We start from the raw sequence: 144,179 nt of genomic DNA, 5'->3' as shown, positions 1-144,179 counted from the left end.
ACCCTTGCATAATGGCATGGTGCTGAAAAATCGACAAAAAAACAAAACTTGCAGACAAATATATTTCTGACATTTTCCTGATTAGCTGAGTTCGATTGGAGTTAAAACATGTTTGCAGAACACTGAAACGATCACAATGCACACCAACAACTGCATCAGATGAAACACTTTTCTCGTCTCAAGTCAGGACTAGTGATTCACATAAGCATGCTCAGTTTTTAAAACCACAACATATTGAATAGAACATTTTATAGGCCTAGGTCTTTGCATTTCCCTCGGCTGGCTGGTTTACTTTGTGTCCTGTGAGTGTGACGTCCACGACATTTGCAGTGTTACGTGCTTCTTGAAGGATTGCATAGACATTTTCTCATACTTGCATTCATCTTATTGTAGCAACTCCAAGCTAATCGTGTGTGCTGTTTTAAAAGGAGACATGGACATGCCTTAATTGAATCCAAAAGGGTTGCTGTTGAAATAATTCTGTGCAATATCTCTTGATAAGCAGGAAAGTCAAGAGGTTGCTGGACCTACCTAACTTCCTGTTTCAAAAAACCTTTGCTCTATGCTGCTTGCCACCCCTGTCATATTCTGTCTCCCACACCAAAACCATCAGAAGATGATGATACAGCCTTATCTGTCTGACCAATAAAGTCATGATTGGTAAACTTGACTTCTCAGGCAACTCCCTAACTATGCTTACCCTGCTTGCCCCACCAGGATGCCACAGCTCTGAATCGCATTCTCATTTTTAAATCAATGACTCATTCTCCTTTAATGCTGTACATTTTCCTCTGACAACAGGGTAATTCACATTGTGCTTAATGCCATTCTATCCTCAGCTCTGATCACTAGCTAGCATAATGGCTCAGTGAGTTAAATGTGTGGTGAATCCATTTTAGTTCCCCCTGGGACGCAGGAGTGAGCTTAGCCTGTGCTGTGCAGGCCTGTGAACCCGTCACCTAGTGACCCTTTACCTACTTGTTACTCTATTTTATTTAATTAATTTTATCATTTCATTTAGCTTTCGCCATGTGCTTGCATTTTATAATAAAAGTTTTGATTTTTATTATCAGTGCCATTTTGTAAAGGTGTCATTATCGGTGCCAGTGATACAAGTAGGTATACTCATCATGTCCCTGTCTCACTTATGTGTGATAGGAACATAATGTGCATTTGTTAGGGACTGTTTATGCAATTGCCAACACAAGTCTTCCACATTATCCGTTGTTTAGGAACATACCTGCATCAGGGATCCTACATGATCTGTATAAATACAACTCACACAGACAAGGTCATTAGAGGGGTTCTTTCCAGATGCCATCTATGCTGCATGTGAGCTCAGCCTTTGTGTCACCACAGAGTCTGACCTAGCGACCTCATTCCAAGGTAACAAGGGCTGGGGGTGGTGACATAGACATGGTACTGCCAGATTAGGTTTATCATACCTAGTTCTCACTAGGGTAGAGATTATGGGCCATATGTACAAACACTTTTTCCCATAGACACAGAATGGGTAAAAATCTTTGCTACATCTGGCCCTATGTTTCTAGGTTAATGTAAGATGGAGGGGGTTTTAATACTCGCAACTCTCATATTCACAATTCTGCTTCTATTAGTGTTCATTATCCTAATCATTGCAGTACATACATTTTATCGTAGATTGCAGTTTGTTCAGGAAATATATTGAAAACTCCCCTGCATCTCCTTCATTGCCTATGTGTGACTGAGACTGATTGCTAGCGAGAGAAAAGGGTATCTTCCGTTCCACGATGACATCTCTGAGAGGTCTCATCTGTAGTCCAAGTGTAAGGCTGCCATAAATCACCTTTGCTTTCTGAGTGCTGGTGAGGTACTGCTTGTGAGCCCGGGGGGTTGGACTGACAGTTGCGACTTGTTGTAGAAGGGACTCAGTCACCTACAAACAAAAGTGCTGTCATACCTAAACCAGAAGTCTCACATAGGAGCAAGAGTTCCACTACAAAGTGCTTCTGCTAATCACTCCTCAGGTCAGTAAATAGAGAACTATAAATTGGAAAACTATTGGACTGATGTACGTAGCTTTTTTCTTGTCACAAAGAACCCGATTCACAGTATTGGGGCATTTGCGACAAGAAAAAAGCATTTTGGTATGTACAAACCCTATTTTGCGATTCGGTAATCTAGTTACCGAATCCAAAATATGTTTCCTAGTCGCTATTTAGAGGGGGTGTGCTGAGGGCGTCCCTTCCAAATAGGGGGTCGCAGTGGTATGTAAGATTGTTTTGCGACCGTGAATGCGGAACAACTTCAAGTTGGTATTAACCCATTCGCAAATGGTCCCCTTTTGTGAATGGGGGTGCCAACATTTTTTCAGAACAGGCAGTGGTCCCTACTTTTTCATTTTTTTTTTGTAATGCATCCCATATTCTTTTGAGGAAAACAGGCTGCATAAAATAAAAAATAAAATAAAAAAAACTGCTTTGTTTATAAAGCAGTCACAGACACAGTGGTCTGCTGTCCCTAGCAAGGCACCATCCCTGTAAGTACAGCCATTCCCAATGAGGTCGCAAATTGCGACCTAGCTCTTGAATATTAATAACGTAGGTCATTTGTGACCCCATTGGGAATATGTGTATATATATATATATATTTTTTTTTTTGCATCTATATAAATATACATATATATATATACATATACATATATATATATATATATATATGGAGAAAGATTGTCCTGAATAGCGTGCTACGGCGCACTTTTTTTCTTCGGTGGTGCCGGTTTTCGGTAGGACGACCGTGTTATATAAAATGAATTCTCTTTCTGTTAAAAAAGAAAAAAACGCACTCTGTCATTGTGCCTTATTTGATTTACTTTATTCCATTAGTGAGATTACGGCAGAGCAATTGACAGGAATCCCCTGACGTGTTTCGGTCACACCGGACCTTGTTCACAGGTGTTTCCTGTGCATTGGTTTGGCTCTTAAATAAACAAAATGAACTTTACAAAAAACACACAATCCTCAAAAAAGTCATCATAAACTGCCCATTAGCATCTCAAAATATGTATAAACTAAATTTAGTAAAACAAAACCCTTTACCAAATGCTATTAGCATATCAAAACTTTTTCACATTTTACTGGAATAGTTTTCTCCTTATTCCTACTGTTGCATTGGCTTCTGGTAGATGTAGTTTGTTAATTCTTCTCAAGCAGAAAGATTTTATAAAACAGAAAGATTTTATAAAACACAGTTAAAGGTGTATTATCACATTTAAAAAAGAGGGCCTTATATTTCAAATAATTTTCAAATCATTTTCAATTTCATTTTAAACCTACATAGGCACATTAAGTTAAACCACAAATATATATTTACATTCAACCTCCCCTAAGTGCTACACCTCTACCATTCATATTTTGGTATTTGTGTGTCCGAAAACAGGAAACACCTGTGAACAAGGTCCGGTGTGACCGAAACGCGTCAGGGGATTCCTGTCAATTGCTCTGCCGTAATCTCACTAATGGAATAAAGTAAATCAAATAAGGCACAACAACGGAGTGTGTTTTTTTCTTTTTTAACAGAAAGAGAATTCATTTTATATATATCTACATATATATATATATATATATATATATATATATATATATATATACAAAAAAGAAGAGAGAACTCTGGATAGTTCCCAGGTTTAGGTGGAGAGCAGCTCCAGTAAGGAGCATCCTGCAACACCAGCGACACTCTAGATTTGCTTACCTCAAATGTGTCTGTTTAGCTAGCAAAGTTTTTAAGCATAGGATCAGCACAGTGCTATTCACGCTGGGTGGTCAGGATGAGTGGTAGTCTGTGAATACAGTGCAGTATAATATTTGCTGAAGGCTGCATTTATGACAGACTGGGACCTGACCTCATCAACCCTGTTGGGATGGAGTATCACTGCTGTGGGACTGTGCAATGCACTCACCATAACAGCCACACCAACAGCCTTGCAACTCTTTCAGCCTCACCATGATGCCTAGTTAAGTAGTCCCTGTAGTCCAGCAATCCAAGGCCGGACAAACATTCTATGTGTCTCTGGCATGAAGCACCGAGAACTGCAGCCCTGTCAGGATGGACTGGCAAGTCAGTTTCGAGTCACAGCATATCAGTTTCAGTGTGTGGAATATCCATGTGTAAGGTCTGCCTCACCCCCCACATGGTGGCCATACATTTCCACCTAGTCAGCCCTTTGAAGCCCTCCAACTCCACCAGTCTAGACTGGGTTGATCCCTCATTATCTGTGAAGTACCCAATGATTTGCGTACCAACAGTGTCTCAGAAGTGCACCTCATGGAGTGCCTCTTGCTTATTCCTCCACTTGGGTTTCTTGGCCCTACTCCTGCCCCACTGCAATCTCATTTTATAGGGGTTGTAGTCCAAGACAGTGTGAGCCAGATAATCCAACAGTGCACTATTACAGAGAAACAAGCCCAGACATGTATGCAGCTGGTGCACCTGAGAATGAAAGGAATATTCCCTGGGTGATGGGTTACTCACCCGCCATATGGCCTGCACCTGCATATCATGCATCCAGCACTGTAAGAAGTGAGAAGCTGCCACACAAGCCACTTCGGCTAGTGGTGTTGTTGAGCGATCCATGGCCGTATCCATGACGACCTCTCATATGCAGGTGCCAATGGGTCATGGAACAGCAATAAGCTCATGCACTCAAGGAAGCTGGACAGGTCTATGTTAGGTGCACAGTAGGATGATATACTCAAAGAGTTGCCCTTTAGCCACCCCTCAAAGATGACATAGGGACCCTCCGGGTCCACTTTGCTAGCAGTCACTTGTATGGGGATCACTGGTACCAGCAATACAAGCATGCCCTTTCAATATGTAGAATAGCTAGTGCTGAATATCTGACCCACACCTCCTGCATAATTTTGCGAATTCCAACACAGTGAGGTGTGTCTCTTGGATGCATGCAGTATGACTATGGTGGTGCTCAAGGTAGATGTACACAGCACAACACTTGTGGTGTGTGGCTATGCCCTGTATGTTCCACATCAAAATGTCATATCTGGGTATCAGTGTGGTTGTGTTGTCAGACATGGATGTGCTGTGATGTGCAGGCACCCAGGGACCCCCAACACCCCACTGGGTCGAGTTCAATTCCCCTCAGCAGCACAGTATAACAGTACCAGCCCTGTGTGCGCCTCGCTAATCCTTGGCTAGTAGAGAGGGCAGTATTGGGAAGGAGAGCTCTGAGTGCTGCATTATAGACAAAGTAAACTATATTAAACAAAACCCATAGTAAACCCCCTCCCCGACTTGTCACATCACATTTCTCTTGCCATGTAACATGTGAAAACTCATGAAAAGGTAAACCTCTATAAAGAAGGTAGTCTCATCTCCTTCAGGGAGCGAGGGTGGCACTGTCCTAGTTCACCAGGAAGGCCTTGGAACAACGAAGTAGACCACAGACTGACTCAAAGCACTTCCATCCAACAGCACCATTGTCAAGGCCCAAGTTACCCCATGAAAAAGAAAAAAAACAGAAGATCAAGGTGCCCCCGGATCATTAATCAAAGGATATCATCTGCAAGTCTGGGAATGAGAGTCAACCCAATACTCTGAGAGACATTAAATGTGTGCATGCCAGTATCTGAGCAAAAGTGTTGCTGCTATGTTGGACCACTCAGTCATCACCTGTGCCTACTCCTGTGCTGCCTGCTTCAACGTGGGGTGACCTGTAAGGTCACCTAGAGCTTTGTCTCCCCCAGGCACCCCACATACCCCAACGTATCCTGTCATCATGATCCATGGGAAGTGGAACGCCCTTCTCTGTAGCCAAGCCCATTTTTCCTTTGGAGTTTGAAAGAAGTGAGCTATGGCTCCATCGGCCATGTGAAGTCTGACTACAATGACCAAAGTATTCCTTATGCCCAGGATGTGCAGCTGGCAGTTCACCACCATATAGAAGGTGCAGCGTTGTTGGACCTTTGCCATGTAGTCGGGAAAATCTGTTATGGCAGCTCCAGCTTAGGGGCAGATTTATGGAAAGTGGTGCTGCACCGGGCGGACAGCACACCATGGCATAGGGTAGGGAGCAATAGCATAATTTTTCAATATGCTATTGATGTACTCTGTAGGACTAATGCCAAAGTATTGGTGCTACTCCTGCAGAGTACATAGGGGCCCATTTAAAATAATGGAAGCCCACTTTTAATGCCTGCTCTGAGCAGGCGTTAAAAGTGCTGTAAAAAATGGCACAAGGAAATCTCACAGATTTCCTTATGGCATTTTTTCACCCCCCCAACAGGGAAACGCCGCCTTTGCATACATTATGCCTGGCGCAGGCATAACGTAGAGCAAAGGGTTACAGAGTGGCACAATGCATGACATTAATGTGGCACAAGGTGTTGCTAGGGGACTACACATATGCCCCTTACTGCCATGGACCCTTGGTTCTGAAGAGCTAAAGAATGAGATCCTAGTCCCTGTAGTTTAGGAACCTGACAATCCCCGGCTGGGGCCAGACCTGCATGGAGGTGGGTGCCCCAGATAGCATGTGATGTGGTGCATGCTTTCTTTAGAGAAGAACTTGGGGAGGCAACCCTCCAGCACTGTATCTGTCAGCCAGTTCTCCAGAAACAGTTTCATATTGGGGCCTTGTAATGCTCAGGAAAACCTAAGAGCTAGATATTGTTGCACCATGAGCTGATCTCCTCATCTTCAGCTCCGGATTGCAATTGTGACACTTCTATTAAAAAAAGGTGAAGCTGCAATAGTATCTCCTGCACATTGAAGTGAGGCACAACTCTGCCTCATCCACTTACCACATCAGCTTTTTGTGGTCCATCTGGAGGAGGTTCACCTCTGTGTTGACCGCATCTATTTTGGTCTCCAGAGAAGCCCTTCTGTCTTGGTCTGCTTGACGGATCTTCTCTAATCGTCCTTAATATTTGCCTGGGTGGTTTCCAATGTACTCAGCTGGCCGCTGTCCAAAGGTGTTGGCCGCACCAGGAGGTGCCCAGGGTAGGGGAGGGGGGTGCTTGCCCTGCTTTGGCTTAACCATTGTTGAGGTACAAGGTTGCACTGCCAAGCAAGGCCACAATCCTGTCTGTAGCACCTCCCTACTCCTCACATATAAGTAGGTCCAGTGGGTGGCAGGCTCCAATGTCACTCCCAGGCACTAAGGGTAAGGGGTATTGTGTGACTGCACAAGTCCAGTGCAGCAACACTCCAGGTGGCACCACACACCACTGAGAGGCAACATCTGCCACCCAGTAGGCCCAGTGCAGATATAGATCAAGAACACCATTCTGCAGGATAACAGCTGGGTGAGCAGTGGAGGGTCCCAACAGCTACAATATACAGGGCCAGGCCTCACACATAGCCTGAGCCACAAGGAATACCGATATTGGGCCCAATCACCTCATCTCCATCTTACCCACTCTCAGGCCTGTAGAGTGCAGAACCAAAGCACTCCGAGATGGGGGGCACCATCAGTAAAGGATAGAGGGAGAGGCTAGACCCCACGCAGCCACTATGGAGCTCCTCTCCACACCATGCAGATCCAGTTGGGGTACGGCACAGCTAGGGGAACAGCATTCTGTTTCAACCTGCCAGAATCAGGCCATCAAGGTCCAGGCCACAATCATTCTGCTGCTATCAGTGGCTGCGGCCACTCTGCATGCCGATTCCAGGACAGTAGCAGCTTAAGGCCGACATCATGCCCCATCTCTCTCCAGCTTTCTGGGCCAGTGAAAGGCACTGTCAGTGGTCCCAGCCGTGTCATACAGAGCTGATGAACATAATTGTGACCGGGGCCTGCTCCCACACTAGTACTTTCCAGTGGTCCTATCATCGAAGGGCCACAGCAGGTTCCCCACGTACCACCTGGCCACCTCTGTTCCTCGTCTCCATGGCACCCAACCAGGTGTTTTCTGGGTTGTGGCCCAACTCGTGGTCAGGGCCGTCTCAGTGCAGTTGGCCACTCAGTTTAGGGTGTCCCCTGGCCAGGATCACCCAAGTCATGGGCCGCACCCCCCTGGCCTTACCTGCTCCACACCCGACAGCACAATGGACACTCGGGTGGAATGAGTGCCATACAAATTATGTAGGATTCAGCCCTGGGATTCACAGGGAACTCATCAGGCTACAACCACTCGAGTGACCATCTTGGACATGCCCGACAATGCCCTTACTCTGGTAGTGGTCACTTAGGTCAATAAGATCACTTCCACTTGCTTTGTAGCTTTGAAAGGATTGAAGAAGATATCTTGTTTACTTCCTATTTACTGCCACAAACTGGTATTCCAAGCACTTTCAAGGCTGCACTATTGCAACATATAAACATCCCTAAAAAACAAAATTGCATCCTTCCATCCAAAAAAAGACAGTTGTGCGCAAAGGAAATAGTGCTAAATGCAGAATTACTCTTCTATCATAATTCTGCATAATCTTGCTGAGTTTTTAGGTAATTCCATGTGATTACATTACACAGAATTACAAAAGATATGCATTGTGCTCACTCCTTCCTGTCTCCCTGTGGAGAAAATAATTATATTTGAAACTTTCTAACTCACACATTGAATGGTTACCAAACATACTCAATCTTAGTTCCAGGTAAGCTTTCAAAGCTACATTCCCAACCAACTCCTTTTCTCTGTCTCAGATCACAATTTTGTGAATCTTCATTTCAGGAAAGTGAGATCAGATGGTTGTGCTTTTTGGCTGTTGTCCGCTAAGCATTGGAACACTCTTCTCCATTCTCTTAAGGTCACACTCAACCATTTTTAGTAAAGGACATCTTTAAATATTATTTTATTTGAGTAAACTTCTCTCATGTTGATTCATTGTGTTTTTTGGTCCAATTAATGTTTTCAGTACAGGGATGCCATTTGGGTAACAGATGCAATTGTAGTCACATTACATAAAGCAGGCTGTCTAGCACTTCCTGTACCCCATAGAACTGTGAGTACATAAAAGCCTATTTCAGCAAAAAGTTAATGGATCCAATTTACATTTTCCACTAAGTCTACTTGTGTCACCTCAGAAAACTGTGTCAGAATCCTTCTTCACATTTACTGTTTGGATCGTGCCTGCCCTTTTCATGTCAAGTCCCTCAGAAGAAGAACTTTGAAATGTTGCCCTTTGATGGTGGGAGGATCTTGGAGCACAGGTATTTATGGACTTGGTCTACCAGAGATAGGGGTGACCCCCTCCAGAAGCCTCAGTGGCATAAACACTTTCATAGTGCCTAAACAGACGTCGTCTAAAAGCAGCCCTAAAGGAGAAAAAAGCCTGAAGGCAAAAACACCTAAAAAGTTGTAGCGAGATTCCACAATGACTAGACAGGAAGAAGAAAGAACTGCAAGGGCTCAACTGAAACCTTATTACTCGGAGAACTCTGGAATGGGAAAAGACCAGCAGGAGTGAGATGGTACACCAGCAAGAGCAAGGAAATGCACCAGCAATGAGTGAAGAAGTGTTGAGATGCAAGGAGGAAAATAAATGCCCCCATTTATACTCTACAATGGGTAATTACCTCACATAAATGTTGCAGCCATATTGGTTCAGAATTTTCAAAGATAAAAATTATAGGACAGTAACCATCTTGTATTGGGCTGCTTTAATTCCTAGTTTCCTTCCAGGAGGATTGTGGGTGTGCTTAGGAAAAAGAAGAAGGCGCCAATGACGTTCTCTAGTCTGGCCACAGGGAGCAGATCGCAGGTGGCTACATCAGCAGGTCAGCTGCCTCAAAGTAAGGCTCTTAGTAATGTGTGGCAGCCCACCAGAGCCCTTGCAGCCCTGCTGACTGCTAAATTGTGTGTCTCGCTTTCCTAAGCTGGATGCAGAAGAGACTGTTGGGGAGTGTCTGCAGTCCATTGAACAACAACATGTCCCCCTCCCGAAACTCAAGTACTTCTTTTGGTTACAGGTTGGACAGGAAATTATATAGCTTTCACTCTCCCCTTGGAAAAAAGTCCACCAGAAAGAATAAAGTATGGGTTTGAGGACCTCAAGTTGTAAACCCTTGGTAGGTCTGAATAAAGCCTTGTTCTCAACCCCTTGGGTGCCTGGTACGAAGTGATCTCATGCTCGGCCACGGGTCCCGTGTGCAGAGGACGGACCAGCTTGACCTGCACCCGGACCGGGGGGAGCGCTAGCACTCCCCCCTGTGGGCCTCTCACTCACACACCCCCATCAGGGATGGAAGGGGAAAAGCTTCCCCTTCACCCCAGACCCCCGCCCCCCTCAGTGACATCTGATGATATCAGCACGCAGTCATGTGCTGACCTCATCAGATGTCGCCTCCTTTCATGCTGGAAGCTCAGATTCCAGTGCGATCGGAATAGAAATGCCAAGCATTTCTCTTCCAATCGGAAGGTGGGGGCAGGCAGAGGCATGAAAGGAAAGGAAAGGCCTTTCCTTTGGGCTGCAGAAATGCCCACTAGACACCAGGGATTTTTATTTTTATTTTTTTTATTTTTTTATTTATGCACAAGGAGAGCACAAGGGCCACTCCCCAGGAGGGCAATTTATTACTAGGCCTTTTCTGCCCCGGTGCAGATCAGCCTATTTTAATTAGGCTGATCTGCCCCTAGTGCGGGCAGAAGCCACTAAACACCAGGGATATTTGTTTTCCTGTTTTTTAAATGTGGGGAGCGACCCTACACACGAGGGTCGCACACCTTGGGGCAAATTATTTTTAGCCCATTTCTGCCTCCCTTGTGGACAGACGGCCTATTTTTAGTAGCCCAATCTGCCCCAGGGGAGGCAGAAACCATTAGACGCCAGGTATTTTTTTTTTATGTCAGTTTCATGCAAGGGAAGCGTCCCCTTAGGCAAGGGTCGCTCCACTGACGGGCAAATTTATTTTAGGCCATTTCGGCCCCCCTTGAGGGCATATCAGCCTATTTTAATTAGGTCCATCAGCCCCCAAGAGGGGCAGAAACCACTAGGCACCAGGGATTTTTTTTTTTTTTACAGATGGCAGCGACCCCTTAGGCAAGGGTTGCTGTCCTGGGGGACAAATTTATTTCAGGCCATTCATGCCCCACTTGGGGGCAGATCAGCCTATTTCTATTAGACTGATCTGCCCCGCGGGGGGCAGAAACCACTTGGGCACCAGGGATTGGTGTGTGTGTGTTGTTTGGGGGGGCAGCTCCTTGGGCAAGGGTCGCTCCCCATGGGGGCACATTACTGTTGGCCATTTCTACCCCCCTTGGGTGCAGACCAGCATATTTTTGGAAGGCCTATCTTCCCCCAAAAGGGGCAGAAAGACCAGCAGAGACCAGGAAATATTTTTTTTAAAAACAAAAAGAGGGCAGGGGTATGGCCGTACCTCTTCCCCAAACAAATGTGGACAAAGTTGTTCTGCCCACCGGAGGGCAGATGGGGCAATTACCCCCGATCCACTCCCCAGGGGGCAGAAAACCAACTAGATGCCAGGGAATTAAAAAACAAATAGTGGCTACCAATCAATATGGGCATGGTTATGCCCCCACCCCAACTAAAGGGGTAACAGTCTTTCAGCTCTCCCTTCACTCACTAAAAGATCTTACCCAAACGGCAAGCAACTGGACATTTGATTATTTTGGGATTTGGTTTCACATTTGGACCAAGAGAGCTTGTCTAACTCTCAAAATCGTCCCACTAGGAATGGTGAGGGCTACACTTTTTGGACTTGGGGACGCTTCCATGTAGAAAAATCTATGAGACCTAGGCACATCTGAAAACTAAACATTTGGATGAGTCCAGGGTGGTGTGCTTCACATGCACCACGCACCATTTTCCTACCCGCAATGCCCTGCAAACCTCCAGCTTTGCTTGAAATCACACATTTTCCCCACATTTTAGTGATGGAACCTTCCAGAATCTGCAGGAATCCACAAAATTCCTACCACCCAGCATTGTCGCATCTATACCGATAAAAATTCTGCCCTGCTTGTCGGCCTAAAAACTGTCTTTTTCCAAACTGCCGTTTTGAACCTGCTTTGGTTACCCTTCAATTTTGACATATTTTTGTCTCTTCCCTGTAACAGACATTTGGCCACCTACACAAGTGAGGTATTATTTTATCTGGAGACTGAGGGGAACATTGAGTGGTAGGAAATTTGACCCAGTGCGGTGATCCCACACAGAAATGTGGAAAAAATTAGATTTTTTTTTAGCTAAATTTGAGGTTTGCTGAGGCTTCTGGGTAGGAAAACACTGAGGGGAGCCACACAAGTTACACCTTCCTAGACTCCCTCGGGAGTCTAGTTTCCAGAAATGTCTGGGTTTGGTAGATTTCCCTGTATAGCTGCTGAGGCGAGGACCAAAAACACAGGTGCCCCCCCTGCAAAAACAGGTAGTTTTGTAATTGATAATTTTGATGTGTCTAGGTAGTGTTTTGGGGCATTTCCTGTCACAGGGACTAGGCCTACCCACACAATGGGGTATCATTTTTGTTGGGAGATGTGGAGGAATGCTGAGCAGAAGGACGTTTGTGGCTACCCTCAGGTTCCAGAACTTTGCAGCACCAAAATATGAGGAAAAAGTGTTTTTTTGCCAAATTTTGAGGTTTGCTAAGGATTCTAGGTAACAGAACCTGGAGAGAGCGCCACTAGTTACCTCATCCTGGGTTCCTCGAAGTGTCTAGTTTTCAGAAATGTCCAGGTTTGCCTAGGTTTTCCTAGGTGCCGGATGAGCTAGAGGCCAAAATCCAAAGTTAGGCACTTTGCAAAAAACATCAGTTTGCTTTGGGAAAATGTGATGTATCCACGTTGTGTTTTGGGGCATTTCCTGTCGCAGGCACTAGGCCTATCCACACAAGTGAGGTACCATTTTTATTGAGAGACTTGGGGGAATTTTGGGTGGAAGGAAATTTGTGGCTCCTCTTAGATTCCAGAACTTTCAATCACCTAAATGTGAGGAAAAAGTTTTTTTTTTTAACAAACTTTGAGGTTTGCTAAGGATTCTGGGTAACAGAACCTGGTGAGGGGGCCACACGTTACCACATCCTGGGTTCTCCCAGATGTCTAGTTTTCAGAAATGTCCAGGTTTGCTAGGTTTTCCTGGGTGGCAGATGAGCTAGAGGCCAAAAGCCGAAGCTATGCACTTTGCAAAAAACAGGCCAGTTTTCTTTGGGAAAATGTGATGAGTCCACATTGTGTTTTGGGGCATTTTCTGTTGTGGGCACTAGACCTACCCACACAAGTGAGTCACCATTTTTATCAGGAGACTTGGGGGAATGCTGGGTGGAAGGAAATGTGTGGCTCCTTTCAGATTCCAGAACTTTCGATCACTGAAATGTGAGGAAAAAGTGTTTTTTTGCCACATTTTGAGGTTTGCAAAGGATTCTGGGTAACAGAACCTGGTGAGAGCCCCACAAGTCACCCCATTCTGGATTCCACTAGGTGTCTAGTTTTAAAAAATGCACAGGTTTGGTAGGTTTCCCTAGGTGCCGCAGAGCTAGAGGACAAAATCCACACCTGGGGACTTTCCAAATAACACGTCAGATTTCAATGCAAAAATGTGATGTGTCCATGTTGCATTTCCTGTTGCGGGCATTAGGCCTACCCACGCAAGTGAGGTACCATTTTTATCCAGAGACTTGGAGGAACACAGAATAGAAGAACAAATGTTATTGCCCCTTGTCTTTCTCTACATGTTTTCCTGTTTGAGAAATGCCCTGTAATTCACATGCTAGTATGGGTACCCCAGAATTCAGAGGTGTTCAAATACCCACTGCTTCTCAACACCTTATCTTGTTCCCATTTTGGAACTACAAAGGTTTCCTTGATACCTATTTTTCACTCTTTATATTTCACCAATTGACTTGCTGAATACCCTGTATACAATGAAAACCCATTGCAAGGTGCAGCTCCTTTATTGGCTCTGGGTGCCTAGCGTTCTTGGTGAACCTACAAGCCCCATATATCCCCGCAACCAGAAGAGACATTACTGTATATAGCTTTTGAAAATGTGACATCGCAGGAAACAATTACAGAGTAAAATGTGGAGAGAAATGGCTGTTTTTTTCACCCTAATTTGAATTTTTTTTATTTTTATTTCAGCTGTTATTTTCTGTAGGAAAACATTGTAGGAGCTACACAAATGACCCCTTTCTGAATTCAGAATTTTATCTACTTTTCAGAAATGTGTAGCTGTCTGGGATCCAGCATTGGTCTCATACCCTTTTCTGTTGCTAACTGGAAGGAGGCTAAAAGCACAAAAATAGTAAAAATGGGGTTTGTCCCAGTAAGATGCCAAAATTGTGTTGAATAATGTGGTTTTCTAATTCAAGTCTGCCTGTTCCTGAAAGCTGGGAAGGTGGTGATTTTAACACTGCAAACCCTTTGCTGATGCCATTTCCAGGAGAAAAAACGCAAGCCTTCTTCTGCAGTTCTTTTTCCCTTTTTAAAAAAAACAAACAACTAAAGTTTTGGTGTATTTTGGCAAATTTCTTGGTCTCCTCTAGGGGAACCCACAAACTCGGGGTACCTCTAGAATCCCTAGGATGTTTGGAAAAAAAGGATGCAAATTTCGCATGGGTAGCTTATGTGGACAAAAAGTTATGAGGCCTAAGCGTGAACTGCCCCAAATAGGCAAAAAAAGCGCCTGGCACCGGAAGGGGGAAAGTCCTGGCAGTGAAGGGGTTAAATCAGAGTTTGTCTTGTCTTCAGATCTGGCCTTGAATATATTCCCATTGTTCTTTTGGAACTGTGGAATAATTTGACAAGAGGCAAACAAAGAAAGATTGAGTTGCTCCTATGTGATGGTTGGAGTCTCGGGATATTTGCAGGATAGGACATCTGCCAGAACATTCTGCACACCAGATATATAGGTGATGGTGAAATCATAATGATGTCAGGAAGCTGGCATGGTTGAAGGAAACTGTCACCATTTACTAAACTCAAACAGTGCTAAAAATGTAAATACATTTATCTGAGAATGCAAGCCTTGGAATAATAAGGAAGGTGTAAAAGGCATGGTTGCAGGAAAATTGAGACATGGGAAGTAGATTCAGTGAGAGACAGTCTCTGGGCTGCCAATATATGTGCATTATTTTTTTTTTAAGTATGCCTCAAAAGAAATTGACAGCCTCAAAAATAATTAGTAACTCTGTTCTGGTTTTCTTGATTGCTCATTGATAACATGTTGTGACAGCTTAGGGAGTTAAATTACAGCGGGTGTGCTCTACCTGCATGCCTCTTATACTTAAAACTTATCAAAGGCATCTGTGTGCACATATCTGAATCCTAAACTAACTTAGAAGGGCAATGTGCCTATAGCAAAACTTGTCACATAACCTCTAGTTATACTTAACCATTTTTTAATAAATATTAAACTATGAGATGTAAGTTCCAACAGCCTATTTTGTTATCACAAATTGAGGTAATGAGCCCACTATAAAGGTGTTCTTGTAACCTGTATCTCATGAATGAATCCTTGCAGAGTTTAGCTCATATTTTCTTTTTGCGTTGAGAACATTATTTTCACTAAGATGGGCAGTGATCAGTGTATATTATTCAGTTCCCAAACAATACATGTTGTATATTACATTGAGTTGAGAGTATTAGTGCAATTTCACTGATTGACACGTAGCTTTTAAAAATAAACTAAGCCCAAGAAAGTAAAGCACTTTCCTAGTTTATCACTTTTCCAACTTCTGTGATGGTGCAAGGGGTATATTTATTTCTATTGGTGGACTGCTGAATTGTATTGACAGGTATGAGTGTCCTGCAGAGCTATAGTTGACACATCCTCCCAGCTAAAAGATAACTCAGGCTAACGGAATTACTTATTTTTCTGTATGTGAGCTAGTTCGTGCTGAGTGCTAAGGGGAGGCAGGCCCTGTCTACGACGATGGATGATGGGGGAGGGGCTGGGCAGATGGGCCAGGACCTGCAAAGTAAGGCCACTTGCCCACCCAACGCCCATTCAGAACTGCAAAACCAGCTTTCGTTCATTTATTAGTAATGACTCACTTGATCCAACAGCCAACTAGCCATGCTTGACTGGGGCATACAAGAAACGTCAGCAAGGATGGAAGCTGTTATCAAGTATAAATAAACAGCATGGATGTCGTCTGACAATAACACCACAGTAAGGGAATTCATGCTCCCTTCAAAAGTAAAGAGTTGAAAATAGTCTTATGATAGAATAACTCTAGAAAGGATTTTACTTTCCCCAGATGTGTGAGAAAATGTGCTTAAAATTAGGATATATATGTTAAGTGTTAATACGCATGAAATTCATGTGTGTTTAGATGGCCATGTTTGCTACAATAGTGCCTTCTGCAGGGATCTCTGCGTAACCAATAAAGCAGCTACAGCCCCATCCGATATATTATAGCATTTCGTTTCACCAAGCTTGATAAAATAAGCGCCACTAGGTTGAAAAATAGGAACGCTTGTTACACAGTGTGCTACATAATGGTAATGTGTGCCTTAGCCAAGTCCCACATAAAACATTTTTATAATTACTTAAACAAAACAAAGACGCTTCAATATAAGTAACTGCTGTATGCTAAAATACATTAAAAGGTACACATATTAAAAGTTCTGAAACACGTCACTTGAAGTGCTTTAAAAAAAGAAAAGATGTGGCATTCTGAAATATTCCCGAATTATGCAGGAAGACATTGTCTAATATTAAGAATTAGGTAAGCCTTTTGTATAGCTTTCTTATTTTTTCAAAAGCTCCTTAACTGATTACTTCAGAAAAGTTGAGGTGTATACTTTACCCGTTGTACCTTTAACCCGTGCAATAAACTTTATATTAAACGAGTGACTCATCAGAACTATTTAGAATGCAGTATGATGATGTCGAGTCTGGCTACATAGGCATACATGTTTGTTTAGAATAGGTCACTGAAAGATTGTTTTTTACTGAATGAATAAAGATTCATGAATGATCATTTCTCTTAACACATGTTAAATTTAATCCTACAAATGTGATGCTGTGCAGCGATTTTAAAAATATATGTTTGTTTTGTGACTATACATTCATTGGTCTAAATGTACATTCTTTGGAACCATTGACATCAGTACGTCCAGACGCACTTCAATGATTCACATGTACATTTGCAGATTAAATCTAAAATTATTTGTTCAAATGTACATTCAGTAAGTGACTCTACATTTGATTAGGCTGTTTTGTGTGCTCCATGTAATCAATGTACAAGATTCTTCAAGCAATGCTAATTTCATTATTATCAGACAGAAATAGAACTGGTATTGATCATTGCACCATGAAGTAGTCCCCACTAGGACCCTGATTTATACTTTTTGGTGAAAAACTGCACCAACTCAGTTTTGCACCAAAAAGTTTAGCACCGGCTTGCACCATTTCTGTGCACCAGCCGGCACCATATTTATGGAATGGTAAAAGCCGGTGCAAATGGTAGGCTAGCAGCAAAAAAATGACTTTATTCGAGTTGGGCTGGCAGTATGGAAGAAGGGTTTTGTGCACCAAAAAATGACGTTAGGCAGCTTAGAGTAAAAAAAATGACTCTAACCTGCCTAGAGTCATTTTCTGACACAAAACCACCCAAACCACCTAACTCCTGTCTAAGAAAAGACAGAGGTCATGCCCACCACCCCAGTGGCCAGCCCGGATGACCAGGGCATGACCAATGCACCCAGTACCATGTAGGGGGTGCCATTTCAGGGCCCCCAATGGCACTTTAAAAAATAAAATGCTTACCTGTACTTACCTGGGATGGGTCCCCCATCCTCCGCTGTCCCACTGGTGTGGGTGGGGGTGTCCCTGGGGTTTGGGGAGGGCACCTGTGGGCTTATTGCATGGTGTTCCACCATGGAAATAAGTCCACAGGTCCCCTAACGCCTGCCCTGACCCAGGCGTTAAGAAATGGGCAAAGCAAGCTTTGCAGGATTTTTTGACCCCTACTCCCTCCCATAACCATTTTTGCACGAGAGTATAAATATGGGGTTAAGGCAATGGAGTCATTTTTGGCACGGGAATGCCTACCTTGCATCTCATTAATGCAAGGTAGGTTTCCACTTCCAAAAAATGACTTTAACACCATAAATTTGGCGCTAAACGATCTAGCACCAAAGTATAAATATGGAGTTAGCTTTGCACCAAATTAGAGTAAAAAAAAAATGAGGCTAATGCGGTGCAAACAGAGTATAAATATGCCCCTTAATGTTTTACTGACACTATTATAATGAAAGTGGACGTTATCAGCAAAGAAATCACAGATGAACATAATTATGTCTTCTCCTATAAAACTAGATGTAGCAAGGGTCTCTGTTATTTAAGAAAAATGATGGGCTCTTCTAGAAGAGTGAAAGAGTACAGTGGTATGGGGTGAGTCGATACATTCTTCTTCTGTCAAGGCAACACCATGCAAAGTGTGGCAATTCACAACCTTGCATTGGCAGGTCTGGCTAGGGTTCGAGTTCGACTCGACAAAGACCCACCCAACTTGGGATTCTCCACTTTTGGGAGATTTCAACAGCTTTAGAGGGGTTTTAGGTTCCAACTTGTACAAAAAATGTTAGTCTCTATTGACGTAATAGTAAGAGAAATCAGGGCTTTTTCAAGATTTTGTTGCTTTTGCTTGGGTTGTGATTCCTCTTCGATTTATTTCATCAGTCAAGGGTTACATTTTTGCAGGTGTAGGCCCTGTCTTCAAAAAGGTGCAGGGTGATTGTTCAAATGACCAATTCCTTTTCTTGCCGATTTGACATCAATGTATCCATTTGACCACATGTCTGCATTGCATATATTGTCATATGTATAACTGTGACTTCTCTAATTACCCATTTTTGGGCGTATCTGTAAAGAGCATCCTGTGGCCCCTCTGGCTAGGTTAGTGCTGTCTAGTTGCTTACGTGTATATAATTATAGTTTGTGCACCTATCTGTCACACATCCTCTATGACATTGGTAGGCGCGGATCCCAAAACCAGATTTAAGTACGAGTCTGGTCACTTATACACAGTAGCAAAACACTTCCAAATAGGATCTCAAAAACTACCACTCCCTGCCAGCTTGCACTGTCCCATAGTTTTGCAAGCAACCCACCTGAAAATGAAGAAGAAGGACGTGCTATGGGAATGCTGCCACTGAATATTTTGCAAAACTCAGTGCATATCATTAAAGATGTTTTTTTTTCTCAAATAGTAGCGGTCGTTTTTACCAATTATTAAGGCAGATGTTGGCCAAGCATACTGTATGTGCATATGTTTTGTGAAAGTCGATGCAAATAGTTTTGAAAAAAAACTGTGTTTTTACATGATCTATGAGGAAACGAAGGATAGACTAGCGGTGAAAAACCGCCCACTTCATAAAAAATCCATGACAAAAGTTCACCTAATTTCTTTGTGTGAGTACTTGCATGAACCAGTATGGTATGCGAAATTAGGTTTATTCAAATTTCAGAAGTTTAACCAATACCAGATTTTGAGTTTCCCATCGAACGTGTGACGCGATATTATGGTCCAAATACAATGGTATTTCGCAAGTTTGCGCTGCTTTTGCGTAGAAAAATGACGCAAATGCGGCACTTAAAAAGCATAAATATGGTCCCATGTGTGTGGATCGGCAACAGTGTATTATGATTTAATAAGTTTGTCCTGCCGCAAATTACTCGTCTGACAAACCGGAAGTCCTAGGGCAGGGCTTCTTGAACAGATGTCTGCATGTACAGTGTCAGATATCCCGTAAACCTTATTTTTGGCCTCGCCCATGCATGACCGACTCATGTTTCCTTATGAACCACTCTCCTCCTCTTCCCCCCACCCAACGATAAAAAATCTTGTAGCTGGGCCTGGAGCGGAGGGGGCGGGCGAGGAGGAAAAGAGGAAGCCTCCAATCCGCCGCTCAGGCTGCCAATGTGATTGGCACACACTGTGCAGACGTACCACTGCATACAGCTCATAGTCGGCACACTGCACTTGATAATAGTGAGAACATTCCCTTGGCCCGGCATTGTATCTGCACTCGCATAATACTTACTCCCGGAAACAGAATCCAGGTGATTTTCGCCTCAGACCAACACTGCCCTTAACCCAGCATCCATGAAAGTCCTGTCTTCATCAAAAGTCATGATGCAATCTATGTCTTCTGGCAATATGATAAGTAACCATAATGTTGATAACGCGTCCAGCCCTTATAAATTACCTGTACCTGGACACGTTGGAGGTCGGTGAATCTTTTAACCAAGTCGGGCTCTCCTCATCCTAGAATAGTCGGGTCACTCAGATCAATAATCAATAACTATTGCAATCGGTAATCAATACTCAATTAATAGATCATTATAGCACATCAGAGATCAATATCAGTTGGTATTTTGGCGCACCATGACCTTTCAGTCATGAATAATCACACCAGTTTATTAAAAGTTAGTGAATTTATTTCCCTATATTAACAAAGCTAACACGATGTATATAAGTCTCAAAACCAAATGATATATGTAGATGAACATTGCTAGCTGTCCATAGCGGCGGAAGAAACGCAATCTACGCAAAATCTGAATAATGATACACTCAGTTATGGCAATGCAAATCACTAATATGACTAACTGTATTTGACTAATTTCATACATTGGTCAGCATAACAAGATTTCCAATTAACATGGTGCTTCAAATGAATACCTCAACTAACCTCTAATTAGCATTGGCATGTGGGATTTCATGCAAAACGAATTTAGTCAACACAAATTTGGAAACTTCTAACTTGGGCCCTATCAAAATAGCAGTTGGTACCTAAAAGGAAAGACACAATGCATAATACATTTATCCTTTCATAGTTACCAAATACAAACAGCATTCAAGAAAAGACTTCGTCCCTCAGGTACCGGTTGGATCAGCATGGGGCAGATTTCAAAGGGGCAAAATTAAGGGCAAGCTTCCTTGCAGCGGCAAGAAGAATGGGGCAAAGTTAATTCATGGGCAAGACGGGGCAAATCAAAGTTAAAGTCTCTAGGGTGAGAATTCTTAAAGTCTCTTTCTCTCCGATAGAGAGAAGGGCATCAGGGTGTCGTCCAAAATGGAGTCTGGCATCTGGCTTCAAATTGGCATCAAGGAAAATGGCTGACTTTTCTTTGTCCAGTGGGTTTAAGTAAGAAACATTCCAAATTCTGCAGGGTCTTCCATTGGAGGGTTCATAGGTTGGCTTCAAATTGTCCAATGAAAATTGTCTTTTTACTAGCTCTCATTTATGCATACATTGTCCTTGGAGCCTTGGAACACAAGTTGTAATATGGTTTGCCAATTATTTTACTATCTGTACCTTCATTGTCCGCACCTGCAGACTGACCTTGTATCAAAGGGGATGAAACCGGCCTAGTACGAAACCTTGGAGATAAGTGTATTAGTCATCTCTGCTGGAAAAATACAACTTCAAGCAAGAATATATGTTTCAGTAGTTCAAGGAAAAAGCCTTAGAATTTGAGACCAGGCAACTAGGCCAAAGCCTCTACTAAATTTAAGCTAAGCAAACAGTTTCAAATAAGAAATCATGGCCTACATTTGCAATTATGACGGATTACTACAATTTTCAATTCTTCATGATTAATAAAGCTCGTTTACAATGATGGCGAACTACCCCGAGGGCACAATTTCCCTCGTACATTATTTTCTTTTCTAAAATCACACTACATTATATGCTTTTGATTACATGATATGTATGAATATATGTTGGACCCTCTTTTCTGCATCATCAATCCCTCCTCTGATGACTAATTATGTCATCACATCACATCTACCCACAAATTTTATTCCATTAAAATTCTGTATAGTAATTTGGCACTTCAGTTAATTCCCTTTTTCTTTTAATCCCTTTAGATTTTTCTCTATACATTTCTACCATTTTTGCTTGTTCTTTCTCTTCTCTTCTCCTTTTGCATCTTGTTTTCAATATTTTGGTACCTTTCCATATTCCCCAAGAGCCTAATAAACAAATTAATATTATTAATATTCCCTTTATTATTTTTAGTAACAATCCGTTCCAAACGTTGCTGAGCCAATTTCCCACAGAAGCAAATCCTTTTCCAACTTTCTCCCAAACTCCTGGTTCTTTCAATTCCTTTAAATCTATACTTTCATTAGTTAAATTTGTAAGCATCGTTCTAAATTTTCCACTGCTGTCCGGTATATATGTACAACAGTGACGTGTACCAAGCATTTTGCAAACGGCGCCATCCTTTGCTAAAAGAATATCTAAGGCAAGCCGATTTTGAAGAGTCATAGCTCTTTCTGCAGCGAGTTCAGCATCCATCAGGATTATAGCTCCTGAAAATTTTGTCAGCATGTTATCCACAATAGTAGACAACTTTCGTATTTTGATTGAATTCAATATGACTCCCACTGAAGGAATCAATGCTCCAAATATATCTCCTACCACACCAGAAGCTGTCTCTCTCTTCTGAACATGATGTGATTCAGACAGCTTTGGAAATTTTGTTAAGTCATCCAGTTGGTATATCTTTGGGAACACTATTCCCAAATAACATCTCCCATACCATCCTTTAGGAAGACGATAATAGGCGTTAAGTCCACAAATATAATATATTCCAGGAATAACTGGATCTTGTCCATTCAGCATGAACGTCCACTTAGGTTGAAACAAAAACGTATGTTTGCATTCACTCGTTCCCACAAAAACTGTGTCATAGTATGATTTATGTCTATGTATACAAAATCTCCCTACGTGCAATGTATCTGAAGCTATTTTCCCTTGTGTCTTTATTGCGGCAAAAGCATAGTTATCTACAGATGTCCTTTTGTGTAATTCCCTTTCTAATTCCTCCTTCATTTCTTTCCTCCTATCGTCAGTGCGGTCTAAAAAGTTTATCTCTACTGGTGAAAGCAAGCATGTAAGGTTCTCTCTAAGTGCGTGAGCTATGTGAAAAGGTGACAACGGCTCAAAGAATTCCCTGATTCATTTGAAATAATAATCTCTAGCTATTTTACTCAGGTACTCAATTATGGGGACATATGCAAATGTAACATCATAATTAGAGTAAAAATAATGAAAGTACTGTTGACCATAAAATCTGGACGTTATTATACTACATGTAATTCCGTAAGTAAGAGGCATGCTATGATACGTCACCCCTTCCACTACTGAGGTAGGTATTTGTGTGCACACGTAACAATCTTTCGCATCCATTGTCTCAACATACTCAACAAACGATAGAAAACGTTAGACGAAAGTTCCTTTTTATCATGTAAATGTCTCTCATCTTGCTCGAGTCTCTTCAAAGCTGTTAGTTCAGTAATAATAGTAGGTTTGGAAGTAGAAGCATCATTCGTCTCACTCTCGTTTTTTCCATGCATTCCAAGAACTATCGCTACAATTATTAGTACGCATGCGGTTATTAGACCTATACACATGTATTTACAACACTTCATTTTACGTCCCTGTGTAGTGTATCCTGTCATGATCTGTATAGAATCAGAAAGTTGAAGAGCCCTTATCAAAGCGGGTTTGCAAATTTTTACAAAGCTGAACGAGTTCAATGTTCACACAGTTTTCTTTAGCAGCTTAGTCTCTTATCGGTTAGCAGCGTTGTCTCAAAATCGGTTTAAAGTCAATCAAGTTAGCAATGTCTTAGCCGGTTGAAAGGTCAATCAGGTTATCAATGTCTCTATTCGATAAAGTTCATGGAGTTTTACTCCTCAAGTACCAAAGTGAAGCTCTGCCTCTTCGTTCTCGAGACTGAGGGATACGAATTTGTCTGACCAATCGTTAGTGGCTAAGTATGCCCACTCCGGACCAGAATATCTTTTGCTCGGTATTCTTTTTCTTTTCAATTTTGCATCTCTCTTTGACTCTCTCTCGCTGGTACTTTCTTCCTTGGCCAAGTCCTTTTCTTCACTTGGTGCTGTTATTGCGACAGACACTTCTTTTCTTTTCTCTTTCACCTTTGGCCCTTCACTTTCGTTTAATGCTTCTCTGATCCTTAATTTCACTGGCGATATGCTTTGTCTCCGTTTCGCACTGTTTCCACTTGATGGACCTGCAATCTCTTCTGAAGGAATTTGAACCGCTTCGCTCTGTCCTGCCTTGTCTTCTCCCTCTGGGAAGTCAATCAGGTCTTCCTTTCCTTTTCCTGTATCATCTGCTTCTGGGAAAGCCCTCCTCTGATCAGACTCTCCTGCTCCTTCACTTGTCTCGAGCTCTTTGTCACTGTTACCCGCTTCAGGCTCTTTGTTACCTTCAGGACCTTCGTCACTTTCTGAGGCTCCTCCTTGGTCTTCCCCAAATGAATCGGTTGCTTCGTCCTCAGAAAATATTTCTCCTTCTTCTATTTCTACCTGTTCGCTTCTGGTTCCTCTTCGCTCTGTCTCGGCGCTTGGCACTTTGTTATTAGACACTGGTGATTTCAGCGCTTCAACTTCCTCGTCTGTGGGACACAACACCCTCTTTGTGTGACTGGCGTGAATCCAGTTGGGAACTCCCGCACACTTCACAGCGTTGGTAGTTGTCAGAATCACTTGGAAAGTTCCTTTCCAACAGGGTTCCAAACACGACTTCCTCACATGCTTCTTTATCACGACCCAGTCACCTTCTTTCAGGGCGTGTCCTGGACCTTGGATCGGTGGCAAGGTGGTTGCCTCCACCTGGTGAGAGAAAGAGCGGACCACATCAGCTAGACCTTTGCAGTAGTCTTACACCATATCATCTGTAATATTCAAAAGAGCATTTGCAGGAACTGCTGGAAGTCTCATGGCTCTGCCCATGAGGATCTCGTGCGGGGACCGTCCAGTCTTTCTGTCAGGGGTGTTTCTCATTGACATTAGCACCAAAGGCAATGCGTCAGGCCATTTCAAGTTTGTTGATGCACATATTTTCGCCATCCTTGATTTCAATGTGCCATTCATTTGCTCCACTAGACCTGATGCTTCAGGGCGGTAGCTACAATGCAACTTTTGCTCAATGTTCAGCGCTGTACAAAGTAATTTTATTACTTCGTTATTGAAGTGACTTCCCCTATCTGATTCTAAGGAGATCGGAAATCCGAAACGTGGTATTAGCTCTCTCAAGAGTAGTTTTGCAACTGTGAGATTGTGATTTCTGCGTGTAGGGTATGCTTCAATCCAGTGACTAAAAATGCACACAACCACCAACACATACTTCAAGCCTCCATGCACAGGCATCTCAATAAAGTCCATTTGCATCCTGCTGAAGGGACCCCCTGCTCTTCCAATGTGGCTCAAATTTACTACGGTTCCCTTCCCTGCGTTCATCTATTGGCAAATGACGCAACGATGGCAAACTGCTTCAGCAACTTGACGGAATGTGGGGTTAAACCAATCAGTTTTAGATAGTCTAATCATGGCATCCCTCCCAAGATGAGCTTGTCCATGATAGAATCTGGCTAACTGTGTCAAAAGACTGTTTGGCAGAACAAATTTCCCTTCACTTGAAACCCATAATTCGTCTAGTCTCTTTACACATTGTGATTTGGTCCATGAGAGTTTCTCATCCTCACTGATATCATTCTGTAAGGATTTCAATTCATCCATTGTATCTACAACCTTTAGAGCAAAGATTTCACTTGGTTCAAGTTCTGGCTCATTTATCGAGTTCCATTCATCCCTGAGCAATATACAGTTCAATGCGCAAAACCTTGCGACTTGATCCGCATATCCATTTCCCAGAGAAACATAGGCCCTAATTCTGAGTCTGACGGGCGGCGGAGGCCGCCCGCCAGACTTCCCCCCTCCGAAATACCGCTCCACGGTCGAAAGACCGCGGAGGGTATTCCGAGTTTTCCCCTGGGCTGGCGGGCGGTCTTCGCAAGACCGCCCGCCAGCCCAGGGGAAAACTCCCTTCCCACGATGACGCCGGCTCGTAATAGAGCCGGCGGAGTGGGAAGGTGCGACGGGTGCAGTTGCACCCGTCGCGTATTTCAGTGTCTGCTTTGCAGACACTGAAATACTTTTAGGGGCCCTCTTACGGGGGCCCCTGCCGTGCCCATGCCATAGGCATGGGCACGGCAGGGGCCCCCAGGGGCCCCGTGACTCCCCCTCCCGCCATCCGGTTCCCGGCGGGAGAACCGCCAGGAACTGGATGGCGGGAGGGGGAGTCGGAATCCTCCATGGCTGCGGAGCGCGCTCCGCAGCCATGGAGGATTCCTACGAGCGGCGGAAAGTCAGCGGGAGACCGCTGGCTTTCCGCATCTGACCGCGGCTAAACCGCCGCGGTCAGAATGCTCGTAGGAGCACCGCCAGCCTGTTGGCGGTGCTCCCGTGGTCGGTGGCTTTGTCCCTTCGAGTGTGCACTACATTTTACCACTGCTACTTCTCCTGGTAATTGGATGGCATGTAACAATTCTCTTATTCTTTCACCATTTTTCACTGGTGATCCTGAAGAGGTCATGAAGCCTCTCTGTGACCACAATTGTCCAAAGTCATGCACTATTCCGAATCCGTACTGGCTGTCAGTGTAAATGGTAACTTTCATTAATGCGGAAAGTTGGCAAGCTCTAGTAAGGGCTACCAATTCTGCTACTTGTGCAGAGTAAACTCCTTGAAGCCAAGATGTTTCCAGAACACCTGTTACCGTACATACAGCGTATCCTGCCTTCAATATTCCCAGTGCATCTCTTAAACATGAGCCATCAACAAAAATAACTTGATCGTTTTCTTCCAATCGGGTATCTTTGATATCAGGTCTTGGTTTGGTGCAAAATTCAGTCACCTGAAGACAGTCGTGCTCGATGTCTTCAGCGTTCTCAATTTCGGCATTTTCACTGGGAAACAAGGTTGCTGGATTCAACGTAGTGCACCGTTTCAGCTGCACGTTAGGTGATCCCAGAATTATTGTTTCATACCTTGTGAGTCTAGCACCAGTCATGTGCTGTGTTCGGGAACGTGTCAAAAGTATCTTGACTGAGTGAGGGACCATGACTGTTAAAGGGTGTCCCATCACTATTCCTTCACTCTGAGTGAGGCTGATACCAACTGCGGCTACGGCAGGCAAACACCCTGGCAGTGCTGCTGCGACCGGATCCAAAGTAGCTGAAAAATATGCTACTGGTCTGTTTACGCCGCCATGGGCTTGGGTCAAGACAGACAAGGAACATGCATCACGTTCATGACAAAACAATGTGAAAGGCTTTGTGTAATCAGGCATACCTAAAGCTGGAGCCCTGCACATGCATTCTTTCAATTCAATAAAAGCATCCATCTCATCTACTTTCAGCTCTGTTTCATCCAGCGCATCCTTCTGGGTCAGTTTCAGTAAAGGTTTTGCTAGGGGTGAGAAATTGGGAATCCACTGGCGACAGTAGCTCACCATTCCCAAAAACTTCCTCACCTCCCTCCTCGTCTTTGGGGGACTCATTTGAAGTACACTTGTTATTCTTTCCTTCATAATTCTTCGTGACCCTTTCTCTATTTGGTGACCCAAATATTTCTCTTTCTTCTGGCAGAACTGTAATTTTGAAGGGGACACCTTGTGTCCATTCCTTCCCAAATGGTTCAATAGAGCAATGGTGTCAGCTGTACAGTCACTTTCTGTCTTGGATGCGATCAGCAAATCATCAATGTACTGCACTACGGTTGACTCAAATGGTAACTCTAATGATTCCAAATCTTTCTTTAGAATCTGATTGAAACTTGATGGTGAATCCGAAAACCCTTGAGGAATTCGACACCAACTGTAGACTCTGTCTAAGAATTTGAAACAAAAGAGAAATTGGCTGTCCTCATGAAGGGGCACAGAAAAGAATGCTTGCGACAAGTCGATAACTGAGAACCACTCAGCATCACAGGGGACTTGAAACATTATCACAGCTGGATTCGGTACTACGGGATAACATTTGATTATTATGTCATTTATTTTCCTCAAATCCTGAACAATTCGGACCTTTCCACTCGGTTTTATTGGTCCCATGATTGGTGAATTACATGGACTGCTTAACACTTCTTTCAGTACTCCCTGCTTTACAAACTCATCAATGAGTTGGGCGACTTTCATGAGGGTGTCTTGTGCCATATGGTACTGTGGGGTCTGGGGAAAGGTTACATTGGGTTTTACCGTCACTTTCACTGGTTCCACTCCTTTGACCAATCCTACTTCTTTCCCTGTCATATCCCACACTTCCTTTCCGACTGTTTCCTGTAACTCAGCAGGAATATCTGCTTCAGTTAGCATTGGATAAAGAGTAATCAGAGGATACTCCTCATCGACAGTTTCCACTTCGTCCCCTCCTACACTGTCCTCTTCTTCCCCATCACTGTTTGTCTGAATTTTGATTCCATCATTTGAACCCATAATCGAACATCCCAATTTGCACAATAGGTCTCTCCCTAATAGTGATATCGGTCTTGAATCACACACCACAAATTTATGTTACCCTTGATAGTTACCAATTCTGACTTGAACTTGATCTGTTATTGGGTTCGTCAGGTACCTGTTTGCTACTCCCACTACTTGAACTGTTCTCCCTGAAAGTGGCAAATTTGGTACTTCAATGCTCCTGACAGTGGAACATGTAGCTCCTCTGTCAACCAAGAATGAAACGCGATGACCCATAACTCTTCCCTCCACATACGGACCCTTTTGATCAACTTCCAAAGATGCTGCAAGCATACAATTTCCTTCCTCTTCTGAACTTTCACTCTCCCATGCATCGTTTATTCCATTCTCACTATGTAAGGGGAATTGGTGCACTGCGTCACTTTGATTCATTCCTTGACCTGTTGAGGAAGCATTGCTTGCTGCTGATTCATTGGGGCTAACGGTATTTGCATTTGCTGATTAGGTACCATAGGAAACTGCTGTTGCATTGGCTGCAATTGTGCCATTTGCACACGGGGCATTTGCACCTGTTGCGGTTGCATGGGTTGTAAACCCTGCATCTGGTTTATATTGTTTTGAAAATTTGGATTCGGACCTCTCAGTTTCGGTCCTCTCATAGTCTGGAATGCATTGACATCATTGTTTTGCTGACCTACACCTTCCTGCACCATAATTGGGCATTCCCGTTTCCAATGCCCGACGATTCCGCTTGTGTGACATGGCATCACCTTCTTCATTGCCTGTATACCATTTGGAATCATAATGGTATTCAAATCAGGACCATTATTCACAAAACCTCCTCGGCCTCTGCCTCTGCCTCTCATCTGCGGCTGAAACATAGCATTTCCCTGCTGCTGCTGCTGCGGCATCTGTTGTTGAAACCCTTGCAAACCTGTCTGAGCTGCTCTAAGCTGCATCACCATCACCTTTTCTTTCAACCTTTTCTGCTTTGTCTCAATCTCATCACTGCAGTATTTTGCATAATTCAACACTTCATCGATCGACTTTGACTGCCAACAAATCAACTGCGTTTTAATCATCTGGCTGATTTCGGGTCTCAACCCTTCCACAAACCTGAACACAAAATGGAGCATGTCCTTTGCCTCAATCGTTTCCGTGCCAGTGTAAATTTTAAACGCTCTCAACAACCTCTCATAATACGCATGTATTGACTCTTTAACCTCTTGGGCGGTCCTGTCAATCCTCTGCCAATCCACATTTTTCGACGCAACCTTGGTTTTCAAGTGCTCGATCACCTTGTGGTACAAACTCATTACCGTAGGTGATGGCGCACCTGTGTCCCTATCTCTCTCTGGTTCACTCGTCGGCCAACCTACAGCCCTTTTACAATCTTCCCACAAATCTGCCGGAACCACAATTTCAAATAAAGTATTCAGGTCTTCCCAGAGACATTTCGCAAGTTTCACAAATCTATCTGTTTGTTGATACCACTCAATCGGCTTCTCTCTCAATTTGGGAAAGTCATCCGTAAAGGATTGAATATCGCACCTGTGCCATGGTACATGTACAAGTTTTCCCCCTGCTGTCTCTCTCATTGGTAACATAGTTATCAGAGCATCATTCTGTTGTTTTTTCTCATTCCGCTCTGGAGTATTTTCCTTCTTTTTGTCCTTTTTCTTAACCCACCTGCTTTCCCACTTGTCTAAACATCTCCAGACCTGTGCACTCTGCAGTATCTCTTTAAGGTGTGTTTTCATCCCTGCGGATCTCATGTGTTCAAAATCTTTTGTCTCAAAGTCTAACCTGTAACTCCTGTTCAGGTGTTTAGTCTTACTTATATCGATCTCGTTTCTGTCTGCAATTTCTTGTAACTTCTTATGTATGCTGCTTACTTCTTTTGTAATCCTAGGGCACATGTATCTTAGTTCTTCCTCTGTGTATGATTCTAATCTGTTCAAACCCATTGTTCCCTCTACCAGTTCATCTGCCTCCATACCCAACCTTATTTTATTCAGGTATTCTTCTCCCTTCCCGCTGGATGTACTCTGTGGGGAGTTCAGGCTGTTGAACCATTGTGTTAACTGTTGCGCGTTCAGTCCTATCAGTGTAGCAGTTACATCAACTGCTACTGAGGGTTTCTGTAATGTTTCAGTCTCTGAGGTTAACGGTACTAATAGTGGTGGATGTGACCTTACCACGGTCGACGGAGCACAAATTGGAATTGGACCGAATTCCGACAAGGACCCAGATCCATTTGGCAGTGCCGCTATTGGAGTTGTTTCTGGAGTGGTCTCTATTCATCTTCTCCCTGTCCCACTCTGTGTCATTACTACCCCTTGTTCGCATACGCTTGGGTCTCCTTGTATGTACAGTGGTACTGGTGGACCTACAGAAATAGGCAGAGATATCGCGTCTGGATTCTGTCTGTTCCCCGAATTCTGTGGCATGTTAATCCCCACATTATGGTTCATTATTGCTGGCATACCTAACTGGCTCTCTGTCACTCAAGTATACTTCGGCCCTTCTTGTGCCTGCTTTTGAGGCATCAAAAACTGTGTTGATTTGGCTTGAATCAATGTCGGTCTCTGATAGTTTTGTCCTCCCTGCGCCATTGAATCAGAAGTCATTCCCATGTTATGCTCATCACAGCAGTGCCTTTGAACCTGTGGCTGATAATTATCAGCAGGTTTCAATTTTGGCACGTCTGGGTATATTCTCTAAATCTGTGGTATTTGTGGTGAGAAAGGCATGTCGGAGCTGCTCGGCCTCTGAGATATTCTCAAATTTGGTGTTACATTACCCTGTATTGGTTCTGGAGGGGCAGTACTAATGCTTGAGCCTTTTTCGCTTTCCACATATGGTGGCGGGCGATCATTCAGCAATTGTATAATGAACTCCTCATCATCTGACTCGTCTCCCCTTTTCAAGTTTCTATTGTTCTCTCTATCTCTAGACTGACTCCTGTTTGTCTTATAGGTGGCTTTCCTTCCTTCCGCCTCCGCTTCATCGGTAATTGCTGGAAACAATTTAATCCCCTGCAATACGTCTGATCTCCAAACCTTTTGTGTGCTGTCCCATCTAGCATCCGCTAGAGTCTTTTCTACTTTTCTTATTCTGCTCTCAAACTTCTTTTGTTGTTGGTTTCTAGCTATTAGCTCCCAAATTGCTAGTGCCTCAAACTGTGCTGGTCTTGGAGGTACTTTCATGTCGTATAGCGCAAATCTCAGATTTTCTAAAACCCTTAGATTAAACGACCCGTGGATAGGGAACGCTACACTTCAATGCTTCTCTGTTAATTTGCACCATTGTTTTAACCAAAGACATGCTGCTACACCCTTTTGTTCAATGACAATGTAAGCTGGTGTACCCTCAGGCGGTGTTTCTTCTCCTACTTTTGCTTTAATATAAACATCTCTCCTCATGGCACTCTTAAATGCTTTGAAAAATTTCATCTTCCCGTCTTTTGTTTTTCTAAAATATGTAATCAATAAGTGACTTTAATTCCCGGAATACTCTTCGCTTGCCTTTCCCCTACCAGTTGCGCTTCACGGACTGTGTCCAATCCGTGCGCGACCCTTCTCACCAAGCGACCTATCCCAGCGCGGCTCCTAGTGACGTCACACTCACACACTGCGGCTGACAAAGTCCAGCGGCTTGTCCGCTTTTCGTTCGTCTTCACTCACAAACTAATTTCTGCAATATAACGCGAGCACTAACCAAAAGAATAAAACAGATCTGTTGGTTTATTACAGGAAAGGTAATACAATCGCTTCAGAAACCTTAGGGATTTTTCACTAGCCTCTGCAGTTATTCCATCTTTCTCGGTTTCCCGCTTTCGCAAGCAAAATTTGACCCGCAAACTTTACTCTCAACTGATCAATGAACTATTCTAGTGCACTTTAGAATTCGTCAAATCTCAAAGTCGAAATTTTCTTTCATTCCACAGAATTCATACCGACTTGTTGACCACGCCCGATCAACCTATTAACCGACCAGATCACAACATCAAACAAGTGTCTCATACACTTTTCAACATACTCCGGAGTCTCTTGACCTCGCAGGGCCCGTCTCAACATCAACAACCACGTGGACAATTTTTCTGCACAAAGCGCTACACACATGTGAAGTTCGAAGACTTCCCCACTCTCACACTTTTGGAGTCCTAAAATCCTCACAAACTTCTCAATTAATCTGCGTCAATAAGCTGTGCAAGCGCGAAACCCTAACTTCACTCATACCATCACTAGAACCGCCGAAACCATTCTCACACCTCCATGTTCTCCATTCGCAAGCTCCGAGATTCCGGGAAAGTCATTGGGGACTTAGGGCATCATCATCTCTTCAACTTGTTTCATAAAGAAAATTCTAACTTAACTCTGTCTATTGCTCGGATGGGGTCCCAAAGGGCTAAACCATTCTCTGCTACCATCTACTGATAACGTGTCCAGCCCTTATAAATTACCTGTACCTGGACACGTTGGAGGTCGGTGAATCTTTTAACCAAGTCGGGCTCTCCTCATCCTAGAATAGTCGGGTCACTCAGATCAATAATCAATAACTATTGCAATCGGTAATCAATACTCAATTAATAGATCATTATAGCACATCAGAAATCAATAACAGTTGGTATTTCAGCGCACCATGACCTTTCAGTCATGAATAATCACACCAGTTTATTAAAAGTTAGTGAATTTATTTCCCTATATTAACAAAGCTAACACGATATATATAAGTCTCAAAACCAAATGATATATGTAGATGAACATTGCTAGCTGTCCATAGCGGCGGAAGAAACGCAATCTATGCAAAATCTGAATAATGATACACTCAGTTATGGCAATGCAAATCACTAATATGACTAAGTGTATTTGACTAATTTCATACATTGGTCAGCATAACAAGATTTCAAATTAACGTGGTGCGTCGAATGAATACCTCAACTAACCTCTAATTAGCATTGGCATGTGGGATTTCATTCAAAACGAATTTAGTCAACACAAATTTGGAAACTTCTAACTTGGGCCCTATCAAAATAGCAGTTGGTACCTAAAAGGAAAAACACAATGCATAATACATTTATCCTTTCATATTTACCAAATACAAACAGCATTCAAGAAAAGACTTTGTCCCTCAGGTACTGGTTGGATCATCATGGGGCAGATTTCAAAGGGGCAAAATTAAGGCAAGCTTCCTTGCAGCGGCAAGAAGAATGGGGCAAAGTTACTTCATGGGCAAGACGGGGCAAATCAAAGTTAAAGTCTCTAGGGTGAGAATTCTTAAAGTCTCTTTCTCTCCGATAGAGAGAAGGGCATCAGGGTGTCGTCCAAAATGGAGTCTGGCATCTGGCTTCAAATTGGCATCAAGGAAAATGGCTGACTTCTCTTTGCCCAGTAGGTTTAAGTAAGAAACATTCCAAATTCTGCAGGGTCTTCCATTGGAGGGTTCATAGGTTGGCTTCAAATTGTCCAATGAAAATTGTCTTTTTACTAGCTCTCATTTATGCATACATTGTCCTTGGAGCCTTGGAACACAAGTTGTAACATGGTTTGCCAATTATTTTACTATCTGTACCTTCATTGTCTGCACCTGCAGACTGACCTTGTATCAAAGGGGATGAAACCGGCCTAGTACAAAACCTTGGAGATAAGTGTATTAGTCATCTCTGCTGGAAAAATACAACTTCAAGCAAGAATATATGTTTCATTAGTTCAAGGACAAAGCCACGCAGTTAGAATTTGAGACCAGGTAACTAGGCCAAAGCCTCTACTAAATTTAAGCTAAGCAAACAGTTTCAAATAAGAAATCATGGCCTACATTTGCAATTATGACGGATTACTACAATTTTCAATTCTTCATGATTAATAAAGCTCGTTTACAATGATGGCGAACTTCCCCGAGGGCACAATTTCCCTCGTACATTATTTTCTTTACTAAAATCACACTACATTATATGCTTTTGATTTCATGATATGTATGAATATATGTTGGACCCTCTTTTCTGCGTCATCAATGTCGAAGATTCAGTGGTTTGTCAATGTCACTGAACCCTGAAAATATGAATTATTGGTTTTGAAACTACTACTGGGCGTGCAGGAGCAATAGCAATCCTTTCTTCAGAACTTTGACATCCCACGTTTTGCATGCTTTGGCATTATATATGAGCACATGCTATTCTACAGGGCAGAGCAGACTTGCTTGGAAGTCCTTGCCAGCCTGAGTATTGTGCCGACAATTACAGTGGATTGAGCGCCAATAGCAAATATCTATATGTTATCTGTAAATTACTGGTTTTAATTCCAGCAATGTGAACTCAGACTTTCATCTTTTTGAGGTCGATAAAATGATTAACATTGGCTTTGAATATAACAGCAGGTGGCAAACATGGGGAAAGAGAATTCCATTTGTGACGTGCCCTGTATAACAGGTTAATATCTATTCACATTAAACTCAGGCAGACTCGAGACCACTTTACACACTTTGAGCTGCAAATGCTGCAATCGAGGTGCTGCTTTCTTAACTCCCCCTTTAAAGGCATTCTTCTCATAGCCACTGTTCTCTGATACTATTAGGCTGTTGAAGGATCCCTTCACGGTTGCATTAATGTGTTATCACAGCGTAAGCTGATCCCTATCCTGTTTCAATCGCCTTCCGCCTGAAAAAGCTGTTCACTGAATTGATGAAGGCTGTTCTCGTGGGCACAGCTGGCATTTTGCTTCCAACTCAGCTAGCTTACATGTTTACATGAAAAGTGAGAAGAGGTTGTAATGATTTTTGTTCAAATGCGTTCTGACACGTAGATAAATCCACAGGGTTACTTTTCCTCGCGTTGCCGACAATCAGGGCCGAAAATGGAACCACAAGTAGCCCTGGCAAATTTTGTCAGACCAGCCCTCATGCATCAGGTAGCGAGAGCAGCGAGGGGGCATGGCCATTGCAAAGGGGAGTTTGGGAGGTACCCCCTCAGGTAATTTACGGGAAGAAAAAAAACATGGTGTGTTTTTCAACACATTTAATTATAGCAGCCTGTCCAATCGTTTAAAGGATGTACGGAGATTGGAGACATGTCTGCATGGCTCAATAACTGAATGAATAAATAGTAGGATGGGCGAGTAGTGGGTGGCTGAATTAATTCGTGAATGGATCACAACGAATAAAGAACCTTATCTACACAGAGCAAATGGCCTCAATACACTGAGCAAAGATCAGTGCTATGGTTTTCATTTTAGATTCTGTACTAAAGCATAATCCTCCTCAAAGACTATTAACATCAATCCGTGAAATAATGCATAGCCTGAATGTATTTAACATAGTGCATTGATTTAGTGATCAAAGAATGGAACACTTAGGGCCTGATTACAAATCAGAAGGTTTTTTCCGAACCTTGTGTAAACTCCTGTTTACATATGGGTCGGAAATATGAGTTAAATGGTATTTAAAACATCATATAATTATTGGATGTGTTAAATACCTCAATCTTCATTATATTGTGGCTGGTCATACCTGCCAAAGTTTAACAGGGGAAAACCACATGGTATTTACCATATCATGCATATTTTGGTGGGTGATTCACCAAAATCAGCATATTATTCCCCAGAAATTTGTAATAATTATAATTTATCATACCTGTTAAATAATAATCCCATGGAATCATTATTTACCATGTTCAATAAATAGAACCTGTAGTTGTAATCAGGGCGTAGCCTTTGGTAAACTTTGGTATAAAACAGGCATAAGATAGAATTATCCTTGTAGCAGCAAAATTGATCAACATGAAAAAAGGAATCAATCTTGGCTTCCGCTTGACCACATTGTGTGGTCCTAGGTGAATATTTTTCCACTGTGCTTCCTTTTCCCTCATCACCTCATGAGAGCACCTTGAAATATACCAGTTCAGAGTGTGTGCTGAACAAGAACAAAAGACTGTAATGTTACTGAATCAACAGTAATCTATGAACACGCTGGTAGTGTACCCACCTTCCAGCCCCAAGACGCACTGTTCTATGACCCAAAGGTCATTGATTGTTTAATCCTCATTAATCAGGACATACTCAGTCATCTTCCAACACCATTTCTTTATGAACATTCTTTAATAATGATGCCCATCTATATCTTTCTATGAACTTCTGTAATAACATCTAAGTCTTGGGAGTATCATCCTATCCACCAAATCAATCCAATTTATATCAACTGGCGATTTCTAATACCCAATGCATTTTCAACTATGTGAACTTTTATCGGGGGCGCTACAACAAAACAACATAGATTTGTATACGTATAGCATGATGAAAAACACTGCTCATTCAAAAACTAAACAAAGAATGCTTTGAATGTCTCTGCATCCAAGACTATTGTTACATCCATGCACACTGATAATGCTACTAAGTTATCTCAGTATTACTCCAAGAAATAATTTGTGGTTGTTAACCATGCACACTGATAATGCTACTGAGATGCCACTGTGCTACCTTGCCTATACTCCTCCACTAAGTGATGCATGATGGTTGGCCTTTGAAGTGCTCAACCCTCCATGCACTCCAAAGAAACAAAAGCCAAAAAAGACAGCAAAAAAAGTTAACTTATGCACCATGTTAGTTTTGTGCAAAACCATAATAAACAAAACATTCTCCAGAGCAGGATTGTCAGTGATATAAGTGTTCAAGAATTTTATTAAGATAAGGAATTCCAAAAGAGGTCCACTTAACAAATGACAGCATTTTAGAAAGGGAAACTACAACAATGCATATACGTGATAAATAACAAATAACTGCAGTTTTAAAATGGAAAAAAACAACAATAAATATACATTATAAATCAGCAAGCAAAAATAAATATCCTCCAACACTTTCATAAACTGCAATTTAAAAAGACAAGAGTTTTAAAAGTAATTGGAAAGTTGATAGGTATAACTACAGAACACTTCATGACGTTGAAACACTGCAGACTTAAAAAGTGACATTGTGCATAGTGCAGTATGAAGTATACAAAGAATACAGATTCAAAATCCAGAATTAAAGGAGAGAGCAAGGCCCGTAGCATCTAAACAACAGAGACGTGAAGAATGGGGGACATGTGTTGTTCAATATCCAGTACTGACCATAAACAAAGATGTCATACATAGTGCAACATATGATGTGCAAATAGACAAGTTTAAAGTCTTATAAACACATCAGTAAAACATAACCATACTTAACTAACAATCACCCGCCGAACATCAAGAAAATGGGATTATACAGCTCAAACCAGTAAAGATAAACCCATAATCACTAATCAGTGTTTGGAAAATTTTTGAGGAGTTGATAGATTTTATTGCAGAACTTTCTATTGGTTCGGTTCATTGCCGAATTGCGGGCCTCTCAAGTAGTGCATACGTTATATTTAAGAAACTGAGGCCTTAGAAAGTGACAAAGTGCACTCTGTAACAAACGCAACAAGCATTTTTTTAGTGCACAACACTGACCTTAGAGAAGGATGACACACATAAAGCGACAAAAGCTGATCAAATATTGAAAGTTTAGAGTCTTATGGATACGCAATAGAACATATCACTACTTAAATAAAATCCACTGGCCCAACAAGTGAACACAGCAAGTTAATGATGCACCTAGGGTCACTAATACATGTTTAAAAAAACATTTAAAAAATTGATAGAATTATTACAGAATGTTTCATTAGGTGGACCCATTACATACTTGCATGCCTCCAAAGCAGTGCATATTTTTTGGTTTGAGAAACAAAGGCCTTAAAAAGTTGCAGTGTGCATTCCATAGCATAGGAGAAACAAAAAGTACATGATTAAGGTCTTCAATATATAGTTGACAAAGCGTGCACGTTCTTTCATCTTTCATGGCTTTATCTGAGATTCCAGTAATGATAGGGAGGGGAAGAAAATCCATTCTCAATAAAAGTGTCACACTTCTGACCTCTTGAGGCAAATTCCTGATTCTCAGTCAAAAAAAGTCTTTAGCATGTTCAAAGGACCTATAGAAGGTGGACTTTTCCTTTTGAAGAGAGAATATTTCACACTTCAAAGCTGCCCACAGGGTTCCCTCCTCTCCACACAGGGGAGAGTTTCCCCACCTGAGCACAGCGGCTAAAGACAAAGAGTAAGAAGACAATAAACTAACTCTAACTTGAGAGAATGAGGGGCTCCTAGAGTATTCAAATTACATATCTGATGAAAAGTTGGTCTTTCAATATCATCAAAGGAGTCACAAATTCTCATATCCAATGCTTCACTGGTACAGCAAAGTGAAGAGGGAGTTTTAACCCTGTAAACTGAAAGGATCTGCCCAAAATGAAGCCTCCCGTAAGTGTTATTTAATCTGCTAAGGGCGTTTGCCTGAGACAGTACCCAGCTTGAACAAAGTGTTATATGATCATTATCCCACCCACTTTTGGAGAAAAGCTTACCAAGATAAAGCTATGTGTCATCTATTTCTAATTTGTCTGTGACCAGGTACCAATTAAAATTTCACTTAGTTCTTATAACATTCTTACATAAAATCAAGATTTTACTTGTAGATATATTTTTTTTCAGGAAATGAACTCCTGCGTACTTCATTAATGCAGTAAGGCACCATTGTAAGCCAATAGGAGTTAAATCCATAATGACAACATCATTGGCATATAGTAGGGAACTAATGGGCATTGTACCAATTCTTGGAGGATCCCCCTTTGCCAAACTGAGGTTACCAGGGAGGTAATGGATACAAAAAGGGAAAACAACAGGGAGGGCAACAGACAACCCTGCTTCAGACCATTTTGCATTTTAACCTTTCAAGTCGGGCCCTGTGTCCCTCCATTCAAAATGTGAAAGTTTGCCAACTATCAGAATGCATTTTATTTGCTAAGCCTTACTGAATGGCGTGGAACACATAAAGAGAAGAGCTTCCACCATAGCATTTGACAATCTACAACTGTCAAAAACTATGGAGAAGTAAATGAACCCTGTGTATACAGGCATACTCTGAGTCAGTGAAATAATAATCACTGGAATAATATACTCATGCACAGATGGGAAAATATTCTGTGCTAGTGGTCACGTTACAAACTTATAAACACTGAAACATAATGACAAATCAAGCATGAACTTACTATCACCATAGTCAGTGAAATGTGCATGTTAGTTCACTTAATCAACATTTCAAGGTCCTGTGCTCCTGCACGTACAGCTGTATTCATAATTTTGCAATCGCAAACAGCCCAATCGGGCCATTCGTGACTGAAAAAAAAGCATTTTGGTATGCATGAATTCCAATTTGTGATTTGGTAACATGTTACCGAATCGCAATTTGGAACTGCGACTACATACCAATTGGGTATTAGGAAGTAGCATGTTAAGGGTGTCCTTTCCTAATATCAAACCACAGCTGTATGTAGGAATGTTTTGTTACTGAAATGCGGTCGCAAAAACATTATTTTACCACCTACTTCAAGTAGGTGGTAACCCATTCGCAAATGGGAAGGGGTCCACAAGGGACCCCTTCCCCTTTGTGAATGGTAGCAATATCTATTTTTAAGAGCAGGCAATGGTCCCACAGACCACTGCCCACTCTTGAGAAATGAAAAAAAACCTTTCATTTTTCTTTTTTAAATGCATCCCATTTTCCTTTAAGGAGAAGGGGCTGCCTTTAAAAAAAAAGATTGCTTTATTTAAAAGCAATCACAAACATGGTAGTCTGCTGACTTAAACTGGCCACCATCCCTGTGATTTTTGTGTTTCCTAAAAGGTTGTAAAGTGTAACCTTCCTCATAAATAAAAATGAGTTACGTCAATTTGCGACCCATTAGGAAACACAAAGGGCCACATGTACCAACTTTCACATTTGCGACCAGCAAATTGCGAGTCACAAATCCAAATGTTGGTTGGTGTCCCTGACACCATCTGCGATTCTCAAGGGGGTCGCAAATGCCCACCTCATGAGTAATCATGAGGTGGGTCGCAATTTGCGACCCCCTTGCGAATGGCGGCCCTCACAGGGATGGTGGCCAGCTGCGGACAGCAGACCACCATGTCTGTGACTGCTTTTCAATAAAGCATTTTTTTTTTTGTTGTAGGCAGCCCGCTTTCCTTAAAGGAAAACGAGATGCATTACAAAAACGAAAAATGAAACGTTTTCGTTAATTTTTCCAGAGCAGGCAGTGGTCCGTGGGACTACTGCCTGCTCTGAAAAAATGTTTACAGTGCTGTTCACAATGGGGAAGGTTCCCTTTTGCGAATGGATTACCACCCATTTGAAATGGGTGCAAAATGCGATTGGTTTGGGACCGCGCTTGTGGTCACAAACCAGTCCTACATTGCACTGCGACTCGCAATTAGGAAGGGAACACCCCTTCCTAATTGCGAGTCACAAACCCGTTTTGCAATTCGGTAACCAGGTTACCGAATCACAAAACGGGGTTTGTGCATTGCGATGTGCTTTTTGCACTTCGCAAACAGCGAAATTCGCTGTTTGCGACGTGCAAAAAGCTTACTACAAGTGGCCCAAAATGAAGCTCATTGAGTTTCATAAATTTGAATAGCGATTACCTAATTGTGATTCCCTGAGAAGCACAATTAGGTAATCACAATTTGAAGTAATGATACATATGCCCATATGTCTTTTTATCCAAAAGAATTCAGATTGCAAACGTTTTTTGTGGATGTCCAGCCCCAGTTTGGTTTTACAACTTCCAAAACTTTAAACCACAATTGTGTGATGTTGTGATCTGCCTCAGCCCAACTGGAAGCTACACTCAAATTTATCATTTTGTTGCAGATATTACTCTTGTGTTCAGTAATCCGAAATGTATTCTTTCTCTCTGTCTTCCCAATGTAAACCATTCCACACAGGCATTTTTAAGCATCTAACACATTCTTAGTGTTGCAATCGGCAGAATATTTCAATCTAATGATGTTTCCATTTTAAAGATGTACCACTGTGTCTCCCAACATCACATTATAGCATTGAACACAGTTCAAACATTTCTGCCTGCCCCAAAATATTCCCTCTTCCTCCTCAAGAATAAGATCTATTTGATGTTTCTAGATCTACTGTGTGCAAACAATGGTTTCTCTACAAATAATCCTTGGAAATCTGGTTCACTTTGTAAAATTTCCCACCTCTTAATGGAATGAAGATTGCAAGTGACTGCAATGCAATTGGCAGAAGTCATCAACATAGAAAATAGAGAAAACGAGGCACTCAGGGTCATTAAAACCATGAAAAATTGACTCTGTGTTCAGCTGACCCTCTCTGAAAACTTCGACACGTGCTAAATGAACTGACATTTTCTGGGACAGATGGTGAAGAATCAGGATTGTGGCTACAAATCTTAGGAGCCCTACTCATTTCACCCCAATATGATGAAAGGCAGGAGCCATAAAATGCCGCTAGACAGGTGGCTGATGCATCAACAGCATGCTGTGGCTTCTAGTGCACTCTTGCACACTGGTGACTCAATCAGCAGGATTGAAATATATAACAAGAAAAATGAATTTCATTTGGCAGCTGGAAAGCTCCAGGACTGGGTCTAGGCGTTGCATCCGTGTTATGTTAGCACCCGAACCCTTGTATTTTAACTGCACCTGCCAAGCCCTGTCATGAACACCCAAAGGTATACTTCAACTGCTCCAAAGAGTAGCTCAGAAAAATGACTGTACTTAAGGAAGGGTTGTGTCACTTAAAACATAGCAATGACAGCCAAAGAAAGACGTCACATCAATCATGCTCAACAGGTGGGATCACATTTCGACTTTGCTATTCATCTAAATGCTTTAAGAGGAGTGAACGTAAGGAACTGTAATATAAAAATAACTTTGAACTATTAAACAGAATGGAATCCTATTAGAGACAGTACATTCTTTTCTTAGAAATCTGAAGAAAGTTTGGCCTGATGTACTTTTTATATTCACAAACAAATTAAATGCAGTTTGTACACTGACTGGGTTACTATGAGACCTATGTTGTAATAAGTTATATCACAAATTGCCCATTTACAGAGGATTGCTGCGAAACCTCCATCCTGGTGAACATTAATTAGGCATGTTAAAGTTATTCACCCCCTATGATGCACATGCTGGTAAAGAGGACTGTAACGGAAAGCAAATTGCATCTCTGCTTTCGCTATCTTAAAGGGCTGCATTAAAAAAAAATAAACCCGATGACAATTAAAGAAAAAGGAGTTGCTTTAAAAAAAAACTGTATCTCATTTGGGAACAGTTTGGTGGAGCAGGCATAGGTGCTCAGGGCCACTACCTGCTCCCCTTAAGGCTGTTGACACAATTCCTAAAGGGGAAACTGATGGAAACTGACCCACAAAAACAGCTTTGCCTTCGCAAATTAAACAAAACCTCCATTGAAAAGTTGATATCTGAAAAGGGTTTGTGATCACAAATGTGGTCAGAACCCATTGACACGTTTCACTGTGAATTACTAAATGGAAGGGAATGTCTGTCTTATGCCCTCTACTATTTGTAAATCTTAATGGATAGCAAAAGCCCTTCTATGAGTTAGGAAAATGTTTCCAACTCATAATTTTGCATAAGCTATGACTTTGGTGTGGCTTTACAAGGGGTGCTTTTTCACCCACAGGTGATGCAGGTGAACTTGGTTCAATGTAGCAATGATGAATATGAAAGACATGTTATTGTAGCCCTGCAAAACATTACTCTATATGTAATTGAAATCAGGGTATTGCTTTCCCATACAGGAAACAAGGTCTCGTCTCTGGGGTAACATTAACAAACTCTATTTTGTTATTCACAGTATCACTCACACCGTAATAAAAAGAATGAACATTTTTAAGTAAAAGTATTTATTACTACAAGAATAATCTGTTTCTCTGTATGTCTAAGACATCTACACAGAATGTTATAAAAACAGCAAAAAGGCAGAATAAAATGAACATTTCTAACATGGTCAAAGGGCATCTTGAACCTAACAACCTAATGCCTACTTTTATGACCTATACTAAGAGAGCATGGAAGGCAGAGCATCTTGCTGGCTAGAGCTTATTAAGTGGAAGAGACACCTTGCATACCTTGTTGACAGCAAAGGATGTCTTTATCAGCGGAGGAGTGAAGGCAGTTTTTCCCATGAAGGACAAACACATACTGCTGTAGGGGTCTTGTCCTACTTCGGGGGTCAGCTTTACCAGATTCAGGCTTCAAGCGAGGTGTAGCATCTATGAAGTATGAAGGGACTAATTATGAGTTTGGGAGGCCATGGACCACTAAACTCATGGTTGAATCACTGCAATCCTGGTGGCCCGACATCCGGTTTACGATCCTGACAGTTGGACTGCCGCGAGACCGATGCCTCCGTTGGGATCAGGGATCCTGGTGGATTGACAGCAGTCAAAGTCGTGGTCAGCCATGGCAATGCTAAGTACGGCACCATCATGCTGATTCGGACTTCCCTCTGCACCAGACTTTTCATGGCAGGCTCCCTGCAATGAAAAGGTTTATGGAAAGGCAGTGTTGTGGGGTGTAGTGGGGCCCCTGCACTGCCCACGACATGTCATGCTATTGCAGTCAGTGCGCATTCCTAAGGTGCTGTGTGCAACAAAATTGGGCTCGGCTTCCTAAGGGAGCAGTGGCCTATGCCCAGACACTATTTCCACTGGGCTGACCAGCAGGAGCATCGTAATACGATGTTTCCACTGCTCAGCCTGGTGGAACCATCATAATACAGTGATGGTCAGGCCGCCAGCTTGATTGCCACCTCATCATCGCCGTACTTGAGTTGTGGTAATTAAACCGCCCGACTCCTAATCAGGCCCAAAGTACACTGACAGTAGGTGAGGCCATCTCTGGCAGAATATTGTGGTTTAATCTGGGTGAAGGACCTCTCCTGACATGTGGTTAAATGGTAGACCTTATATACTAAGGGCCAGATTTAAGAAAAGTGGTGCTGCAATCGAAGATATGGTGCTCCATGGCAGTAGTTAGGGAACTAGCTTCCCAGGATTAAGGTAAAAAAAATTGACTCTAATCCTGCAAAGCACATTGAGGTCCATTGTGAACACTGGTGTGACTACCTTTAGCCCCTGCTCTTAGCAGGCGTTAAAGTGTTGATAAAAATGAAGCAAAGAAATCTCTTTGATTTCTTTGCACCATTTTTTTAGTCACCCTAACAGGGGAATGCCCCCCTTGCATATATTATGCCTGGCACAGACATAATGTGGTGCAAGGAGTTACAAAGTGGCAGAATGCATGCATTGTGCCTCTTTGCAAATCTAGCACAGTATTTTTTGGCCATATAATGCCACATTAGCGTAAAAAGACTAACGCTAATGTGTCATTAGATAACAATAAGCCCTCTTAACTCTGGGCCTAAATCTCATCAGAAATTGGAATTTCTCAGCTAAATTCAGGAATGTCTGACATTGATTATATACATCAAGGTGTGTGTCACAGACATTTTCTTCTGAACAGATATGGTAAAAGGACATCAGTACAGGCTACATTATTGTGGTTATTTGCCTGTAAGTGTTCTTTTTTAACCTTGACATGGTGGAGAGGAAGCATTTGACCCAGAAAAATGTTGCATCAAGTTGTGTATCAGTGTCTTCAATTGGATTACTTGACACTTTCAAAATTTTTAGAAAGATAAGGCCAGACGGCTATTGGCAGACATGACAATGATTCTTCATAAATCGGAAAACATGGCACCCTTCATTGCTTAGGAGTTAAAAGATTGTGATCTCCATAACCCAAGGTGGAGTCAAGGCCTACATAAACTATTTGTATTTGTTAATCTAAGGTTTTGTGACCTCAAAGGAGTTTTGGACACCAGGCCTAATAGCTGCACATATTATTTTCATTCTCTTCTATATATCCCCCTTACAAGATCTTGCACAACACAATCAGTGGGGACATAAATTCAGAGTAAGCTTAACCAGAGACGTAAGCACTGATGTGATTATTTTTTTCATAACAGGTCCACTGGGCTTCAAATAATTAATCCAGCATATAGTATTGAATATAGTTGTAATTAAATCGTGTGTACCACAAAATCTGGCATTAGTGGTGTGGATACTTACAATCAATGAAGAATATTCAAGGTAATTAGTAACAAAGTCAAAATATTGGTGGAATAACTATAGTAAAGCTTTGAATGATTACAATATTTATGTTGTTTTTTTTGTTTTTTTTTGCAACAATATTATTGAAAGATTTAAATATCTGTGACTTTAATATCATGTTTTTATTTTTTTACCTTAATAATTTCTAATTGAGATGATGCTGGGATCTATCTGGGTTTTGGTCGGGAATGTTTAAAAAAGTTAGTTTTTTGATATTTTATGTTAATTAAATGTTTAATATCAATTTTACAGTTAGTGAGAATAAGTATGTATATATATATGTATAATGATGAACATGATGATGATGATTATTATTATTATAATTGTTAGCAAAATACTATTTTTATCTTTGAGAAATATTATTAATTTTTTTAGCATCTGTTTACTATTATTAATACAATTGTAATGTTAATTAATTTGAATTTTGAAAATGATTGAAATTAAAATATACTAAAATCATTATATGATTTAGTAATTTTAGAAAAAAATATTTTATTATTTGTAAATTAGCAAAAATATTTTTTTAGAACAATATAATTCTATATTTATTATAGGTTATGTAGAAGTTTAAAAAATATTGTCATTGTTTAATTAATCTTTGTTTAGTTAATACAATTATATTATTTTTTCAACATTTGTAATTTAAATTGCATATTTTGAAAGAATATTTACAAAATAAATTTATCTCAATTATTTAAAATATATTTAATATAATAAATGTAATTTTATTTAATTAAAACATTTAGGGGGTCATTACAACCTCGGCGGTCTTTTAACAAGACCGCTGAGGGACCACCGTGCGGAAGACCGCCAGTAGTGGCGGTTTGCCGCTCGGCGTATTCTGACTGTTGGCTGCCCTCCGTCGTTTTTCCGAAGGAGAGCCGCCAACAGCCATACTGGCGGGCGGCGGGGAAATGGAGGTTGCTCCACCTCCACCGCCACGCCAACAGAACACCGCCCAGCGAATCACGTCCTGTCATTAAGCACAGCGGTGTTCTGTTGGTGGTGTGGTGTCGGCGGAGCTGCCCCCATGGCTCCCGTCCCCTCCCGGAGGATCAACAGAACAGGTAAGTCGATCGTCCGTTAGGGGAGGTGGGTGTTGTGTGTTGTGTGGGTGCATGGGGGTGTGCGTGTGTGTATGTAGAGGGGGTGTGTGAGTGCGTGCATGCTTGCAGGGGTGTTGCGTGTTTTGGGAATGAGTGCGTGTATGTCTGTAGGTATGTCTGTATGGATGTGTGCATGTATGTTTGAATGTGGGTGTGCGTATCTGACTGTGTGTGTGGATGTTGGCATGTATGTTGGTGTGTGTGCGTGTATGTGTATTGGTGGTGCCTGCGTGCGTGTCGGGTGCGTATGTGTAAGGTAATGTCGGGGTCGGGTGGGGAGGGGGGTCCTGCCACCTTTGGGGGGTGGCAGGGGTGGTGGGGGGTGTAGGCGAGGGAGTCGGGGTGGGGGTAGGGGAGACCCCTATCAGTGCCAGGGAAAGAATTCCCTGGCACTGATAGTGCTTACAGCCATGGATTTCATGGCGGTTCCTACCACTGGAAATCCACGGCGGTAAGCCGGGTCTAAATACCGGCGGCGGTATTGTGACGGCCGCCGGGCTGGAGACCCAAGTCTCCAGCCCAGTGGTCGTCCCCGCCCTGGCGGGCGGAATGGAGAAGCGGCGGATGACCATGGCGGTAACCGCCATGCTCATAATTCTAAAAAAAAAAATGACCGCTAGCCTGTTGGCGGTCTTACCGCCGCTTTAACACCGTCCGCCAGGGTTGTAATGACCCCCTTAATATTTTGAAATTATACTATTGATATTATTTTACACTATAGTTTCATTTGACCTATTTTTGTTAAATCTAAAGTCATTTTTCAAACTTAAAATGATTGTAATTTACATTTTTATTTAAGATTTTGTTTTACTTTTAATATGTGTTTTGTTAATTACATTAAACATCAATATATTTGCTATTGTATAAGAATAGGATTGATAATGCTTTGGTAGTCAATATTTTGATCTCAGTATTTGGGTCAGTCACTATTTTAATTGTCTATATTCAAGACTGTGATCACAATACTTTGGCTTTGCATTGCCTTGCTGTGGGTCACTTACCAAACATTTCCATTGCAGATGATATCTGATTTGGTTTTATGCCAGTGTGTGGCCTGCGAAGGAATATGTCAGTTTCGATGCGTGGTGAGGTTTTTTAGTGGGTGAAGCTAATCAAGTGTCTCAAATTGCTTACCTGTGGTCTCACCTGGTATTAGTGTTGAACAGGTGATGGTATACCCAATGGGAGAACATTCTGTTGGATGGGTTAATAGCCTTATAATTTTATATTCGGACTGTGTTGGGTGTATGTATGACTTGTTTCTTAATGTGCATATGCGAAGTAATGTGTGGTAAGTCTCAGAAGTCAATGCTATTTTGAACCCTTCTGAAGCCAACTGTTTGGAAAGTCTGTAAAGCATTGTCTATTTAAAGAATGTTTTCTTTTTAGGACATTTTTAGGTTTTTCCTGCACAGCTTTTGTCGTGTGCTTGGGAAGCGTCTTGAATTCGGAAAAAAAATCTTAAAAGGGACTTAGAACCCACTTTACTTACCTGAACTCACCATTTGTATGTTTCAACATCACTCTAATTTACGTACTTCTGATTGGACAGTACGTATTCTGCTTTCACTTCCTGCTCCGCTTTGCTGTCTATGCCGTCATGTGGGGCCTGGATCAAGTATAGCTTCTGGTCACTGGCCAGTGCATACTGGCCAGTGTCCTTCCACTGACCACATGCTTTCCAAGATACTTTTCTTTTTACTTTTACAAATGCAGGGTCAGGAATGCACATGTCTGCAGTCTGTCTGCTCAAGCATGTTATTACTCTTTTTTTTATTTGTCAAGCCATGTTTGTTTGACGCGTGTGCACACTGGTAATTATAGTCAGCTAGGTTTCCTTTCAGCAGATTATGCTCATAGCAGTTCTATTACGTTTGCTGCCTCAATTGATGGAACTTATAGTTTAGTTCTAAAGCAGGGCATGCTTGGAGGTTTATCTGAGTGTCACTCACTGCATCGAATGCTGTAACTTGTAGTTGTTTTCTTACTGCAAGTCATGCTAATAGCTGTAGTGATCTAAGTGACTCTCACTGCATTGAAAGCTGGAACTTACAGCTTTTTCTTAGCTCAGGAGAATCCTTTGTTTGTAATTCTCTGAATGTTTCTTTCCCCAGGGAATACTAGAATCTGTAGTTCTTTTACTGCAGGGTATACTGGTATATTTAGCTCTTTAGATCGTACTTATAACCATATGTGCTCATATTTTTAGATCGCTGAATGTCCCGTGCTGCAGAGAATGCTGGAATTGGTAGTTTTGTCTTACTTTGGGGTATGCTAGTATCTATAGTTCAGAGGCTCCCTTTGGAAAATGTGATTTTTTCTCAATTGACTTGTTTTGTTTTGTTGCCTTGTTGTGTTCAAGTGCAGTGCCCCACAGACATCTGCCTTTCAACTAGGGCTCCAAGGTACAACCGGTGTTCCGCACCCTTGCCTGCTGATAGTGATAAGACAAAGGCCTGTTTATCTTCTCTTTCTTGGAAAGCATGCCTAGGCTTCTGTGACTGAAGCTTCTAACTGCAGCCGCACAGTGCTTTTGCATAGGGTACAGGCCTGGTAATGGGGATTATGCCCCCCTCTTCCACCTGTTTTTATAGGCAGAGACATTTTGATATTATGAGGGGGTTCTCATTTCTCAGAAGATTTCATGCAGAGTCCATGATGATCTGCCTCAATGTAGACAAGTCACAATCCTTATGTTTTGAACACTTATTCATGTTTGCAATTTTTTTTTAATTTGGGACTGTTTTAAAAATCACACTTTACTTTTGCATAATGTCTGCTTCTATGATACATTAAGGGGCTGATTACGAGTTTGGTGGCTGGAAAAACCTCACCGCCAAACTTCTGATGAGGAGACCGCAACTGTGCTGACAGTTTCCGCACCGACTCCATTACAAGTTTTCCACTGGGCTGACAGGTGGAAACCAAGGTTTCCAAGGAAAACGTGCAGTGGTACTGTATTCAGCTACACATGGAGCCGAGTCCAATGCCATTGCACATGGGGATCCCTTAACACTCTCAGAATTTGCACTGTCTACTAAGCAGACAGTGTGCATTCCAGCAGTGCTGGGGAGAGGAACCCCCAACACTTGTTCTCCGCCAGCCTTTTATGGCCGTTGAAACTCCATGAAAAGGCTGGTGGAGAACATGGCTGTAATCAGCATGGCCGCACTGACTCAGTGCCGCCATGTCTGATTACAACCAGGTTGGGATAAAAGATCCTTCTGGAGAAGGCAGTCCTTTGGCGATCCGACTACCAGGGTCGTAATGTGGCGGTTGGACTTATAGGGTCCTAAGTTTGTTAAGCTATCTTACATGCCTTGTACATCAGTGTTACCCAACTCCTGGCATAAAATCTTGGGCTGGCTGCAGCCTCTCTGTACATCAACTTACCTCCTGGTTGTGTGTTTTAAACATTGAGATGGCTTTATTTTGCTTCTGATATTTTGCCACTTACCTCATTCTTCCATCAGTGTGATTGTTGTCCCTTGAGTTCAGTCACAGTTGTCAGTCACTGTCTTCCAGTCGTAGGTATTCAGACTTTGTTTTGTGGGATTTTTCCTGGGAAGGAGCTCCAGGGGCAGAATGAGTGTTCTTGTGCTCTTGCTCCTCACTAAAGTGCTTGTCATCAATGCATTTTCTAATCAGTGCCATCCATTTTTAGGTTTCACCTACAGCGCGTATGAATCAGTGAAAGCTATTGTTTAAAAAAAGCTTAATAACGGGCTTACAGCCCATCGACAACTAACCAATGCTTACCATTAGTGGGCTCCCACGTCACGCTTGTTTCCTTGCTTCTTAATGGTCACACCTCTTGCCTCCTGATGACTGCTCAAATCCTTGGCCTTTCTTCCTGGGCTTACTGTCCCTGCCATGAATCATGTACCTATCAAGGCTTCCTGTTTGTGGCCAGTGTCCTTCCACTGTCTGTGTTGCTCCAGGTACTTTTTAACTTTTTGACATGCACTCTGTGCGTACAGTTTCCCCACACCCACCCTCTCCCATGACACACTTGTATTGCTTCACCCCTGCCCTTCTCCTACTGTTTGCTAATTTCCCCACCCCTCCATCTTCCTCCCACTGTCTTTATCGTTCCACACCCCACCATCTTTCTGCTGTCTTTTTCGTTCCACATCCCTGTAATCCTTCTGCTGTCCATTTAATTCCCCACATCCCTTCCTACGTCCTCGTGTTGCCTGACTGCCCTGCCCTCTTCCGGCTGTCTGTTTCATTCCTCACCCCCTCCCTCATGTTGCTTGAACCCCATGCTGTTTTTACACATATTGCACAGCACCCCGGGCTGCTGTGCAACATATCTTAGAAAAAGAAAAGCGCTATGATGAAGTCTACAGTGGCCATGTCATACCAGTATTTGTTTGCCTAAGCCATGTTGCACAGCAGCGCGAAGCGCTGCGCAACATGTCTAAAAAAAACTCACAAAGCTAATAGGTCTTGCATAGGTGAAACCTATTGGCTTTGCCTATGCTTGTTGTTAATGTTGAGGGCTTTCGTGGCTCAGTGACAACAATCTAATCTGTGATGTGCTAGGTTTGTGTTCTGCAATAAGTGTTCTGTTAGACTAACCTGTGGAGCATCACAGGGAAATATTTTGATTGTCTTAACAACCAAAAGTAAATAGAGTCACTTACTGGAACTAAGTAAACAGAATAACAAACAATTGTTACATTAATATTTGACTTTAAATGATAAAAAAAAGCCAAAGAAATCTGAGATGCGGGACCAACCTAAAGCTTAGGAGAGTGGTAGCCCTATAAAGGCTTAAGTAAGAGGCTTCTGATATTAGAGACCATCTTTTTCTCTAAGTAGAATTCCAGGCAAAGGATGTTCATTTAGGGTTTGGTAATTGGGTAAATCACTATAAACTGATAGTTTACAAAGCCAGCCAAACATACCACCCCCTCCACTTCCTCGTCTAGATGGGATAAATCACATCCTCAATGGAGCATAAACCTTAATTTTGTGGAAAGGAATATGTGCCACTTATTACAACCTTATCCCATAAATACAGGGAATTAACAGGCCCGTGGTAACCTACAATGTATGTGACCCCTACCAGGAGAAACATTCCACAATCTATCCCAAGTTAGAATTTGACACACTATAATTGGCATGCTCGATTCTTAAGCACACAGTAAGGAAAACGCCTCAATTAGTACTTAAAACATATCATCCCTTTTTCCATTGAATAACATCCAGTAGAGGAAGTGGAGTGGAATGTAAAGTTTGAAAGTTATAGCTGTTTGGTGCAAGTTTCACAAGCTTTTCCTTTCTTGCCACATGGATGCAAGTGCTGTTATGAGTAGCCAAAAATAAAAATACAGTTGAACCTGAATAACCTTAAAAGTGTCTTAAACACGAGGACGAAGGGTGGTCATTCTTGCTGTTCCCGGGGCCTGCAAGATGAAAAGCTTCTGCCACTGCAAAAAATGGGCTTGAAAGTTACGTGTAATCTTGCATAATTTACAGTCTTTGGGTTATGCATATTATTTTGCTTTTCCCCTACTTTTCACATCTGCATATATTTTACTTCTGGGAGACACGTTTGATCAGCCATTTCCAGTGTAACTCGTGTTAATTTGATAATGAGCCACAACTACACGTACTGTTCTAGCAACACTTACTGAATGGCTTCAGAAACTGTGTGAGCAAGTATCTTGTTTAACTGTGGTATGCAAGGGCCTACTTTGCAAACACTTTTCACATACACAACTGTTGAGTATTATAAATATCTAAAAATACATCACTGTCACAAAACTGTGTAGTGTATATAGAAAAATACGCAATTTCTTGTTGAGTATTCATAAATTATGATTTAATAGTAACTTTGGGCTAGATGTACCAAAACTTGGGTTTGCGACTCGCAAATTGTGAGCCTCAGCGACTCGCAATTTGCGAGACGCAAACCCATATGCAGGATGGTGTCCCAGACACCATCTGCGAATCGCAAGGGGGTCGCAAAGACCCACCTCATTAATATTAATGAGGTGGGTCGCAATTTGCGCCCGTTGCGATTTTCTGCACTCACAAGGATGGTGGCCTGCTGGAGACAGCAGACCACCATGTCTGTGACTGCTTTTTAATAAAGCAGTTTTTTTTTTTTTTTTTTGTATTGCAGCCCGTTTTCCTTAAAGGAAAACGAGTTGCAATACACTCGAGAAAATGAAACTTTTTTGTTTCATTTTTTCGGAGTACGTAGTGGTCCATATGACCACTGCGTGCTCTGAAAAAATATTTTCAGAGCCATTCACAAAGGGGAAGGGGTCCCATGGGGACCCCTTCCCTTTTGCGAATGGGTTAGCACCCATTTGTAATGGGTGCAAACAGCGAATTGCTTTGCGACCGCGTTCGCGTTCACAAAGCAATTCTGCATTGTGATGCGAATCGCAAATAGGAAGGGGAACACCCCTTCCTATTTGCGAGTCGCAGTCCCATTTTGTGAGTCGGTAACTAGGTTACCGACTCACAAAATGGGAATGAGCATCACGATGCACGTTTTGCATGGCGCAGACAGCGAGATTCGCTGTTTGTACCATGCAAAACGCTTTGTACATCTGACCCTTTATGACTGCAGAAACTCCACAGTCTGGGCGGTGAATTCTGCAAATAAAAAGATAGGACAGGACTATCTTTTTGTCTATAGAGTTCTCCGCCCTTACCGCAGAGTCTCCGCAGTCATAAAGTTACTACTACATTGTAGTTTGTGAAAGCCAAAAAAGAGTACATTTACACAAAAGAGTACGTTTACCTTTGTGAATCAGGCACTTAGGGGTAAACTTCCCACAGGCACTGCAGAGAGCTCTGTCTATGTACAATGGCCTTCCGCCTCTCTTTAGAGACCCAGGGGATTCCTTTCTTGCACAAAGGCAAACGATCACAATCTTTTACAGGTCTGCATAACATCAGGTGAATTTGGATGTCTGTGAAACCTTGTACAGCAAATCACTATTGTTATCTTCCTGACTCTTTATATCAGCGATGACTGGCTGTAATGTTACTAAAAATTAAGCATTTAAAAACAAATATGCCCCAGGTTTCTGCATTCATTTTAAACAAGGTGGTCAATGAGCAACTCCCACAGTTAGAACTAAGCAATCCAAAAACCATACGCAGCTGCCATCAGAAAGGACTGTTGCAGAGGGAATCAAAGGACACTGCACCCAGTGCTCACTAAGACAGGACACGAGTAGGCATTCTAAGGCACCCTAAAGGTGTCCTCGAGAAGTAGCAGATCTGCAGGTTGAAGGTGTCCAATTGTATCAGGAGCTTCGGAAATTCTGCCAAAAAAGAACATAGTCCATAATAAAGCCAGGGACAATTTTAAAATGGCAGGATAGCACAATCACATGGCTGACCTTCGACTTTCATTCTCATATTTCACACCAATTAACAATCTAAGACAGGGTTTCTTAAAGAAGTTGTTAGATGAAACATTTTTTGTTTTGCCTTCCACTGGGGAGATCCCTATCATTGCAGCACCTGAATTTCTGCATTGAAAATGTTAATTCTAAATGTTCAGCACACGCAAAAATCAATGAATGCTCGAAGGATGCTAATTTAGCCCCAGGGCAGCTCAATACATGCGCAGACTCAATGAAAAGACATCAATTGATCACCAGCCAACCCTTTTATTGAACTGAAGCCATGTATTGACATTTACGTAGGATGTGGGGAATTATCTTCATGGATTAAGAGGCCACTCAGGCGCCATCATTCCAGTTTCGGAGGTATTAAAAAATAATGGACAATATCTTTAACTGCCCCATAGGCCTTTCCTGGCAAATGGTATTGTGGAACCAGAGTTTGTGATCATTTTCACATTTGAGGGTGATCAGAATTTGCACAGCAATCTGCGTAGCCAAGAGGTTTTCATTTAGGTACGTCTAACAGCCGCGGAGGCCCTGCTACAGGATGACGTTGCACGTCAATCACCCGGGCACTTCCTGCATGGTCAGCAGCTGAATGATTTCCCCATGGACTATTCCATGCAGAGATTCGGGTTGTTATCCCTTTCAATCTCATTCCTGCGAACATCAATACAAGGGCTTCAAAACCGAAAATTCCTGTCCCCGACACTTCCTTGCAACGGTGGCTTCTGCGGCAGTGGCAAGAGTATTGTTCAGCACCTGGACAGCTCCCTGTCCACAAAGCCTGACATAGAAATATAAATATGGAGCTACTCACTGTCCCAGAGTTCCTTTTAGATACTGAGAAGTGCTGCCACGCTCCCGTTAAACGATTTGCACACCTGCTGAAATAATGCTTCAAATGCCTCCTTCAAATTAAAGATGTGTATTTACTTAGTGCTAAACAGTTTCTGCCCATTTAAAACACTTCTTCTGCGGACAAAGTCAATGATTGTCCATTAATTCTGCAGCTGGTCAGCGCCCAGAAAGTTCAAGAAAGGACCCATTTTCCATGTTTTGGGCACCTATCCAACTCTTTGCAAGTACGGTCTGGCGAAATTGGTGGATTCCGCCAGTTTTAACATACCTACAATGTTCTGAAAAAAAAACGCTATCATACATACCAGCTTCGCAAATGCAAGAGGAATTGACAACACAGGTGGCTTGAGCGTCACTGCACTGCCTTCTACGGTTCACATAGCGTAGAAATCGGAATGAACAATTCAGCGGGTCTGACCTTCCTCGTCACGAGATTGGGTAATTCTTTGGTCGTAATCTTAGAACTATAAGTAGGGTGGCCATTTGCTGTCAGATCATAAAGGCTGGATGCTTGGACAATGAAGTCGAAAGCAAGTCTGGCACTTTAGGCCACAGATACTGCTGAGCTGTAAGTCACAACATTATTCTTTTCAGATACAAGATCAAAGCATAGAGTTTGGTTTTAACGTGAATTTAAAGTATGTATCGTATTTTTATTGTGAGGCCTAGATTTTGGCGATCAGGATGAGTCTAGATAAAAAAAAAATATGCGACTCTCGCAAGTGTTTCTTTAAAGTGCTTTTGTTATGGGGAGAGTGAGGGGTACTGCCCTCCAAGGTAGCAGTTCTTAATTACGGTCAGCGGACTCCTAGTGTTTCATAATGTCTACTCAGGACTGTGACTGATTAGGTAACTTAAATAATTTTAGCACATTAGTAAAATAAACGTTTGAAGCAAAGCAAAAGCAAAATGTAAAATTGGAAAAATAAAAATGCTGTATAAATATGAAGGAATTTGAAATAGAAAGCTACAAATTAAGTTGGTGTCCTTAGCTTGATTTGCGAGAGCAGCGCAGTTATATCAAACAGAATGCACTATAAACTAATGTCACAACTGAAATCCTGCTATGCACCAACTACAAAAAAAGCAGGATCGAAGAAACAAATGAGCAAGGGCAAAGCCAAGAGCTCTGGCATTGGCTGCCAGTCTTTTGGCTTTGGCAATTCTTGCTTTGTTCTCTTATGGTTTTTGCAAAACTTTACTGTTGGGGAAGCTGTCAGGTCCTCATCAATTAAAAAAAGAAATTGGCTACTGACAAAAATATTTTTTAGTTTAAAAAAATCCCACACTACCATAGTATTTCCTGGCACTGAAGGGAACTACTTTGTGTGTGGATATGTTCCTTATGAAATGGAAGTATGCTGTAACTTACAGCAAAGTCAGCCAATGACTGAAGTAGACTGACCCATAGCTCTTGATGCATGCTGGAGTGGGTGGAAGAAAAATGTGAAGTTTCACAAAATAATCTAATGAATGACATCTGGCTGAAAACCTCTATAAGTAACTATGGTTTACACATAACTTTAGTAAAATCAAATGGTTTTGGCTAATCTAACACCAAAACAAATGGTCTGGCGTTGGCTGAAAGTCTTTTGTATTTGCTAATGCCATTTCTGTAAATCTCTGTTACAGATAGAGTTGATTGAAAAGATAGATAAACTGAGAGACTTGCAAAGATCGATAAAAAGGGTTGTATAAAAGGCGCAGTTGTATGTATAATCAGTCTGGCATAGATAAAGAGGCAGTGTTGCACTGATGGATCAAAGAATAAATGGTTGCACAGATAGACAACTATGATTGGTTGCATGCATAGAAAGGATTGCATAGATAGATTTGCAAAAAGATAGATAGATAGATAGATAGATAGATAGATAGATAGATAGATAGATAGATAGATAGATAGATAGATAGATAGACTTGAATACAAACTTAAGTTAGAAATATAATAGATATAACGTCTATATAAGCACAATGTACAAGAGAATTGAAAGTAAACTAGAAAGCCAAACAAGCGGACATACAGACTAAATTGGTTCACAAGTACAACTGAAGTCCTCAATTAAAATACATTTCAGCATGATATACATGAATTCAGTTATAATGCACTTCATTGCCTGAATACAAAAAATAGGCTACCTTTATAGGATACTTTCAAATGGACACAATTTGGTATCTAGTATGCTGTTAGATAAACCAACATCACCCCAAATGGAATTTACAACTACATTAGCAGGAGACAAGATCTGATTAAGCTGGAATGTGCTCTGTGCTCATATAAAAACAACAGTTAGAGTTATGAAAAGGCATCTCAATGTAGTATATGGCTCTAAACTCAAAAGGAACACTAAAGTAATAACAAAGTAAAAACAAAAATATACAACTAAAGGAAACTATCTTGTGTGTGGATGTGTTCCTTGTGAAAGAGCTAAAGGCAGTCAGTCAAAGTGAAGTTGCCCAGTGGCTGAAGAAGGCTGATCCATCGCCCCATACTGTACGTTGTTGTTGGTGAAAGCAAATAATGTGAATAACATGACAAGAGATCAAGAGATGCAGAGCTCTGTACGAAAGACCCTTTATGTAAGCATATTCTACATACAATTTTAGTAACATCAAAACGTCTCGGCTAACACTAGAACTTAAAACAAAAAGTGAGATGCTACAGTGCTGTATATTGATTAGTCTTTTAAAAATGAAACCAAATATTGTAAAGCTCCTACCTTCCCATTAAATTTAAAGTTCTGATTTCTTTAATGTTTTGGTTGTGATTGTAAATTAAGTAAAATGTTATTTCTCTATTTGTTTGATGTAGTCTGTTCTCTGTAATTCTGTGCATTGTTTTGGGGTTCAATACATAGAAACTGCCTAGGCAGGATTTCCTAGCTGCCAATAATAATTCACTAGAGGTCCACAGAAGCCAAATGATTAAGAATTATGGCTCTAGGGGAAGAACGTCCTTCAGCCCTATTGGTTAGTGATGCATAGTGCTCCTACTTTCAGATAATTTAAGAAGAAAGAAACTCCAAAAATGGATCAACAATAATTCTTCTCACTACTCTGGTGCATTTTTTTAAATAGGCAGGAGAGTGGAACAAGGCAAACAACAATAAAAAACAGCAACTTGCATTATTTAGTGACAGACGGAGTGTGTATCAGATAACATGACAAAAGTGAGACAGGCAAACCACATGAGTGACACAAACAGAGTAAACAGAGAGGGATAAGCAAGAAGATGCAAGGAAGAGATAGTAGAAGGAAATGAATTAAAATGATACAGTGGAATGGAAGACTGAGAAAAACGGAATAAAGATTAAAAATAGGTGACACTTGAAATTTCAGGAAAGAAAGAATGTTGCTTCTACCTTTATATTGTGCTGCTAGCTTGACCCAAGCTGCTCTCTTTCACGAACTCGTAATGAACAAAGCTAACTGGACTCCTTTATAGACACGTTTCATTGGTCTAATTGGACAGATATTTTGTGTAGTGTTAGTGAAACATTTACCAATGCACAGAAAAGCCCGTTCAAGAGCCTGCAAGAGTTCCGTCAATGGGTGTCCCCCTCCCAGCACATCCAAATATGAATTCCATGATGGGATGCATAGTTGGAGTGCTGATCCACATTACGGGTTCTTTGCATTACACACAAGATATCAAAGGATTTATACAGGAAGCTGAAGTAACATGGAAGACAGGACTCAGTGATTCTACCGTTCCACTTTGATAGGGTGACCAGATCTTGAGCACCAAATACTGGGTCATTTTGCAAAAATAGGACTACATTTTTTACATCAACTGAGTTTCGCAGAATGACAGCTCTCATCAACATCAGAATGCAAAAGAGGCACTAAGATTTTTTTTAAAAAAAAAACAGCATCACAACTGTTAATTAAATCGTTTAGTTATAACACCTGCTAACTAGCCCTGCTCTGAAACACATAAAAAGTAACTCTCAATATTTTCAGTCGATCCCTCTAAAAACCGGGGCATAAGCCAAATTTGATTAAATCTGCCTGGACATCTGGTTAAAAAAACGGGACTGTTCCAAGAAATCCCGGAAGTCTGGTCACCCTAGTCTTCGAGGGACAGAGGGTCTTACTTGTTCTAGCTGTTACCTGGGCACTTAAACACCTCCTTGCTTTCACGAATGTTGCTTCCTAGTAATTCAGTAGCTGGGCACCTCGTTCCTTCTTCCTTGGACCGAGGTTCAATATCTCAGCCCTGAGAGCTCTTTATACTGTCCACAGTTTCATCTGTTAAAAAAGACATAAGTGCAGGGATCCAAAGTTTTGAGTAGGATCCCAACTACCACTCTGCTTAATTGTAGAGTTGCAAATACCAAGGCCGTCTGATCTTGAATACACCCCAAGTCCCACTTCCCCCCTACACCAGACTACCTATAACTTTAGTCACTCTCACAGGTTCTGTTTCATCCCGGCTTTCTCCCTTTGGTTTTGTTTTCCCATTTTTCTCTATATTCCTTTTTCTGCCTCTTCTGCCTCTTTCTCTTTCTTACTGTGGGTCAAAATACGGGCACCCAATAATAAGTGCTAGTACACACCGCGTCCAAACACCAACAGAAAGTAGTCACTGGTATTGACTAAAGTAATATATATATATTTTTTTAAATAGGAGCAGGGGAAATTCCTAACTACAGATGAGTTAACTTCTGTGTCGTTTCAGCACCTTCAGAGGCCCTCTGCTCCCCTAGGATACACTGCTCTTCTGTAAGGAGCATCACAGCCATGTATTTTTTCCTAATCGGCACCCTGACAGCTCTCTGCATAACCTAACCTCCTCATATTCCTAGATTCAGAATCCTCCATCCCTTTGCAAAGGATGTTCCTCGCTGTCATTTTAGCATGCGGCTGCTCTTTGCATGTACGACAATGTCATTCACTAGTAATAGAGAGTGTGGAGGCCCCTTCCACGAATGATGTAGTAAATCGCCCACATAAATCACCTAGATGGTCTACAGGATGCACTTATGGTAAAGACCCTGATAAATCGATAGACATTCAGGCAGACACAGAACTACACAGAAGTTCACATAAATAGGAATAGAAATCTGATATTTCCTGCGTGCCTGCAACATCTTGTGGTCATTTACATAGTCACTAAAGTATGTGCTCCTCATATCTAATTATAGAATGTCTTGGAAATAAGAGGCAGTGTCTATTTCGTTTTTACTGACAACAGAATGTTTTAATTATGTAGTCCTTATAGCCCTAGGCGCACTGTGCTTTAAATGACAACTGAAGTAAGGTCTAACTAAATTCAATGATTTAATTTGGCCCAATCAGTACTTCATTAGAAGTATTTCATTTCTTGCGCAAACATACAAACCCTAAAACATGCACAGTCCCTGCGAAGGTGCCATGTCCTAATACTACAGAATGAGAACATTTTCAAAATGTCACTTTTGTAGACTGGAGCAACCTTGTGATGTACATGATGATTAGGATTTTGAAAATAATGAGATCATTTAATTAGTGCTCACTCAGTGATTTAGGTTTATACAGGTTTCGCCAAATTGCCCACAAACTGTGTAAGGCAATGTTAGCCTTTGTTTTATCAGTATATTTCTAGGTTTTTTTTTCAATGTAAGCTCTTATTCAAATGCTTAACAATAATATCACTTTAAGCTTTGGGTTGTTTCAGTGTATTTCTCCCTTTATTTTAAAAAAAATAATATTCAGCCAACTGCCATGTTATGCTCCTCTATACACAGCCTTGCTGCTTCACTCACCACACTACATTAGCAATGACTCGCCACTCTACCATGCACGGTGTTTTCACACATCATGTAATATGAAACGTCATGTATTAGGAGTGTTATGAATTCATACGGTATAAATGATCTAATATGCAAGGTTTTAACTAGTGCATGGAGAAGGGTGAGATAGAGTATGACGACAAGACTGTGTACGTAAGTGCGCAACATAGTATTTCAAAGGTGTATAAATTCTAAATGTAAGTTATAACTATAACTTTAGAACTTCTAGTGTTTATAGAGTTTAAGTTTGGTTGCATAGGAAGGATAAATAATGTTTTCCTAACTATAATAAAGTTTAAACTTTGTTTTCTTCATTAAATTTCAACATTTTTTTATTTTCAATGAAAAGTTCTGAAATCACACAGTTTACTACCATCGAGCAGAGTGTCATTAAATGGAGTATGGCACAGTAGAGGGGAAAAGAGTGTCATAACATGTACTGTTGTAAACTATAGATTTGTAGAGTAGAGTGGAGTAACCTGGAATGTAGTACAGTGGCTTGGGATGCAGTAGAATAGATTATAGTGGAGTGGCATAAAGTGGGGTGTTTTATGGTGGACTGCAGTGCAATGGAGTGGCTTATAGTGGAGTGATGTAGAGTTGACTAGAATAGACTGGACTGCTTTATACTGGAGTGCTGTAGAGTGGAGTGGTGTACAGTAGAATAGTGTACAGTGAAGTGGCGAAGAGTGGAGTGGTGTAGAGTGGAACAGTGTACAGTGGAGTGACACACAGTATAATATAATACAGTACAATAATGTAGACTGGAGCTTCATAGAGGGGAGTGGTGTAGAGATGAATAGCTTATAATTTAGGTCTGAGTGAAAGTCACAGAATTTTGCTCTGTGGAATTCTGTGGAGTTGCAAAAAAACTCAACAAGACTCTGCGGAACTCCGCGAAAGGGTAGAGAAGAATGCTCACTCACCCATTCTTGCTGGTTTTCAGTTCAGTAGCGCATTCCACACTGAAAAACCAAAGCGAATGCACCACAACATCCACATGGGTGTAGCAATTATGTTATACCTGCTCTCCGTTCTCTGCATGGAGTTGGGTCTAATTTTTTCAATCATCATTATTTCAATCATACCCATCCTATTCTTCCACCCATCATTTCCCTTTTTTTATCAATGTGTGTCTTTGTGCTTCTTTCTTTTACGTGTTTGTCTTTTTTGTACTTTTTCCATGACTTTTTTTGCACTCTTTTTTGTTTTCCCTTTCTACTTCCCTAATTCATACTTTCTGCTACTTTTTTCTTATTCATACTTTTTTCCACCCAAGCATCATGTCTGAGGGGCAACAGCAGGTTGCAAGGAGCAAGCAGCGCAGCCTTCCCCATTTTTTCAGAGGCAGAGGTGGCCTACTTGTTTCTTATGTGTAGCACCACCTCCTCTCCTCCCTGGCAGCAGACGGTAGGCATAGTAGGGAGCGGGAACATCAGCTCTTGTGGGGGAGAGTGTGCCAGTGTGTGCATCTGAGCACTGGGGTTCAGCGCACCATGCAGCAGCTGACACGCCGCTGGGCAGACCTGCTGAACAGGGAACAGGACTTGCTGGCCATCAAGGTTGCAGAGCTTGTTGGGTAAGAATTTTTTGTATGTGTTCTACAATGATATTTTTTTCAAAAGCTGCTCATACTCAGAGGTAAGTGTCTTTTACTCTATGAATATTATGTGATCCAGCTGGAGCTACCCAAGCGTGTGGCGGTACCTAGTTGTACTCGTCTGCACTTGCTCAGGTTGAGTATTTAAGAAGTCTAGCAGAAATATCTGTCCTGTCACTAAGATAGTGTTAGTACGTACTATCAGTGAGTTAGCATTCCCTGTGCCTTTCTTTGTATAGTTAATACAGTCCCAATCTACCAGTGATGTGTAGTATGCATCTATGCATTGTAAAAGGAGACTGAGTTTGCCCATCAAAGGGGTTTGAGAAGCAAATATCATTCATTGCAATGCATTAGTATTTGCAAAGGTAGTTTAGGTTTAGGAAATTAGGAATGAGACTTATGTTCAGGAAATTAGGAATGGGTCAACTCAATACTAGTACTATAAGCGATCTGATTTAGAAAAGTTCAATGCTACTGCGTTTGCCTATCAAAATATTTTTTACGAGATTAACTGTAACACTAATCTACTTTTTAATCTTCTTAATTGTTACATCTGCACCCAAGGCCTAAATGGCATTTAAGGCAGGTGAAGGTGACAGCGCAGCCACCACCAGTGGTTCGGTGGGTGGAACTACACCACCAGTGTGATGCCTGATGATTCTGCTGGCCCCAGTAAGTCCTGTCATTATTATTATTATTTCTTTAACATTTACCACTCTCCATTTTTAAAATGATTTTGCCTTGTTTATTTTTTATACTGCCTCCTTTTTTCAACCCCTCTATCTAATGTTTGTTAAATTCTTGCTATCCTTACTTTATCCTTTTTTCTATATTTCATGTTTCTGTAACCAACTTCCTCCTGCCTGTGATAGTCTGTAGCTTTCTTCTGCTTTGTTTGTAAGTTTTCCCTCATCCCGTGATATATGATGCAGCACTGTGAGACTAAGAGAACAGTTTTTTGGTACTCTAGAGTGAAGATTGCATGCCCAATTAAGGTATTATTCAACACATGTTTGCTGAGAAGACTTTCTCTTTCTTGCTCATGCTCAAACAGTTAAAATGAGAGAATGGCCATGGTCGACCCCCAATGTTGTGGTATCATTCATTAGCAAAACGTACCAGCTGGCAAATGCAATGGGACGTCATACTTTCCTGCCATGCTGCACTTTCATGGAAACTGTTAGACAAGCCAGGTTGTTAAGTGAACCAAAATCTTTTTTGCAATGGAGGGGCACAGCTATGATGACTGTGAGTCATTGAATCGCAATGGAGGGGTGGAAATAAAATGGGTCCCTCATACTTTGCTACCATGCTGCACTTTCGTGGAAACTGTTGGTATACTTTATAAATGAATGATAAGACAACATTGGGAAGGTCAAGCACAACCATGGCCACTCTCTCATTTTAACTGTTTAAGCATGATCAAAAAGAAGAAAGCCTTCTCAAAAACATGCGTCGTATATAACAGCTTACTTGAGACTGCCCAAATAAGCTTATAAAAATACTTTGACAGGCAAGCGCAGTAGCATTAAACGTTTATAAATCAGATAGCCTATACTACTGTTATTGAATCAACCTATTCCTAATTTCCTGAACCTAAACTACATTTTGAACTTCTTATGCATTGTAACGAATGATGTTTGCTTCCCAACCCCCTTTGAATAGCCAATTCAGTTTCATTGTATAGATGCACATGGCACATAACTGGGAGATTTGGACTGTGTGAACTACATAAAGGAAGTCACAGAGAAAACTAACTCACTGATATTACTACTACTACTATCTTAGGGACAGGGCAGAGGAGTCTGCATGACTTCTTAAATAAATTAATAAGCCCAAGCGAGTGCCGATGAGTACGATTAGGTAGCGCTGAGCACCTGGCTAGCTCAAGCTGGATCACACAATATTTGTAATGTACATTTAACTGACCTCTGAGTATGAGCAGCATGCTATTTAAAAAAATAATTAGCATTGCAATGGATGGATAAAGGGAAAATGTAAAAAAAATATTTAAAAAAAACTAAACATTTATCAAATTTAAACATGTAAATAAGTTAAAAAAGGCTAAAAAACACATAATTAAAAATAAATAAATACAACAATTATTAAAAATGTTAATTGCTGGTGGGAACTATGAGAAACCCATTGGGATTTGGGAGGCATGGAGGTGGAGGTGAAAATTGAACAAATGCATATGATATTAAACACTGTTCATACATTTACTACAATGATCCTCAAGCATATCAAACTGATTTCTGAGAAAAGCAAAAAAATGAACAAAAACAATAATGCATAGCCCTCTTCTATTAATCTCTCTAGAAAACGGCTTTGAGAACTGGAAACAAGGATTTACACACTGGCTGCTTACACAAGACGGCCACCAGCCACATGGACACTCAACAAGCAAGGAGGCATGGACAACAAAGAAGAATACATGCAGGCCTATGGCAAAAGCAACCCTGCTGGCTGGACAAGATGGCTGCCGGCCACATGATCAAACAACATCAACAATAGCAAGCAAGGAGGCATTGGTGAACAGAAAGACATCCAGGTCTATGGCAAAGGCAAAAGCACACTCACTGCCTACACAAAATGGCTCCCTGCCACATGGTCAAGAAACAACAACAGCAAGCATGGAAGCATTGGAGAACAAAGAACACATTCAAGTCTATGGCAAAAGAGCACTGACTGCCTATACAAAATGGCTGCGGGCCACATGGTCAAACAAAAACAGCAATCAAGGAGGCATTGGAGTTCAAGTAACACATTCAGGACTATGGTAAAAGCACACTGACTGCCTACATAAAAGGGTCACCAGTCACATGGTCAAACAGCAACAACAAACAAAGAGGCATAGACAGCATGCAGGCCTATGAAAAAAACACACTGGTTGGCCACATAAAATGGCCACTGGCCACATGGTCACTCAACAAGGACAGTGGCCACATGGTCAAACAACAATAACAGCAAGCAGGGAGGCATGGATAACAAAGAACACATGCAGACCTATGGCAAAAGCACACTAACTGGCTAGACAAAATGGCCACCGGCTTCATGGTCATACATAAACAACAGCAAGCAAGGAGGCATGACCAAAAAAAAACACATTCAGGCCTATAGAAAAAGCACAATGACTCCCTAAGGTACACAAAATATCCACCAGACACCTAGTCAAACAACAAGCACGGTGGCATGGACAACAAAGAAGAACATATGCAGGCCTATGGTTAAAGCACACTGGCTGGCTGCACATGGTAAAACAACAACAACAACAGCATGCAAGGAGGCATTGGAGAACGAAGAACACATGCAGGCCTACAGCAAAAGCCCACTGACTGTCTTTATAAAATAGCTGCCAGCCACATGGTCTAACAACAACAGCAAGCAAGAAGCCTTTATAGAACAAAGAACACAGACAAGCCTTTGGCAAAAACACACTAACTGCCTACACACAGTGGCTGACAGCCACATGGTCAAACACAAAGCAAGGAGGCATATACACCAAAGAACACATGCAAACCTATGGCAAAAGCATACTGTCTGGCTATGCAAAGTGGCCAGTGGACACACTGTCAAACAACAAGTAAGGTGGCATGAATAACAAAGGAGACGTGCAGGCCTACTGACACTGACTACACAAAATATCTCCCGGCCACATGGCATGGAGAATCATTGGCAAGCACACACATAGACTGGCCAGCCAAAGGAGGCATGATAGTGTGAAATACAAAACAAAAACACCTTTGTAAAATCAATCCAATGCCATCCTTGACCTAAATGATGTTTTAAAGCAACACATGCCACATAAACAATTGTTTCATACACCCATGACTAGTACTAACTGGATAGACCATGTAGTAAAATAAATGAATTGTGCAAATTTAACAAACATGGAGAAAATGTACTGAACTGTGCAACCTTTTTTTTCTTACAGAAGACAGTAAAAAATGCAAAATAATTACCAGGCCACTACTAAAACTCCAGGCCACCACATCCACAATCGAACTTAAAAAAAAAAAGGAAAATACATACTGGTTCATACCATCTATTAAACAAACAACACTCTTACACAAATGCTTTTAAACTTACTTGTGATGTCATAAAAACAAAGTCCTTAAAATATAATGGTATATATGCAGCAGGAATTGGAGACAGAGAGAGTGATCCTTTCACCTCCAAATTCAAATGAAAAGGAACCAGGAGATTGACAAAGCACTGGAACGAGCCTACTGGACATCAAGAGGAAGTTGGAGTCTCTGGGGCATTCCCTGCCTGTTGAAAAAAGTAAAACTTAAAAAATGTTTTTCATGTTAAAACGCATCCGGACCTGTTGGAGTAGAATATTCACTCAAAAACACCTTTTTGGGTCGATTTAGCTCTTCTTGAGTAAACAATCTGCCAGCTAAGCAGCCCCTCTCAATTGCCAGCAACATAAAAATGGCACCAGAAGGATCTGTGGCAACTGGAAGTTGAGCTAATGGCTAGCAAATCTCATGTGCACTCACTAGCAGCCAGTAAATGTCATCACACCTGCCAGCATGCGCCAAAATAAGTCTTGCATGTGCTAACGGATAGCAGAATTTAGATGGAAGTCCATGTTACATGCATAGGATGGAGTTCCCAAAGTCCGCCAACTCTGCAAGATGAAATATTTCCATCCAGACCTAGTACAATGGTGTGTCATACAGCGTAGTGTTGTAGAGTGTAGTGGAATAAAATGGAACAGCATATGGTGGAGTGGTGTAGAGGTGAAGAGGCATAGAGTCGAGCACCATATAGTGAAGTGAGGTACAGTGCATTATCATACAGTACAATAGCACAGATTTGAGTGTCATTGATTGGAGTGGGATCAAATGGAAAATCGTATAGTAGAATGGCATAGAGTGGAGTGGCATAGAGTGGAAAGGTATAGAGTGGAATAGTGTCAACTGGAGCCAGGAGAGTGGAGTTGTGTACAGTTAAAAAGATTAGAGTGGAATAGTGCAGAGGAGACTAGCATAGAGTGCAGTGTCATAGACTGGATAAGGATAGAGTGGAGTGGTATAGAATGGAGTAGGGTAGTCTAGAGTGGAATAGAGTGCAGTAGCATACAGAGGCTTGGTGTACAGTGAAATACCAAATAGTTCAGTAATGTATAGTGGAATTGTGTAGAGTTGAGTTGCATACAGTGGAATAGCATGGACCGGAGTGCTGTATAGTGGAGCTGTATACAGTGGAATAGTGTAGAGTTGATTGACCTACAGTAGAGTAGTACAGTGCAATGGTGTACAGTGGAATTGTGTAGATTGGAGTGGCTCATAGTGGATTTGCATACAGTGGTGCGTGCTACAGTAGAGTGGAGTGAGGTGCAGTGTAGTGGTCTACAGTGAAATAGCATACAGTGGAATCACATAGACTGGAGTTACATACACAGCAGTGGTATACAGTGGAACAGTGTAGATTGGAATGGGGTAGAGTGGAGTTCATAGAGTGGAGTGGCATACAGTGGAGTAGCACACAATGAAGTGGCATAGAGTTGAGTGGGGTACAGTGAAGAAGCATATAGTGGAATGGCATACAGTGGAGTGGTGTACAGTGGAATGGGGTTGAGTGGAGTGGCATAGAGTTGAGTTGAGTTGCGTAGGTGTAGTGTGTATAGTGGAGTGGCGAAGAGTGAGGTGGCATACAGTGGAGTAGTGTAGAGTGGAATAGTTCACAGTGGAATGTTGTACTGGCATAGGGTGGAGTGACATGGTAGAATAGCATACAGTGGAGTGACAGAGTGGAGTGGGATAGAATGGAGTGCAGTAGAGTGTAATAACATACAGTGGAGTAGTGTAGGGTGCAGTTCCATAGAGTGGAGCGGCGTACAGTGGAGTGACGCACACTGTAGTGGCATACAGTAGAATAGCATAGAGTAGATTTTCATAAAGAGGAGTGCCGCAGAATGGAATAGCGTAGAGTGGAGTAGAGTAGATGAAGAGTGGCGAATAATGGAGTGGCATTGAATGGCATGGCATACAGTGGAATAGAGCCCAGTAGAATAGTATACATTGAAATAGCGCACAGTGGAGTAGCGTAGAGTAGAACGGCATAGAGTGGATTGGCTTATAATGGACTGGAATACATTACAGTGGCATAGATCAGAATAGCATACAGTTGAGTGGCATAGAATGCCATTGCATACAGTTGAATAGCATACAGTGGAGTGGCATATAGTTGAGTGTCGTACAGTGGAGTGGCAAGAGTGGAATTGCGACAGTGGAATAGCGAAGGGTGGACTTGCATATTGTGGAGTAGCATAAAGTACAATATGGTTGAGTAGAGTGCTGTAGAGTGGAGTGGCATACAGTGGAGTTGCATACAAAGGAATAGCAAATAGTAGAGTGGCATACACTGAAGTGGCATACAGTGGAGTGGTATAGGGTGAGATAGCATAGACTGGAGTGTCATACAGTGAAGTTGTGTACAGTGGAACAGAGTAGAGTGGATTGGTGCACAGGGTAGTGGCATACAGTTGAGTAGCATACACTGGAGTGTTTTACAGTGGAGCAGCGTACAATGGAATAGAGTACAGAGCAGTGGTGTACAGTGCAGTGATGTAGAGTGGAGTGTGGAACAGCAGACTGGCATACCGTGGAATAGCATAGAGTGGAGTGGCATAGAGTGGAGTGGACTACCTTGGTGTGGTGTAAAGTGGACTGGGGCAGAGTGGAGTGAGGTACAGTGTAATGGCGTAATGTTGACTAGAATAGAGTGGGGTGGTATAGAAAGGACTGGTGCAGAGTGGAAAAGCATACACTGGAATGGGGTAGAGTGGTGTGGCATAGAATGGAATAGAGTTGAGTGAAGTGGCATACAACTGCATAGTGTATAGTGGAATGGTGTGGAATTGAGTGAGTTGCAGTGCAGTAGCATACGATGGAATAAGGTAGACTGGAGAGGCGTAGAGTGAAGGTGCAAACAATGCCATGTTGTAGAATGGAGCAGGATAGAGTGTATTGTGGTAGACTGTAGTGGCGTACAGTGTGATAGCTTACTGTGAAGTGGGTTAGAGTGTAGAAGCATACAGTGCAACAGTATAGAGTGGAGTGCTATAGAAAGTAGCGGCGTAGAGTGGGGTGGTATATAGTGGAGTAGTGTTTAGTGGAATTGTGTAGACTAGAATCACGTTGAGTTTAGTGGCATACAGTGTAGTGATATAGAGTGGAGTGGCATCTAGTGAAGAAGCTTGCAATAGAGTGGCATAGATTGCAGTGTCGCACAGTGGAATAGTATAGAGTGTACACCATAGAGCATAATGACATAGAGTAGAGTGGTGTTGTGAGGAATGGCATAGAATGTAGTGTTGGATAGGGTAATAGCACACATTGGATTGTCATAGAGTGGAGTGGAGTGGCATGTAGGCAGTGGCATACAGTGAAGTAGCTTATAGTGCTTTGGTGTACACTGCAATGGCATACAGTGGAGTGTTACAGAGTACAATACCATAGAGTGTAGTGTCATAAAGTTGAGCTGCGTACAGTGGAGTACTGTACATTGGAGTAGCTTAGAGTTGGGGGGCAGTGGAGTGGAGTAAACTGGAGTGTCATAGAATGGAGTGTTACATAGTACAATATATATTATAATAATGTAGGACAGAGTGGTGTGTAGTAGGCTGGCATAGAGTGGATAAGTGTAGAATGTAGTGCCATATAGCAGAGTGATGTAGAGTGGAGTGTGTTAAATGAAACAGACGTAGGTGCTCATTATGAGTTTAGCCGTCACCGGACCACCGCAGTGGAGGAGGTGGTTGCACTGCTGTGGGCCCGGCAGAGTAGACCGCCATATTATAACTATGGCAGTGATCACTGAAACACAGCCAAGGTTCCCCCAGTACCACCAGTGTGGTTGGAACCCCACCAATGGCGGTAGCTGTCTCCAGGTGGCGGGTAAAAAATTCACAGCCCACCATATTACAAGTCAGCAGACTGCCAGAATTTCCGGGGCAGCCTGACTGCCATGAAAAGACTGGCAGAAACGGTCAGTATAAAAGGAGGCACTCACCTCCAGGTACACAAACGCGTCAATGGCCACCATGAAAACCGAACTGGAGGTCTTCCCACCGCTGTATCTCACCATCCACTTCCAGGACCAGCGATGATGACGAAACGGCAACCGTAAGTATCCCTACCTAGCACACACTGGAGAGAAGGGCAGTATTACACACATAACACACACACCTGGCACTGACAGCGATGACCACACACGCAAACAAATTCCAGTAGGAACACACACATCTACAGACACACACGCACAAACTAACTACACAAACACTTACACTAAATATACACACCATGGCACACAGACACGTGCCATTCACACAGCACACCTCACACGCACATCACTGCCACTATCAAACACATCCATATACCACACCCCACATTCACACAACAACAACACAAACAGACAAATGCAGTGTCAGAAAGGCACATCAAACAACTCCACCCGACAACACATACTGGCAGCAACACATAGCAACAACACACAATCATATGAATAGTACAGGCAGCCAAACAAGGCCTCCGCTGATACATCAGGTCCAACCAGCATACAAAGGATATCACAGATACATCACTATACACAGGGACACACACACCACTACCAAAAAATGCCACACACAACCATAACAACACATCACAACAAGCACATGGCACAAGTCATCAACCCAGTGCATGTATCAACACAGTTACATCCCATACACATACAACTCAAACATCAAAATATACAGATTTAACACAACCATGTTAAAGGAAATCCAGGACAATTTCTCAAGCTTGACATCCACATCTATGTGGGCAGATGTATTTAATAAATACAAATTTGTTGAAACTATGTATAAGTGAGGCCTACTGGCCTGTTCAGCAAATGTCTCAAGTGCCCCAGGCACATTGGGCACAGACACATGCCCCAACTTGATTCCTGACTGCAAATTGGCCTCCACATGACAGGTGCATCAATGGGGCAGGCAGACACCTCAGGGGATAGGAGGCAATGGTGGGGCTTGGGATTGGAAGGGGGGGGGTCCTTGGGTTTAGGTTTGGGGGTTGGCCTAGCTTCCAATTGCGGGGGAGGGGTTTGGATTTTGGGGTAGGAGTAGGGACCTTAGGCTTTGGATGGGTGGTTTCTTTGCAGGGGAGGGGCATGGGCACTACTGGGGGGGCAATGGGAAGACTGGGAGGTGGAAGGTCTGGGTTGAGGCAGGGAGACATGGCACTTAGGGGCATCACAGGGTAGGGCAGAAGCAGGAAACAGGTCAAGACTGGCAAGAAAAACCTTTTTAGGTGAACGGGGCAGTCATGGGTAGAAGGTTTAGAAGTAGAGGTAGAGGGAGTGGTTGTAGGAGGTGTTGGTGTGATCAACATAGATGCAGGTGTGTGCAATTTGTGCTTGTGTGTGGTGGGTGTATGTTGGGTGGGTGAGTGAGGGCGTTTATGTTTTTTGGGAGGAAGGGGAAGAGATGCAGGGAGATGGTATGAAAAATGTCTATGTATGTTGGGGAGGAGGCTGCAAGTACAGTGGATCTTCTGCATCTGGTTGTGAAGGATGTCATGGTGAGTGCAGATGTGGTGTGTTGGGTGGATGTCTGCGAGTCTGCTCTTGTGGTGTCTGTGGGTATGAAAGGACTGGTGGCAGGATCAGGGAGTGTTGATGTAGTAATAGCAGGTGTGAGTGGTGACGTGACTGTGATAAGGAGGTGGTGGGGAGACAGTGTAGGGAGTAGCTGTTGTTGAGTTTGCAGGTGTGTTTCGAGTGTGTGCATGCTTGTGGTCTGTCCTGTGGTGTTTGTATTTGTCTTTGTGCACCTTGTCTGTTGTACTGGGTGAATGCTGGTCTATATGTGTGCTCTGGATGGGTAAGGGGTGTTGAATTGGGCACAGGTAGCTGGAGGGGGGACAGAAGATGAAGGGGCCCTGTCTACCATCATAGAGGAGGCCAGAGCCTGAAACGATCTCCGCAGGCCAGCCAAGGCACTGTGAATGCCTTCCAGGTAGGCATTACTTTGTTGCATCTGGGATGCCAGTCCCTGGATGGCATTCACAATGGTTGACTGCCGAGATGGACTTCAGAAGGTCAATAGCCTCCTTATTGAGGGCATCAAGGCTGACTGGGGCAGGGGCAGAGTTACCAGCAGCGAAGGAGACACCCATCCTCCAGGGTGAGCGGGCACAGGCCACTGGGTGGGCAGTTACAGGGAGGATGGTGCTGGGATGGACCTAGATGGGTCTGCCACCGCCATGGAACTTTCATCAGAAGAAGAGTCTGAAGATGATGTAGCTGTACCGGTCTCCCCCATGGTGCTCCCCTTGCCCTCCATCCCACTGGTCCCTTAGGCATCAGTGGACTCTGCCTCCTGGGACCCGTGGGATGCAGCTTCCCCACTCACCGGTGCCCCTTCTCCTTTGCCTGAGGATGCTGATGCACACAAGGATAGAAGAGGACAGGGAGAGATTGTGGGAGAGAAATAAAGGGAGGAAAGGTTTAATACCTACCCATCTAGTACACATACCAACAAGTATTCTACTCCTCCTCTGGCGTGGCAAGGAATGGCTATGAAACAGTGTCCCAAAATATTGGTCATGAAGACATAACCTAATATTCAAACTGTTACCTCCTAATTCCAATAAAATGATTAGTTCTGACATGCTGCAGTCTGTCATCAGACGTTCTAAAATGGCAAAAACTAACAAGTGTCCACATATACTTAGCAATCTGACACTTCTGACACATTATTTTTCAAATGTCCTGGATAAGTACATTGCACACAAAATATAGGACAGGTTGCTAAATGACTCATGATGTACAGAAGTCGATTGACAATGCAATGATTTCACAGTAGAAGGTCTCTAATCACAGGACTCAATGTCAGCCCTAACTAGATGACATTCGCTTTCTAAAGTAGCCTTAGGGATAGGGAATTAAGGTTTGGAAATCACTCAACATAGGATTATGTCTAACCATAACTGGACCAGGAGTTATAGCAGCAACATATTACTGCTTGCATGGTGTTTAAAAGCTAACTTACACCACTTCTAAACAGTGGAAGTAATAGCCAGGACTATAATCTCATCTAATGTGCACACACCAGTACTTAAGTAATCCAACTGACAAAATAGAAGCCCATTCAACTGATATCAACCCCCTTGTGGCTGCTGTGCTGCCCTCAAGCACCCATCTATCTCCGGGTAGGTCACCGCCAACATGCGGGCCATTAGGAGGGTCAGGGTCCGACGTGCACCCGTCCCTCGTTGGGAGGACGTCCCCAGCTGGGCCTCTGTGGTTTTCCAGGCCGAGTGTCTCAGGCCCTTGCACAGAATTCTGCAGTTGGTCCTCCACTGGCTCTGGACCCCCAGGGTCTGCACTTGCTTGTTGATGGCTCTCCATAACCCCTTTTTCTAATGCCCACTGGCCTGCATGGGAGACACAGACAAAAGGAGATATTCATGTGGAGTTATAGTGCACATACAGCAGTGGCCTACTCACAGCATGCAGAAGCACATGCTCATACAGAGCCCACAATTAACCATTCTCATTCATACAACACAACCCCTGCAGTCAATCATGTCAATATTCACACACTTTCACCATGAAACACCACCCTAGCTGATGAGTATTCCACATTGTACTGACTTGTTTATCTGGAGCCCTATACAACTGTCCATACAGGGGTAGGATCTCTTCTACCAGTTTCTCAAAATGCTCCGGGCTGAAGGCAGGGGCCCTAGCTTTTGCAGGATGTGCCATTGTGGCTTCCAGATACAGAATACAGCGGCTCACGCAATGGAGGTCTTGTTTGCTCAAGTGTCGGGAGTCAAGTGAGCTGGTGTTAGACCTGACAGCCTTAGGGTGTTCACCCCTTACTTTTTGCCTGCCTTCCTCCACTTTTTGGACACTGTTTTTGCTGGTTTTAGGACTCTGCACACTTTACCACTGCCAACCAGTGCTAGAGTGCATATGCTCTCTCCCTTAAAACATGGTGACATTGGTTCATACCCAATTGGCTTATTTAATCTACTTGTAAGACCCCAGTAAAGTACACTACATGTACACATGCCACCCACATAAGTAGCCTCTTAACTATGCCTCAGGCCTGCCATTGCAAGGCCTTTGTGTGCAGTTTCACTGCCACTTCAACTTGGCATTTAAAAGTACTTGCCAAGCCTTAAACTCCCCCTTTTCTACATATATGTCACCCCTAAGGTAGGCCCTAGGTAACCCATAGGGTAGGGTGCTATGTAGCTAAAAAGCAGGACATGCTGGCTAGGTTTATGTTGTGTGCAGGTTCGGCGCGCGGTGTTGCGTGCCGAACCCGAACTGTCTCGCGGGCAGTAGCGCCTGCGGGCCCGGCAAATCGAGGGGTGACGGTTGGGAGCGGTAGAAGCAGGCCAGCAGACACGACAGCAGCGCTCATCGTGGATATTTAAGAACAGTAAAAGATAATATGTTACGCTTACTTGGGCGTCCCCTGCATCGATTACAACATCTTATTTTTGGTGACGAGCTGGTTTCTTCCTACGCGTTTGGTGAGAGCACATAGAGAGACAATATTCCTTTGCTCTGTCTTCGTGTGGAGCGTCTTCCACATCATTTTACTGAAGAAAACAAGTGTATGCTGGGTATTTCCCTGTAGAGGTTTGTTGGTCAGCAGTTGTATTGGTGATATAGAACGTGTATTTACTTGTTCTGTGAATGGCCTTTTCAGGCGCCATCTTGGAAGTATTTCGCGCTTGAATCTCTACTAAAATATATCACCAGTAGAATATTATTGCTACGTTGTTCACAGCACATTGACTGTGATTGCCACGTCTGGTCTTAAGTAATGCAGTCAGTTAATCCTCCACCACCTTTCTTGGAAACTCCTGGTGCCCCTCCCATTCCATGGACAAAATGGTTTGATGGTTTTGAAACCTACCTGGGTGCTATAGGAGCCTCTCGTTTTCGCCCTGAAAGAAAAAAATGTTTGCTTTGACATTTGTTGGGATATGAAGGGAGAGAAATCTTCAAACACTTACCTGACCTACCGCAAATTGATGAAGAAGAACTAGATGAATATTTGATGACTACCAAAAAGTTGTCCACAAGATTTGATGTATTACCGAGTCTTGTAGTTTTGCGGCACAAATTCTTCAAGCGTCAGCAATTTCAAAGTGAGGATGTTGATGCACATGTCAGTGCTCTAAGACAACTGGCTTCCAAGTGTGAATTTCGGGATTTTCAAGACCAGCTCATAAGGGACCAGTTCATTGGTCATTGTTCGAATAAACACATTCAGCAGAAATTACTCACCATGGGAAATCCAACGTTGGATGAAGCTGTCAAAGTAGCCAAGAGAGTGGAGCTGGCCCAGATCTCTTTGATGGAACTCTCTTCTAGCTCTGCTGTGAAGGACTCTGATCCTCTTCATGTCAGTGTTGTTACAAAAAGGGGCACAGCAAAGAATGCTTAGATGAAGAAAAGTGACAATCCTTTTTTTAGGTCTTCGAATATTTGTTTTAGATGTGGAAACATGCCCCATTTCAAGGATGGCAAGACTTGTCCGGCAAAGAACGTTGTGTGTAGAAAATCTGGCAAGGTTGGTCACTTTGCTAAAGTCTGTCAATCCACAAGTATTAAGCAAGCTAATGTAACGTGTGTAGTGGAGGATGATGAGGAAAATAGAGAAGAATCTTTTGTAAAAGCCTTTCAAGACATGATTGTTGTGGTCACAGATAAAGTTTTAGGGGTCAAGGAACAAAACCAATGCATTGATCCCATGGTAGATATTTGGGTTGGGGATAAATTGCTTCGTTTATTGGTGGAATCTGGTACACCCATTACTATGATCTCATCAGATTTGTTCCATAATACTTGGGGTGACAGAAAGTTATTCCCTCCCAATAGGTCACCGGTCTCTTATGAAGGCAGGAAAATTGAGTTAGAAGGTTACATAGAAGACAGTTTAGTGTTCAAGGATCGGAAGATTTTTGGTAAAATCTATGTGGCTTACAAGGGTTTGAACATTTTGGGGTGGTACCATCAGGGTTTGTTTGGTATGGTGTTGAAACCTGGAACTAAAGAACAAGTTTTGGTGGTGGAGAACGCAGATTCCAAGGCACCGTTTGAAGATGAGTTTCCTGGTATTTTTGCCCAGGGCTTGGGGAAGATTACAGGTTTCAAGTATAGGATAAAGGTTAAGGATAGGGCCATTCCTGTTAGACATAAAGTCAGGTCAGTGCTGTTTAGTTTAAGAGAAGATCTTAAAACTGAATTGAACAAGCTTCAACAGAATGGTGTAATTGAACCAATTGAGTCCAGTTTGTGGCTTTCTCCCTTGGTTGTTGCCCGTAAACGTATTGGAGACCTACGTTTATATGTGGACCTCAGGAGTCTCAATAAGGAAATATGGGTAGACTCGTATCCTTTACCCAAGATCAGTGACTTACTCGAAGGGCTCAGGGGCTCAGCATGGTTTTCAAAGATTGATCTGGCATCGGCATATCACCAGGTTGAATTGGATGAGGATTCGCGCCATTACACAGCTTTCAATTCACGCTTTGGCACTTTCCAGTTTTACAGGATGCCATTCTGGTTGGCTTCTGCTGCGTCAGCGTTCCAACGCATCATGCATAAAATTTTGGGGGAAATTCATAATATACTAATCTTTCAGGATGATGTGTTGATTCACACGATGGGTTTAGAAGATCACAATGAGAAAATTAGATCAGTGTTTAAGATTTTTCAGTCCTTTGGCGTCTGTGTAAAGAAGGAAAAATGTGAGTTTTACAAGAAAAAGATAGAATTTGTGGGCCATTGTGTGTCTGGGGAAGGTATTACACCTCGTCCTAGGTTAGTAAAGGCGATTGTAGATTCTCCTAACCCTAAAGATAAAGATGAGTTACGATCTTTTGTTGGCATGTGTGAATACTACTCAAAGTTAATTTCCAACTATGCTAGCAAAATGAAAGTCTTGTCCAATATGCTCAAAAGCAAAGTTCCATTTAAATGGGATAGTGAGTGTCAAACAATTTTCGAAAGGGTGAAGCAAGAGTTGGTGGACGCCAGACCACTGAGTCCTTACGACCCCAGCCAATTGTGTACCATTACGGTTGATGCTAGTAGGTATGGGTTGGGGGCTGTGTTGTCGCAAGGTCTGGGTAAAGAGGAGAAAGTTATAAGTTATGCTTCTAGAGTTTTACGTGATCCTGAACTGAATTATTCGGTGATTGAAAAAGAGTTGCTAGCATGCTATTGGGCTAGCGAGAAATTTAGGAGTTATATGTGCGGCAGAAACTATGTAATTCAAACAGATCATAAACCTTTGGTTTACATTTTAAATGGGGATAAAATTAACTATACGACCCCTCGTATTGCACACCTCACCACAAAATTGTTGCAGTATGATTTTCAGGTCAAGTATATTCCGGGGAAAGATAATTTCACAGCTGATTTTCTATCTCGTCTACCTATCAATGAAGAAATTAATCTTGATTTGGAGGATGATGTGGAAGATTGTTTTATAGCTGCTGTTGATGCTGATGAGTCCATGGTGTGCACTGAGACTGTGTGGAGGATGGCTGAAAGCAGTGATGAGGTGTTGTCCATTGTTAAGCAGCATATAATCAATGGCTGGCCTAAAGAAAGAAATTTGAATCCTGAAGTTCAACCATATGCCAAGGTGGGCGATGTATTGTCAATTGAAAACGGGATAATTTTGAGGAATGATAAATGTGTACCCCCCTGTGGGATTCGTACAAGGTTGGTGGATCATGCTCATGAGGGTCATCTTGGTGCCACTATGACTAAGAGACGTATTAGAGCACACTATTGGTGGCCTTCTATGGACAAGGAGGTAGAAAGAGTGGATGATGGATGCGTGGTGTGTAATGGTGCAGAAAAAGGGTTGAAGATTGTGAAACCTCCATTACAACCCATATCGTTACCAGACAAGGCTTGGGTCAAAGTTGGGGTCGATATGGTTGGACCTTTCAATTTTCTCCCCAGTCAGATGCGTTATGCTTTTGTACTAATGGACTATTTCAGTAACTGGCCAGTTGTGTGTTTTTTTGCAAAGCCTACTGCTGGTAGTGCGATTCAGTTTCTCAAAGAGATTTTTTGGAGGGAAGGTTTTCCGGAAACCTTGATTTCGGATAATGGTGTACAGTTTGTGGGTAATGACATGGAAATGTTTCTGAGAGAGTCTGGTGTGAAACATTTGAAAACTTCTTTATACCATCCTCAAATGAATGGTTTAGTGGAGAGAATGAATAGGGTGGTTGTAGAGTGTATCAAGTGGGCTAAAGCAAGTAAGCTGGATGTGGAAGAAGCAGTGAATTCTATGTTGTGGTTCTATCGCACCACTCCACATTCTGTGATAAAAATCTCTCCTTTTGAACTGTTCAAAGTAAGACGTAGCACGTCAAGACTGTTTCCAGCGTAGTTAGCCAAAGTTGTCTCTGATAAATTTCCTGATTCTGTGAACAAGGACTGGGTGTTGGGTGAGGTAAAAAAAAATCAAGAAAAGGTAAAAGCGAGGTATGACCTGAAGAATTCTACAAAAAAACTCTAATTTCACCTGGAGATCTGGTGCGCGTCAAGTTAAAGACATTTGTGAGGAAAGGGGAAGCCTGCTATGGATGTCCAGTGTGGGTGAAGAAAGTATGTGGTAATGCCATCATGGTTGAGGGTGGTTAATGGTGGAATATGGGTAAGGTTGTTAAGGTTAGAGATGTCAGTCACTGTGGAATGGAAGGAAGTGGCATCTCTGGGTCAGAGGGCATCCATCAGGAACGCAAGGTGTCAGACAACCATTTGTTAGAACCCAACACCTTGAGGAGATCTGTCCGTGAGAAACGAGTACCGATCAAACTCAGGGAACATCATAGTGTTTAGCAAGGATGTTTTAATTTTTTGTCATCTCATGGATACACTGATGTGATTGTTAAATGTTATGTACTGCAAAAGTGATCCAATGCTCTGATGTACTTTGTTCTTCTCTATGTAAGTTGTGCTTAGTTTAAAAAAAAAAAGGAGATAATATGTTGTGTGCAGGGTCGGCGCGTGGTGTTGCGTGCCGAACCCGAACTGTCTTGCGGAGCGGGCGGTCGCGTCTGCGGGCCCGGCATTCCTAGGGGTGACGGTTGGGAGCGGCAGAAGCAGGCCAGCAGACGCGACAGCGGCGCTCATCGTGGATATTTAAGAACAATAAAAGATTAATAGGGTCATTACAACCCTGGCGGACGGCGTTAAAGCTGCAGTAATACCGCCAACAGGCCGGCGGATAAAAAAAGGGAATTATGACCCAGGCGGAAACCGCCAACCAAGACAGCCACTTTAACACACCGCCCGCCACGGCGGTACAGACAAGCAGCGCGGCGGTCACAGCCAACAGACAGGCGGAAGACAATGTACCGCCCATAGTATCACAACCCGCCAACCCGCCAATCCGCCACCTTTTCCGGGGCGGATTCACTGTGGATAAAAACACGGCGGAAACAGTTTCTGCAATGGGAAAACGCTCACCTGAACACATCCCACGAGGAACGAGGACTCCATGGAGCCGGAACTCCAAATACTCGCTACCCTTGTCTTTCTGCTCCTCTACGACCACCATCTACGTAGGCGCCGAAGTTAGGGGGACACCCACCAAACACCCCCACTCCCACCCTCGCATATTACAACATACACACCAATGCATCCACAAAAATCACAATAAAAACCCACAATCTCCCCGGAAGAATGAAAAGACAAAGAGAAATCCGTTCAAACATTGTAATGTTGCAATATACAAGTCTTTCAAAAATATACAGATAAATACGAAATTCAGTCAGAAATATATACATTACGAGAAGTAGTGCAGATATATACATAACAATGTCCGTGCACCACTAGTCCAAAAATGCATGGGCGAGGCCCACAAAAGATACCTGACCACAATCGCAGAGAACACTGCCGGGGCATCAGATAGAAATACTACAGGCAGGGGGGAAGGGAAGGGGGGGCACCTCAGCCGGATGACTGCAAAGCCAGATCCACGACGGGGCTCCATGCCCACTGATGTATCCTGGGGTGTGCAAAGCCACAGTCTCTCAAGTCTCTACAGTGGGTGGGGTGCCCACTGTGCCATCCTGGGGAGTGCAAAGCCACAGTCTCTCAAGTCGATAACATTCTCCACTGGTTCTGGGGGGGACTGGTGCCCAGAGTGCTTCATCCTGTGCAGGACTGAGGTAGTGGATGCATGTCTCCACTGGTTCTGGAGGTGGACTGGTGCCCAAACTGGATGAGTCTCCCCGTGAAAGTTCCTGTCCTGTCACTGTCCCAGCTGCACATGGGATAAGGATGCCTGATGTGGCGGTCTATTCATTCCTACACGGTGCTTGCCCTGTTCAGCGTTCTTCACCATGGCGGTCTTGGCCCTGTTCAGCGGTGCTTTGCCATGGCGGTCTTTGCCCTGTTCAGCTGTGCTTTGCCATGGCGGTCTTTGCCCTGTTCAGCTGTGCTTTGCCATGGTAGTCTTTGCCCTGTTCAGCGGTGCTTTGCCATGGCAGTTCTGGACTGTTCAGCGGTGCTTTGCCATGGCGGTTCTGGACTGTTCAGCGGTGCTTTGCCATGGCGGTCCTGGACTGTTCAGCGGTGCTTTGCCATGGCGGTCCTGGACTGTTCAGCGGTGCTTTGCCATGGCGGTCTTTGCCCTGTTCAGCGGTGCTTTGCCATGGCGGTTCTGGACTGTTCAGCGGTGCTTTGCCATGGCAGTTCTGGACTGTTCAGCTGTGCTTTGCTATGGCGGTTCTGGACTGTTCAGCGGTGCTTTACCATGGCGGTCTTTGCCCTGTTTAGCGGTGCTTTGCCATGGCGGTTCTGGACTGTTCAGCGGTGCTTTGCCATGGTGGTTCTGGACTGTTCATCGGTGCTTTACCATGGCGGTCTTTGCCCTGTTCAGCGGTGCTTTGCCATGGGGGTTCTGGTACGGTTATTGGTGTGTGGCATGACGTTCACTACACTGGGCATTGGTGTGTGGCATGACGTTCCCTACACTGGGCATTGGTGTGGCATGACGTTCCATCATAGCCCACCTGGGCTGTGGCAGCCGGGGCACTCCTGGGCACTGACTCTGGTGGTGGCGGTGGTCTCCTGACCAGTGACGATACTTGGGCCCTCCTGGGCTGTGACTCTGGCGGTGGTCTCCTGACCAGTGACGATACTTGGGCCCTCCTGGGCTGTGACTCTGGCGGTGGTCTCCTGACCAGTGACAATACTTGGGCCCTCCTGGGCTGTGACTCTGGCGGTGGTCTCCGGACCAGTGACGATACTTGGGCCCTCCTGGGCTATGACTCCGGCGGTGGTCTCCTGACCAGTGACAATACTTGGGCCCTCCTGGGCTATGACTCCGGCGGTGGTCTCCTGACCAGTGACAATACTTGGGCCCTCCTGGGCTATGACTCCGGTGGTGGCGGTGGTCTCCTGACCAGTGACGATACTTGGGCCCTCCTGGGCTGTGACTCTGGTGGTAGTCTCCGGACCAGTGACGATACTTGGGCCCTCCTGGGCTATGACTCCGGCGGTGGCGGTGGTCTCCTGACCAGTGACGACGGTGCTGGTGGTTGTGTCTCGACCGTCGGGAATGATGCCGCCCTTCTCCGCCGTGACACTCACAACAGGCTGGGCAGACTTCCTCTGGCCCTTCCCCACCTTTGGTGGAGTCACAGCTGACTTTCCAATCACCTTGGAACCCTTGTCAGTTGTTTTCCCACCAGGAGTCTTCACACGGTCCCGTCGTCCACTCTCCAATTTTAGAGCCTTTACAGAGGGTGGGTTGCCAGTGCCGTGGCTCCAGGTCATACTGCCTGCCCTGGTGGCCGGTGCACTCCACAAACCCTGAACAGGCACCACTGGTATTGGAGGCTTTTTGGCTGAGGCGCTACGACGGGACTGATGAATTGGAGGGGGGGGTGGGGGCAAAAAGGTCAACTTTACAGAGGGACAGTTTCTGACGTACACTGGGATGGGTAGTTGGAGGGGGTCTGGGAGTGGAGGAAGAGGAGGTGGTTGTCGGAGGTGTCACTTTAGGTGTTTTGGGTGCAGGTGCAGGTACTGGAGGCTGTCGTGAGGTGGATGGATGTTGGGTGTGTGGTTTGCCGGCGTTTGTGTACTTTGGGAGGGGGCGTCACAGACACACTGGAAGAGGACACAGGGTACGTGTAAATGGCAGTGGAGGTGGTGAGTGAAGGTGAGCGGCTTGGGGTGCTGGGTCTCCTTGTGCGATTCATGGTGCCTGTAGATGTGGTGCATGCAGGTGTGTGTGTAGACGAGACTGGGAGGGAGGAGGGAGAAGAGGAGGAGGGGGACACAGTGGAGGCAGTGGATGTTGATGTGTCTGTATGTGGATGAGGCTTGTGTGAGTGCCTGTGGGTTGTGTGGTGCCTATGTTTGCTTGAGCTACTTGTGTGTGCTGACTTGTGTGCATGCTGGTCTGTAGGTGTGCTTGGGATGGGCTGGGGTACAGGAGATTGGGTCTGGGTGGAGGAGGTTGGAGGGGGGGAGGCTGGACACAGGGACAATGGCTGCCATCAGTGCTGAGGCCAGAGATTGCAGGGTTCGCTGAAGGACAGCCTGACCAGAATGAATGCCCTCCAGGAATGCATTACCTTGTTGCAACTCTCGTTCTACACCCTGGATGGAATTCACAATGGTGGACTGCCCAACAGTGAGTGACCTGAGGAGGTCAATGGCCTCCTCACAGAGGGCAGCAGGGGTGACTGGGGCAGGGCCTGAGGTGCCTGGGGCGAAGGTGATGCCCATCCTCCTGGGTGAGAGGGTATGGGGCGAACGCTGAGGGGCTGCTGGGAGGGCGGTGCTGGTAGGGGAGGTGGCGGCTGTACCTGTAGAAGTGGGGCGCACAGATGGTGCCGCCACTACAGTGGAGCCCCCATTGGCGAACGAGTCCGAGTCGCTGCTTGGTGATCCGGTGGCCGACGTGAAGCTCCCCTCACCCTCCGTCCCACTGGTGCATTCAGAGTCTGTGGTGTGGCCCTCCATGGCCATGTTGGATGCAGCTCCCTCGTGATCCGGTGCCACTGTACCTCCGCCTGATGATGCTGATGTACAAAAGGACAGGGAGAGCAGAAAAAGGGGTGGGGACAGAAGAAATAGAGTTTGAGTGCATGGCATACAGATACCGTTGGCGGACTAGACAGACACAGCAGCCCCCTGCATTACGCCGTGCTCCTGCCCTCTGCATATGCTATTTCTGGGATATGGCCTACGTGGCAATGGTGGACATCTGCACACATGGATGCCCCAGGGGCAACTATACCTGTTCTTGGCACTCTGCTGAGGTGGGGTAGAATGCCACATGGCCTGCATTACGGAGGGGCCTTGCCTACCGAACTCGCCCTGGCCTAGGGAAACCCACAGCCCACCTCCCCCACCCAGGCACCTCCACTGCACGCAAAGTCAGCAGAATGAGAGTGTACTCACCCCCTTGTGGCTGCTGTGATGCGCTCAAGCGCCCATCCAACTCCAGGTAGGCCACCGCCAGGATCCGGAACATCAGGGGGGTCATGGTGTGACGGGCACCCCTCCCACGTTGGGAGGCCATCCCCAGCTGAGCCTCCGCCGTCTTCTTGCTGCAGCGGCGAATGTCCTCCCATCTTTTCCGGCAGTGGGTGCCCCGTCTCTGGTGGGCCCCCAGGGTCCCGACCTCCTTGGCGATGGCACGCCAGATGTCCCTCTTCTGGTGGGCGCTGACCTACATGACATGCACAAGGGAAGAGGAACAGTCATTACCAACTGCACCATCGATGTGAGTGGCCCTCTCCCTTCCCTGGCCATGTGGCCCATTCATTCCCATGCATTAATGTTCTATGAACTCGGCCCACTTCCCTCTTCCAACCAGCCCCCTTCACCCAGGCCTAGCCCATACAACGTGCTCCCTGTGTACTAACCTGTTGGTCTGGAGGACTGTATAGTAGCGTGTACTGGGGGAGGACCCCGTCTACTAGTTTCTCCAACTCCTGTGCAGTGAAGGCAGGGGCCCTTTCCCCAGACGCAGCAGCCATCGTCGCTTCCAGACCGAGGTCACAGCAGCACTTGCAGTGTAGGTCCTCTCCTGTCGAAGGTCAGGTATCTAGTGATTGAACAGATAGAAAATGGCGGTGACGTCCGCGGAGGTGCGCATCATCACCGCCGGTGCACCTGTTCATTGGCTCCTGGGACCCATAGGGTCCTATGTCAACCAATGCAGCATTGCGCTGAGGTCTACGACCGCCTACCACGACGTTGTGCAACGCCAGCACAGTTACCCCACAATCCAATTGTCCCAGTTTAGAGGTCAGGCAGCCGCCATTTCAGGGGCCCACATGGCTTAATTTACCTCTGCGTCACACATAGCTAGGCCTACACTCAACACACATACAGGAAGGGTTTTGTGAGTGGTATAGTCTTGTGTGTAACTGTGGGTACATACCTGGAGGAATAATGACTGATTTGTCGCTGTTGTCCTTCGTAGGCACCGTCAGCTGGGACATGTGAGAAGATGGCAGAATCCTCCGGTGTACCGACCGCTGGTGGACCTGTTGACAATGGAAGAGCGACATGTCATCGTCACCTACCGGTTTGACCGTGCCACAATCTAGGAACTATGTACCCAGTTGGAGCCAGACCTGATGTCACCAATCCGCCATCCGACTGGAATCCCCCCTGACGTGCAGGTGCTGTCAGTGCTCCATTTCCTTGCTAGTGGGTCTTTTCAGACAACAGTGGCCATGGCATCAGGAATGTCCCAGCCTATGTTTTCCAACGTGTTGTCCAGAGTGTTGGCTGCCCTGCTGAAACATGTAAGGAGATACATAATTTTCCCTGAGGTGGCAGATTTGCCTATAGTTAAAGGCGACTTCTATGCCCTTGGACATATCCCCAACGTCATAGGTGCCATTGATGGGACCCATGTAGCTCTGGTCCCCCCCCCCCACAGGAGTGAACAGGTGTACAGGAACAGGAAGAGTTATCATTCTATGAATGTTCAGATGGTCTGTTTGGCAGACCAGTACATCTCGCAGGTAAATGCTATGTTCCCTGGCTCAGTGCATGACGCCTACATCCTGCGGAATAGCAGCATCCCTGATATGATGGCTCAACTCCAGAGGCACGGCGTTTGGCTATTGGGGGACTCTGGACCCCAGTGAGGAATCCCAGGACCAGGGCAGAGGAACGCTACAATGAGGCCCATGGGCGGACTAGGAAGGTGATCGAACGCACCTTCGGCCTCCTGAAGGCCAGGTTCAGGTGCCTCCATATGACAGGTGGTTCCCTATTCTACTCACCGAAGAAGGTGTGCCAGATCATCATCGCCTGCTCGATGCTTCATAATTTGGCTTTGCGACGTCAGGTGCCTTTTCTGCAGGAGGATGATCCAGATGACGGTGTTGTAGCAGCTGTGGAGCCTGTGGAGCCTGTGGACAGTGATGAGGAGGAAGCTGAGGAAGAAGACAAAGACAACAGGGAGTCAGTCATACAGCAATATTTCCAGTGACACACAGGTGAGAACATTTTCATTTGTTACATTACATTAACTTTCACACGTCTACCTCTATCCTGTCTGTCGATTTCAACCAGTATTTGGTAACTGAGTTGTACCTTTCCATTACGGTTTCACAGGTGTGGTTACCAACGTGTCATCTGCTTGCATCCTTCAAGGACTTGTGATGTGTGACATAGGTATGTTAGCCTTACAATAGGAAATGCATTGAGACACTGTCATTGATAATACATATTTACTAAATCACAGACTGACTCCAGATTGTTTTGTGTTTCAAGGGTGTTTATTGAAGTGCTCAGAAATGGGAGGGGGTTGTAAAATGAGGATGGGTGATGGCGGAGGAATGTCCATGGCAGAGTCCAGTCTATTAGTCTCACAGGTGCACTGCCCATATGGGCATAGGAAGTGGAGCTGGGGCAGTTTAAGTATGGACAGGGTAACAAAGTGGGACAGTGGGAGGACAAAGAGGGTGGTCTCATTTCCTGGTGGGGGTCTTGCCATCTTGCTCTGTCCTGTTCCTGGATCTCAGGGACCTCTTGCGTGGTGGTTGTCCGTCTGCAGGGGGTGGGGTGCTGGTGTGGTGGTCCTGTGGCGGGGCGTCATGTCCACTAGCGCCGGCAGAGGTGTGGGCATTTCATCATCCTGGCTAGTGTCAGGGGCCCCTTGGAGTGCCACGGTGTCCCTCAAGGTCTGCTGTATGTCCTTCAGCACCCCTACAATGGTGCCCAGGGTGTAGCTGATGGTCCTGAGCTCCTCCCTGAACCCCAAATACTGTTCCTCCTGCAGGCGCAGGGTCTCCTGCAACTTGTCCAGGACCGTCGCCATCGTCTCCTGGGAGTGGTGGTATGCTCCCATGATGGAGAATAGGGCCTCGTGGAGAGTGAGTTCCCTTGGCCTGTCCGCCCCCTGTCGCACAGCAGCCCTCCCAGTTCCCCTGTGTTCCTGTGGCTCTGTCCCCTGGACTATGTGCCCACTACCACTGCCCCCAGGTCCCTGTTGTTGTTGGGGTGGTGGGTTCTCCTGGGTTCCCTGTAGTGGTGGACACACCGCTGATCGACCTGTCCTGGGTAGGGAGGTTTGGGCCTCTGGGTGGGTGCTGTGCTGGTGTTACCAGAGGGTGGAAGGTCGGTGTTGGTCTGTGCCTGTGCAAGGGGAACCGACTGTCCCGAGGCCCACGATGGTCCGGGCTGGTCATCAGGATCCAGTAGGGCAGAGCTGCTCTCGTCACTGTAGGCCTCTTCTGGGGATGGAGTGGTGTTGTCTGGACCCTCTGGTGTGGTGACGGTCCTTCGGGTTCCTGCAGGGGCATAAGAGCATGATTATTGCATGTGTGTGTGTAATGGTGTGCAATGGTTGGGTGAGCGTGTACCCCAGTGCAAGCATTCCTGTGTGGGGGCTTGTGTGATGATGGTTGAGGGTGGTTTTATGGGTATGTGCAGTGAGCATGCTTTGGTGAGGGGTGACCATGCTTAGTTGTGTCATGCAGGGCTTGGTGTTGGGATGGGTGGTTTGTTTTATGAGTACATTAGTGATGAGTTGTAGTGATAGGGGAGGGGTTGAGGGAGGGGGTGTGTGATAGCATGCAGGTAGGGTGGGGATATGATAGTTAAGATCTGACTCACCAGTGTCCCATCCTCCACCGACTCCTCCGAGGCCCTCTGGATGCATGATGGTCAAGACTTGCTCCTCCCATGTTGTTAGTTGTGGGGCAGGAGGTGGGGGTCCGCCGCCAGTCCGCTGAACCACGATGTTGTGCCTGGAGACCGTTGAACGCACCTTCCCCCATAGGTCGTTCCACCTCTTCCTGATGTCCTCCCTATTTCTTGGGTGCTGTCCCAAAGCGTTGATCCTGTCAACTATTCTTCGCCATAGCTCCATCTTCCTTGCAATTGAGGTGTGCTGTACCTGTGAGCCAAATAGCTGTGGCTCTACCCGGATGATTTCCTCCACCATGACCCTGAGCTCCTCCTCGGAGAAGCGGGGGTGTCTTTGGCGTGACATGGGGTGGTGTGTGTGATGTGTGGGGCGGTGTGAGTGTTGATGTGTGTAGTGATGTGTAGTGATGTGTGGTGTTTTGTGCGTGGATGTGGTGTGGGTGATGATGTTGTGTGCCTCTGTATGGTGGTGTTGTCTAATCTGTGCTGTCTCTCTGGCCATCGTCTCGAAATTGTGGTCGTAGGGGTTTGTGGGTGATGTGGGTGTGTGTTTTATATTGTGTTGGGTGTGTGGGAGTGGTGTGTGTATGTGTATCAGGTGTGTGTATTTTGAATTGTCCAATGTGGCGGTGTTTTGGAGATGTGTGTGTATTTTGAGCGCGGCGGTGTGTACCGCCAATGGAATACCGCGGTTGAAAGACCGCCGCGTGGATTCGTGGGTCGTAATAGCATGGGCGTGTTTCTGTTGGCGTGGAGGTTTTGTTATCGCCAGTTTAACACTGACCTTTGGTGTGGTGGAGTTGTGTGGGTGTCTGAATTTCGGCGGATTCGGAGATGTGTGTCATAATAGCTGTGGCAGACTACCGCCGCCGCGCCGATGTATTGGCGGTCTTCTGAACGACGGTAAGCGCCTTTTACCGCCAATGTTGTAATGACCCCCTATATGTTACACTTACTTGGGCGTCCCCTGCATCGATTACAACAGGTTAGTTGACAGCTCCCTTGTGCATTCTCTCAGACAACCCCAAACACAGGATGCTCAGTCACACTAGCATATATCTGCATATTGAATGGGTCTTCCTGGGCTTGGCTGGGAGGGTGGAGGGCCTGACACTTACATATCAGAGGACAGTAGCCTGCCCTCACTCAAAGGACTTTATCACTCCCTACTGGGAACCTAGCAGACAGGATGGAACTGAAAGGGGACCTTGTGCACGTCTAAGCCCCTCTTTGAAGTCTCCCCCACTTCAAAGGCACATTTGGGTATTTAAGTGGGGTCTCTGAGCCTACCAACTTAGACAATCCTGAAGTAGACACTTCTACTTCATCAGACACTTCTTGGAGAAGAAACCCTGAATCAGAATCTGCAACCTGCAAAGAAGAACTGCCTGGCTGCACAAAGGATTCACCTGGACTGCTTTTATGAGAAGAACTGCTGCCTTGCTGTTGCTCTGCTGCCTTGCTGCTTTCTGGCTGTGCTGAGAAGTGCCCTCTAAGGGCTTGGATAGAGCTTGCCTCCTGTTCCCTGAAATCTCAGGACCAAAAAGACTTCATTCCTGCAAAAGAACTCCTTGTGCAGCACAAATCGACACAAGGACTGCAAGAAATGACTCACAGCCTGCACCGCGGTGAGAAAATCACTGCACATCGAACCGAAGCGACGCAGCCCGACATTGCAAGGAGAAGATCGCCGCACAGCAGTGTGACCAGACATTCGATGCATAGCCCACAGGATCAGTGCAAAGCCGAGCCAGAACAATGCAGCCCGACTTCCTGTGAGGAATCGACGCAGCGCCTCCCGTGCGGCTGAAATTTCCACGTATCGCCCACCAGATAGATGCAGCCCCTACGATTTCATCCTGCACGCCCAGGATTTCGACACATCATCCCCAGGGCGTCCGAAAACCCCGCAACCCAAAGAGGATCCCAGTCTATGCGTGTGAAATCAATGCAAAGCCTGCCCTGCTTGAAAACTCAACAACGCATCATCTGTGTGTGCCAGAAAAACTGACTCACACCTCCCTGTTTTCCACGCATCTCCTCCTCTGCGGTCCCTTGAGGAGAATTTGAACGCAAACCAGTTACTTTTTAAAAGACTAAAGACACTTCATATCATTTGTACAGTGATATTTCAATGTATACTTATTGAATCTTGATCGTTTTGACCTGCATCTCACCAGATAAATATTATATATTTTTCTAAACACAGTGTGGTGTATTTTTGTGGTGGTCTACTATGTTATTGCATGATTTATTGCACAAATACTTTACACATTGCCTTCTAAGTTAAGCCTAACTGAACAGTGCCAAGCTACCAGAGGGTGGGCACAGGATAACTTGGATTGTGTGTGACTTACCCTGACTAGAGTGAGGGTCCTTGCTTGGACATGGGGTAACCTGACTGCCATCCAAAGATCCCATTTCCAAACGCTTGGCTATAGAAAATGACAATCACAGCCATTACAGTCGTGACCATCACCGCCGGCGGTGATCATCATTGGCCACAGTTTCCCACAGACATCAATGTTAACCAATGAGGAGTTGCACAGCGGTTCCGACCACCTCCCACCATGACGAATAACGCCGGTGGAATGAGGTCACTTCGATCTTCCCTCTGCATGCAGGACAGGAGGCTGCCATTTTACATTTTTTTAAGATATATATTTCATTCTAGTGCATCATAGCTTGTTGTTAATCACTAGTTTCTTGATGTACGATGTCAACTCATGTGAACTCACTAGTGAAGTGAGTGTCACCTGCAAATACGTCTGTATGTATTAACTTTTCATTGTGTGGACATTTGTTATCTGTATCCGACTTAGGGATGAGTTTACTATGTCTGCCTTCCATCTCTGTATAAACCTCTTGTGACAAGTATAGCAATGAAATTGACAGCCAAGATGGCGCTGTTGTGTTGTTTGTGAATAACTGTTTCCTTTTGTTAAGTTTCAAATACCTTACATGATTTTTTTCCACTTCTACAGTGTACTTTAGTAACAACAGTGTAACAGATGTCCTTAAATTTGTTCTGTCCTATGCCTGGATAACATCCAATGGGGGGATTGAGAAATGCACTGTTCTACTGGCCCCTAGTCGATCTTGCTACCATGAAAGACAGACGCATTATACAGACCTACCGTCTGAACCATCAGACCCTCAGGGAGCTGGTTACCCAGCTGGAGCTGGATCTCTTGCCACCCATACGTAATCCTTATGCCATTACACAAACAATACAGGTGTTGTGGGTCCTGCATTTCCTCATCTCAGAATATTTTCACATGACAGTGGGACTGGTTCAGTTTAGTGTTACAGAATTTATTGGATGCCTTACTCAAGCTCTTGAACTGCAACAACAGGTTCCCACAATGTGCTGATTTGTACACAGTGAATTATGCCTTTTATGACATTGCACATGTTCCACATGTAAAAGGGGCCATTGATGGCATCAACATTGCTTTGGTTCCTCCCAGGGCCAATGAGCAAGTCTACAGGAACAGGAAGAATCAGTATTCGATCAATGTGCAGGTGATGTGTCTTGCCAACCAATACATATCCCATGCGACAGCAAGGTTTCAGGGATCTGTACATGATTCTTACATCTTGAGGAACAGCAGTGTCCCACTAATTATGTCACGACTACAGAGAGAGAGGGCCTGGCTTATTGGTAAGTGTACTACTGTCTATGTCTAATGTCTATGCTACCACACTTCACAGTCAGCTCTATGCCTCTCATAGTTCCCTAATGATTTGTACCTTTGTGCACACAGGAGACTTCAGCTACCCCACCCTCTCCTGGCACCTGACACCAATGAGGTACCCTACAACATATGGGGAGGGCAGTTACAATGAGGCTCACAGCAAAACAAGGTGTGTAATAGAGAGGACATCTGGGCTACTGAAAGCAAGATTCAGGTGCCTACATGTGTCCGGTGGTGCCCTACAGTACAGACCACAGAAAGTCTGGAAAATCATTGCAACATGTTGCATGACACACAATCTTGCCCGAAGAAGACACATTCCATGTTGGATGAGCAGGAGGTGGCAGCTGGACTAGTGGCTTAGGCTGATGACTTTGGAACTGACGAGGAGGCAGATGAGGAGGATGCAGCTCACTCTAGGACTGAGTTCGTTCAGCAGTTCTTCCAATGAATGTCAGGTATGTGTGGTCTAAAGTTAATAGAACCTCTAACCCTGTCTGCCTAGTAACATTGTCCCTCCTTGTGTTTTGCATCAGGGGATATGAGTGCACTCCATCCATCCATCTGTGTTATGCATTTTGATGGGATGCTGACTTACCATCAGGGAAGGTGTAACAGCTATACTGCTAAAGCCATTTGGTACTTGTTGTTGGCATGGCATGACTTCAGCATAGGGTTCCCCATGTTGCATGGTTTCAAGACTGCAGTTTAGATGTCAATGGTCTGGCCAAATCCTATCACATAACAGCCCAGCTACCCACATTGTTCCCAAAGCTGATGTCTGGTACCTACCTGTTTTAAACATTGCAAGATAGGTTTTCTGTTGGTGATCTTAGCTATGAGGAATGGTTATTTTACTCTGCATGTCTGTCCCTACAGACCTACCTTGTAGATATGTGGGCCCCTCCTCACTGCAAAATGATTGCTGTGGATTGCATTATGTCCTGTTTGTGTATTGGATCGGCAACATGGGAGACATCATTGAAGGCTTATCCTATCTTGATCTATCTTCAGGTCAGGGTTGTGGTTCCACTCTGCTTTCTGCAATGATTGTTGACACCCTTGGCATAGGATTACAGTACAGGAAGGATGTCATTACACACCTGCTGGACATTCCTGTCACATAATTCCATATGTCAGACTTATTGACACCTATATGTGCATTTTAATTCATATCTTTCACATTAAATGATGCTGGTGACAATCATGACACATAAGCCATTACTGCACTGAAATGTGTTTATTGTGAATCAAAGTGCATTTGCTGAGGATTGGGGTCATGCGCTTTGAAAGCATCAGAATAGGTGGCACAGCTTTTGGTTTCACAGGTCCAGTCTCCAACAGCTAAGGGGAAATTGAGTGTTTGCAGTGGACAGTCAACTGGGCGTCTCAGTGGCACACAAGGGAGAATGTACAGGAGAGTGATCACTTCCTGGCTGTGATTTTGGTCTTGGACTCAGGTCCTGCAAGATGCCTGGATGGATGACCTTGTTTGCGTGGGGGATCTTCAGCTGCAGAGGTGCTACTAGCCTGTGGGTGCTCCGGCTGGGCCTCTATTGCAATAGGCGAGGTAGATGGCACAGGTGTTGATTGGCTACTGGTATGGGCCTGCTGGTGGATGGAGAATGCATGCAGGATGCTGGTAAGTCCAGTGAGCACCCCACAAATGGAGGCCATGGTGGCATTGTGTGCCTGCCACTGCTGCATGATCTCCTGGTGATATTTCCTCTGCAGCCTCTGGTTCTCCTGCAAGGCTGTCAGTATTTGACCCAACCTGTCCAGAGATTGCTGTTATGCTCCCAGGACTCTGGAGATGGCCTCCTGGCCAGTCGTGTCCGGTTGGTCCCTTGACCCACAGTTGCCCTCCCACTTCCCTTGCACCCTGTGGCTGTGACCCTGGCAAAGTGTGCCCACTCCCACTGACACCAGGATCTTCATTGTCTTGGATGTTAGGGATTGACTCAGGTCCCTGCACTGTAGGGCACATTGTAGATTGATCTGTCCTTTGGACACAGGTTTGGGGAGGAGGGGCTTCCTGTGCTGTAGTAGCCACAGAGGTGAGGGACTCAGATGTGGGCAGGGGGAGGCTGGTGGTGGTGGACTGACCAGTCATCCCGGATGGGCCAGGTGAGGCATCCCTTTCCAGACATCCAGAGTTGTAGTCCTCAATTGGTCCTACTTCCAGTGGCTGTTTGCCTGTCTCTGCCATGCTCTGCAGGGTGGCAGTAGTAGGTATACCTGTGGATGGAGAGGAAGTGTGTTACATTGTTGAAATGTACTTGTTGTTCACAAGCTTGTTGACATGCTTTCCAGTGATGACAATGACAGCTGCTTGACCACTGGCAATGTTTAAGGGCTGATGGATAGTGCTGTTGTATGCTTGTAGTATAGAAGGTTGTGGTAATCAATTCTGTCATTACCATGTACTGGTGAGCAGTCCAGGTATCCTGTAGGTGAGGGGGGTGACATGGTTATACGTGCAGGTGTCCTAATGTGGAGTGGAATTAGCAGTCATACAAGGGTGGGGATTGTTGCCTTGTGGTAGTTGCAGCACTTGCTACAATGGGAGATATCCGTGCACTTGGTGGGCCTGTGTGGGATTAGTGGTAGTGGGGAGGTGTGGCATGCAAGGCAGGGTTTTGGGTTCAGGGTGGATTGGTGCACGTAAGGGTACTGTGAGGGGGTGTAAGGGTTGTGGGGGTACATGATGTGAAGGTGTGCTTGGTGCCCAGGGAGTGTTGTTGACTTAACAGAGTCCAGTCCTCCTGGTATTCCAGTTTTTCTTTAAAGAAACGGGCTGCATTTAAAGAAAAAGAATGCTTTCTTTAAAAGCAATCACAGACATGGGGGTCTATTGACACCAGGCCACCATCCCTGTGATTTTTGCGATTCCCGGTGGGTCGCTTATTGCAACCTACCTCATTAATAATAATGAGGCAGGTCTATTTGTGACCCACCGGGAATCGCAAAAAAAACTCAATGCAATTTCATACATATGGAATTGTGATTCCCTAATTGCGATTTGCATGGAATTGCAATTAAGGAATTGCAATTTCAAATATATGTACATGTGGCCCATAGATCTATATTGTGACTTGGTATACTGAGGCAAGTTTGCAGTATACCACAGTACATGTGGATGAGATGGTAGTAGTCAGTATGTGAATGGCTAATGGCTGTATTTACCAAAGATAAATGTAGGTGTTATCACGGTTTTGCCACATCCTGCGATCTGTGTTTAGCTGAATTCTGTGTTAGGGTCTTAGATATATGTAAGCAGTAGGTTTTATTGTTGGTCATTTATTACAGTTTTGCTGCATTCTGCAGTCTGTGTTTCGCTGAATTCTGTGTTAGGTGTTATTGTTGTTCATTAACTATTAGCACTTATTAAAATGGTCATAGTTAAAGGTATGGATTCATAATGTTCTATATATTTTTATAGCAGTGTAGGGAGAACATCAGATAATTTTTAAGTAGCAAGGTAACTCGTAGGAATTTCTGTACTACTCAGTAGGCTTTTTTAAATGTAAACATGTTAAAAATTAGTCAAGACACTTTAGTACACCATATTTGTAAAATATAGTGTATTTTTATTATTTTGTTACTTTTTTGTTTGGTTACACAGTGCTCAGTACACCTTTTAAAAAAAAAAAAATATACAGAAAATTATAAATATATTCCCTACCTATTACAACTTTACTTAAATGGTAATAATAGATAGGGAGCATTTTTTAAAAATAATATTTAACTAGATTTGAAGGCATAACTGAGAACAGAGACAATCTGGCCCGTATTTATACTTTTTTTAGCGCCGCATTTGCGCCGCCTTTATACGCAAAACGGCGCAAACATACAAAATACAATGGTATTTTGCAAGTTTGCGCCGTTTTTCCGTCAAAAAACGACGCAAATGCGGCGCAAAAAAAGTATAAATAGGGGCCTCTGTATCCAAAACAAAATAGCTGCCTTTTACTTTTGTAAAGGAAGTCTTTAGACTCTGTTTCTTTTATTTTATTTTATTTGTGTTTGAGTCATTAAAATCATTACATGTAAATATAGTGCAGAGCATCTAAACATAAAATAGTTAGTTCAGCCGGAGCATATTAATAAGAACAGTAAAGTTAAGAACAACAGCCTAGCAGCTTCAAGGGGCTAGTGGTTCTTGAGACTAAAAAAAGGAAGAAGTTGACATAACAGTCATTAAAAATAGCTAATAATAGAGTGTCAGCCCACTGGACACACGCACCTGAACAAACTATACATGGTGTGCGACCCTTAAAGTTAGTAGGACTGGTTAGCAGCACATGTAACATGAGCTAGTCAGATTAAGGACTAACATTAGCAGTTATGGGGAGTGCTTGATGGATAATGTGCATAAATTTCCCTAGTCTGACTAGGTAACTGGGGGATATTTTCACAAAGCACAGGTCCGAAACCTCCCTACAATGCCTTATACCCTTGGAATGAAACAAAGAAATAAGCAAGTGACCTCTCACATCGGCAAAATTGGGACAGCAGCATAACAGGTGATACAATGATTTGTTACAATTATTACAGAAGCTGCACGTGACTGTCTCTACTCCACAAGCCCAGCTCAGGTTAGAATCCACAATTGATAAGAGGTTAACCTCATGTAAAGGATTTGACCATAGGTTGGACTTAGATGGTTTGGCAAAGATAAGGCTGTGCTTTCACCTGCATATTGTACACTTGGTTGTAACTCTGTAGTGCATACAGAGCCCTCCTGCAAGCAGGCTTTGGTGTCGTCCATACTTACGTTGTCATCCGGGGACTGCAGGATGGGCAAGCTCACCCATCCCAGCTTTGTGGTAAATAATCTGGCTCCTTCGAGGGCACCCTCCCAAGGTGGCCTTATAAAGATTGAAACGAAGGAAAGCCGGTACACAGCCCTATTTGAGCCTACTGCAGGTTGCTATTCTGGAGATGACTGTGTTAGGGCTTTTTCTTACCCAAACCCATGTCCCCTGAAGTAAGGACATAATCGCCTTGAGGATCTGGGGTGGAATTTCCCACACAATTGGCTTCCATCAAAGCCTGATAGTACACAAAGGGAGAGTATAAGGGAGTAAGAAAAGGCACCCATCGTACTCGACTCCCCAAACACAATACTAAGTCACAAAAGAGAGTACAGGGTTTTTTGAAAATATAAATGGATTGGAAGTGTGCTAATTGCGTCACCATGCCAGTCCTAAATCTCAACTAGAGATACAACGCGGGGTGGTTCACGGTCTGTGGAGGGGGATTTCCTTTATGGACTAGGTGGTCTCACACACTATATAGTGTCATGCTTCATCATATGACCACCTAGCCCCACCCAGGTAGGGCAATACCACCTGGGCAGACTCAACCTCGCTGTTAAAGGAACAGGAGGGAGTGCGTAAATTTAGTTAGATTTCTGGAAAAATAGGGATCCAGCTATGCTATGGGAATAAAAACACCTACTCAGATACCAAGGTGAGTTTTAATAGAAGGTTTTGTGTGGTGTGATTAAAAGAAATGGGAGACCAGTGTGAGAACGATGACTCACAAGGTCACCTATCTAGCCGACATGTTTCTGCCCTTGTGATTGAGCTATGGAGGGTCTCTGGGCATTCATCAGGGCGTTGGATCCCTGTTGCGGATGCTAATAGCGCGCTGCAGTTTAATTCGCAATAGGAAAAAACGTGGGAAGGGAAGGAAGGGCCTACCTTAGCCAAGGGAATACCTGGGGAGAACCTATGGTAAATACAATAACAGACTAAAATTGGCAGTGAGAAAGAAAATTCACGGCAAACCACGGCACACGTGACAAAATATCATGCATAACACAATAGTAATGGTTGCAGATAGAACGGTCGCAGCAATGCAGGTTATGCGTGGCGATTGGTAGGTCAGGGAAGACAATTCCTTACCCTAACAATAAAGGCTACTAGCCACTGGTATCCTGGAGAGGGAGCGTCCCCTTATAGTCAGACTCTAGGGTTAGAAAGGGAGAGAGCAGAAGGGGAGTAAAGAAGAGAAATTATATATGAGAGAATAGGGGTAGGACAGTGAAAAAGAAAAAAGGAAATGAAAAGAGAAGAGAAGAGGAAAGAAGAGAAGAGAAGAGAAGAGAAGAGGAAGAAGAAGATGAAGAAGAAGAAAGGAAAAGGGAAAGAAAGAGAAGGGGGAACAAAAGGGAAAAACGGGGAAGGAAAAGAGAGGGAGGGAGCAAAAAGGGGTGGGGGGCAAAAGAATAAGAGGGCTGTAAAGCAAACATGGAAAGGAAATTAAAGAGAAAGAAAGAGAAAAAGAAAAAGAAAAAGAAAAAGGAAGAAGAAAGGAAGAAAAAAGAAAAGGAAAGAAAGAAGACAAGGGGAGACAGTTTGGACAAAGAAAGGAGGGCAAAGAGACAGAAGAACAGAAAAGAAGAGAAGAGAAGGAATTCTTATCTGTGTATCCATCGATGGTAGACTCACTGCATCAAAGGTGGGCGCTCGCTGTGCGCCTATACCGACCTCTCTGTCAGGACCGCTTGGGTAAAGTGACTTCCAATCCATTTATATTTTCAAAAAACCACGTACTCTCTTTTGTGAATTTCCATCAAAGCCTGCCAAAATCCATCTTATCGAAAGCTGTGCTGTAGTCGATGAAGCAGCAAAACAAAGGGGGGTGGGGTGCTTCTTCCTAACCACCTGGAAGGCTAAGTATGCCATGCCATAATGTTGTCCATTGTAAAACATTCTGGCCTAAAGCTTGATTGAAATAACAGATTAATTTTCATTCACTCATGTTTCTAGGTCATTCAAAAGAATGCATGCATAGATCTTGGCTTCGACATCCAGAAGTGCTCAGTCAATAGTTAGCTAGATTCAAGCAATACCCCTTTTTATAAATGGGGGAAAGGATGGAGTGCCTCCAGGAAAATGGAATTGTAGCTGAAGCATATGTGCAGTTAAAAAGTGGTGTGAGGGTAGCCACCCAGAAGCCTTCAGCCATTTTGTACACTGCTGCTGGAATCCCATTGAGAAAGGGAGCGCCACTAGACCTCATTTTCTTAAGTGCTTCTCTTACAGTTCCTTCAGAGATGAATGCCCTTTGTTGAGCCCAAAGGTCCCAAACCTCTGGAGCAGGAAAAGGGGCTGCTTCCATCTCCTGATCAATTGTATATATCTTTTCAACGTGACTAGTCCAGATGTTTTCCACTACACCATTCTCCTTAAGCTGCCCAGGGTTGCCTAAATGGTTGAGGTGCCACCACAACAAGAGTGAATTTTGTCCTTTATTAAAGTAAAGATTCTATGCCAGTCTGCTTCAGTATGCTTTTTTGTGCTGCCAGACTTTCAACTTGTGAACCACCCTAATTATGGTAATGACTAATCCATCTGCTACTATGCTAAGTCTTCTTCTGGCGGCCAGTGTTCTGCGAAGAACACGTTTGCTGGATGCTGGATCCTTGGAGCATCTAAGAACATGTGATGAAATCAAGGGGAGTTTATACAGAGAAGGCCCTTGCCTGTTCCTTAACCCGTGATGCAAGTCCACCATGAGTTCCTCCCAATGCCCAAAAACTGTTGTTTGCACTTAGCAGCCTTTCTGCTCTCTACCCAGAGTAGTAGTTTGGAACGAAGCCTACAGGACCATTTGATTCTTCAGGGAAGCTTGTGGCGCTCTTCCCCGGTTGGTTCCCCAAAGAAGAGAATAGGAATCTGATGAAACCAGTTGCAGGGTTGCCCGCAGGAGTCTGTGGTCAGTTTTGTCCCTGTTATCAACTTCAAAATCTTGGAGCCTGGGAACCATCCCTGCGATAACAAAGATGTAGTCGATTGTGGATGTGTTCTTCAAAGTGGATTTGCTCACCATTGGGTGTGCAAACTTCTTTTAAAGATTGAAATGATCTCAGGCTGTGATTGTGAAGAAGAGCATGAAGAAATGTGGACCTTCCTAGTCAGCCCGGGGGGATTGAATGGCTTGTTCAGGACCCTGGAGTTGAAATCCTCTACTATTATGGCTTGACATGAGTCATATGTGAGCTGCAGCTCCTCAGTCATGCTTACTAGCCTAAATAAGGCTTCTTACTTTGGAAGCTGGGCAGGATTAAGACAGAAGGTAATTAGCAGGAGTCATAGAGCTTGAATGTTGATCTTTAGGCTGCTGATAAGTAGGTCTTAAATGGAGTCCAAGTGACTGGAAAGTTCATAAGCAGCTATCTTTAGGTCATGTTTAAAATAAATTGAAAGGCCACCCCACAGACATCCAAAAATGTTGCGTTAGTGACAATGAGGTGAATGTCCTAGTAGCAAACTAGTTGGACAGACATCCAAAAATGCTGCATTAGTGGCAATGAGGTGAATGTCGTAGTAGCAAACTAGCTCTATAGAATCCGTAGCCCATGACTCTTGGAGGCATGATATCTCACAGCTGAGTAGATAGGAAAAGGCTGACTTGTCCTCCAAACGTTTCCTGAGGCCTGCCACATTCCAAGAAACAATTGTCAGCTGTTGACTGCTGTCTTTTTCTCTCCTTGTGCACCTCACCAGTTGACTATGGTCGATATTAGTAGTAATGCCTATAGGGGCTGTGACGCGCATCAGAAGGTACCAGTGGTGTCCAAATAGACGCAGACCACGGGTTGTCAGCGCATGTTTTCCTAAGGGCCAGGGGGGCTGTGTGGCATGCGTGGAGAAATCTGACACTGTTGTTACTCCTGTCTGAGCCGCGCAGGACTGACACTGCCCACTTCCTTCATGAAGGGGAGGGCAAGGACATGCAGGTATTCCTCTGTGCAGGAGGGCTTGATTTCTATCCCCCATCTGCCAGTTGAGGCGATTCCTTAAGCTCAGCAAGTTGGTGGTGGAGGTGGTGAAAGCCCACCAGAGTTGATTCACCCTGGGTGTCTCTGGGCAAATTGTGAAATCCCAACCCACTGCAAATTCTCTGATTGAATGTGAGCTAAAGATGTTATATGTTTAAATATTCGTAAAATGTTGCACCTGTTTTAAGATGTCATATAAGCCTTGAACAAGGCATCTAGGAGTAAGGACTACCTTGTAAACACAATAAACCTTGTTTGTTGCAGGAAACTGTCCTGGATTTAATCGAACATTTTGAGTTGGAATAAAGGAGCCCAGGCCCTGTGGAGTGGATATCAGACTTTTGTTATGACTAGCTGCCAGCACCACTGAGTTAAAGAGTTGTCTGGCAAAGAAGACAAAAATGGCTGTTGTGGAAGGGCCTCTGTTGGAGGCTCAGAAGATGCAGGGTTTGATTCGTATACCTGTAATACCAGATTGCTTGGCGCTGTGTTCGAATTAGTTGATGCTTGTACACAATGGGACTGTAAAGGAGGACTTGCTTCTTGGGGGGGCCGAACTTATTTCGGTTGCTGGTTGACTGCACAGGTGGCTGTCTTCATTTGCATTTTATTAGACACTTGTTCATTTTTTAACTCTGAGGAGAGGCTAAGAGTGCCTAAGGCATGGAATTCCTGAGTGTTCCTACTAGGAAGAGGAGGTTTGGGGTGTTGGTATACACCCTCACTGGATGGGTGTTTGTTGCCACCCAGTTTGGAAGTAAAAATTGGGAATACCCATGTGTAGCATGGGGTATGAGAGATTGCTGTTGCCCCATACTTCTTAATTTCACCTTTTTCTGCTGTTTTCTCATCTTTTTCCTGCCTGCCTTGACATCAAAGCCTCTTGAGCTACAGGTTTGGATGGTATGTTGACTTTATTGTTCCCCTTGTGCTCAGCCTCAAAGTTGGGGCCAGTACGAGATAGACAGTCTGCTGCATCAATCCATACTACAGACGCTAAGTAAGTCTGGTAAGACCTGGTGGGGCAGAGGACTATCTGGCTTGTTTGAGCTTAAGCTAGAGAATTTCCCCTTTCCACTTCCAGATCCAGAAGTATGGTCGCAATGGGAAGACAGGCTGATAGCTGTCAAAGGGCAGTCTTTGCCTCTAACTGTGGCAACAAGCGAGCCAAGCATCTGAGGAAACGCTGCCAATTTATCTGTTATAGCAGCACAGGAAGAGAAGCACAAAATAGTAGCCAGTTTGCTAATTATTTTCTCTTCAATGGAGTCAATCGTAATGTCTAAATTCATCAGGTGCTGCGCAATCGACTTCTTCACACTCTTCACACTTCCCCTGGGGTTCCAGGCACCTCACCACCTCATCGTCTTTACCGCCATGGCGTTTGTTCCAGCTCCTGACCCTGCTCCTGTGGGGTCGGAGCAGCTCCTCAGGTGAAGCAGCCAGCATCAGTGGAGTGGCACTTGTTAGTCTGCAGGTCTGCATGAGGTCTTCCGTCACCCCCCTCCTTCAGTAGGAGCCCCATCATAGGGCACTGCCTCGCTCACACTAGTGGCACTGCCTCCAGTAAGGCCTCAAATGCCAATGTCGCTTCCGAAGGCAAGCCCTAACAAAAGTCCTTTGGTCCAACAATCTAGCTAGTCATAAATTAAATGGCAGGTTTAGAAAGGACAGCTGGCTCTGTACAGCAAATTGGCAGATGAAGGTTGTATGCAGTAGCTATGATTTTAATTGCAAATATGATTCTCGCAGAGACCAGGATTAAAGAAGGCTGCTCTGACCCTCCCCAATTATTGTGTGGGGTGACAGAGATGGTGTGTGGCTCTAAACTGGATGGCACAATCCACACAACCATAAAGCTGGCCAACTCTGCACATACCGGTTGTTCACCATGGTCCTACATGCCTCACCTTCACTTGCCCCCACACCCTCACATCCACTTGTTGTTAAGGTCCTTCTCACGCTCCTTTGCCCCGCTTCTCACTGGTGATCTGCCACTGGCTGTATGTGGTTGGTATGTGGTCTTCCTGCACCACTCTGATGGTCATCACTTCCTTCCCCTGAGAGATCTAGAACTCTGTGGTGGAAAGGTGAGGAAGCCCGAACCTCAAAGTCCCCCCAGGCTTCTCACAGAGAAGTGAAAAGCAAGGAAACCAGTTGCCTCAATACAATTCGCACTCAGCCGCATCCCTGGCCGTGCCAACTCCAAGTCAGTTCAGCAGAAAGATTCTCCATCAGTCCTTAGGACATGGTTTTGGGGAGTGCAGGGGCCCACCTGTGGCTCCCTGAACTGTGTTTCCAGCAACCTTTTCATATGAGGGTCCCGGCGGTGGAAAGCCTGGCAGAAAGTGGACTCGTGGTCAGTGAGGCGCCGTGACTGACCACGACTCTGACCACTTTCTTCTCTTCAGGATCCATGTCCCTGGCGGGGGCAGCAGTCCTCTGGCAGTCCAACTGTCGGACCACCTGGAGTGCGGCGGTCCGACTGCCACTGTGGCATTGGCAGTCCTGGGACCACCAATGTTGTAATGAGACTCTAAATCTGTGTTAAATTAACAGTTAGTTCTTCTTTTCACTTCAAGCAGAATCTTGAATGGGATGAACTAAAAAGTGTCAGCTTGGTGATGGAAACTGTAGCTAATCTGAAGAGATTTAAACCTAATGTTTCCTACTTCAGTCATTATGGGCACTTCAATAGTGAAAACGTTATTGTTTTTAGCCCTTGCAAAATTTTCTGTTACACTTGTAAAACTCGGAAATTGTGCTAATACAGAATTTCACACAATTTTTGCTGCAAGTCAGTGGTTGAGGCATAAAATATCTTCGTAGGGTCACATTCGACCAGAAAACATCTGATGAGAACTATCTCCCTTCCCCACATCGTAAGTCACTTTGAATGGGAGACAGGCCCTTACATTCAGTCATCACTCAAGAGATCTAAAGTCCATTTAACACAATTTACATATAATTTTTGTGCTATTTCAATAAATTGTAGAAAGAAAAAAATATTTTTGCACAGTTTAATTCATTTAGTCACTTATGGAGTTTCACCAACCAGAGTCTCAGTCAGAGGAGACGTTTTTTAGCTCTATTATTTTTTCCTAATCTAGGTTTTTTCTCCTGTTCCAAGATCATAGCAGAGAAAGAGAGAGACAGAGAGAGAGAACGAGAGAGAGAGAGACAGAGAGCGAGAGAGAGAGCTCCTTTGTTGGCAAATAATTGTGGTCTCCCTTGCTAAGGCAGGAGCTGAAAGAAAAAGTAATTGGAGGATGGAGGGGGATAAGATGAGAGTGCACCTAACACATGTGTGTTTGGATGGCTGTCACAAGCCGCATAAACAGACATGTGCACTTAGGTTGACATGGCCGGGCTGGAGTAACTGAACCTACCCCAGCATTGTGTCTGAGCAACAATCCAAGCTGCTCAAACCAATCCGGATGCTGCTTTCATGCTAGGTTTAGCATGAAATCAGCACCAAGATTGCTGGGGAGCTTGTGTTGGTGTCCCAGTGAATGTTGGGACACCAGCAAAAGAGGAGCAATGAGTGAGGTGGCAGGAGACGCCTGCGATGTGAAGAGGTAAGTTTTTAAAAACAATTATTATTTTTATTACCCCCCTCAGTCCCCTGACCATCCCCCCACTCCCCCCTCCCCTTGAGGTTTGCGGCAGCTGCCGCTGGGGAGAGAGAGAGAGAGAGAGAGAGAGAGAGTGTGCTAAGTCTCAGAACAGAGTTAAAGGCCACAATGTATTATTAACACATAAACTTCAAACTCCACATAAATATGGATGTTAATAGTTTGTCTTATATATACAATGTGTAACTGACTTTTATTGGTGCTCAAACGACCAGATGCTTAACTAATTCCTTTGTTTTAGATTTATTCTCTAGGTTTCTCTTAGTAAATAGTTTCCCCTTTTGCATAATCTAGACTTAACATGCTACCTTGATAGTTAAGAGGACACCTTTCAAGCTTTCTGAGAGTTCAGTGGGTGCTTTGGGTAATCACCTTTAACAGCTTTTGTATGTTTGGCATTTCAAGGTCCTTAGCTTGAAAACCGTCCATCCCTGGCCGAGAACGTGATTCTGACCATACTGTAGCTTTATCGATGACCTATACTAACTCTTTCTTTAGTTGTGGGAAATCTTTACGACCATGCTGCCGATATCGGAGAGTCTGCTTAGATTGGGAGTGGCGCAATCCCTAATTGGCTTTTTTGAATGGCACCTGATGCTTATTGGTCACTTCGAGCCTTTGCCCTGTAGCATTCTCTGGTGCGCCCCTTGGCAACCTTCCCCTTTACTCCTCTCTGCCTATGGAAGGGGCAGAGACAGCGTGTGTTCTGGTGGACTCAGCGCCTCGCCAGGAATACGTCTCCGGCCCGAGTGGCCTCTTAGTGGGCCAGGCCTTTGTCATTCTCTCACGTTTCAGGAATTCTGAGGGAGAGTTCAGTTTTTTTTCAGTGAGTTAACCGCCAACCAAGAAATTGGGAAACTGAGACAGTTCTGATACTTTGACACAGCATATCACGTCTACAGGATATGCCAAAACAGTATGTACTTGTTGTCTCCGTCTTTTCATTCAATGCATTTTTATCTTGCTCATGTTTTACATTGGCAATCACTAACCGATTAACTGTGTATTATGTTTTCTTCCTGTTGAGACCGAGATACATCCCCGTGCACTAATTCACATTAAACCTCATCTGTCACTGATCTGCGCTTTTTCCCAGCGGTCTCAATTCATTTGCATTTTGAACGGATCCGTATTTCGATGTCCCTCGCAGCTTGACTCAAGCGAGCTGCCAGAGAAAGGAAAACACGTTCTGAAAAATCTTCATTCGATCGTGGGCTTTGGGAAGACAACAGTGGAACAAGAGAAGATTTTAGCCCTGGGCACTACTTTTTACAGAAAATGATTCCAGGACAAGTACATTATTTACTGTCATTCAGTGCTGAAATTAGGAAACGTTTACACTGTGAACCCATACATTTGGGGGGTCAAAGTGTGGTAAAGGAAAAGGCGGTGAGTCACGAGGGGTGGAGCCTGAAAAGCAGAGGTGACAGTCAGTTTATACATTTACTAAAAAAAAATCTACTACAAAGAAATTGGCAACAAGGACAAATGTGACAGTAAATCTGTCATAGCTGACTAGCTGGTCACAAACAGGAAGCAGTGGTTTCTCGGGAGGATGGGAGAAGCCAAACTCCAAACACCCCCCCCCCCCCCCCCCCACATACACACACACACACTGTGAGCCACAGTTGAAAACACAAGATGCCAATGAAATTATTTCATTATTATTATTTCATTGGAGTAGTTGCTGGCAGGATTTTCCAAAGTGAGCATGTCACTTTGGCCGACTGTTTTTTTGGAAGCCAAAGTGACACGTGCATTTTGAAGCCCTCAACTCAGCTGTTTTAGGACAGCTGGGCAACGAGAAAGCACAGGCCTCCAAGGCCTGGAGCAGCATCCGATCAGCCCACTCCATCCAATCCAGGCACTTCTCTCATGCTGATTAACAGCATAAGAGCAGTGCCTAGGTTGGTCAGGGGATCTCCATAGCAGACTGCAGTTTCCAGATCACCAAGGAGGATGTGCTGTCATTGGTAAGTACCTTTTATTTAATTTAACATGGTACTTTTCATCTGGGGTCTTGGAGGGAGGGGTTGTTTTATTATGTGCTTTTGGAGGGAGGGGGTATTTTCTCTTTGGCTTTTGAGGGAAGGGTGTTTTATTAAAGGCTTTTGGAGCGAGGAGGTGTTTTATTTTTGGGGGAGTGGTGAGCACTTTTTAAGGTTACCAGCCACCGCTACAAACAGGATGTATTTTAAAACAGCTTTCAGAGTTTAGACTCCTACTTCAGAGATCTTTGTGTGCCCAGAAATGTTGAGGGGATTATAATAGACTCTGATAGTTATAGCAGTTCTGGACGGTGTTCTATGTTGTGTGCATTTATAGGTTTGTCTCATATAGGTGCATATCAGGTTAATATTCTTGCTACAAAGGACACTTTGTAACATACAAAGCACAGAGTTGCATTTTATGTAGATAGTTGATTGGGCTACTGCTTTTTACACTGAGATTGATTTGTGTCTTCCAGTTCATACAGTTGAATTTTTTTAGAGTGGTTTTAAAGCTTATATTTTGTGCAACAAATAACTTTAGGTACTACTGATTTCTATGTTGGATCCAACAGGCAAATGCTGACTTTTTATGAATACAGTTGAAACAAGTTTCATTCAACCTATACAAGTGGGTTTGTAGACATGATTTAGTTATGCCATATTTTGGTGAAAACTTAATTTTAGATAAAAATGGTACTGCTGCTGCCTCATTTTTTAACTCCTGTACTCACCCCCTCCATCAGGTTCCCCTGCACATCTTTTCTCCGCACAGCTCTAAAGAACGAAGACAAGCTGTTGTAATTCTCCTGTTGTGCTCTAAATGAACTTTCTAGTGTTCATAATGCTAATACTTTTCAAAGGTCCTTCTGTTGTAGTTCAGTTGCTGAATATAGCCTCTGAATGTTTAATATTAGTTTGAAAACCTCCGAGTTTCAATGACATGGAAAAGCAGGATGCTTCCTTTAAAATTGGATAATGTAACATATGCTGTTATGGATGTGAATTATTCGTATTTGCTAAAGAATAGTTACATGAGATCATGCCATGCTGAACCTGTGAGTTTAGGTAATTATCTATGCAAGAATTGTGGAGAACAACCGCTTGATCCTGGTGGACATTTTAGATATTCTGTAGCCCTTCCCACTCTACTAGGAAGGCTGTCTGATTCTTTCTGATTTGGATGCTCAGTTGGGACTTAGAATTATTTCAGATTTTTAACTATTCTGTAATAACTCTGTTTTTGAGACTTTACTGCACATATTTAAGATCGTCTGATTTTGGCATTTTTGTGGTAAAACCCTTTAACTTTTCCTCCTATATAGAACTCAGCTATTGAGTTGTCCCAGTTACTCAATCTTCTACTCAACTAAATTGATGTTGGGGAGGGTGCCTTTTACACAAGATCAACCTGGAGCAGAACCACTTGAGGTAAATTTTGAGGTGGTCTAAATTTTGGGGTGCTTCCACAAATCCTTATTATATGGCACATTGATCTATTTACTGGCATCAAGAAATTGCAAGAAAACTGTAAGTTATTGGTTTGAAGTCTTATTATTGCTTTTTCAATCCTTTGTTATTCTAAGATTGCAAAGAAGGGTTCCTTTGAGATTTAATAAAGTCTTGTTAGTGCAGACAATCTCAATCCCTACATCATGTTATAATCAGACTTTGTGTTTCTACTGACAATTGAATCTTAACATATAGGGCCTAATTGCGACCTTGGTGGATGGGATACACAAACGTGACAGATAGCCCACCCGCTGTTTTAGAGGTTGTGTAGGACATTATGGAACTTATAATACGGTGGACAGGATATCCGTCACTTGTTGTGTTATGTAACATTTCTTGTACATTGATTTACACACTTTATTGTTGTAAGTCTGACACCCTACACTAAGGGTGAGTAGTGTTATAATAGAATAATAAAAAGTATGGGCCATTTAGATCATTATTTGTGTAATTACTCATACACACAGATACATCTTGCTGTCTTACAGTACATGCAGTACCCGTACATGGTGGAGGCTGAAAAAAGTTTTAAAAATCGCTTCCAAGTCATGGTTTCTCTACAGTAAATGTGAAGGGATAAACTCTGTGCCTTTGTTTCCTTCCATTGCAATGACAACTAGAAAGCTGCCAGCCAGGATTATACTTTAACAAAAGAAGGGCTTATGGCCCTTCAAATCAGACCTTCATTTTGGGCCCGGCTGGAATTGAAAATAAGAAAGCACCCCCCAACCACCACTGCCTTCATCTCTGAACTAACTGAAAGCCAACAAAATGCAGGCACTGCTGAACTGTGTTCCCAATATCTGAACACTACACAAGGACAAATGCAGCATCTTTCCCTGGGTTGGCCAGGCAACAGATCCAGACCGGAAGTAGATGCTGGAACAGGGATCTGGTTAAACCTCCCTACTTTGCAGCGCTGGTTATGGTCAGTGCTTCAAATGGGAATACAGGCGTGCAGGTACTCACTATTTAAAGTACGAGTTTGATCCTGAGAAGTGCCAATGCCCTTCCGTTAAAGGTATTGCAGCAGTGAGTAGAAATGAAGGTACAGTACAACTGCTCAGAACCAGACTGTACTTCCCCAATTAAAGCACTGGTTAACATCCAACATATAAGATCGTTTTTTTCTGAAAGGCCTTATTAAAAGTCCAGTGAGTCACAGATTGTACATTCTATGTCACAAATATCAATTTCTATCAGTGCCTGAACAAATTTCTGATTTTCATGAATTCCCTATTTTTGACGGCAGTGTAATGTTAAAGTCTCAATATACTTGTGATAGATGTTATTACAGGTTCCATTTACTGGGACTCATTTTAGAGCCCTGAAAGATGAAGAGCTGACTGTACGCTGCAGGGACACCAACAAGGTATTTGCAGATTGTGCTGGGATCTCTACAGCAGATTAATTAACCTGGTGAGCTCTCCTAGGGTCAAATATCCTCTCCAGAACATTATGCATTTCTATATGACCAGAGAAATAAAACAACACAAAAGAAAAGGGTCTGTTTTCACTTTGCAAAACAAAAAGGTTTGTGATGAAGTGGTTGTGGCTGACTTGGTAAGTAAGGGTACCACACAATCTCAGGTATTCTGCAGCACTTTTGTGGCAATTCTGTGGTTGGTTTTAGGACTGTACAAAACTCATGTAATTTTCATTTGCGTAATTATGTGAAGTTTTGAAACGAAAATGTAAAACTGTCCGTGATTATGTAAAATGCATAATTGGCATTTGGCATTATAGTTTAGCATAACATACACTCTCACATCCATTTTTGAATGCAAGAGCACATTTGGTGCCCCTATAAAATAGCACAAAAAGGATGGGAGCCCAGTGAACAACAGCCTGTTGCCTCCTGTTATTCACGTTGTTTCTGTGCATTTGCAGTAATGTTTGCCACAGAGTGCTATAATGTAGTGTAATATCACAATGGTGGGAATTTTGCATAACAGTAACACAAAATTATGCAAGATTACGCAGGCATAATACAAATTTCACCTGGGCCTTGCTGATTTAGGGTTCAGCTTAGGAATGGGGAATGAATAGAGACAGACAATAAAAACAAAATGCTACTGAAATAAGATGGAATTAGTCTACAAATAAATTAATTGTGCCTTTTTGAATTTGAATTTGGCTTCAGTGAGGTTTATAATAGATTGTGCTGTAGGTCAACTTTCAACCCAGAAAAAAAACTGCTGCTCAAGAATGCTCTTGTTACCAGTACTTACATTTTAAAAGTGCCAGAGTCCTCATCAGGAAGTCACTGCACCTTGCACCATCCAATATCCCTGCCAGAACTGCCAGTGACAGTACCTGGACAGCTACTAAGAAACACACTCCTACAAGTGTGACAATTCAGACTATTCCAGTTCCCCTAAGTTATGAGGCTAGATTAGGAGGGAGTTATTAATCATTTTTAATGTATACTGAACTAATAAACAACTGTTGTTTTGCTCATCTTCAAATTACACAAACAGCACCTCCATGTGGTAGACTGTCATAAGTGTTGTTGTTGAGCATTAAGGGGCAGATTTATACTTTTTTTAAGCAAAACTGTGCAAATGTAGTTTTGCATCAAAAAGTTTAACGCTGGCTAGTGCCATTTTTTAACGCCACCCGGGCGTGGGTGGCGCTAAGAATAGGTTAGAGTAATTTTTCCTGACGCTAACCATTGCGCCTTGTCGTAAGGCAAAATTACGTTAATGCAGAAAAAATTACTCTAATCCTTTTTACGACATGTAAACATGTTGCAAAATGGAAAAGCGCAATTTTTGGCCACAATAGCATCAAAAAGTGAAGCTAATGGAGCAAACAGTGGAAAGGAGAGGCAAGATGGATCCACAAAGCCAGGAGAGACCCCAGGGAGACCACAGACAACCAGGAACCAGCCAGGAAGACATTGATAAGACCAAGGGGAGAGACCAGAAAAAGATGAAGTGTCGCTTCAGCGCAGAGGAACATGAAATACTGGTGAGAGAGGTGACGGACCACCAACATCAATTCTAAATTGCCATTTGGAAGAAGAGAGGCAATTTGGAAGCAGATTTTGGACAAAATTAACAGTGTGGCAGAGGTCAGCAGAACTGTCACTGAGTGCAAGAAACGCTGGCATTACTGCAAGCGGAAGACATAGGAGAAAATGCCAAGGAATAGGAAGGCAGCACTGCAGACCGGATGTGGACTCCAGCACCGCATGAGGACCTGGACGAGATGGAGAAGATGGTTGCAGCGGTCATCCCGGAGGAAATCGTCACTGGTATTGCAGGACAGGACAGCGGACACTACCAGGAGACAACACATATGCAGGGTAAGTTGGTTAGGGGACAAAAGTGGCAAAATGTCAAGTGCAAGAAGAGGGAGGCACATAGCTACTACACAATGCGTGTTAGCCCTGCAAATCAGGCAGTGGAAAGGGCAAAGAGGCAGGGCATGGGACTCCCTGCACTGCCCATGCCAGGTGCATGGGCTGTGCTGGGGCATCCAGAGGCACAGCCCAACACAACACAAACAACCTTTGCATGGGGGTACACCCCCATGCCAAGACTGGTGGAAATGCTGAAGCAGACCAGGAGGGTAGGGTAGAACGTCAAACTGGTCTGGTGTCTCAGGACAGCTGGTATTGTCAGAATGTAAACTGTAGGAAAATACCAAGTGTCAGGTCATTGGCCCAAGGGGCATTCCCCACTGACAACAGTTGCCACTACTACCTGTGCTGTTGGCGATTGCCATTTACGAAACACATGATCAATCCCCATCCAAGTGCAACTCCTGTCAACTGGTCATGTCCATAGACTCAATAACCATCAGGCACTGTAACATACATAATGATGTACACAGCAGTAATCTCATACCCATGCTGGCCATCCCTGGGTTTACCCCTTTGCCTGTGTCACATTAGATGCAATGCCACATGCCACATCTCAGCTATCATAGTGCAGGCAACTGCCTTGAGGGGGAGGACATATGTGTGTAGAAAGGCGAACACACCTGAACAGTCACAAGAGGAAACAGAACTCTGCCAGGTCCATCAGTGCAATGCAATGGAGCACACATACGCAAACTTCAACATGAGGAACTAGCAATGGTAAGAAGTGCATTGTCTCCTGGTAATGCCATGCATGGGGTGGTGCTAGGTCTCATCACCGCATAGGTGTATGTGAAAAATGAAAGACTGGGACAGGGCCATATTGTCATGTGTGGTGCTGTGGCATCAGCACACAAACACTCATTGCAAGGCCTCTCCATGCAAATGGAAGCAGAGGAAGGGTTGATGAGGACAAGAAGGTGGAAATCCGCAAATTGGAAAGAACCAACACGTAGAAGATGTGACACAGACAATTGTGCAAACTGCCCTTCCCTACATGTAACATGCAGGTGGGACATAGGGCTGAGAGACTGCAAACAATAAGGACAGGAACAATGCATGGGAACCAAGATGACAATGTACCACCAATAGGAAGTCAGTGATGTCACATTACAACTGCTACAACGCAGACACACTAATTGTGCAATATCTCATTGCAGAGGATGATGGCTCTCCTGTGGATCTGCCTGTCCTGGACTACCCTGATGACCTGGATGACCAGCTGATGACCATCAGCCAGGAAACCCTCCAAGATGTCCTGGGAACCCTCCAGACACCACCTCCAGTCGCAAGGAGGAGCATTTGTGTAGCAACCATCTCATAGGACCCACCAACCACCCTAATATTACGACCTGCCAGCTCAAACACAACTGAGAACTCTGACGACAAAGGAACCACCTTTGAGAGGACAGTAGTGGGAGTCCAGCGGGAGGTAGCCAAGGAGGTGTGGGTGGGGGTGCAAACTATGGCAGTCGGCCTTCAGGGTATGCACATGTGCATCATAACGGCCACTGAACAGACAACAGCCAAACAAGGCACGCAATCCCCACTGCATGGGGTCCAACAGTGTGTGAGAGGACTTAACCTCTGCGCTGAATGAGTTGACACGACACCTGCCCTCCCAATCTTGCTGCTGCATACATGACAACAAGCAGGACTCAATGCACCAGGAACGGCCTCCCTCAGGGCACTCATGGCTGCTTACCACGGGGATGTTGCTACCATACTCAATATTCTGCAGCTCCTTGCTGCAGTGATGCCATATGTAGGTCCACAGATGGCAGCTGCCGGGAATTTGGTGTACACTTCTCCAACCACTGAAGTGTGTGTGCCCCAATCTACCCCACCACCACCACCATCAAGGGCAGAGGAGACAACACACACATCAGAGGATGAAGATGTGGAACACATCATCTTTAGCTGTAGAAGTACCCAGTAGCACCAGTCCATGCCACATGGGCAGTGATTTCCCTTTGCCCTGTGCTTGACAACATGCCAGTGTTGCTACAGTTGATGACATGCACTTTTCACCGATACACTGTTAACCTTTCCACTATGGACTGCAGTTGTCTCTCACTACTCCATTGGCAATTCATGTTCCCCTGCACTGAACGACACTTCACCCCAGCATGTCCAATGAAATGTCCCTCAAACCTGCACTTGTGTTGTATCACAATGGAATGGTTCACACTAATGGGGTCTCAGACCTGGACAATGTAAATATTGCACTACAGCACTTTAAAGTAAACAGCACCTACACAACCACTTTGTCTCTGTGTAATGTGACACATCTACTACGTCAATGCTGGCCACATCCCCTACAAGAATGTCACTGTGTATGTAACATTTGTTTAAAACATGTATGCCTCACCCACTACATTCAGCAGGAATGGGTGTGTAAGAGTGCTCGGGCAATAACGTCAGCTAGGAGTACAAGTCAAACACATTAGTGTGAAATAGTTATACTTGACCTCATCTAAATTTGGCACTGCTCAGTTTAGCAGTGTTGTCATGAACCTCCGGTCAGCAACCTTCCGACCCAGGACCCAAACAATGACAGCTTAAAAAGCACACCTACCTGTCCAATACATGGGAACCATAGTCACCTTGAGTTGTGGGTACATTGAATTGCAGATGCATTGAGAAGTAGATTTGTTGTAGCTGCCAATGTGACAGCTCAGTTGGAAGTAGGAATTACCATGTCAAGAGAGGGATCTGGATGCAGGACGGAATCTCCAGGCCATCAGACAATCAGCACTCTACACTCATGCAAAGACCCTGGGCCACAAGCATATGACACATACAGTAAGGGAGTACCCAAAGGTTTATTATACTTAGAAAAATGAACTGAAAACTATGTTTAACACCCATCCTAACCCAATCTATCCTACCTATACAGTACCCACAGCTGGTCCTACCTACCCTATGCTAAGCTTACTTTCCACATTTAACAACACACTCTAAAAATTGCCCTCCCCTTATATCAGGAGACACATGCAGGGCAACATATACTAACCTAAACATATACTATATAATCCTAAACAAATATATATCTTTTTTTATTATATTTTTTATACACAAATGCCCCAACATTAACCCCAAACACCCACCCACCTACACACTTCCATGTAATTATATGAAAACTCACCCCCAAACCTACTTATCCTATCTAAACAACTACCTTACTCTAACCTATCAGTAACCCCCTTAATCCAACTACAAAACATGATAAGGAATGAGGAGCGAGGGGACTGAACTGGGGGTGAAGGGAGGCATCAGTTCAGAGGTTAGCCCTCTACAGTGTCCTCTTGATGGCCTTCAGTCTCTTTGTTTTGCGGTCCACCTCCTTCTGTAGGCTGTCCAGCTTTTTGAGGACCTGTTTAATGTCCCTCTGGAGCTTCTTTATTGCTGACATGCCCATTGCAGCAGGCGTGGTGGGCTGTGGTGCAGATGTTGATGGTGCTGCAGGTGGGGCAGATGTGACGGTGGCAGCTTTGGCCCCCTGTGTAGTTGTGGTGCTTGGTCCACTCTTTGTGGCCAATGCAGGTCCCCCTTGGCTGAATGCCCACCATTCCCCAGTGGCTCAGTCTTTTTGATAGAGTTGTGCCATCTTGCAATACCCAGACTCCAGATATCGCACTGCCCTCTTCTGGAACGCCCTGAGTTCCGCAACATCCATGTTGGCAGCTGTAAAATTGAGACAGGCAACTATCAGTGTCATCATTGTGTGATGTTTGAACCGATGATACTCTAACACTCTGCCTCCATTTGCACATGCACTCCGAATCACAGTCCAGATAATACAATGTACCTGATGAATGTAATGGCAACCCTGCCTACCCATCATGTCATTGTAACCAAAGCAAAGCACAACAAGAGTTGGACCAAATAAAGTAATCTGTGCATTGATTTAGTGTAATGTGTCACAATGCAAAGGCAGCAACTACTTCACATGGGCCAGGCCCACTAATCTTCATCATTTGAGTCAACTTGAAAGCACACAACACCAGTAACTAGTAGATGTAATTGGGAGTATGGAATGCAGTTGCTGATCATAAGGGGTCAGTTTTGATTGGGACACATGCAAGCCTTTATGAGATGACTGTCATCTACACTGTGACCTTCATATCTACCTACATATATGTTGTTCCCCTACCACTGTGCCTCAGGGGGGATGGGCATGCAATACATCATGACAATTGTCGAGGTCAACCACAAAGGCATTTCTGCTTACACATGAATTTATGGAGTGGAACACATGTGAGGAGGGCTGCCACCTAGGAATAAGGTATCCATAGGGCATTCACATCTACATTCAGGTGTCCAGATGTGGACACCCATCAACACCTGACCTGCTAACACAGTTCCCAAAACACCCACATTGATGCCAGCACATGTCTGGCCTAGACCTGCATGCACGCCAATTTCATACCACATAAGTGTCACGTAAATGGAGTACAACTTATGGGGCTACATGCTGGGGGACAGTTACCCATCCAGCCCTACATGTACATTACAATACAGTGATACACCAATTTGTGTGGAAAACTGGTGCATCAATGTGTTGTGACAATGATGGTATGACTCAGTGTCAATATACTGACACTTGTGCACTTCCAAGTCACATGTGGGCCTACATGTGGCTACTAATCACCTTGTTCACATGCTGCTGCCTGTTGTACAGCTCAAGACTCCCAAGATATTACTTTCTGCTTGTGAATGGGTAACCCTTGCCCGGGACACAATGTCACCATCCAGCCTACTTAGATTTCTGATCACATGCCAGCTCATCATATCTTGCAATGAGTGCAACACACAAGAGTCACTCACACAACAGCCACAATCACTACACGGGACAGACATTATCACACTTACTGGACGCATCTGGGTCCTGAAATCTTGCCACTTCTCTGATGGTATAGGGGGAAGGTCCACCTGTAAGACATGGATGGAAATATATGCTCAATGTCATATCACTGTACATACGAGTGGGCAAAATATCACAGTGTGTAACATTTTACATGAGTGAGCTAGTGATCCTGCATGAAGACAGTACAATAGACATACCACTGCAAACTCACATTGACACTGACACTCCTGTGATTGAGAGCCACACATCTGCACACATGCACTGGGCCTAACAATCATGTGGTGCTAAACCCTACAACAACCATATGTGGCTAATCCATATAAGATGGCACTTCATGGCATGATTTGTATTTGGATTAAAAATCCATGGTATTTCCCTGTTACACTGCAATACAAGTGACTCAGGTATTGTGGCTTGTGCATCAAGGCTCACTAAGTTACTGTGTGATGGACATGTGGCTCAATTTTCAGTCTGAAATTATCATGCGTTCAGTGGTCCATGACAGATGTGGCACAGTTATATGCTGGTAACAAGTGCCCAATGGGCAGTAACCCCTAAGGCAGGTATGCCCCTTTTGCCAACATAATGGCAGGGATCATGTGTGTGTGTAATGATGACAATGTAGCGCTAAACATGGATTGCCCACTTTGCTGTCAGGATCCAGTGAAATATGGAATGCTGCCTGTGTCTTGCCTGATCATCATTGACAGAATGCATGGGCACAGGTGTTGCCATGGCACTTGAAATGTGTGACCAAGGGCCACATGTTCGAAGATCAGGTTTTGTGATTCGCAAATTGGGAGACTTAGCAACTCACAATTTGCGAGTCGCAAAACCTGATGTACAACACTGTCAATGGCACTGTTTGCAATTCGCAATGGGGTAGCAAATGACCTACCTCATGAATATTCATGAGGTAGGTCTCAATTTGCAAACCCATTGGGAATGTTGGCACTCACAGGAATGATGGTCTGCTGAGGTCAGCATGTCTGTGACTGCTTTTAAATAAAGCAGTATTTATTTTTTTAATGCAGCCGTTTTCATTAAATGTAACAGAATGCATGTCAAAAACAAAAATGATAACTTTTCTTTTCATTTTTTCAGAGCAGGCAGTGGTCCCTGGAATCACTGGCTTTTCTGAACCAATGTTCTTGCAAGCATTCACAAAGAGGAAGTCGTTCTATGGGGGGGCCCTTCCTTTTTGAGAATGGGTTAGCACCAGCTTGAAACTGGTGCTAACTGCAACTGTTTTGTGACAACATTCGTGGTCACAAAACAATCATACATCGGACTGCGACTCGCAATTAGGAAAGGAACACCCCTTCCTAAATGCAACTCGCAAACCCGTTTTGCAATTCGGTAATGTGATTTCCAAATGGCAAAATTGGGTTTGTGCATTGGAAAACGTTTTTCTCTTGTCGCAAAAGGCCCAAATCTGCAAACTGGGATGTTTGTGATGATAAAAAAGAACTTTGTACATGTGGCCCTAAGTGATAGTCGTACATGACTCACCAAACCTCTGACTTGCATTGTTAACATGTATAGACATGTGACTCCATCTCAGTACTGGGACACTAACACTTCGTTCTGGTTGCATTCAACCTGGCCACAAACATTTCAGGCAGCACACGAACACATCTGCTACTGTCACTCAGGAGCATTCTACTGTACACATATGTCAATGTGATACTCATCAATAGGGCCACCGATCACCACACCCAGGTGGTCCAGCAGATCCTGCTCTCTGGCCACCAGATCAGCCCAGCGATGCTTCAGCTGGTGCTCATTCCGACTGGTATGAAACACCCTCTTCCGGTGGGGGAGCACCTTGCCCCACCGCAGCCGCCTTGCCTCTGTTTGATACCCCTGTGTCACCCTGCCACCCATCTCGAGCATCATGGGTAGGGAGTTGCACACCAGCCACACAAAGCCCCCAAGCTTCTCATCACCCATCCATGTCAGCCTCACCCTTCCTCGCAAGTCCCTTAACCCCAATTTCAAACAGTAAATATGGAAAAAAAAAGAAATGAGAATAAAGGAAACTTAAAACCCAAACTTAAGAACCTCAACTAACCGAACTAATCTAACAGCCAAACAGACACCTAATAGTACAAATACAATATGAAATACACTAAACTACACTAAATCACATCCACTGGTAAAAGTGACAAACAGATTTCATGACAGACACAACAAGAGAGACACCACAAGATACAATATTCGCAATCAACACACCAGCAACACCGAGACACAGCCACACAGTCAACAAATGCATATACTGTAAAGTGAAAGTGAAAGTACACCCACTGTACCATGACTGTAAACAGGATTTCCTATTACATCACTTCCTGTTCCCTTGCGACACGTTTTACATCATGCGTGTATTTTTGGACGCATACGATGTTTGCATGAATATTTTTGACGCATTACCTACATGTGCGGCAATTTACAACGCATTACTTGTATACTTCATTTTCACCTGATATCCACATTAGTGTGGTGCGCGGGTGGAATTCATGCTAAGGGCCCATGTACGGTTAGTTTGCGTTTGCGTGTGTTTTTGATGCATTAGCATCAACATTTTTGACCCTATCTGTGATTGTGTGATGTTTTAATATTTAACATGAATGCACCCTGTATCAAAATGAAGTTAGGATGGTTTGGGCTGCAGTGTGTAATATAGTGTATGGCCACATGTGGTAGAGCATGCAACTTTATGATTTGGGTGTGAATGGTCTGTAACAACGATGTGTGTGTTTCTGAAGGAACAGCATGCAATACTTTGAACGTCATGCATATGTATGAATGTGTGCAAATGTGTATCTACATTTGATGGCAGTCACTGATCTACAACAGTCATGGTATGTGTTTGTGAAATGTGTTGACTCATGTGATGTGTGTAGGTGTCTGACTTAGGGGACATTACATTTCAGACGACAAACACAACTCAGGCATCATTGAGGATGGGTGATGAATGCTAAGTAGGATATGTTACCCCTCATATGTCACTAATTGTTGGTTGTGAGTTCATGGTGACCAGTGTGTGGACTGCACAAATGTCTGACATGTGTACAAGTTTGCTACATACTGTGTTTGAAAGACTGTGCCTAAATTCCACCCATATAGGCCCTCATTATGATCTTGTCAGTAAAAACCGCCGAGATCAGCGCTGGCGGTCAACAGAAGACTGCCAGAGCAACAACCCCCCCCCCGCAGGCCGTATAATGTTTTCCCTGCTGGGCAGGTGGGTGGACACAGTATTTCTGCCCGCCGGCCCAGCAGGGAAAAGGGCAGTAACATTGACAGCAGCACCAAATGGAGCTGCCGCCAATGTTAGTGTGCGGCAGGTGCAGCAGCACCTGTCACGCAGATAACTCTCTGTGAATCGGGCAGTGACCTGCGCGACAGGGCACTGCACAGGGGCCCCTGCACTGCCCATGCCACCCCTTCTGCCAGCCTTTCCCTGGTGGAGGAACCCGCCAGGGAAAAGCTGGAGGAAAAGGGATCATTATCCAAAGGGCAGCGCTGCTTCCAGCGCTGCCCTGTTGGAAAATGATTTCCTCCACTGTCAGACTGCCTGTCGGCAGTAGCCTGGTGCTGGAGGAGGGCCCTGTGAACATTATATTCAGGCACAGCGGTCTGAACCACCAGGGTTCATAATTAGACCCATAATGTTTTGTACACGTCAGTTTGACTCATTACGATGAGCTATGTTACTTGTGTTGCTGTGGTGGCCCTGCTGCCCTAGCTGCATGTGTTCACATATTTTCAGATGTGCATTCCACAGAAGTGTCCAGTCCAAGTGTGTAGGCATGTGTACCCTGTGTCTGGATTGGGCTCCATGGCAGTGGCAGGATTGATTTTCAGGGATGGACTGCGCAGGGCATGTGTAGTGAACATTGCTTGTCATACCTGGGACAATCATGCTATCCATTGTCACAAATGATGCCCCCCCTTCATCACACAAGCTCCTTGCAGACATTGCAAGTGTCAAACTTAGTAATGTTAGGAGTCTGTTAGTACATTCCTGTACTTCTGATATTTCACATCGGCTGCCTCATGTATGGGGCCCTCATTTACCTTATGATTGGAGATGTCATAGTTGTGTGTCATGTGCTACAGTTGACCATGTTGGCAACGTGGATGTGACTCATATGTTGTGGTCCACTAATTGTGTCCTTCATTTGAGACATTCAAGAGATGAGTCTTTTTGTTATGTGTGTGATGGTTGCTGTACAATCATACGCATCACATATGAGGTTGCATCAGAAGTGGTCAAATTTGTATTTGTAATATGCTCCCTGAGGTAATATTCACATTTCTAAGGTACATGTGATGGAGAATGAAGACACCAGAGCAGACAAGATTGTGTGATCAACTAAGGTGTTTATTTACATATCTTAACAAGGTGTGTAGGGTGACTATAAAGTGAAAAAGATGAATTCAATTTGCTGTCTGCGGCGCATCCCTGCAGCTGTGTTCTGCTGTTCTCCCTCATTTTCCCTGCCACCATCCTCCTCAGGCAGTTCTTGGTCCGGTTCATATAATGGGATGTTCATCCTCACACACATTTTGTTCAGGATAGCACAGATCAGGATCATTTTACACACAATGTATGGGGCATATAGGAGGCTGCCTCCTGTGATGTCCAGACACCTGAATCTGGTCTTCAGGATGCCAAAAGTCCTTTCCACAATGCTGCGTGTCCTCCAATGTGCCTCACTATAGGCACTCTCTGCTGCTGTGCTTGGGGAATGGGGTCATGATCCATGGCTGGATCCCATAACCCTGATCCGCTGCAAAAGACAATAGGAGTGAGTATTTTGTTAGTGCTTGCAACAGGAATGCCATGTAGCATGGCAGTTGATATCTTGTATTGTCTGTGACTCATGTGTTTGTGGTAAGGTGTGAGTTTCTGGGTTTCTTTGAGGTCTTCCCAGTACTGGGGTGTTTGACATGACAACTTGTGTTTGGCTCATGGACCTGGGATCTATGATTTGGTTTCCTAACTGTTGGTCAGTATGTATGCACCATGCGTTGTGTAGTGTCCCATATGTATCAGTGTGCTTTCAGTGGAGGGCACATGATATATCCACACACACAATGAGTTCAGATGTGGTGGTAACATGGTTGGACTACATGACCTGGACATCCCATCCATTTAAACATATTTCATTGCAGATGAAATGCGACACTGAGGACCTTTGAAATGGATAGATGACAATGCACAACATATCTCCTTAAGTTGGCAGCACTGAGCTGTTCAGTATTGACAATGCACGATTGTCCAATGTGTGACTTGTTTCTAGGCAATCCTTTGTTGTTCCTTCTGCCAGTAGCTCATGTGCAACCGTGCACCTACACTACCAAACTTGCTCCAGGGAACCTGGCTAACTGCCTTGTGGAGGTGGATGTATCTGTACAGGAAGGACCATCTCCCTGTACATATGCTATTTTGATGGACAATTGGCTCTTTCAGTGTGTGAAGCAGTGTGCAGTTTACATTGTTGGCACATCAATATGTGTTCATAGCACAGTCCACTTCCTTATTGCAACTTGCAAATGGCACCCCAGGAGAGGTGTATGATGTTGGGACTGCCTCATTATTTCTGTGTCACCTACATGTGAGTCAGCATCATCATGATATGTGTCTCATTGTGTCAGACCTGCTGCAACACACATTGCACACCCCTTCCACGCTACATTGTGCTTGGGAGGGTGGCCGATTGATTATGTGGCCTAATGTAATTGTAAATAGTTTATTTTCCAATTTGTACTTACAGTACAGGCCATTTCATTGTCACTGGGGGCTTTGACATGGCTCCCTTGGTGCTCTAGAGTGTCAGCTAACGTTTGTGGCAGCCATCATTTGTCCAGAGGTGTGTATCTCATTGTCTCAGGGTGTACAACATAACTACCTGTGTCACACCTCAATGTCACCCTGCCCACGTGTCAATGTAGTGGTGTATGTCTTGTGTGTACTACAGGATTGTTGTACTGTGTGTATATTGTAGGTTTATTGACTTATCGGCAAGAAGGCCATTGCCATATTGTCCATCCTGGAAGTGCTAATTGATTCTGCTGTGCTGGAATATGAATGAGTCATGGACACTCCCAGGATACTTGGCCAAGATGTTTCTGAACACTCCCTGGTGGTCAACTATGGGCTGCACATTGATAGAATGCGTGTGCTCTCTGTTCCTTAGTAAGTGCTCTGATGCTGCAGGTGGGATGATCCAGACATGGGTGCAGTCAATTGCATCGAGCACATGCGGGAAGCCATAGGTTTCATAAAACCCCCTTTTTTATCTCCTGCTGCTTCTGCTGGGTGTTGGGGAAGCTGATGTGGCATCTATCACCTTGGGCAGAAAATCCGAGAATGAGGGCTGTGATACCCCAGCAACCAGGGCACCTGTTGTCTGGAAGAAGCCACTTGCCAACATATGCAGGACGCCATCAGCTTGGTCACCGGTTGTATGTTGTGCGGCTGTTAGTTGTGGCTCAATATGGCGCATCAGCTACTGTATGGCTTGCCAGTTGAGTCAATACCTCCGAATGATGTCCTTTTCCCTGAGGCCATGGAGGGTTGTCCTGTTTCTGAAAAGTCTCTCCTGCCTTCTGCGTTGCCTTTGTGGGCCACGTTGGGGTGTTGGGGGCTGTTGCCATTGGTCCTGTGTTTGGCGTTGTCTTGCAAGCTGCATCAGTAGCACCTCCGTGGTCTCCTGTTGGTCTGTAATGTTGATTTTGTGTGTTTTCCTTAAGTAGTGGTGTTTTTGCCTAATTTTAACTCCTGCCCTGACCCAGGCATTACAAGTTGGCGCAAATAGGAGTTAGAGTCATTTTTTGGTTCCGCCTCCCACCCGTGCGTCATTTTTGCCCTGTTGGATAAATGTGGCGCTAGGGTGTTTGAGTCATTTTCTGGAGGGGAACACCTACCTTGCATCTCATTGACACAAGTTGATTCCACGTATCCTTAAAATGACGTTAACTCCATATTTTTGATGCTAGATGTGTCTAGCGTCAAACTATAGATATGGAGTTTAGTTTGCGCTGGATTTGGGTTAAAGAAAATTATGCAAATCCAGCGCAAACAGAGTATAACTATGGGCCTAAGTGCTGGTACCGAGCAGTAGAAATTTCTGGCTCACATTAAGCACTGGTTGTTCTTTTCTTGACATCAATAAACAAATGGACTGAAGTAAGCTGCAGTGAGTATCAAGAAAGCCAGTAGGTTTGACTTTTGTATACTGCATGCACATATGCAGACTTACAACATCCACACATATGTTAACAAAGATGATTCATGAAAATATGAAGAGTGAGCAACATTTCTATGATATACAAGCAAACATATACACACAAACATCCCCATCTACATAGTACAAAACTAAAAGAGACACTCATGTCTACATAGGCCAAAAGGAAAAGAGACACCTATGCACACAGATCATAGGCATCAATTTACATCGACTACCTGAAATGCAGCCCACAAAATGTGCGTTGTTCTATGATAGCTACATTTATAGCACTTTTTTCACTGATCCTGTTTCAAAGTGCTAAATGCAATATGAGAAATTGTTTTGAGGTTATTTTTTCATCATTATATGGGCACGTTATTTTAGCCACAGGCCTGCAGCTTGTGCCCTATAGCCTAGAAAATATTTAATTTTATTATTGTAGCAGAAGCCTCATTTTGTGGCTATGTTTTTATTCTCTTGTCTGTTGTTCGCTCTACCTAGAAAATTGTTTTAATTTCTTGGCACGGCTCCTTCACTCTGTGCTTGCTCAAAGCTGTACACGATAATGTGGATGGTACAAAGCAGAACATCACATTCCCTATTGTTTCATGGATACATACATATTCTTACATTAGGGCTATGTTCTCAGAACATCAGATGTTTTATTATAAAAGCACCTCTTTGCCCCATATACATTAGAGGGAAATTCCAGCCAGAAGTTGGCATTTCACGCTGTTAGCTTAGTTGCAGCTGTCTGCTAGTGCTAAACATCTTTTCTTTCTACATGGGAGAATATTCTCAATAGACCAATAGCCCTCTTTGCTTCTATCATATTCAGATATGTGGGAATGGTATCTTCCCAAGGGGTTCTGAAGGGTGGGTTAGGGCTAAGATTTCTGTGCTCTAGTATAGAACCTTAGTGATGTAAGTCAGAATTGCTAAACCCTAGCATTGTGACATTATAGTGGGCCTTTTCTTATGTTTCACCTTTTTGTCACTGCTCTGCTATTTATCATGTTTCATTATCCTTATCATTGCAGTTCATGACTTTTTATCTAGGATGCAGTTCATTCAATGAAATTAATTGAACCAAGTCCTCCTTCCGTTTGCCTTTGCTTGTGTGGGACGAAGGTAACTGAGAGAAAAGGAGTAAGATTTATTCCACCATGATATCCATGAGAAATCAGGATGTCGTGCTCACAGCTGCTGCAAATCACCTCTGCTCTCGGGTACTGGTAAGGTACTGTTAGCTAACCAGCATGGCAAGGCCAACAGTTGTCATACCATGTGGAATTGGATTCACTTCCCCACGACCCTGTGGTGCTGCCACATGAATCCAGCAGTCTAATTATTTTAGAGAAAGCCAAGATGACAAGATGGAAAGGGGAACCAAGAGAAAGGAAATGAGAAAGGAGTAGGAGAAACAAATCAAGGTCCTGCTAGAGAGTAATAAACAGAATTTCATTAGAGATATGCCAAGAGAAGCCAGGAAGAGCCAGGTGTCAAGTCCTCAAATTAAAACAAATATCAACATGTAGACAAAAAATACATATATAAAATTTCTATTGAACATAGATCCACTCAGACAACACCCAGGCATGCACACATAGAGACACAGAGGGATCAAATGAATAGAAAGAAAGAAGGCAAGACATGTGGATACAGGTTCAAGCTTGCCAATTGATTGTAAATGTATCAGATGAGTATTCTGTATGTTCTGTTATTGTTTTACCATACTAATTAGGCCACCATGATCATAACCAATCAGAGCGTGACCAGTAGAACAGGGGAGTTGATGCAGTCAAAAACACCTGAAAAATGTATGACACAGAAAATCAACTACCCTTTTTTGGAAGCATCCTTTCTTCTGATGCTTCTGTCTGTTCTCTATTACAATATGTTCAATTGTATTACAGCAAGGACATGTCCACGCTATACATAACTAAAACTATTGGCTTTGCCAATGTATAATTTCAACTGCAATGAATCATTTGTTGTGAAAGGTATGAGCACAAATAAATCAAATGGAAAAAATGTCACAATAGAAAGTGCCACCCGCCCAGGTGCCCGGACAGGTGCCACTTTCTGCTGTACTTTAAAGTACTTGCAATAAACATTGATGTATTATAAGCATGACAAATGCCACGGTTTTGAATGCCACAATGTGAGCTCCTTTTTGGTTTGCACAGCTGGTGGGAATGAATACACAAATTTTATAGGTGGATGCCTCTGACTGCAGGGCTGTCTCAATGGTTACAGCGTATACAAGGAAAAGCAATCCGCTTAAAGCAAGAGCCCTCACTCACTCACTCACATTGAAAAATGTTTTATGATAAGATTATTTCGAGTTCCCTACTTGGGAAAACAGAAACCCTCCAAAGTCTAATGGTAGGGCCTCATCGGGACAACATCAGGCTTCACAAACCACTATGGCTTGGCGTTTCACCGCTAATCTCGGTACACCTACGAGCACTGTCTGGCCCCGCAGTGCCGGCCTGACGAGGAGCATGGCCCAATGATGAAGCATGTCACCGGCAGGTGAGTGAGGGCTCTTGCTTTAAGCAGATTGCTTTTCCTTGTATACCTTTGTCTCAAGAGAACCTTTTCATTGCTTTGGAACCGTGTGTATACTATTTTGATTTACCTATAATTGGGAGACCTACACACGGGACCAGGAGTCTTTTTCTCTGAATCTCCCTTATTGCCCCTCCGCTGTGATTGTTTGATGATACAGCGTAACAATGCCTCAGTTTACATAGCTCTTAGAGGCTGGTCCTCTGGACAAAGCACCACTGCTGCAATGTACTCTTTCTTACAATTGTAAATGTAATTGTATTTATAAAGCACTTACTACCCCTGATGAGGCACTGAAGCACTTCTTGGTGAGTAGCATGCTACTGTGTAACCCAAAAGGATTAGTGGTGGATTAGCAAAGGGAAGTAGGAGTAGAGTATTAGTGTTAGTTTTGGGAGGTATGAATTAATTTGAGCAGAGGGCATGTGAGTCTTAGTTGGAATGAATATAATAATGGAAGGATAGGAAAGGGAAGAATCCTCTAGTGTTAATTTGGCGATCAAAGTAGTATGATGAGGTTTGGGATGAGTAAAGGAGAGATGGAGGAGGGATGAGTCTGAAAAAAGGGATGAGGGACTTCATAGAAATAAAATGAGGTTTTGGGATGAGTCAAAGGAGAAATACACGAGGGAGAATTTATTAGGGTTGGTTGGGAATTCATAGTAGGTAACTGAAGTTTAAGGTGAGCCAGAAGGGTAGAGGAGGGAAGAGTCTACAAAGGGTTATTCTGGAGATCATAGTAGTAGAAAAAGTTTAGGATGAGTCAGAGAGTAGAGAAAGGGGATAGATTGACAAAGGCATAAGATGATGGTGAGACAGAGTAAAGTTTTCAAGAGAGTGGCTTTGCTCTTCCCTTGTACAGTAGGACTAATGTCATAACTATATAGATAAAAGATTACATAGTATGGGAATATGGGCCAGATGTAGCAAAACGTGGTTTTGCGACTCGGAAATTGCGACTCCGAGCGACTCGCAATTTCCGAGTCGCAAAACCATATGCAGAAAGGTGTCTCAGACACCTTCTGCGAGTTGCTATGGGGTCGCAAAGACCCACCTCATTAACATTAATGAGGTGGGTCGCAAATTGCGGCCCCATAGCGACTATGGGCACTCACTGATATGGAGGCCTGCTGTAGTCAGCAGACCTCCATGTCCGTGACTGCTTGTAAATAAAGCAGTTTTTTTTTTTCAAGTGTTGCCCGTTTTCCTTAAAGGAGAGCTGCACTTAAAAAAAAATCCGAAACCTTTTGTTTCGGAATTTTTTCAGGGCAGAAAAAATAATATGGGGTCCAGTCACAAAGGGGAAGGGGTCCCATGGGGACCCCTTCCCGTTTGCGAGTGGATTACCATCCACTTCAAGTGGATGGTAACTGCGACTAATGGAGTTGCATACCACTGCGACTCGCAAATGGGAAGGGAACACCCCATCCTATTTGCGACTCTGAAATGCATTTTGCGAGTCGGTCCCGACTCGCAAAATGCATTTCTGCATAGTAAACTCCGGTTTGCGACTCGCAAACGGCGATTTTTGCCATTTGCGAGTCGCAAACTGGTTGCTACATCTGGCCCTATATGTGTAAGGAATATAATATGTTGAAATTTAAAGTTGTATCATATAAACAAAGACTTTCAAGTGTTGCAGCATTTGAAGTTAATTTATTTGTGTACTTTTATAACATTCATAATTCAATAGTGAAATGCTTGCACATAAATAGTTAAGATCATACTTATCTATTGTGAAAGTTAAAATAAAAACAGATACTCTTAAGCACTAATCAAACAACCTATTTAGAAACTACGCAATAACCAATGAACATGTTAAGCGGAGAGCAGAGATTAATATACATCTATATATATATATATATATATATATATATATATATATATATATATATATAGATGTATATATACACATACACACACACCCATCCACACACAGAGACACACATATATACATTTAACCTTAAGTAATACATATATTTGTTAAAAACAGGTCTAATGAGTATGTATATATTTTAAGATTACAGAGTTATTATAGATATTTGCACAAGAAATACACACCATATCTAGATATCTACATATAATCATATTAGGATTTTTTATATACACAGGGATATGCAGTCCATTGCTGTTTGAGTATGGTAGTTATGTAGGAAATAGCCAAACCTTGCAGAGTCTTTTGAAGATAAGATAGTTATCAATGGATCTTATATTTGGGAGTAATGATTTACATAGTTTGGCCGCTTGAACCGACAAAGATGTACCACGTATTGCCTTTTTCTTGTATGATGGGATTTTGTGGTGGGGTTGCCAATCTTGAGTGAAGGGTTTCTTTGATGAATGTATTTCATGATTTTATTTCAGATGAAAAGTGGTCCTGTTCCATGTATTGCTTTGTGGGTGATGCAAAGCAACTTGAAGGTGGATCCTTTAGCAACCGGTAACCAATGAAGGACCCTCAAGGCATGAGACATGTGGGCTTGTTCATTTACATGTAGGAGTATTTTGGCAACTGAGTTCTGGATGTGTTGTGGTTTTTTCATAGTAGATGGAGATGAACGATGGTAGAGGCCATTGGCGTAATCCAGTTTAAACAGAAAAAGAGAGATACTAGCCTGAAACTTATGTGGAAATCTGTGATGGTTGAAGATGCACTGCAACGGTTTGATGATGAAGCTTGATCTTATTAATCTGTCAACTTGGGCATTCAGTGTTAACTTTGAGTCATTGATAATTCCAAGGTGTCTAACTTTCTTAGATACTTGAGAAGGTGGTTCCTCATTGTCATGCCAGGCACAGAGTGGGTCATAATTTTCCCAATTACCACATATGAGTATTTCCACTTTGGAAGTGTTCAGTTTGAGATGGCTCCATGTCATCCACTGGACTCAATTTATAGAAAGGGTAGAGGACCTATTGGCTTCAGACAGGCTGATATCATAAAGTGTGAATTTTAAAGATTTTAAACATCTACTTTTTTTCTTTGATAATTGGGTCTTGCAGTCCTGTACTATAATGCAATAAACAAGAATTCAAGTGCCACAATTAAAGAAGAAAACATGACCACAGCAGCACATTATGCTTTGACCTAGGAAACTTGGCAGGGCTGTGTGAATGTGGCAGCAAGAACTTACCTCAGCGATGACTTCTGTCTCTGCACTTAGCACAAACTAATCACGAGGTTAGATCAATCATCAAGAAATTGGATCAGTTCATCATCCGCACAGGGATGTGACTCTGGCATGAGTCACCCACACCACACTACTTCAATATTAATTTGTGTGTGTTTTGGTAAAGGTATAGGAATTTATCAGTATTTTGAGAAATGCAAATGGTAGGTCTCATGTAAAAAATTAAGGGCCTCATAAGTGTGGCTGTCCAACAACCACATAACAGCCCTGACATTCAGACCACCAGGGAACCACCAGCTCTGCCAGAATCTTAGTTCCCAGTGGTCTGACGGTGGTGGAGATCCTAATCCGCCATGGCAGCACTGCCCTGCAGATAATGATCTTGTTCTCCATGGTAACACCACCATGAAAAGGCTGGTGGAGAACAGGTGCAGGGTGTGATGGGGACCCCTGCACATCCCATGCACTTAGCCTGAGCAGTGCAGCGGCTCCCCTGCCCAGCACCCTCACAATATTCAATGTCTGTTTAGCAGACAATGAACATTGCAAGGGTGCTGGTGCACCCTGGGGCTAGAGTATAGTAATTGAGCCAGAGACAATGCAGTAGCCTGTTTCCCCCAAGGCCAGCGGACAGAAACTGAGGTTTCAGCCCGCCGACCTAGCAGGAAACTCCTAATAGGTCTGCTAAACTCATAATGAGTGCTTTACTATAGAATTTTGGAGGTGTCGCCATAGATTTCAATTTGAGTGATAGTAACAGCCCTGTATCGCTGCATGTGCATATATTTTTAGTATTGTTTAAATTATAGTTAGTTCAAAGATGCAATGTCTGCGCATCAAACAGTGAACTTTACGACTGTGCTGGGCAGCGGGACCCCTGCACTGCCCATGCCTAGGGCATGGGCAGTGCAGGGGCACCCCTGTGGCCTGATGCACCTGTTCTCCACCAGCCTTTTCATGGCAGTGAAACCGACATGAAATGGCTGGTGGAGAACAAGGTCATAATCCACATGCAGAGATTACAATCTCCGCCACGGCCAGGCCATCGGGATCACTGAGGCTTTAAGTATAGAATATTCCACTAACAGTCAATTTGCCTTTGAAGTAACAAAAATAAAAATACAGGACTGGCCTACTTTGCAGTCACTGAGGTAGTCAAACATGATAACTTCCTATTAGTAAGCCCTTTCTATCAACAAAGTTAAGACAAACTTAATCCGCTAATGGACTTTTACAAATACACCTGGTTTGGCAGCCTCATCGGTTAGGACACAGACGCCAAGCCTATGTTGGAATGTCCATGAAAGCACCCTGGCACAGGAAGCCAAAATAAAGAATGCAGTGTAAAGATGGCACAATCTACACTAGGCAGAACTCAACCTACATTATACAAATGTATTGAAGTGTTACAAAAAGAACAAGGCTACCAAGAACTGAGAATAGAACAATATGCTACCCAAATTGACCCTAAACAAACAAACTAAAAAAAATTACAACGTGCTACAATGTTTATGATTACAAGTTTGGCAGTCTGACCACAAGACCGCCAAGACAGCAGTCTCAAAAACTGATGCCCTGGCAGTCTTCAAATTGCCATTATGCGATGTATGCAGGCTTTACCGCCAACAACCAAAACAAATGGCTGCCCGCCAGCTGTATGGAGGCATGGAATCTTGGTGGTGCACACTCGATTGCAGTCATGGCTACGTAGAACTGCTGAGTCAATTACAAAATCTCAGTCAACATGATGGGCTCCTTGCGGGGGGCACCTGACAGTGGTCAGCCACCATGGTATGCATTCAGCAAGGCAACAAACAAGTGCCTATTGGATGGATTAAAAAACAACACAGCTGGCATATATTGGCTCAGTGAACACATCTGCAAAACACAGTATAAAACAGTTCTCTTCCCATACCACGATCCTTTACCTCACCACATCAAGAAAGAGACAAGAGACCACCGTTTTACTCCTTATACCACTTTTGTTTTTAAGTAAGTCCCTGCCATCCACTATATTTTACACACATGTCACACCCCAAAATAAAACAGTTTTTCTGAAGATAAGTTGAGAGTCATGGTGGATGAAATCATAAGAATAGAGCCACAATTGTTTGGAGCACAAGTCCAGCATATACCTCTCAGTAGGAAAATTGAAATGTGGCAAAGGATAGTTTGGAGAGTGATTGCTGTAAGCACCACCCTCTGCACAAAGGAGGACATTGGGAAGAGGTAGACTGACCTGAATGGAAAGGCCTCCAGGCAACACATGGAGGACCAGAAGACTGGTGATGGTCCTCCCATTGCACCATTATAACTCTTTCACTGGGAGGAGAAGGTCTTTGCCGTCCTGCATCCTGAGCACCTGACAGGAATAGCTGGGGGAGTGGAGTCTGGTACGTTACAACACAAAAACTGTCACAAATCTTCAATGTCCTTCATGCTAACATCTTACCGTTTGCCACTGTGTTGTTCATCTACTTTCTCAACATGGAATACCCAGAGTTGCAGAGATGTAAGCTTGTCAATGTATGTTGTTGAACATGCCCTAGCATGTATCAATCCCTATTACACGCCATATGTTGGAATAGGGTCTGTAAGTGCTTCAATATTAAAAGATCATCCCAGGAGTGATGGTATGTCATTATGGAAATGTATAGGTCAACCTACCTGCAATGTGGCAACAGATATGTAAGGCTAAATATTTGTCAAGTATTGGGAAGTACAGAGAGTGACATGACTACAGCTAACTGGATGTCCTGTTTCTGTACCTCCAACAAATAGGCCTTCCTGCACTTGTCCAAATACATCTGTGTGCCATCTCTCAAATGATGTATCCTCCCCTGGGAGTTTAGCATTTGTCTAGAGTGGGGAGTCAGCAAGTGACATGACGACAACTACATGGAGGCCCTGTTTTTGTACCTCCACCCAACTGGCATTTCAGCACTTGTCCAAATACACCTGTGTTCCATTTCTCAGATGACATATCCAACCCTCGGAGTTTAGCATTTGTGTAGTGTGGGGAGGTAGCATGTGACATGACTACTACTACCCGGAGGCCCTAGTTCAGTACCTCTAATCAATAGGTCTTTCAGCACTTGTCCAAATGCACCTATTTGTCATCTCTCAAATGATGTTCACTCACATGGGAGTGAGCAATCAACCTATGCTTAACTCATAGATGTGTCTGTCTATCTTGTTTGCTTTTGTCCTGGTATCACAAAATAAAACTGAAGAGAACAGGAATGACACCCTGCTAAGTGTGAATCAAGTATCCCTAAGACATGAATCTGCTTCATCAGATTGGTAGTTGCAGTTAACACATTGACTTAGCGTTGCTCATATGATGGCTACAGCTACAAATACCACAAAGCTGTGTGTTCATCCATATCTCACACAACTAGGCCTTAGAATGGTCATATACACATGTCTCCTCTCCACTGTGTTGGCTTACCTGTTTGTAAGATGCCATGTTCATTCCCTCATCTAAATTGCAACTGATCACATCTAATGAGCTGCTTGAGTCTAATAGTTTCCTCATGCTTCTGGATGATGGTATGATGTTATGATGGAAGCATGAATACCTAAAGCATGCATGCCAGAACAACGCGGTCTTAGGAACAACCTTGTCTTTACCATGCATGCCTTTACCACACATGCCTTTACAACAAATTCTGTTGTAAAAGCATGTATGCCAAAGGAAGATGCAGGTTAAATTCCCCCCCCTGCCCGTGGCCCTGATACCCCACCCCTTCCCGTAAAACAGTTCCCCCCACCCTGGGCTCAAACACTGCCCCAGCCCGAGCCCTAAAACAGATCCCACTCTGTCCCTGAAACTACCTCGGCTCCCCTCCTAACTCCTAAAACCTAGCCCCCTAATTAAACTACCCCAACCCCAAACCTCCACCCTGAGCCCTACAACTGTCCACAGCCCTGCAAACTGCCATTTCCCCCAGCCCTGAACCCTAAAACCCTACCCCAACCCTTACCACAACCCCAACCCCCCCAGCCCTGAACCCCAAATCCCTACCCCAACCCTTACCACAACCCCCACAGCCCAGAGCCCTAAAACCCTGCCCCAGCCCTAACAACTACCCCGATCCCCCACCCTGAGTCCTGAAACCCTCCCCCTACCCCTAATAACTAAAGTACCCTGAACCCCTGACCCCCCACCCACCCTAAGCACTAATAAAAACCTATACGCCCCTAAAAAAAAGAACTACCCTGCCCCGCCCTGAGCCCCAAAAACACTACCCAGCCCCACCACCCCTGCCCCTATAAACTAAACTTCCCCAGCACCCCCACCCACCTTGAGCCCTAAAACCTTCTCCCTAATAAGTAACCTGCCGGAGAATCCCTGGAAAAAAACTATCCCCATCCTGCCCCTAAAAACGTAACTTCCCCAACCCTTCACCCGCCCTGAGCCCTAAAAAAAAAACTACCCCGACACCCCAACCCCTGCTTCCCTCCTGCCCTAAGCCCTAAATCATCCCCACCACTAAAAACTACCCATGAACCCTGCCACAACACTACTTACCACACTGCATCCTCTCCTGACCCTTCCTCCTCTTCTCACCTCCTGCCCTTCCTTAAGCCTTCTCCACCCCTAGAAAATAAACTACCTGCACCCACCCTAAGCGCAACAAAAATACCTAAACCCCTCACCCCGCCTCTAAAAAAAATAGCCCAAAACTCCCACCCACCCCAAGCCCTTAATCCACCCCCAACCTCACCACGTCCTCTCCCTATCCACTCTGCCTTTTGCTGTGCTGTAAGCATGCATATGCGCAGTTCAGCACATGTGTGGTTAAGGCACAGAAAAAGGAAATTGTTGTTCCTGCAAGCGTGGTTATGTTTGCATGGGAAATGTTTGCACTATTCACAATGCGTTGTTTAGGACTTTTCCCATCCTGGACATGTGGATGATGGTCTGGGTCTATCTGGGCAGCCTGGTCAGACAGCAACAGTGAGTCTCATTGTGCCCCTAACAATACCTTCCACCCAAGTTGCTTCAACATCATAGTCAACAATGTGCCCCCAACCTGTACACCTAACAGAGTTACTACCATCTTGTGCCCCCAGTCCTAGATCCTGAGGTACAAATCAACAATCCTAACAATGAGGGTCCAGGACCCAGTTAGAGATGGCACCCTGTGCCAAGGGCACAGGCTCGTGGGGGTAGGGTCCATGGGAGGGATGCTGTGGGCTGTCAGAGTGAGGCCACTGGGCCCACTAATGACAAGGAAACCATCAAGTCTTGGGGGTCCATCATGAGTCCCAAGGCGTGATTGGCGCGCAGCTAACCGAACTACTGGAAATCAAGCAGCTGCAGAGGGACATGAACCAACATAAGGAGGACCATAACCCCAACATGGGCACCCGAACAGGGATGCAGAGGGACATCATAGATCCCTGAGTAGGGCTTTTCCCCAAAATCAAGCCCTTTCTGTAGGCCAGCTACATCAAGCCCTAGTACATCTGGTGCAGACACAGGAAGGGAGGCACTGCCAGAGGGCCAAACACCCTCAGACACCCCTGCCTCTGCAGCAGCTGCTCCCCAGTCCTGGTAAAAATCAAGGAGGTGCGGATGGCAACCCACCAACGCCAGCAAGAAACCTAATCCTTAATGTCCTCCTTTGTGTATCTTGAACACCCAAAGTCTGTGACATACATTTCCAGGAACAATCCATGTCCACTTAGTATTTCTGAAGCATATCAAATACCTGCCAATATCACAAGTCAGAAATGACCCAATAAAGATGTCATGGTGAAGGTACCAGAACAAATGCAAAAACAAAGAGTATAGTTATGAAACCATACATATGGACACAATTCACATAGCAAACACCTGGAGAACACAGTCCATGTTAAAAATCTCACACAAACACAGCGACATCTCCAAAATGTGATTGTGCCAAAAGCTTACTCATCAGACACACATTGCCAATATTTGCAGAACTTCAGCTTCAGAACTTTTCAAACAAATAATCTCCTCACATTATCACAAGAGTTCACTATACAGTCAAAGTCATGTCATCTCATGACATATTTGCACTCATGAGAATAAGCTATTGATGAGATCTTATTTCAAGTCAGCTTTTTTTTCTCTTCAACACTGTCACCTGCATTTGGCATTTCTACATCATTCTCACCCGGTTGCAGGTAGGGTCCCTCACCTCTGGAATGTAAGGAATGTTCCTTTGCAGGGCAATGTTATGGAGCACACAGGATCCCATGGTGATTTGACACACCCGGGTGAGTAGAGGTGGGCTCACCCAGCCTTGTACAGGCAGCAAAATCTGGCCTTCAGGAGCCTAAAAGCATGCTCAACTTGCTCCCATGTTCTTCCATGGGCCTCATTGAAGAAGACTTCCCCTGGCCTAGTTGGATTCCTCATCAGTGTTAACAACCATGGACAGTTGGGATATACTGAGTCTCCTGTTTTGTAATGAGGCACTCACTTTCAGATTGTAGCACCTGACATTGCACACACAAGATCACAACAGATGTAACTTACCAACAAGCTAGGCCCTCTCCAGTTGACGTTGTGACAGCTGGGGTATGCTGTTCCACATAACAAAGGAATCATGGGCTGAACCTGGGAACCGGGCACAGACATTTGAAATATACAGATCTGACAAGCAGACAACTTGCACGTTGATTGAATGGAAGTGTTTTCTGTTGTGATAAACTTGTTCACTGGCATGCGGTGGCATCATTGCAATATGGGTGCCATCAATGGCTCCCACAACATGTGGTAGGTGACCAAATCCATAGAGGTCAACCTTCACATTGGCTAAATCTTCACATCTGGGGACCCTGATCTAGCTGTCAATGTGTTTCATCATTGCTGATAGCACATCTCTTAAAACACCACTGAACATAGGTTGTGACAAACTACCAGATATAGTCACTGTATATTGAAATGACACTGTGACCAGGAAGTATAATACTGCCATGAGTCTCACAATAGGTGATATACATGTTGGATTATTGTTTTGAGGCATGAGCACTACATTATTGATTGTGTAGGAGCATTTACATATTGAAATGTTGCTAACATTAATAGATGTTGGGACACATTTAAAAGTCAGCAAAACTGTAGTTTCCACTGTCAGAGGCCTGACCTCGTTCATTTGAGTTTAGGAACCTCAAGCCACTGGCAGAAGACAACTATGCGGTTCTAACTGACGGACACAGCCATAGACTTTATTGTTGACTGTGATGGTTGCGGCCCCATGGCTGTGCCTGTCAATGGTGACGACCTCGTATGTGGCATACATGTAAGCCGCAGTTTGAAAAATAGCTCACTTACCACCTGACACTGCTGCCATGAGCACCTCCACAAGTTCAGCTGTTGTGTGCCACCTCTGAAAGCAATCCTGCCAGGCAAACAGGTGAAAGGGCCTCTGCCTTCTCTCCAGACGAGCTGGAGAAAAGTGTTGAAGAGGTCCTTCTACTCTATGGTCAGGTCTGCATCTCACCAGAGAAACAGGTAACTATCTCACATACATATTTGACTATGTTCAAAACCCTTTCTTTCTTTTCTCATGGGTTACAATGTGCCTCTGAGACGCACTGAGTTATTTGGGTGCCCGTTGTCACAATCTGTGGTCCACACAGGTTGCAAATTATGGAGCCCTGTACTCTGAGCATTTCGAGTGACTGTTTTGTTGTGTGATGTGTGATAAACCTTAGATCCTTCTTGTGTTGCATTCATATATCTATGCAATAACACTTTACAGCCAAATAATGATTTATCTGATGATGGTAAATAACACAGTATATGTATTTGCATTACAGCATGAGCTGTGTATGTTTACTGTTAAAGTCAGTTGAGGACGTTGTTAGCAATGTGCAAGGCCCCACACATCACTCAGCCCAGACCCAGCCATGAGACCAATGTAAAACTCACTGAGCCCTTCAGAGTGTCACACAACCCTGAACTCACATATTGGATGGCCACAAGATGACTGTTGTGCATGGAAGTGATGGAAATGTGCTGTTCGTGCAGGTTTTGCATGCTCAGCCTGCAGAGGGCAAGGCTGGTCATAACCTTTTCACAGTATGGGACATAGCCCAGGATGGTACAGAGTAACTGTGGCTACGCAACTGAGGCACTGGGACCACTTCTTGTAGACCTTCCGAGACTTGGGTGTGGCTAAAATGAATCTTCAAAAGCATAATTTGGCCTGAATGCTTTTACATTGACTACAATGGGGAGAAATGGGGACTCAGGTAACCACCTGACCTGGTACTTATTTCCATTGATCCTCATTCTCAATGTGTGTCACTGCCTAATGCCAGGCCCCTTACTCCCACATGTCTGTTGTCACCTTTCCAGTGATCATGTTTGTACAGGTCAGGCCTTTTGCACAAGTGACAAACCCACAGTGCAGATAGTTGGTTGATGCAGGGGAGGTCATGACATGTGAATCACTAGTTTTGTTACATGCACCCAGTCAGACCAAATATACCTTGGAATGATGAAATGCCATCTCTGTAGGAGTGCCATATATAGTAAGAGGTGTTTCCTGTGATACCAGTACATACCACACAAACCCACTCAGAACTGGGATGAGATTACATTATGCAGACCACATTTCCACACATCCACAGAGAAAAAAGCTATCAGTAAACACACATGCCAGCCATTTCATAGTCACCTAAGTCTTTCGGTGTAGTTTGTACCATGGTAGTTGCATGTATGGACCGTATGTAGCGAGGCAGTGTGCCTGGATGTAAAGGTGTCTGTACAGTCAGATATAAAGGTGTCTGTACAGTCATGCACTAGTAGTTTATCCTTCAGATGTTCACAATGGTGTGTTGTGTTTCCTAGTGGCTCACATCACAGTACATATTGCTTCGCCCTGAGCTACATGATGTTAGTGGGCTAGCTTAGTAAGTGTAGGCCATAACCAGGTTTGTGGATGGTTAGCAGATGACTCCGAAAGTATGTATTTATATCCCTGTACTGATCATCATGTGTACTTCACACATTTTGTGTGTTGACAATTACAAAATGCTTGTGGTAGGTGTTTCCAAAATGTGGGTTCAACAACCAGTTACCCTAAAAAGAGTCCAATTGTGACATCCTTATTTGCCTATTGCATCTATACAGATCAACAGCCATCAGTAACAAGGGATTTGGCGAACAATCGCCTGGTAGGTGAAAACTCTGGGGGGACTATCGCTGGCAGAGCATCCACTGGCGAAAAAGGTGGAAGAACCTGCAACGCTGGGCTTGGAAGATTGCAGAGGTCCAGCGTGGGCTATCCTCCCAATGTGGGTGGGGCGCACACCAGACCCTGACCCCACTGTTGGTCCATTTTGTGGCAGTGGGCTACCCCGAGGATTATGGGTGTTTAATGGGAGCACAGCAGATAAAAGAGGGTGAGTCTCAGACAGATTCATACCTATTACATTGCCAGGTTGATGTGTTAGGGGCATTCATCTCCCACTGAAAATTGGAGATGGCCAATGTGTGTTACAAAAGATGAATTATTGTGTGTGTAAGTATGGTAGTTAGTGCATGGTGGTGTGCCTTGCCTCTTGTCATAGCTACCGGGGATAGAACAGAGTACAGTCCTCTACCCATATACTCTCTTGAGCAGGGATATGGCTGATTGTAGTGGTCAATTATCTCATGTTATTTCATGTTGTGGGTTTCATTTTTACCCAATAGTCCACTTGTCTTCAGTGTGTCAGCCCCAACATCAAACAGCATGAGGTACTAGATCACTGTACTCAGGCATGCATCTGCTCAAGAGAGTATCTTGGCATCTACACCCAACAGGCCACTTGTCTTCAGTGTGTCAAGTGTGCCGATACCTCACTACTGTCTCTCATGTGTTGGAGGCCATCATACATGTGACACAGCATACAATGTCCATTGTGTGCAGTCGCTGATCAATAGTTTCCCCTTGTAAGTAGGGAATGTACAGTTAAATGATTTGAATAACATCATTGTTGGCATCAGTATTTGTGCCTACATGTTAGAATGTGGACCTTGCACTTTGGCAGTATCATTTCCACTACTGTTCCATACATAGCCATGCATCAGTTCTGCTCAGGATTGCACCACATAGCAGAGGTTATGCACATGTTCTGCTGGGTCCACAGATGACCCCCTTCAGGTCCACTTCCTAAGATCCAGGACTGGAGTGGCACCACTTTGTAGGGGAGGACTCACAGATGGCAGTGTCCAGCTGCTGGGTCCTAAGTTCTTGGAACCTTCTGTCCCTGAAGATCTACCCAGGAGGCCAGTCAACTAGCCACTGGAGGTACTTTGGGGTCCTCTGCACAACAGATGCAGGTTCAGCAGCACCACAGTCCTTCTTGCTGTCAGAATATGCACACATCCAGAAGTGTACTGAAATGGTGGTGTATACCTGGTGCCCCTCCTCTGTAAAGTGGGAAAAGCTTCTAGAGATTCCATTTAGAAGTCCCCAGGCAATCTGCCTTCCCTTTTCTGGCTCCAACCCAACTACAGAAGGTATGCAGCCCTGAGTGTGGAGACAGGACACATCCTATTCAGGTGTAAGGAGGGCCATGCCCAGCTTCACTCGCCCATCCTGCCAGTGATGGACCATCCAGACAAACCAAGATCTCTGTTGTGTGTCACTGTCTTGGAGGAATACACAAAGCCCACATATCAGGTTCACCATGTGATTGAGAGACAAGCTAGAGGCACTAAATGTCTAAATCAGGAAAATGCCAAATTTTTAAAAGTGGCATTTTAAACAATTCTAATATACAATTTGTCTTTACCATGAGAGAGGATTTTTCACAACAATTCCAAAGACGTGAAACATGAACGTGCTACCTGTTTCCATTTGGAAAGTACAGCATATTAAACATAATAAGGTAATCCAATGTTATCCTGTAGGAGAGATAGACCTTGCAGTAGTGAAAGACAAATGTAAGGGTTTTCACTATTAGCATATGTAAAATTCTAAATGACATGTCTTCTTTTTAAACACATTGCACTCTTCCCTGTGGGCTGTTTAGGGCCCATCCTTGGGGTTTTTATGTGTATTCAGGTTTGGGCTTGAAAAAGTGTATCTTGTCGTTTCAAAATTGCAGTTTAAAACTGAACACACAAGTTAAAATAGCAGGCCTGAAACAGGGCTACTTAAGTGAGTGGCACAAGAAGTGCTGCATGCCCACTTGCAGCATTTAATTTAGAGGCCCTGTGTGCATCTATTACCAGTTTACATGGGACTTAATAGTAAACTAAATATGCTAATTTGAGATAAGCCAGTGTTACCATGTTTTAGGAAGTGAACACATGCACTTTAACACTGGTTAGAAGTGGAAAGTGCACAGAGTCCATTGGTCAGCAAAAACAAGATCAACAAAAAATGCAGGATGAAGGCACAAAGATTGGGGGAAGATTACCCTAAGGGTGATTGTTCTAATAGCAAAGAACAGTATTATTGCACCAATTTCCTCTAAAGACTTCCAATTTCCAGGCTCTTTTCTGGGAATACATTCCACTGGCGTTTAGCAGGTTGACTTGTGCCTGGAAATCCATGCAGCTTTGCCATAAACTGAAATACCGGGTACATTGATAGTGCATCCCTTACAATCCTGTTTTAGTAAAAAACAAGAATCTTTTTTCTGAAATTGGAATTCTGGGTCTCTCGTAATGATTGTCACAACATAAATTATAGCTGTCAAGCAGTTATTTTCATCAATATTTTAACTGACGTTTTTCCTTTCATGACACTGAATCGAATAGTGCCAAATAATCCTGATTTTCCAGATAACTGCATATTATTGCATTATTCTTGTTTCAATGATGTATGTCATAATAGCGAGTGAGAAAATACTTTCCTGCAGGAAAAATCTTGATTCCTATTACATAACTCGTGGTTGTCTAACATGTTGCTCTGGAGTAAACTTTTTGCATTCATGGGTCTTGGCTATGTGTGGTAGGGATGCAGGTTGGGAGGAGTTGGCTAGCTAGACCAAGCTGCAAGCACTCAGGCCCTTGTTAGGTCTGTGTGGAATGCAGAGCCTGAGATAGAGAAGTAGGAAGTGAATGAGTGAATACATAATGGATAACTTTGTACTATGGGCATATATTGTAAAAAGCCAAAAATTAAGTGGTTGATACATGTCACCTGAACCTGTAGGTGCCAACATGGGACAATATTACAAATTAATTGTGATGTAGTTATGATTTGTTAATTGATTTAAACACTCTTGAGAAAGATTTGGAGTATTTGAGGACCGTCCATTTAGCATTCATTATTTGCTTGAAGCTGAAAATATGTCTGTCCATTTAAAAAAAAAATATGTGCTTTTGTTCAGGATAATGTGCTAATATTTAAAATATATTTTATGCATCAATTTGAATTATTGTGTCACATCCTAAATACAAACCACATCGTAAGGAAATAAAAAACAAGTAGATAGGCTACATAAAGAAGGGGAATGGGTTAGCCGCCCACTGGGGGCTGGGTCCAGAAGCCAGGCAGTTGGTAACCCCATGCTGTGCACAGCCTTCAGGCATTTGCTTAATATGCTAATAAAGAAAGACATTCACTAAAGAAACCAATGGTTAAAGGAATGTTGCATAAAGGCTTAGTAATAAGATCTTACTTATATTATGAACCCCAGAAAAATTAACTAAAAAATCCAAAGGTTAAAGTGACAATATAGTTGAGTCTGGTAATAAGATCTTACCTTACATTTAAAGAATCCCAGAAATTCAGTGAAAAAGGCAAAGTTTAACATTTTTCTGGTAATAAGGTTATAGCTTACGTTAAAAGAAAACCCTAGAAACTCACTGAAAAAACAAATATGAAAGTGCCATTATAGTTAGCTGATGAAATAACATAAAAACTAAAGTTTAAACAAAACACTGAAACTCACCAGTTATAGTTTACTTAGCTGATTATAACTTGCATAGTATCTCACATATTACATCATGCATGAGATGTTAAATGACATTATTGCTGACATCACTAACAACATCCAAAATGACTGGAGGGCGCAGGACACACATATGGAAAATGGAAAGCAAGAATGGAGGGGGACAGAGGCAGCAAGCTGGCCAAAGAGGGCAATCCGGTAAGGGCAGCAAGCTAACCCTTGAGGGCAGGAGGGAGGGGACAGGGGAAGAATGGAGGGCAAGGGGGTGGGCTTTAAGAGGCAGCAAGATGGACACAAGTGACATATCAGGATGGGCAAAGATAGTAATATGGCACACGGAGAGTAGGAGTGAGGGGCAGATGCACACACACATAGAGAACTGAGAGCAGGGATTGGGGGGCAGGGACAGAGGCAGCAAGCTGACCATGAATGTTAAGCCTGTGAGGGCAGGGACCCCTAGCTGCCCATGGAGAGCAGGCAGGAGGGGTCAGGGACACACAGATGGAGAATGGAGGGCAGAGGAGAAGAGGGTGGGGGCAGCAGTCTGGCCACAGAGGACAATCCAACATTGACAGGGGCAGAAAAATGGTCCATCGAGGGCAGAATCAGCAGGGGGAGAAAGACCAGAGTGAAAAGCACAGGACAGTCAGTAGAATAAGGGGCAGTACAAATGACTATGGAGAGTGGAAGGGTTGGGGGAAGGGTCTAGGGCAACACACTGAATTTAGAGGACTGAGTGCAGCTGATAGTTGGCTGCAGGGCCTGGCATCTGTTGAGATGCTGTAACCAACATGCCGCAGCATGTGGCAATCCTTCCTGCAGGTGAACAATCCCACATTTCACATGGCCTTTGGCTGTATGCAACAGGGAGCTGGCCATTGGAACTGGCTTCTGCACAGGTGCTGCACCCAAACCCCAATGGGTAGCCAACTCTGCTGGGCACAGACAGACCTTCCATAAAATAATGTTTTTATTCTTGCTAATTACTTTGTTCCTGTCAGACGTGGCATCCTTGGTGTGGTTCCCTCTAACCTTTTGACCTCAGAGTTTCTATTTTTGCTAACTTCATTTTTACTAACTTCATTTTTGCTGGATTTAGGACTCTGTACACTGTACCACTGCTAACTAGTGCTAAAGTGTTTGTGCTGTCTGTTCAAAACATGGTAAAAATGGTGTATACCCCATTGGCATATATCAAATTTACTCATAAGACCCTAGTAAGGTGCAATACATGTGCCCAGGACCTGTAGATTAATTGCAACTAGTAGGTCTGCAGCACAGATTGTGCTAGCCACTTAACTAGCCCTTTAAGTATGTCTCAGGCTTGCCATTGCAGAGCTTGTGTATACAGTTTTAAACTTCCGTTTTGACCTTGCAAAATAAACCTTTTACCGGGATCAAACCTTCATTTTTAATACATATGTCTCACCCCTAAGGTAGGCCCTGGACAGCCCCAAGGGCATGGTGAGGTGTATTTAAGAAGGACACGTGTCCTTGTAGTGAAAAACGTTTAAATATATTTTCACGGCTGCAAGGTTTACTTCTCCATTGGGATAGCATTGGAGTTACCTCATTGCATTAAATAAGCTGTAATTGCCAAATGGGAACAGGTAATCAGTTCATGTTTGGCGTCTTTGGAACTGTCATGAAAGATCCTAACTAATGGTGACATTGTAGTTTAAATTGAAATTCTGAAAATGCCACTTAGAAAGTTTTAATTTTCTTGTCTTGGCCATTTGGTGCCTGTGGTCTCTCTCTGGTCACATGACTGGGTGTAGGTGGTAGCTGGGCTGTGTGTATTCCACCCAGATCGCCACTCACAATTGGAGCTTAGATGTAACTGTATGGGCCATCACTGGCTGGATGGGAGAGAAAGCTGGGCCCAGCCTTACTTACACCTGATTAGGCTGTGTCTTCTCTGCACACAAAAGGGATGCGTAACCCATGTAGTAAGTCTCGAGCCAAGACAGGGAATGCAAGGCATCTGTCCACTTCAAAGGCATGCCTCTCAAAGCTTCTTCCAACTAAAGGCACAACTGTGTATAAATGAAGGACCTTGGACACAAGCACTTCAGTACACTTCTGGCACTAATGATACACTGCTATGAAGAAGGACCAGTGTGCTGTTGAAAGCTCATGCCACTCTGCTAGACGGCTGCTCGGAAGGAACTATTGCTTTGCTGTATTGATCTGCTGTCCTCTTGCCTGGGTCCGAATGGCTGGATCTGAATCACTTGAACCCAGAAGCAAGAGTAACTCCAAAGACTAGGTTGTAGACTTCCATCAACCTTGCATTAGTATCTGGACTATGCCATCTGATAGTCTACCCTGCCAAGGTGTACCATCTCGGTCCTGGGCCATTGGAAGTGGACCTAAGGTGCTTTGCCAGCCTCTGTGGTACCAGTGGAATAGACACATCTCCTTTGTTGTGCTGTGCAACCCCAAGCAGAACTGACACATCTTCGCTGCTGTGTGGATTGGACCCATCGCAAAGACTCGCATCACCACTGGAGCCCATATCACCCTCCGAACCACCACTGCACAACACATCCTCGGTGCAAGCCCTCACATGTCTCATTCATGGCAGTCTCCACAGTAATGCTGGATGCCACATCACAGCCTGGCAGCTCTTTGGAATTGACGCATCACCCTGACTATGTGGTGTATCCTCAATGTCAGACTATGCACTGCAATCCCCAATGAAGGGATCCTCGATGGCGATGCAGACCTCAGAATTGCAGCCTCCTCGCATCTCAGAAACAATGAATCGCTGCAGCTACATGACACATCTTCAATGCGGATCCTGCAACACTTTGCAAACCAAGATTTAAGTAGGTCTGGGTGGAATGATCCATTCTGCTAGGGGAATCAGAGGATTTACTAATTAAATTTTGCCACCCCCCTGGCAGAATTCATATACAGTGGTTTTAATTTTTAATAGGGCTGGAAGAGTGAGCAGTTGCCCTATGCTTAAAAACCACTGCAGATAATGTTTAAACATAGAGGTACTGCTCCCTCTTCCAGTCCTGTTTAAAGACCACCATACAGCAGTGCATACCCCTGGACTTCCTTACATAGTTATGCAGTTCAGTGAATACGCTTCAGTGCCCTTACATACTTATGTACAGACATGAGAGGTGTGCTCTACAGTGCACTGCACTGCATACCCATTGCTTCCCTTCCATAACTATGTAATGCCACCGAGGGATATGCACTGGAGTACAGAATAAAATGAAAAAATAAGGTCTTATGTTTCACTGAGGGAGTTTTAACTTCAACCGACCATTTCACTCCATGGTACTGGTGTCAGTACAGCATTTCC

The sequence above is a fragment of the Pleurodeles waltl genome, chromosome 7 (assembly GCF_031143425.1).
Source record: "Pleurodeles waltl isolate 20211129_DDA chromosome 7, aPleWal1.hap1.20221129, whole genome shotgun sequence".
Taxonomy (NCBI): domain Eukaryota; kingdom Metazoa; phylum Chordata; class Amphibia; order Caudata; family Salamandridae; genus Pleurodeles; species Pleurodeles waltl.
This window is presented reverse-complemented; position numbering follows the sequence as displayed.